Raw genomic sequence first — 144,179 nt, 5'->3', positions numbered from 1 at the left:
CATTTACAGAATATGAAATAAGTAAGTGTGGAATAGTTAAGCAGGTAAAAGATGGAATTGAAAAGAGGAGCTAAAACAAAAACATACCACATCATAGAGTATAAAAAGGAACCAAACCTAGTATCTAAAAAGACAAACATCACAATTTAAAAGGTAAAATATTGGGTGAACAGCAAACTAGGCATAATTGAAGAGGAAATTCATGAATTGGAAGAAGTTCTTAAACTGAAAATGAAGCATAAGCTTTACAGAAAAAAGGAAACTTGTTTTTTAAGAGAGGAAATGAGAGGGGACCTTTAAAATTTTATATAGTCAGGCAGGTTGGCAGATTATATACAGATTATACCTATAATCCTAATACTTGGGAGGCTGGGGCAGCACAAGTTCAAGGATAGCCTCTCTGTGTGTATAATTTTTGACATACTATAAATCTTTTAGAATTGAGGAAAACTTTTCAGATTTAAGAGGCCCAGTGAATCAAGATAGGACAAAGAACAACAAATTCACATTTAGACATTTTGTAATAAAAACAAGCTATACGATCTATCTCAAAAACAAATAGAACACATTGGAAGGAACTCCCCAAAATAATGATCAAATAAATAAATAAATAAATACAGAATCACTATACAGTCCTGGCTGGCCTGTTTCTCATTATATAACTAAGCTGTCCTCCAACTCAGATATTCTCCTGCCTCTGCCTCTGAGTGCTGGGACAGCAATTAGATCAGCAGACTTAACAATGGCAAGAGAACCCAGAGGCAGTCAAATGATACTTGGAAAATGCTAAGAGAAAATAGCTCTAAACTGAGAAACTGTTTCAGAAATGGCAGTGAAGGATGATTTTATGTAAAAACACTATAGTCATTGTGTTCTGTGCATAGAGTATACCAAGCAAAATAGGAATAACTATTCCCCGTAGGTTTCCTTAATGTCTGGTTCAGAGAATTAAAATCTTAGTAATTACCCTGTCTTTTTTAGTAGGTGAAGGGTTACCACTAAGAGTCCTTGTTTTAAAGACTCAATGAAATTTACTAGTACCGCAGAAAATGTGAAAGAGAGAAAACCTTGTTCTTTAGGATCTATGTTTCCTATCACATTTTTTTTCTAGAATATGCTTTTGGGGGACAATGGTACCCCTTTTTAAACATTCGTGCATGAGTATTAGACAATTACATTTTTGTCACACTAAGGAAAAATATGCCTGAGCAATAATGGCAATCAGAAATGACATATTGCCATATCTTGGGTAAACTATTTCAAATTTGTTCTGATAGAATTATAAAGTAGTTATACATAGCATTTCATGGTAAATATGGCAGATGCTTCATTTGAGAGAAATTATTTCAGCATTTTTAAAAACATTTAGCCATTTATCTCATCTTTTTATAGCTGGATAATTCTTTGTAATAGCTGAAACTATGCAGTCCATGCAAAAATTAAAGTAGGCCCTCTCAAATATCTGGCTGGATATCCTTGCTCAAATGTGTGTAAAATGTAAAAAGAATAAAAACTATGTGGCCCCCAGCTCCCATTATTGGAATTCTATTCCTGTCTCAGTAGGACTGGAAAACAAAACAAAACAAAAAAAAAAAAAAAACCAAACAAACAAACCAAAAAAAAAAAAAAAAAAAAAAACCCACAGGGCTGATTTTGTGTCATTTATGTAGAACATCCCTTTCAACTGAAGCTGAAGTGTGATTCGTGGAGATGTTTTGTGACAACAAGGTGCATATACAGTGCCTCTGACATATTAACATTGTCAATAAAGTCTAGGGTTTGCTTTGCAAATGTCCTCATATTGTGTACATGAGACTAGGGAAATTAACAATGAAGAGATTGACAGTAAGAGAAAAAACATGTATAGCTTAGCAATGTTCAGCACATCCAGTGAATGGTCTTTCAAATTCCAGATCCCAGCTTTAGCTACAGCTATCAGTTGGGATCCTCAACTATGACAAAAAAGTACTTCTAATTTAGGCCTTTTGAATTTAAGTTCTATGATATTGTATTGTTCTTGTGTGAAGAGTATTGATACTAGGTAGACAACAAAGGACATGCAATTAAGCCTTCTGAATTTAAGGTCTGTCGTCCTGTATTGTTCTCGTGTGAAGGGCATGGGCACTCAGTTGTCATAGAATGTTATTTTAAGGTGTGAGATTTTATTTATGCTGCATTTAACTCTGTGAAGCTGTGTTACTGTGCCTGATGATCTACTAAAGAGCTGAACGGTCAATAGCAAGGCAGGAGAAAGGATAGGGGGGCTGGCAGGCAGAGAGAATAAATAGAAGGAGAAACAAGGAAAAGGAGGAGCAAGAGAACAAGGACATGAGGACTTCAGGGGCCAGCCACCCACCACCCACGGAGTAAGAAGGAAAGTAAGATATACAGAAGTAAGAAAGATAAAAACCCAGAGGGAAAAGGTAAACAGGTTAGTTGAGATTAAGAAAAGCTGGCTAGAAACAAGCCAAGCTAAGGCCAGGCACTCCTAAGTAGTAAGACTCCATGTGTGATTTATCTGGGAGCTGGGTGGTGGGCCCCTCAAAGAATAAAAAGAGCAAAAACAAACAATACTGAGTAAACAGAATTGAAGATTGTCTTGCTTCCTGAGACAGCCTTCCTCTGAAAAACAGCCTAGTTTCTGGGGAAGCAGAGAGCATCAGCTTAGCACAGGAATGATGCTCTCAGCAGCGGAGGTACTCTGAGCGTGTCAGGAGTCCTTAGGTTTGCATTTTGTCTCTTTCCTCTTAAAATGACAACTTCACCATTTGCTAATTAGCCAGAGTTACAGTGACAGGGTTTGAAAGGGCTCTTGTCAGAGCCTCCTCCCCCGCAGAACAGAGCTGCCTGTGTGAGAAAAGACCTGGACTAGTCAAATTTAGATTGCACCCTCACGAAACATCTTTAAGAATCAATTAAGGTTCTGAAACAAAACAAAAGAGGGCACCTGGCTACCACACAGTCACATGCTCTAGAAATGACAAAGCTTGGTGACAAGAGGAAGAAAACCGAGGTGCTGTCACCCACTCGGAAGCTGGTCTTGCTTCTGCTATGTGGAGTGGGGCCTAGAGGAACTGTGGACAGTTGCAATCTTTTTCAGCATGCCACTGAATGAATGGTTGAATGCAGCCTTTCTCCAGGTCCTCCACCTATTATGTTCATAGCACACTGAAAACCTTATTTTAGGAACCTCTGGAAATTTTTATAAGCCATCACTGTCCTTGAAATCTTGTTTTTTGTTTCTTGAGACAGCGTTTCTCTGTGTAGCCCTAGCTGTCCTGGCACTCACCTTGTAGACCAGGCTGGCCTTGAACTCACAGAGATCAGCCTGCCTCTGCCTCCCAAGTACTCAGATTAAAGGCATGCACCACCTGGTCAAAATATCTTTCTTAAAGCAAACCTTCATTTTTCTCAGTCACTCCTGGTCAACCATCATAGCCCACATGATAATCTTTACACAGTAAAGTGAGACAGAGAAGATGACTTACAAGAGAGACCATGTCCATCTAGCTTCTGCAAAGGCTGGTCTGTTCTCCTCTAGGTTAACTGTGGAATTGAGCAGAGAAAAAAACCTCTATACAATGAGTAATCATAGTCTTGTCCACAGTCTTGAAGGAATGAGACTCTTCACTGGACAGAAATTGGCTGACTTCTCCCAAAAGAAATCTTGAAGAGCTTGACTGAATTTTAGCCAAACATTCTATTTTTTTTTTTTTTTTTTTTTTTTTTTTTTTTTTTTTTGTGGTTGTTCATCAAAAGAGAGTTAGGCCCTTCTAAGAACACTGTGACAAGAAAACCCTATTATTTATGGTTTCTTTGACATGTAACAGAGGTCAATTATTGATGTTTAAAATCATAGGAGGTGAGATTTGAGAGGAATATTTTTCTTATTTTCGTTAGTAGGTCTTTCTAAGGCTTGTATCTTATCAATTAAATCTTATTTGGCACAGTTATCAAACAACTTTTTATTTATTTTGGTTTTTCGAGACAGAATTTCTCTGTGTAGCCGTAGCTGTCCTGGAACTCACTCTGTAAACCAGGCTGGCCTCAGACTCACAGAGATCCCATTTGTCTCTGTCTCCCGAGTGCGAGGATTAAAGGCGTGCACCACCACGTCTTGGTAATGTTCCCCATTCTTAACATGAGAAACATCTTAATATCTCTCCTAAAGGATTTCCCAGGTATCACATCAAGTCTGCTGAGGTCTCAGTTTCTCCACAGTGCCAGAGGCAAAGTAGAGCCCCTCCTGCACTTTCTAAACTTAATCCTGCTCTTTGGAGCTCTGGCAAATGGCAGTTGCCCGCTATAAATGCTTGTGCAGAGAGGCCCGGAGCAACTGCAGCACAGGCAGCTGGTGTAACCTCTCCATCTCTGTAGTTGTGCCTCAAGATGGAGCACCAAAATCCTGTTTTACCTTCAACACAGTGGCTGCGATTTAAACTACTAGCAGTGGCTACTCAGGCCATAGCCTGGGAGGAATTCCCTAGACAATGGTTCTGTTGCTGCCACTAAAGGCAAAGGTAGCTTTAACTAAATCTCTATGGTTATAACAAAAACTGGAGATTTAAAGGTTAAGGTGAAAACTTGCAAGCTCAGAGAGTTAGAGTAGCAACTGGCTAGCTTTCTCTCAGCTGGTGTCCCCTGGAAGCCACCCCCTTCCATATCATCCCAACTAAAAATCCATGCTAAGCTCCTCTTTGCTACTTCCTGTCAATTAGTGGCTAACACCACCTCTCTGAGCACAGGTTAATTTTATTTAATTAATGCAAATGCAACACATCTTTGTATAGTTAAACAAATGAGGTACACCTCTTTGCCTAGTTCAACAAATATTGAGACGGAGAAGTAAATCTCAGTCAAGAGATTGTGTGTGTGTGTGTTTGGGTTCATGTGCATGTATGCATATATGTGTACATGTTCATCTGAAGACCAGAAGGCAACTGTGAGTGCCACTTCATGGGTGCCATCCACCATGTTACTGGAGACAGTCACTTAGGCGCCTGGAACCTGCTGAGTGTACTGATGGGCCTGCAAGCCCCAAGGGTCCTACCCACTACTGGATTATAAGTACATAGCACCATACCTGAACTTAAACAAAAATAAAATGAAACATGAGTTCTGGAGCTTGAACTCAGGTCCTCATGCTTGCAATGCAAAAACTTAACCAACTGAGCTATTGCCCTAGCCCTTAGTGAAGAGGTGTTGTTTGCTGTTTGTCTTTTAAGATTTACCTACTTTAAGGTTTCTTTTAAAAATATTTTACGTGTGTGTGTGTCTGTTTGGCTATGTGCACGTGAGTACAAGAGAAGCCAAAGGAGCCCCTTGGGTCTTCTGGAGCTGGAGTTACAGGTGTTTATGGGTTACCTGATATGGGTGTGGGGAAGCAAACTTGGCTGCTCTGTAAGAGCAGAATATATGATCTTAGTTGTCGAGCCATATGTATAGCCTTCCTTAGCAAAGAATCTTTTTAAATGTTACATAAGGAAAATTCATTTTTCTAAACAGGAAACAGTCTTTAAAAATCATTTGGAAGCTCAAAAGACTCTGGGTAGCCAAAAAAAAAAAAGTTTGAGAAAAATATAACAATGGAGAAGGCATCACTGCACCCGATTTCAAGGTATAGTACAGAGCCATAGTAACATTCTGCTGGCACAAACAGGATGGAGGGCCCAGACATAAAGCCAAACAGCTTTGACTTCCTGAGATTTTTAAAAGATGCCAAAAATATACACTGGAGAAAATGCAGTCCCTTCTGCAAGTGGTGCTGGAAAAACTGGATTATCAATATGTGAAAGATTGATACTAGATCCTTCCCTCTTATCCTGCATAAAAATCAACCCCAGCCAATCAAAGAGCCCAATGTAAATCCAAGCTCTGAAACGGTTACAAGATAAAGTAAGGAAAACACTTCAAAATATAGGCACAGGCAAAGAATTTCTAAACAGAAATCCTGGCTCTCAGGGAACAGTGCAACAGCCAACAAAGGGGATCTCATGCAATTACAAAGCTTCCATACATCAAAAGAAAGAGTTAATAAATGAAGAGACAGCTTGCAGAGGTGGGGGAATCTAGGTTAGCCATATGTGTGACAGAGGATTCTTATCTAAACTATACAAAGAATTCAAAAGCTGAACAAGAAGAAAGCAAACAATCCGATGAGTAAGGGAAACAAAGTGTTTTCAGAATAGCCAATAAACGTGAAAAAAAAAGTTCAACTTCAATAACCATCAGAGAAATACCAACTTAAAACTGGGATGAGATTCACCTCATCTCAGTCAGAATAACAGTATGGTGGTCATTTGGAAAACAATTAACAAATTCTGGTGAGGATGTGAACAAAAGGGAATGCTTGCACATGGATGATAGAATTAAAAATTGGTGTAACCCACTCTAGAAATCAGCATGGAGGTTCCTCAGAAAAATGAAAACCATAGGACCTAGCTGTACCACTCCTAGTCAACAGATGATGTAGAAGCTTCAGATTACTGCACTGAAGCTCTATCCACAATAGATAAATCATGGAACCAGCCTAGGTGTCCAAGAACAGGAATGGATAAAGAAAATGCCATGCACACACATATACATATGCACGCGCGCACACACACACACACACACACACACGGAATCTTTTCAGCCATAGACATACTTACAGAAAAATGTGCAACTGGAGATAATCACACAATGAATTTGTGGAAGACATATATTTTTTCTCATAAGTAGTTACTAGATTTTATACACAAACATAAAATTCTGGGTACATATATAAAACATGAAAGTAGAAGCAAACCTATCTAAAGGAGTGATATTAAGGGACAAGGAGAGTGTGAAGAATATGCCTTAATGTGTGATGTGTAGCTGTATAAGTGTCTTATGAGGGTGTGGGAGATGCTCAGTGTTTATGAGACTTTGCTGTTCTTTCAGAAGGTCTGAGTTTGGTTCCTAGCACCCACTTGGGTGACTCATAGTGGTTGGTAACTCCACCTACAGGGGATCTGACCCTGTCCTTTCTGGCCTCCTGGGCATCTACACACAATGGCTTATACCCACAGAGACACATACACATATGTATAAATAAAATTTTTTAAATAGTTTTTAAAAGGTCCGTGTATAAAATAGTTCTATGTACAATTAATATATGTAATAAAATTTTTAAGTAAAAATAAACAGCTGTGAATCATATAGAAATCTATTTTCAAGGCATGAAATTAATTGTATGCAAGCATGTTGGTGCACACTAAGTACAATCTTTTGGAGAGAGGTTCCTTAGCTGTCATGTGATTCACAAATGAGTTCCTCCGATACCTGTACCCATTCCTCCACCCCACTCCTCATGTGTTATTCATGTAGAGTTTAGAATACCCTGCCGGTCATACAACCCTTTATCTGAACTCTCAATAACCTGCTTGCTATCAGCACACTTTGAGTATTGGGTGTCCTTTTGGGGTTTATTTCTTCTCTTGGGATTATGCATTTGAAGAGTGAGGAGATGCCTCATCTCTTCAACTGACTGCACACAGTAAACTTTCTATGCTAGTTTAATTTTTACAAAGTTTTAAACATCAATTTGTGTATGTATGTATGCATGCATGTATGTGTACATATGTCACAAGACTATTGTGGAGGTCAGAAGACAAAAGAACTCACTATGCCTGTTGAGGCAGGTTCTTTCTCGAATCTGCTGCTGTGCCATGTTCTCCAGGCTAGCTGGCCCACAAGCTTCCTTTTGTCTGTCTCTGTCCCTCATATCCATATATGAGTGCAGGGATTAAAGATGGGCACCATGGCATGTGGATTTTTATGTGGGTTTTGGGTCTCAAACACCGGTCATCACGCTTGCCACTCCACATGCTTTTACCTGCTTAGCCATGTCCCCAGCCCAATTTCATGCTAGCTTAGTTTTTAAAAATCCTATTTCAGGGTCAAGTAGCATTCTGATATATTAATATAATGACCCATGTACTATACTGATCAATATAGCATACCATGAATGTGAGATGCCCCAAATACAGATTGGATCCTCTGCACAGGAAAATTATTTCTCTGCATATTCAATATACTCGCTTTTATAGTACTTGCTCCTGTTCAGTATATGCATGAAAAAGGAAATTGAGATTTTGCCCAAATTTTCCCTAGAACCAGGTTGTTTCTTGGCATGAATAAGTTACTAATTACTTGTTCACCCCAGATAAGGCATCAATGATCAAAGTAATAATCCCACTCAAATCTAACTTGGTAAAACAATGAATTTATCCAGCTAACGTAAAAGGGCACAGGCAGCCTCCAGTGGCCAGCATGGATGACCACTTTCCCATAGATGTATGGCTGGATCCCCATCTTCAGTTAACCTTCCAGTCTCCATATACTAAGCCTCCCAAACACTAGTACCTCGGGAAGAATTACATACAGCTGGGAGATGAACAAGAGGGAGTGGCTGAGATGTTTATTGATTAACTAATGACATTCCCCACCCACTCCTTTCATGAAGGACCATCAACAGGCCAACCTTGCCAAGGGTCCCTTGAGAGCAACCCCAGCTGTTCTGGTAGATGGCAATGTCTATTATGCTCTGAGTACAGGGGTTCACCACAGTGGTAACTTTAACAATAATATTATTATACAATAATAATCTTATAGCTTTTGACAAGCTGCTTACAATACATAACATTATTTGCTTCCTCCTGGGTAGTATAGTATGGATAGGCTGGAAAATACATACCATTGGTTTTGCTGTTAATTGGCTGTGCTCTGTTTTTTGTTCTTCCTGCTCACAGGCTGGCCTAAATTCTCCTCGAAGGGATTTTGCAGGACATAAAATAACAACAATCATAAATAACAAGAATCTGTGTTCCTGTTGATGTTATAAGGATGTTGGTATTTCTATACCAAAACATGTTTTTTAAATCCATCAGAGTGACTTTCATTTTTCCACCAAAGCTGACAACAAAGCAAGGCAACCACTGTTAATGTTCACTGCATAGTTACCATAGGCAGCACTCTGGGTGGGGGCTACTCCCCAAGAGTCTTACGATGGTATAAAAGGGGAAAGAAGAATAGAACAGGGTCAGATGTTGGTGGCACATGCCTTTAATCCCAGCACTCAGGAGGCAGAGACAGGCAGATGTCTGTGAGTTTGAGGCCAGCCTGGTCTACAAAGCAAGTTCCAGGACAGGTTCCAAAGCTACACAGAGATACCCTACCAGTAAAAAAAAAAAAGAAAAAAAAAAAAAAAAAAAAAAAAAAAAGAACAGGAAGTGTTAAGTGGGGTGAGGGATAGAAGCATAGTGAAGAGGATAGAATAGCACTAAGGACTTTTCAAAAGTCAAATGGAAATCTACTACTGGAGAAGCTTCCTGAAACATCCATATGTACACACATAAGAAGAATTTAAATGGAGTGATCTTATAAGAGGGATAATACTCAAATTTGATATTACATGCTAGCAAGTAAAAATCCCTAGTTACTTTTTTTTTTTTTTTTTGAGTTGTTGGCCAATGGAATCCCATAGATCCCCAAACATTACAGGCTTTCACTATTGTTCTTGTTTACTCTCCTGAACTTGATGGTAAGGGCCTATGGCTGAAGACACCACATAAGTCAGAAGACATGGAGAAAGCATGTGGGCACTGATATGGAAGCTTCAGCCCTCCAGGATAACTTTCACAGTGCTGGAAGTTCCTACATAGGAGGAAAAAATCAGTCATCGGTCTCATCTGACTACAAACGCTGTGAGCTCCAATAATGACTGCCCTGGTAAGATATGCTCATGGAAGTGGACTTTAATTCAGTCAGAACTCCATGAGATGGAATCCATACCTGGTGCTGTTTTGGGGGCCAAGAACCTGTGGCTAGCCAAGTTATAGGCCCTAGGATAGAACTGCCCACTATTATTCTACTCAGTGGACATAGTGTTAAAATATTTATTTCCTCATGTCTTATTACTGTACTCAGTCTGATGCATCCCTTGACCCTGCTCAGAAAAGCTTCTATTTGCACTAAATGGCACTCAACATGCAGAGTTTAAGAGACTTTGCAGTGTTGGACCCAAGTGGAACATCCGCATCACACAAAATGGATTGGATGAATATTTTAAAAACCAAGACAGAGTTGGGTGTGTAGGAAGGTATGTGCAGATCTAGGAGGAGTTATGGGAAGGTGAGGGTGAATATGACCAAAATGTACTATAAATTACTCAGAGAATTAATGAGAATTATTTAAAAAAATAACCCTATGATGGGCATACTATAATGTTCTCTGTCATATATGGAGCATAAGACTTAGATATGGTTTAATATTCTACACAATGTCATACACTTAATAATAATGAAACTGGGATTTATGTTCTGGCAGTCTGCATGCAGAGCCAACACTAAATGGCCACTTCCAGCTCTTTCATCAAAAGTTGAAGCATGGCACTAGCAAGGGGCTGTCTTTCTCTAGCCGTGTCAGCATTTTCAACTGGCTAGAAACAGGAGACAAGCAGTTTTATAATTCACTTTCCTTCGTGTGTGTTGTGTGTGTGTGTGTGTGTGTGTGTGTGTGTAAGTGCCTCCCATGGAATGGAACTATGTAGTAGTAGTTGTGAACTCCCAATGTGGGTGGTAGGGACTGAACTTGAGCCTTCCGGAACAGAAGCAATTCTGTTAACCTCTGAGCCTCTCTCAGCCCCATAAAATGTTAATGTTATCATCACCCATCACTTTGGAAGTTGATCTTTGGTGTTTGTATTATTTGTCTTGTATACTGGTTTGAATTAAAAGTAGCATTCGTTTAAAGCACAAGGTAGACAAAGATGTTCAAAAGAACTCAGTTCTGATTTACTCTTAATCAAATGTAAAAATGTCTGTTAAAGAGGGCTCAAAATGCTGTTTCAAAAGACAACAACAAAAAGCCTTGAAATGTATTTTGAATTTGTCTGCATTTATCTTGCCTTCTTGGGTACATCTGGTTCTTCCTTACTCTTGGGTGGGCGCCTGAAAGCTTGCTTTCAAATAACTATGACTTGATTTTGCAAAAAGCATGTGTATACTCTTACACAGCCTCAACCCCATTTAAGTTTGAGAAGTTATTCTTTTCTCATAGTTCTAGGAAAGACTGTGGGGGAGGGGTTACTGAGAATGGTCCTTAGTGGTCCACGGCCATAAACTACAACTGTTGAATCATCTGCTTTCTGCTCAGATATTCCCTTGACTGTGTCAAATCTGAAAGATTTAGACCCCCGAGATTTGAAAAGGAGTTGCACAATGACACTGTCATTATCTGATAGAAGTGTTAAACTGCATTTTATTTAGTATGCAGCCAAGTACTAACCACTTACATGTTTCATAATAACGTTTAAAATGTAACTCATAGTTGGATTTTAGGACAAAGTACATTTTTTCTTTTAATTTTTAAAAATAGTATATGTGTATGATTATGTTGCTTGCATGTTTGTCTCTGTACCATGTAGCTGCCTGGTACCTGTAGAGATCTAAAGAGGCATCAGGTGTCCTGGAACTGGAGTTACAGATAATTCTTATGACCCTCAGGGTGCTGAAAAATCAAACCTGAGTCCTCTAGTTGACTGGCCATTGCTCTTAACTGCTGAGCCATCTCTCTAGACTTATACTTTTTTCTTCAATCTTTAAGATTGGAAAATGCACAAAAAATATAGTATTTGGCTTGACTTAGGCATTAAAATGTATCCATATAGAAAGTGTCCATGACACCAGGCGGTGGCACACACCTTTGATCCCAGCACTCGGGAGGCAGAGGCAGGCAGATCTCTGTGAGTTCGAGGCCAGCCTGGTCTACAGAGCAAGTCCCAGGATAGGCTCCAAAGCTACACAGAGAAGCCCTGTCTCAAAAGGAAAGTAAAAAGTGTCCATGAGCAGTTGTTTTCTCTTAAAAGTAAAAACCTGGCATGGATGTCTAGTTCCTGAAAAGTAGGTTCTACTAATAATTTTCCTAACAAAGTGGCACCAGGGCTCAGAAATTTTAAGGGAGAGAATAGACAGTGTTGTTTTGTATGTCCTCTGAAGACCCCAGCCTAACCCTGAACATAGAGGTGCATTTGCCATGTAATAAATACCCCAGCCTCACATTGCACATGGAGAGGCATTTGCCATGTAATAAGTATGTGAATTGGCAGAGCTATGAGGAATGCTGCAGTTATCTGCTATGGATCTTTCATTACTTGGCAAATTAACATTTTGAAAACATTCAATTTCAAACATCAAAGTCCATGTTTATACAGTCCGTGGATCTCAAGTACATTTGTGTGTTTCTCAGAGTCCTGTGCAGGTTAAGTCGGGCCACTCATGGCATGCCTTCCTCCTGACAAACCAAACAGTTTTGGTAAACTTAATATTCAGATGGGGCAGAACTGTTTCAATGTTTTCTGTTTCCTTGCTCTGTTTTCCACTTCTCTCTGTGAACTTCAGGATTTGGACATCACAAGCACTCTTAGAGAAGGGTGTGCCTCTTAGCTTTACTTCTTCCAGTGGCTTCTGAATTCCTTACTTTTCTTCTGCTGTGAAAAAAATATCTCACAAAAGAACTTCAGGAAGAAAAAAAACAAAGAAGTTCCAGAAGAGTTTGTTTTTGGCTTATGGAGCAGTACATCCCATCAAGACTGCTGGGGCGTGAGGCAGCCTGTCACATTGTATGTGCAGTCAGGAAACAGAGAGTGCTGGATGCTGGTGTCAGTTCGCCTTCTCCTTTTTCTTCAGTCCAGGGTGCCCACCCCCAGCAGATGGTACTCTGCCTTCAGGATGGGTCTTCCTACCTCTGTGAAACCTTTCTGAAATGCTCACTTTCAGAGGTGTGATTCTATGGTGGCTCTAAATCCAGTCAATTTGCTAATGAAGATTAACCATGGAAGGGATTATTAGTAGTAGTTAAAGACAGCTAATGAAGGACACATCCACTCAGCTATTCCATTAAGCAGCTGGAGCTTCATCTCACAGGGAAACTGGGAAGTTCCTAGAAACAGATGACTTGGAAAATCTCAAGAAAGCCTGAAGACATTGTGATGTTTACATATTAACTCCTGAGATCACTCATTAGGTGAAGGCTGTTGGCCAGTTGGAAGCATGGGGCTCTTTTTGTGAGGGTCTGAAGATGGGACAGGATGAGGAGTGGAGGGGAACAATCTCTAGGGCAGTTAGACACTGATCATGGCAACAGCCAGGGCACAGTAAGGCTAGACACTTTCATGTCTGCTATGTCCCCCCAGAATCACGTAGGTCCAATATTACTTAGTGTATTTTAATTTCCTATTGTTGGTATACCTTCTTCTTTATATTAATTTGTATTCTTTATGGAAGCTGACAGTCATCAGGGCCCAAGTACAGCTTCTTCAAATGTCACACAATATTATACATGGACTCAGTATGTTAAGAGCATACATCCTAAGATTTGATGTTTACTATATTTAAAGGCTTCGGTTACTCTATTGTGGTAGAATATTATTTTAAGGTGTGTTACTTTTGTTTATGCTGAATTTGTTTAACTCTGTGAAGCTGTGATTCTTTGCCTGTCTAAAACACCTGATGAGCTAATAAAGAGCTGGATGGGCAGTATCAAAGCAGGAGCAAGGTAGGCGGGGCTGGCAGGCAGAGAGGATAAATAGGAGGTAAGAGAGAAGGAGGAGCAAGAGAACAAAGAGAGAGGACTTCACAGGTTGGCCACCCAGCTACTGCGCAAGCCACTGAGAAAGAAGAAAACAAAGGTATACAGAAATTTTAAAAAAGGTAAAAACTCAGAGGCAAAAGATAGACGGGATAATTTAAGATAAAAGCTGGCTAGAAACAAGCCAAGCTAAGGCTGGGCATTTATAAATAAGAATAAGACTCCGTGTGTGACTTACTTGGGAGCTGGGTGGAGGGTCCTTCAAAGGACCAAAGAGTAAAAAGAAAACAACAAACACATAAAAAAAACCCAAAAGCAACCCCCTCTGCAAAATCTTCAATAGTTTCTTTGCCCTCAACTGTTTGATTGTAAAACATCATGTTTATACTGTAAATCCAAAATGAGTAGAACAGTAGAAACATCCCCTGCTTCCCTACATTTATCTGTTGCTACCACTTTTCATATGTGGCTATACTTATTTTCCTGGCTGCATGTCTAATATTTGTGACCTTGGATGGGGACTTGATCATGTGTGGGGACAATTTTCACAGTCCTGTTTTGAGAAGCTACAGACATAATTCAGGTATCTTTTATTAAAGGTATTTATGTTGTGAGCCACCATGTGGGTGCTGTGAATTGAACTCAGCATCTCTGGAAGAACAGTCAGTGCTCTTGACCTCTGAGCCATCTCTCCAGCCCCTAAAGGCAGAAACTAATACCTACTGTTTTGTAAATGTCCCCTCTCTTTTACATATGTAAACAAGCATGCAACCTGTAAGGATTCAGACATTATGCTGGCCTGCTTCTGTCACCTGGCAGAATGGACTCAGGCAATGCCCTAGTCAGCCCAGGGTTCCATGACTACTAGTCTGCATGCAGGTGCAAAGGACCCCTTTAAAAGAAAGGTCCTGCCCACTTTCCTGTCCTTTTCCTGCTGTTTCCCTCGGGTAGACAGGAAATTTCCTGTCTCCCTCTTCTGTCCCCTCTTGTCTCTGTGTCTTTTCTTTCCTCCCCTCTCCCTCCCTAATACAACTTCTCACTAAGCTCTTACTGCCTGGCATGTTTGTCTCCCTCCCTCCTTCCTCAGTCACCTTCCCCTGCCATGGAATTTGCCAAGGTTCCCCATGTGCCTTATAATACCACCTTTTGTTTTTGCATAAGTTAGACTGCACAATCCCTGCAGTTTTTCCATTTATATTATACAATACCTACAAACAATTGCCTAACATTTTAGACCTCTGTTAACAGACTATTTTACAGTCATACAATATTTATATTATTTATGAGGCAATTAACATGATGTATAAATGGAACTGAAAACAGGACTTTTCATGTTATTATTTTTCCTACTAGATTTTTTTTTATGTTCAGAATTTAACGTATGTTTGAAATCCTCTCATTTTTACTACAATTGTGCATAAACCTCTGACTCTAAAGGCTATGAATCCTTGAGTTCTAAGGTTGTTACTAAAATGTTTTCCCTGAGGGAGATGTAAACAACATTTATCCCTTCTCCAAAGGTCCCTCCAACAGAGACAGGATTCCCCCCAAGTTCACTCTGGGGAACTAGTCAGTTTAATGAGCTTCCTTACAAAGCATCTATGGTGTTAATTTACAGGATGCGGCGCTCCTGGTAATGTGCAATTAGGACAGTTGTATAGGGCTGACTGGGAGGAGCAGCTGGATACTCAGGTGATAGCTCCCTAACCTCCTCCTTCTATGAGGGAAGAGACCCAGCTGTGGTGACCTTTTTGGGAGAAGGTCCAGAGGAGATCCTGGGGATGGTAGCAGTTTGGCTCAGAGCATAGTCATGTACCTCTATTGTTTGCAAGGGACAGTTCAAAAAGAATAGGCGGGCAAGATGGAGTATTTTCCCTGCCGTGTAAAAATCTGTACATTCTCTCTAACCCCTTTAAAGCTGTGCAGCAATCAATATGTGAGGCTCAAGGATAGAATTTCTGCTTCAGGCATGTATCTGCATTCCAGCCAGCAGAAGGGTAGGAAGAAAGAGCATATACCAACCACCTCTCGTGTAAGCATGGCTGACTTACACAACAAACTTTACAGATTAATCATTCTAAGTCTATGGTTTAGTTAGTTGTTTGGCATTAAATACATTGGCCTTGCTGTACAACCATTACCAGAGTCATATCTAGAATTCTTTTTATCTTCCCAAACAGAAACTTCATTAAAGGAGTCTTTCTTCTCTTCAGCTCCTGGCAGCCACTCTACCTTCTGTCATTGTGATCTGACTACTCTAAATCCATGAATGGAGTCCTGCCAACATTAGTCCATGCCTGGCCTAGTTCAGCGAATAGCATAGCATCAGTGTTCAGTTGTTATATAGCATGTGCCAGAATTCCCTTTGCAAGTTCGAATGTTATTCCAATGAATACATAAGTCACATGTATCTTCCATGTATTTGGTGATAGGTAGTCAGGTTGCTTGCTTCTTTGCTTTTTTTTTTTTTTTTTACTCTGAAGAATGCTATGGTGAACTATACAGATGCTCTTTCTTCCCCCAGAAGCTATGCCATTCTGTATTCTCACGTGTAACTCACAAGGACTGTTCTCCACTTCTTACCAATATTTGTTTTCTGGATTGTTTTTGTTTATTTGCTTAAAAAGTAGCATCACGTGGAGTGTAAAGTGGCACCTCGAAGTGGTTTTGTGATTAGTAATATTGATTAGTAATATGAGCACTTTAGCATTTTGTTGGTCATTGGTTTATCTCCCTGGGAAAATATCTGTCTGGTCAATTCATTTGTTCATGTTTTAATTGAATTGTTTGTATGGTGTAGTGTGGATTTTTAACTCCTGTCAGATGCATAATTTGTACTGTCTTCCCATTCATCCCAGGGTGTCTTTAAATTCAATTGATGCACAGATTTTTTTTTTTTTTTTTTTACACAGTTTCTCACTATGATGTTCAGGCTGGCCTTGAACTCCTGCCTTAGCCTCCCAAGTGCTGGGATTATGTCTCCCGTGGTTTTAATTTCTTTCTTTCTTTCCTTTCTTTTTTTTTTTAAATTTAAATTAGAAACAGTCTTATTTTACTAGCTGTTTTTCTTAAGTGTAATTTTGGTATCATATCAAAGCAGTTCTATGCAAATCAAATATAGTTTCTCCTCTTTTCTTAGCATTTGTAGTTTTATCTATTAGGGTCTTTGATCTGCCTTGAATTAACTTTTGAATATAACATAGTAAGGATCCATCATTCTTTTGCTTGTGGATATCGGGTTTTCCTATACTATTTTTTGGAAAAGATTTCAACTGCCTTTTATAGGAAGGGTCCTGTGAACTTCTATACCACACTTCTACTCAGACTCCATGGGCCAGAACTTAGTAACAGGGATACACTTAGTTGCAGAAATGGTGGGTACCAATTGCTTTGACATTTAAAGTCATTTCTTCTGGTTATATAACATAGCACCATGAAATAATATGTGTTCAGATGTCTGCATTAATTTTGAGAGTAGGGCAGTGGAACTTTATGCAAGTAATATATTCTTGAGTAGCTAGGGCGATAGACAATAGAGCTAAATATAAAACAAATAGCAATGGGCACTAGAACAGTTGCTCCGAGCTTGTAGATATGCTGGCAGTATTGACCTTGCTGCTGAGTCATTGGTAGCTTTATTTCCCTATTATCCTACTTGGATATCAGAAGATTTTGTGTTTTTACCTCTGATATATATATATATATATATATATATATATATATATATATATATGTTTGTGGGTATATCCATGTGAGAGCAGATGCAATTGAGTCATTGATAGCTTTATTTCCCCATTATTCTACTTGGATACCAGAGGGTTTTATTTATTCCATTTTTTGTTGTTTCCTTGTTTGTTTGTTTGTTTTTGTTTTTCAAGACAGGGTTTCTCTGTATAAAAGCCCTGGCTGTTTTAGAACTTGATTTCTAGACCAGGCTGGCCTCAAACTCACAGAGATTCTCCTGTCTCTGCCTCCCAAGTTCTGGGATTAAAGGCATGTACCACCACCACCCAGCTAAAGTTTGGGTTTTTTTTTTTTTTTTTTTTCTTCTGTAATTGTAAGTATGTATATGTGAGTGTGTGTGTGTGTATGTGTGTCCATGTGAGGGAAGGTCCCGAAGGAGTTCAGAAGAGGATGTCAGATTCCCAGCGTAGGTCCTCTGGAAGAGCAGTACATTCTCTTAGTTGCTCAGCCCAAACTGCAGCCCCACTAGAGGATTTCAAAAGTTAGAAATGTATCTGCTGCATTCGACAGTGTGAACATCATTTCTAATATTTCACAGTGTGCCCTTTTCTAAAGGAACAATATGGACTGTCGTGGCAAGTGTGAAACGGTGTCTTGTTGCCAGCAGTTTTCTTGTCCCTCCCACCTAGTTCCTGCCACTGCTTCAGCCCCAACAATTACAAAACTGTTGGCCGTTGGTTTAGGCTTTACTGGCTCTGTCTTAATTATTAACCCATTTCTATTAATCTGTGTATTTCCACACAGTCTTATCATACCAGAAAAGGGTTCAGACCTGTTTGTTATTCCTTTGGTGTCTACATGGCGACTGTCTGAAAGGCTCTCCCTGCCTACCTTTCCCAGAATTCTCCTCATCTCCTAGCCCCGCCCGTACTTCCTGTCTGGACAATCAGTGTTTTATTCATCAACCAATAAGAAAAACATGTACAGAAGAACATTCCCCCATCAGTGTCTCACTATGTAGTCCTGATATCCTTTCCTGGAAGTGGCTATGTAGACTAGGCTGAACTTGAACTCACAGAGGCCCCCAGTCTATGCCTCCCCAGTGCTGGAATAGAAGATGTATACCACCATGTTCACCCCCTCTGTTTTTTGATGTGGGAATTTGTCCCCAAATATTTACATGGTAGCATTATTTGGTCTCTTAAATTTGATTTTACATTAAGTGAATGTTAAATTACAAAAGAGTTATCAAAATCACTCTATTCAAATAATGTAAGCAGGGTTTTCATACCATAGGATGCATAGACAGGCATTTCTGTTGAGCAACTCAGGTGACAAAAACATGAAAAATATTTATAGCTTGTCTTCCACCTCTGAAATTGTGTGATTCTTGATAATTATACAATTCTCAAATTATTTTTAGTTAGTTTCTAGAATGAGATTTTTAAGATTTTCTTTTTTAAAAATTATGTTTACTTAAATGTAAGGGTGTGTGTGTCTGCTCATGAAGACATTGCCTGAGGAGGCCATTGGAATCAGATCATATTTATGTATGTGTTTATCTATCTATCCTATCTACCTATCTATGCACTCATGTGCCATATTATAAGGCTCATAGTGTTCCTGTTATGAATGAGTCATAACTTATTGAATAGTCAACTGATGACCATGACATCTAGATTGTTTTCATTTTTGTACTTGACAAAACTGTAATAAAGAATATCTTTGTCTTTATTCTGAGTTTATTGGGAGTCAGTTTTATGTTTCACTGTTAAATATACTTGCCTGAATAGTTTGTCATGGTAAAAGGGACTATGTCCCTAGTTTACTGAGATTGTTTTCTTTTTAACCTGTACATAATGCAGAGTTCTAGCAAGTGCTTTTTGTTTCTGTTGAGTTGATATTACTTCCTGACCTGGTAATATGATAAATCTTATTCATATGTTAATAGCTAATGCTCACTGCTTGCCTGGTTAAGCCTCCTTAGGTAGTTAGTCATCAACAGTAAACCATCCCCCAAGCCAGGTGGTGGTGGGGTATGCCTTTGATCCCAGCACTTAGGAATCAGAAACGGGTGGATTTCAGAGTTTGAGGCCAGCCTGGTCTACAGAGTGAGTTCCAGGACAGACTCTAAAGCTACACAGAGAAACCCTGTCTTGAAAACAAACACACACACAAACAACAAAACAATAAACCATCAAGTTCCATTTGCTCACATTTTATTTAGGATTAGAATTCTATAGTCCTCTGTTGATATTTTTACCTTGACTGGCGACTGTTTCCTGGATATTTAAAGGCTGTGTCATTGCAAATATCAGAGACTTGAAAACAGACACACACCCAGTGGCAGAGGAATCTGGGATGCCTTCCATACAAGCTCCCTTAAGGAGCAACTGTTTAGTGCTTATTAAAAATAGGAAAGATTTCCCACTGCTCTTGTCCTAAGTAACCCTACCTCTTCCCCAGGCCTCCAGCTGGGGAGGCACTAGAAAAGGCCTGGTCAGTGTCAATGCCCTTCCATCCACCCCATGGAGCCTCAATCCTTTCAGGGGAGCTATTTACTCTTTCTTCCCTTAAGTTTGAGTAACCAGGGATAAGCCACCTCAACTTTTTAAAAAAGCAGCAGGAAATAGAGGATTTTAAATTAACACCTGATCTTAGGATATAACTGTCTGAAAAAGGTTTGTCATTCAAGCATGAGGATCTGAGTTTGTAGCCTCCATACTCATGTAAAAAGCTGTATGCTGCACCACGCATCTGTACCCCACCCCCACCCCCCCAGACCTGGGGAGGTAGAAACAGCAAGATTGATAGGAATTGCCGGCCAGCTGGTCTAGCTGCTTACTGAGCTCCAGATTTAATAGAAGATAACTTAAAAAAAAAAAAAAAAAAGGTTGGCAGTGATTAAGGAAGACACCCAACAGCAATAAATGCCTTCCCATGCAGTCTCAAACACATTCATATACACCTGCACATACATACGCAAAAATAAAACATAGCTCATAATATGTGTAACTTCTATGTAGGAAACTTAAGGTGATTCTTACTGGCATTTTCATTTTAAAAATTCAATTCCTGTGAAGTTATGTTCTTTTTGTGAGTTTTAATGTGTAAGAAAATTGTGGGTTTTTTTAGGGTAGGGAGGGGATATAGCTCATCAGTAAGGCTCTTGCCTAATATATGAAAACCCTGGCTTTGGTCTTGACCATCACCTACATCCCTCATCACCCTACGTGCACATACTTGCACATGTTAGTTGTTGTTACACTTTTTGTTAAGAATAACATGTCTCGTTATGCTCAGAACTGGTAGAGTCCAAACAGTTCCTTTGGGAAAAAACTGTTTGCAATTACCTGGAGAGAGTCATCCCATGACTAAGACAGAGGATTTCCTAGAGTATATGTGGTTGGAATAGATTCAATTCCTAGCACTCATTCTCCAGAGCAATACAGGAAAGTGGTATTCTCTGACCCTGGATGTAGTGGTGACACTCTTAATATTGTTCCTGACAAGTAGAGTTCATGGCAAGGATGAAATGAATTCGTATCAAAAATGCTTTGACTTGTTGTCTGGCACATAGTAGACCTCTGATAAATGCTATGATATTATACAGTGTTGTTATTTGGAAAGTGGAAAGCTTTAGGTGTGGTTCCAGTGGCCCTCATTATTCTATGTCCTTTTATTAATCTCCACCAAGTTGTATGTGAGCTGGACAAAATGAGTTGCGTCTGATTATAGAAGATGGCAGTGGTGATGGAATGCCACCATGAAACGATAATTACAGTCAGTGGTGACGCCCATTTTGCTGGATTCTATTTCATTCCTAGCTTCCCCACGTGGCAAACTGCCAAGATAGAGAGGCTGCAGGGCACAGAATTAAGGGTACTTTCTGTCTATAGCCTGTGAGGAATTACATCATATTATCAACCACATGAGGAAGCTTGGAGGTACCAGTCAAACCTTGAGATGCCTACAGCTGTTGGGAACACCTTGAACTGCTGCCTATCAAAGTCTATGGCTCAGAGGACCCAGCCAAGGCATGCTCCCATTCCTGACCATAGATACCGTTGTGTTACGCTGCTGACTCTGGGGACAACTTGTTATGCAACTGGCAGATGATAATAATAAGAAGAAGAAGTTGAGTTGCAGTGTGACATAGAACTAAGGCTCTGAGACTAGGTGGTCTGAGTTTGAATTCATGCCATTTATTAGCAATTTGGCTTCATATAAATTACACGCAGTTGCCTGGTGAAGTACATACCTTTAATCCCAGAACTTTGAGGATAGAAGCAGTCAGATCTCTGAGTTCCAGACTAGCCAGGGCTAGATTGTAAGAGCCTGTGTAAAGGAATTTAAATTACAGACCCTCCTTGATTTATGATGGGCTAAGTCCCAGTCAGTCCACTGCAAGTTAAAAATATATCCTAAGTAAAAAATGCACACAATATACCTAACCCACTCAGCCTAATAGCTGAGCCACAACACACCACACCACAGGGTATCTATTGCTTGCCTTCATTATTTCACAGCTGACCGATACTGCATGGTACTTTCGCGGGGCTTGCTCTCTTACAGCTCTTCTGTGACAAGATCAGCATAGCCTACAATTTGATGCTAAGGCAAACAGAAGCCAGAGCTCCCAAGAAGCTGGGCCTCTAGAGAGGGTCTGAAGAAATAACCCCACCTGGTAAGGCACTCACTCTTGAGTTCAATTAAGACCAAAGAAAAATTTAGGATCAAAGACGTGGTTGTGGGGGACAAAGACAATGTGCCAGAGACTTATAATAACCAAAGTTCAATGGTGGCACACACCTTTGATCCTAGTATGGGAGGCAAAACCAGGCAGATTTCTGAGTTTGAGGCCAGCCTGTTTGTTCAACAGAGCAAGAGCCAGGACAGGCTCCAAAGCTACACAGAGAAACCCTGTATTAAAAAAACCAAAAACAACAAACAAACAAATAATAAAATAACCAAAGTTCATTTTTATATATCAAAGTTCAGAGTTTTTATCAAATGCTTTCATGAACAGTGTTTTACTAGATAGTTACAGAAAGTAAGGCAAGATAGGTTAGTGCATGCTCAGAGGGGTTAATTTACTTCCTTGATGTGAGCCAGTCACTAGGTAGGATGAGATTCTCCATTTTTTCCTGATCCATGTTCTATAGGACATTTGGTCTGTGATAACTGAGGGGTTATGTTTATCTATTTAAGTTACAACTATTTAGGACCTACCATTCCCCAAAAGTAATGTGCCCTGTGTGAGCAGGGCATTGCCCACACCTTGTAAGTGAGTATGGATTTTTGAATTCCAGCTTGCAAGTAGGTTCACTTTATTCTATCCAAGCCTTCTAGAGTTCCTGCTCAGTAGTTTTTGTGGCAATTTCCCAAGTTCTCTGCTTTTATCTTTTGATAAAAATGGAATATGGAAGGTTACATGTACATTCAAAATGTTGATTCCCCATTAAAACCAGCCCTCAATACCCACTAATGACCTTTTGCAATACTTTACAGTATAGCTCTGGAGATGATTGTAGTATGGTGTGATAAGAAAATTGGCCCTGGATTATACCTTCAAAAACACAACAAAACTGTAGCCCTCATAAATACAGTAAAATGAAGGTTTTCATCTAACCCTAAACATCTTTCAAAAGGACATAGAATATATGCCACCTGTTTCTTCCTTTGCCTAGTATGTGTCAGCAAGCTTTATATATTGTACATATGTATTAAATGTTCTTATTAACATATAAATATGCTATATTTATATTGTATATTTTATATATTATACATAAGTGTTTGTAGTGAAAGACCCACGGAGAGCTCAAACCCTCACGCCCCAGCTCAGGAAAGGCGCCCCCCTCCCCAAATCACTCACCAGAAGCGGTCTTGATGCAAAAGCATGAGGTCTTTTATATTCCAGTGCACTGGGGCCCGCAGCCACACTCCACATGGAGTGTGGAGACTGGGAACCGTTGGTACAGGGTTCAGACAGCTTTTATAGGGTTACAACAAAGCCCGCACATTACAAACCAATCATCTCATAGCATCCAGTGTGGACCAATCAATTTGAACTATCCAAGCCCGCGGTTTGCCCAGGAAGTCTGCTTTTGCTAGGGCTCCTGGGTAGTGTGACAAGCCCACACTTAGCCCAGGAAGTCTGCTTTTGCTAGGGCTTCTGGGTAGTGTGTCACGGCTCATTTCCTGTTCTCATTCACTCACAGGTGCTGTCAGTAAACCCACCCTGTGGTAAGCAGTCAAGGATGACCTTTTGCCTACTCACTGCTAGGGGGCAGAGTCTAGGGAAAATTAGGCTAAATTTTTCCATCCTTACAGTAGGACCCAGAGCCTTCCTTCTGAACCACAGTCCAGGAAAGGACATAAACTGCCATGGCCATGGACATTTTCTCTCCTTCGCCACCCAGTGTTTTCTCAGTCGACATCTCTCACTGGGACCCTCACAAATACTATTTTCTGGAATGGGCTCTGGATTCCAGGCCTTTCTGTCACTTGCCTCATCCTCTAGTGTCAGGGCACTATATTATACCCTCTGAGGATCCAGTTTTAAGAAAGGTGACAGAATGCGTTCATCAAACAACTATGTGCTGGTCTCTCTGAGGAGACATCCAGTAAAATAGGAGGATAAAAGTAAATTTACCTAGTGGTGTGGCCATTATTTATTTTTTTTATCCCTATAACCAAACACCTAACAAAATGCACTTGTGGAAAGATGGGTTCAGTTTGTATTTTAATGGCAGGAAAGGCAGGGCCACTGGGGACAGGCCTTTTTTGGGAGTGTGTGGCAGGTCACTTCATGGCAGAGTAGGAAGCTGAGAGCTACTTGAGCCAGAACCCAAGCACCCTTCCCCCACCCTCACCCCCACCCCTCCTCTAAACCCCCAACCCCTATCTCTACCTCATCCCCAATGACTACAGTTTCCACAATTTCCCCAAACATTATTATCAGCTAGGGACCAAGTGTTAAATCACATTTCACATTCAGACTGTAATACTCCTTTCCTAGTCCCCACTGATGCAAGGCCGTTTCATCGTGTAAGAATGGATTCAGTCTACTTTAGAAGCTTCCATAGTTTGGGGTCAATATACCCTGCCTCACTATTGCAGTGGCTTGTGTGTGTGTGCCTTTGTGGCCTAATGTAAAAAGACTTTTCTCTGGGTGCTGATTTCCAGCAGGGAACCCTTGAGGCAGCATTCTGGGTTCGGGTTCTCCTTTTCAAATGAATTTGCACTGCTTCCCAGTGTCAACAACCTGGTTTCTCTTTAGTGATGCAAATCTCTTTAACAATTATGGTCAAAACACCCCAGCCATTTGCAATTTTACCCACATTCATGCTTCTTTCCTTGCCAAACTGCACACCTTCCACTCCTTCCTGTGTTGAGTTTTTAATATACTGCTCATTAAACACAGCGGATAATAACAAAGCCACATCCCGAATGTTATGCTATCTTTAAACTACTCCACTGAACAAATTGGTCTGTTATAATTTGTTCTAACTCAGATAGATGGTCAGGATTTGAGCAGAAAGACTACAGAGTCTTTGCTAGAACACGGCATGAGTGTCTCTGGTCCAGTTCCTGACTACACTGCTTGCTGACCTCTGAAATCTTGTGAGCACCAATTTGATTGTCTGCCTTTCTTTGGGTACCCTTGTCTTCATACTTCTACCAGAATGGCCCATGAAGCTCTCTTTACACTATGCTAGGACTTCTCTAGCCCACAGCCCCACGTGTTTCTAAATTCTCACCACATGTGAGCCACATGGTAGGGTTTATCTCAGCTATAACCCCACTCTTGGGCACAGATTTCCTACATTACTTCCTTTGCTCAGTGCTGTAGCCAGTTTAAGGAGGCCAAGAAGCAGGAATCAAAGTAGGGAAAGATGGTGGTAGGTAGTTCCAGGGAGGCGGAGTTGTACAGCTGGGACATCTTACTGCCTTTTGTGAATACAGCTGGAGCAGGGATCTACTTCTTCCAGATAAAGCTCAGCTCTGAAACAACCATAACCACACCCCCAAGTACCACCAGCTGGGGGCAGGATTCAAATACTGTGGAGATTATTTCTCATTAGTACCACCACAAGTACTGAAGGAAGATTGTTTTATATGTGTGGGTTCATGTGTGTGCGAAGTACATGTGTGTCCAGGCACATGTGTATATGATGATGATGAGGGTACTGAACACTCATGTCTATTTTATATTCCAGCTAGGGATATAAAGTGCGTTATGTGTATAAATTCAGTTGATCTGGAGTAGGGAGAAGTCAGAGAAGGAGCCCTGATTTGTCCTTAACTGTAGCATCAAGTATTGCCAATTCGAAGTACATACATAAAGTGCAAAACAGAAATCTGTTTGACAAGAAGGGGGGAAGTGTCTTGGGACAACCCCACCATAATGGTACCTTGACAATTATTGTGGGAGCCATTTTTCTCGTGCTGGAGATAATATAGGATAAAAGGACAGTAAAGAAAGAATTCAAATTTAAGAAAGTGAAAAGATTTCTTTTGGGGCTAGGCTGCTTAGAGGCAGGAAAAATACTTCTGCACAGCTTCTATTGACCTATCTGAGATTCTCAAGGATCTAAGAACCAAAATAGTTTTTTAAAAGTTCCATCCCTTGTGGCGCATGCCTGTAATCCCAGCACGGGAGGCAGAGGCAGGCAGATTTTTCTGAGTTCAAGGCCAGCCTGGTCTACAGAGTGAGTTCCAGGTCAGCCAGGGCTTTACAGAGAAATCCTATCTCAGAAAAACAAAAGCAAAAGCACTCACTCCATCTCACTTTCCCCATCCCTTCCTAATCAGAGATTACTGATTCATTCTCCAGCCACATTGAGGATAGGAAGACATTCAGTCTTAGGATTCTCCAGCCACACTGAGAAGAAGGAGCAGGATCAGCCCTTTCAGTCTGAAGTAGTGGTGAGACCTAGTAGGCCCTTACTTTGCTTTTATGATCTTCACCTTGATGTTCAAACCCCAATATCAGTCTCTGGGTCTTTTATTTTTTCGTGTTACATTCAAGAAGTGAACTCTTGGCTTATCTACCAGGCCAACTTGGAAGGTGCCACCTCTGTGTTACTTTTCTTGTTCTTGTGACCAAAGCCTGGCAGAAGCAACTTGGCAAGAATGGGTTTAATTGGCTCAGGCGAGGGTACAGCCTATCATAGCAGGGAAGGTATAATGGCTACAACACCAACACAAGACAACTAATCACATTGGTTTTCAACATTCAGGAGAATTTTTTGTTTTTAAATGGGTCATGAAGTTTCTCATGCAATTTCCCTCCAAACTAGCATTATGGTGTTCAGTATTGCTTGCTAAGAAAACTCTGTTGGTATGCATCTTTGAAAGCTCCCAGCACAAGAGACAATGATGATTTGAAGATCTTATTGCCATTACATTAGCAGGGAAATTGCTTCAGCATGACGCTGTCACAATTTTTATTACGAATCTCAGTGAATAGAGACTTTCCTTGTGAGATTATGAGGATAAAGGACAACAGATTGCTCTGAGGCTCTGCAGATATGTTGCTTAATTTACTAAGTATATTTAACTGCAAACATTTCCTTTCTTTCTGGATGTTTTCTTCTTCTTCTTTTTTTTTTTTTTTTTTAGTTGTAGATGCCTCTGAGAATTTATTCAAGTCACACCACTGGCTCTAGAACAAAAAGCATGCCCGATGACATAAGTAGGTGGCTTTTTGGAATGAAAATAAAGAGTTTGACCTTATGTTTCAGTTTATGAATATGCTAATAACGGTTAATTTGCTCTGTTTTATGGGGTTTTGTTCCAGTAGCTCTTTAAGAACTTTGAAATGGTAATTTTCCAGGTGACTTTTTCCTCTCAAAAGGCAGGCCACAGTTCTAATAATATTTGAGTGGTTAAAAAAAAAAAAAATCAACCAAACAACAGTGCAAGCATAGCGCAGGGAGGAGGCAAGGAGAATGTCACTGTACAATTTGTCTTTGTCAACATGGCTTCTAAAAATGATAACCAAAGATATTAAATGGCTATGTTTAATATAGAATGTAGCTCGTTTCCATTATACACATAATTTAAAACATTTGAAAAGAGTATTAGCTGAGAGTTCTTGTAAACAGTGACAGTGACAACTCTGCATACACTTAACTATAATTAAATTATTAAATTTTCTAACTACAGTGTGTAAATTATCAAGTCAGAGGGGGAAAAAAGTCTTCCTTACAAATCATAACGATAGATATTGGAATGAACAGGTAGGTCCCACAGGGTTCCATACTCACTTCTCATCACCCTTCTGTCTGCTCCTGGATGTTAGTCATACCTGCATATCATTAGGACCAGATCTCACTCTGACTCCTGCTGGGAGTTGAAGACTTCTTTTCAATAACTGTATCCTGCTAGGTTAGGGAACCAGGAATGTTGCAGTCCCCAAACATTATCCTCTTTTCCCTTTCAACTTTTTATTAATGGCACGAAATTGTTCCTCTTGCTGCTCAGATGTTGCAGTCCCCAAACATTCTCCTCTTTTTCATTTCAACTTTTTGTTAACGGCACAAAATTGTTCCTCTTGCTGCTCAGATTATAAACCTCCAGATTATCCTGAAATCCCTTCCCTACTACTCTCTGCAGCCCATGAGTAATGGTCTCATTTTACTTATATGCTTAAAAAAACAAAAACAAAAAAAACAAAACAGTCTCTGAATTTATTTCTGCCTCATTTCTTCTGCCACTGCCATCTTTTTTATTTCTCATATGAATTCTAGCTAGTGTCCATGTCTCCTTGCTCTTCCAACCTACTAACAATGTTTCAGTTGCAGTGACCTTCCTGAGATGCAAATCTGATTAGTTGTTCCCATCCTTGTCATCCTTTAAAGGCTCTTGATGCTGTGGCCTTTGCTCTGTAGCACTCTGTTAGCAGCCCTGTTGGATGACTCATAATCTCTCAAATAATCCTCCCTTTATCATTACACACCATCTTCCGGAAAGTCTTCTTTTGTCCTTCATTAAGAAAATTTAGGGGCATACCTTGAAACTTAACTCTGGTACTGCCTGTTTCTGAGGCTTCTTTAACTCAACAAAGAGATAAACATTTTGTCAGTGCATCCATAGTGGAGTAGGCATTTGTAACATACACACATGCACCTCACATTGTTATTTAGTCTGTGTGTTTCCCCTTTTAGAATTGGAGTTCTACAAAGCCAGAACAATTTTCTATTCATTTTTACAGTTTCAGTGCTTAGGAGATAACCAATAAATCTGTATGGGAAGGGAAGCCAGGTTACAGAGATGAATAACATAGATAGCATAGAGCATAGTGTAGTCATATTTCCAGAAACACATTTACACACCTATCCTTTCATCCTCCCATCCATCCATCCATCCATCCATCCATCCAATAAATATTTGTTGAGTCTACTAAGAGACAATCTTGTATCTTCTAATGGTGAGAAAAACCATACAATCTCTGCTCTCCTGACACTTATAACCTACTAAGACAGTGGTTCTCAACTTGTGGGTCACAACCCCTTTCACAAGGGTTGCCCACCACCAGAAAACACAGATATTCTGCATAACAGTAGCAAAATTACAGTTGTAAAGTAGCAATGAAAATAATTTTATGGTTGGGGGGTCACCACAACATGAACTGTACTAAAGGGTGGCAGCATTAGGAAAGTTGAGAACTGCTGGGGTAAGAGAAGTAGATATTATGAAAGGGAGCATATACATTAATCATTTACAAACTATGAGGAGTCTGTGAAGGGAAAGAACCTAATATTACAAGAGAGAATTGTAGTTGGATTTTTGTTTTGGGCCACCAGCTTACAAAAAAATGACCCAGATTTTTATTAATTATGGAATCTTAGCTGGTAGCTTAGGCTTTTATAACTTAAATTAACCCATTTTTATTAATCTACTTGTTGCCATGTGGCTCCTGGCTTGTTACCTCATCTCCTACATATCATGCTTCCTTCTAGTCTTTTCTTGACTCAGCCCTTCTTCCCAGCATTCTCTCTTCCCCGAAAATACCCCTTAGCTCTCAGCCATATAGCTTTTTATTAATCCAATCACAGTGACTTACCTTCACACAGTGTAAAGGAAGATGCTACAACAGAGAATGGTGTAAGAAAAATCTTTAGATTGAGCATTCAGTGGCCACTCCTACAAGGAAACAAGTTACTAGGTAGTGGTACTTACATGTTTGGTGAAAAGACGGAATGAAATAAAGTTGAGAATGGTCCCAGGGAAGTATATTTGTGTCTCCAGTGCCACAGAGATGGCAGAGATTCCCATAGCCGAATCTTCCCAGCTGCTGGAGCTGCCCAAAGTTGGGGATTTGGCTTTTACAGCTTAGGTGTTTGTTTTGTACTCCTAGGGATTGAACCCAAAGCCTTGTGCTTGCTTAGCCCACTACCACTGAGTCAACTGAACACAAGAGGCTCAGAGAGGGTTTTCCAACGAAGACTTTTTCAAACAGACAACTGGATTTCTTGACTTTCTCACTCATTGACTTCCATTCCACTCTTAGCCTTTCTTGTTTTGTGACAGACATGATCTGTCTAGCTCATCACCCTGGCTCTATGGAGTCATTTTGCTAATGTTTTGTTTTCCTTTCTATTTCTCCTTGAATCCCTCCTATCTTTTGTTTTCCTGTTTTCACCTTGCCTCACTTCACCACAAGCCCTCATTTCTGGACTGTATTTAAAAACAAACTAACATGCATCTAAGTGTGTGTGTGTGGCGGGGGGGGGGGGAGGGGGAGGGGAAAGGGTGCAAAGATAAGAGTGTTGGTGCCATTGAAGTCCACAAGATGGCTTTGGATTCCCCGGAACTGGAGTTAAAATCATTTGAGAGCTACTCAGTGTAGGTGCTGGGAACCAAACTCAGGTCCTTTGTAAGAATACTGCATGTTTTTAAGCATTTAGCCATCTCCCCACTCCCTTTTCATTTTCTCTTTTGAGACAGGGTCTTGCTATGTAGCCCTGCTGGCCTCTACCGCCTGAGCTTTGGGATTACAGTATATACCACTACTTGCCTAGTCTTGCCTAGACTGTATTTTAAGTTCTATTTTATGTGTGTGAATTTGTATTATTTCTTTTTGTTATTATTATTATTGTGTATGTGTGTGCGGTTGTATACATACCCCGGAAGGCACAGGAGGCAGATGAGGGGACCACCCATGGGAGTCAGCTCTCTCATTCCACCATTTGAGTTTCAGGGATCAAGTCGTCATGAGCCTTGGCAGCAAGTACCCTTAGCCACAGAGTCACATTGCTAGCTCTCCTTTTTTTTGTTTTTTTACTACTTTAATGCTAACTTTCTAGCTATGGTTCACATTCTATTTTAAAATATCATTTAAACTAATTTTACAAAATTTAACAGGTGGGACTTTAATTGTTTTAGTATAACTGCTAATTTGCTTGCTTAAGATTTAATTTCTGATAGTGTTAAAAAGTTTATAAATAAATATTTGCTCAATCAAATTTGTAAGCTATATATGAAGTCAAAATTAACATATTTTATCATCCTGAGATAATCACTAAGATAATATATTTTAAATATATTACATGTTACTGTGCATATGTTACTATTTGTATTTAATTATAATATTTGGAGGACATTTGGAGCTTTGAATCTTGATTTCTCATTTAAATTTATATCCAGGACATTTCATGACATCATTAGTATTATAGGCTCATAGAAAATGTCTTCATAAAATTCCAATTCATGACCTTCAAGCAAGGAGAGTTAGAAAACACCAAGGTGGTTTGAACACTCTACCCTTCTAGGAAGGTCTTGTTGGGTCCTTCTGGGCTTATCAATCCAGTGGGTTGCATGGTAGCTGCTAGTCTTCGCAGATATCCTGAGACATTCCACTCCTCATCTCTGTCCAGTGTGTCGTCTGAGGGCTATAAAGAGGCTATAAAACTGATTTACATGGAGGCTGTGTAGAACAAGTGGGCTAACATCAGCTCTAGTGTTAACATGGAGTGTGAGTGTACACACTGCTTACTTATAGAGCTTGTGCTCAAGTTCACATTCTAAACACTGGCAAGTAGGTTTTCATTTTTAATGTGTGAAATCACATCCAATTGTCATTTTCATAAAGTTCTGATTCATTACTCTTTGATACAACAAGAATATCTATGTACAAACCACATTCACAGTATAGGACTCATCAGTTTCAGCGTCCAGATAACACCATGACTGGGTCTTTCTGGCCTCACTCCACAACTGACCACCCTTGTTTCAGATTGTCATGTTAAGTGAAAGGTGGGTTAGTTTTCATAAAGCATCCTGGAATCTAGAAGCCCCCTGGAAGTCTTGGGAATATTAAATGATGATAGAGTTGAAATGTCTCAAAAAAAAAAAAAAAAAGGATTAAACTTCCAGACTGCACAGCAACGGTTCTTCAGCACAGTTCTGGCCCTGTTGATCTTATCTAAGTACCTCTAGCCTTTCAAGACAAAGCTTTGAATAATAACAAGGGATTCCCCATCTCACACAAGATGGCTGGCAGATAGATTTCACAGGAAGTATACCTAGTGGAAGTTTCTGGAACGGCAATCTTTCTGTAAGTGAAGGCATGTCTCTTGCTCATGTATGAAGGGGATATTTAGGGTAAAACAGGACCAGGACAAATATAAATATCATCTTTGGTTTCTCTGTTAGTGCCTTACAATTGCTGTAACAAATTGCTGAATATTTGGCTACTTCAAACAACACATTTAATGTACTATAATTCTGGGGACCAGAAGTCTGGAATCAGTTTTATTGAATTAAGTCAAGGGTCAATGGGATTAGTAACCTTAGAAGGCCCTCAAAAGAACCCATTCCATGATTCCTCTAGCTTTTAGGAGTTGCTGACATTCCTGGCTTGTGAAAGCAACACTCTTGTCTCTCAATTGCCACATCACCTTCTATTCTGCTCATCTCATGCCTCCCTCTCATAAGGATTCCTGTGATCTCTCAGGCATGCTTGGATAATCCAGCATAATTTCTCTAGGTCAGTATCCCTAATTTACCACCTATTCAAAATTCCTTTTGCATATGAATTAGCATTCGAAGGTTTTGGGAGATTAGAATATGGACATTTTTTGGGGAGGGAGATCATTATTCGTTTGAGCATATCTTCTGAAATACTACAGTTATTTTTGGGAATCATAGAATTCTTCCTTCTTGAAGTAGTTTCTTATTTGGGGCAGTAAAAATAAAACAAAAAACAAGATATATTATTTTTAATATGAAAATTAGATAGTGTCCAAAAAGTAAGAATTTTCAATTTTCTTGAGAACAGTAAAGAGACACCTTATATTTCAAAATTATAATTGTTCATATAAAGTGACTCCTCTACATAGGCTAAAGCACATAGATTCTAGACATAGCTCATTGTTATTAATTTTGGATCGTATATGTTGGTCTAAGAAATCACATGGGAAGTAGTGTGACTATTTTATAGACTAAACACCTTTATGGTTTCATTGTACTGACTAAATCTGTGGGGCCCAGGGCAACTTGGTACACACCTGCTGCTTGTCTGCACCACTGTCATGCCAAGGCTCAGTGGAGACCAATCAGAAAGTAGGCCTGAAGTTTCCGTTTACCCTGGGACAACACCTGACTCTAGGAGAGACCACAAGCTGGGACCATCCAGGCACCACCCTGGAACCAACCATCTAAAGGTACTTAATGTTCCAAAGGAAATTCCTAACGTTCTAACCATTGTAGATAGGATCACCTGATGTCCCTTAATCTAAGCACATGCCCATTCACTTTCCCCAAGACCAAGGTCAGTCAATCAGGGTGTTGAACATGGAAAATTCCCTCACCCCCAACCTCTACTATGACAAAAACCCTACCCCACCTGGGCTGGGTACTCTCTGCTCTCAACCACTGTGTTGGAAAACAGACAGTCCAGGCTTAAGCTCCAATAAAGGCTCTTTGCTTTTACATATGGGACCCAGTCTTCTTGTTGGTCTTTGGGGGTCTCCGCGATGTGGGCACAACAAATCTGTCCTCAAAGCATCCTTACTTTCACCAGTTTCTGGAATCAAATGTTATGGGAATTTTGGGGCTTCTACAAGCAAAGCAAGTACGCTTAACTTCTGAGCCATCTCTTCAGCCCCTCCTCCTGCTTCCTAATCATGAGATAAACAGTTCATTCTATCACTCATCCACCCTGTGAAGTACTGTTTTGACATATCCCCCAAAAGTATGGGAACAAACAATAATGGGCTGGAATCTCCAAAACTGTGAACTAAAACAGGTCCTCTTTCTTTGTCAGTTGACTATGTCAGGCATTTTGCCAATGGTGATGAAAAGCTGACTCATGGGGGAATACCTGTGAAAGATAAAGGAAAGATGGAGGAATTTGTGAGCAGAGCCTTGACCACCACAAAAGAAAGAGAGAGAGGCAGAAAAGAAGGCCCAGTGCAGTGTGAAGCCATCAGATACTCTTAGCCAGAGTCTCATTACCTGTTGCTATGATAAAAAAAAAAAAAAAAAAACCACCATGAACAAAAGCAACCCAGTGAGGAAAGGGTTTATATTGCCTTACAGCTTAGTGACATGCCTTGGCAGGGCCTTTCTTTTTTTAATCCTTACACACAAGCCCTGAAGCTGGACTGTCTATGTAACTCTGTGTTCGCTTCCACTGTATGAGACAGCTAACAAATCTGTTTCTCAAATTCTCTGTTCTAAATCTCTGAGGAGAGCCCGTCTCTCCCCAAGGCCCTTCTCTAATCCTACTTAGTCATCATATTTCTACTTTAGTGCTTCCTCCTAATAGTACTGTGCATCTCTGTTTACTGCAGTTCACTTATCTGTTTACTCACGGAACCAACTCTAGTTTAAATGTAATACCTACACACGATAAAATGAACAGAACACTAACATCAAGCTCATTCTCCACCTGTACCTCTTTGGCCTTTCCTTTAGCCTTTTCTTTTCTTTTTTGTTTCAAGACAGGGTTTCTCTGTGTAGCTTTGGAGTCTGTTGTAGGACTCACTTTGTAGGCCAGGTTGGCCTGGAACTCATTAGTGTACAGTGACATTGTCCCAGGGACATTTTCTCCTGGGTGTATATACATTCATTTACCCTCACACAGAATCTTTCTCTTTCCTTGGTAGAATCTAACACTTGACAAGTGTATTTTCAGGAGCATTCACTGTGTTCTGGCTATTAATTCTACCACTTAGCCTTTGTGTTGGCTTTTTCCCTTTTAAGTCACATTTCAAGGTCTTTTTCATATCCTCTCATTGATCATTTCTAATAGCAGCCTTTCTTATTCCATTCTTGCATCATTCTCTTAAGTCTCTGAGAGGATACTCTTTTTAATTTATAAACGTTCCCTGGGTTCCCTGCATCATGTCTTTCTTCTTATTTTTCCCAGCTCTAATTGGCTTTATTTATACTAAAACACCCTTACATAAGTTGAGAAAAAGGAAGCAAGAGCCTTTTGATTTGATCAGCTGTCCATTAATAAACTCTTTATTCCTAAATACTGTTCTCTGTTCAAATGATGACTATCAGGCTAAATAGAAGACAGAAGAATATTAACGATGTAAACACCCAATTTTGCTCAATGTTGCCTATCATCACTACTTTCAAAGTCTAAAATCAATCTAAAAATTTGAATTTAGTGTTTCAAGCAGATTTGGGAAACATAATCTGTTTCCAGTTTCTGTTACCAACCTAGGACACCTTTCCACAAAGACAGATGAAAAAGGAAACATTAATAGCTGTTGGACATGCAGTAACTTCACTATGATACATGTCATAAACCATCTGTTAAGGGGCCACAGAGACCAAATAATCCCAGCTTTTATATACAACTAAAAAAAAAAAAAAAAAAAAAAAAAGGTATTTTCATGACAATAATTAAACCTTATATAGAGGGACTGAGGATACTTTTGGCATGATATATGTTATCCAAATCACCCACTAATTGAGATGCTTGTGCAAGTGTATTAGTCATTGTCTTTATTGGGATAGAAATGAGATTTCTCATGTCTTGTATTTTTTTTATTTATTTGTTTGTTTGTTTGTTTTTCAAGACAGGGTTTCTCTGTATTGCTTTGGAGCCTGTCCCAGAACTAGTTCTGTAGACTAGGCTGGCCTCAAACTCACAGAGATCCGCCTGCCTCTGCCTCCCAAGTGCTGGAACTAAAGGCACGTGCCACCAACGCTCGGCTCATATCTTGTATTTTTGATTGTGAGCCTAGCCTTTAACAGTTTTGCGACTTGGAAACATGCCTCTGGACTTAGCTGTTACCCAGCACTCAGGAATAGTGGGTGCTGTCTTCTTTGGTGTATTCATTTTGGCTCTCTGGGTTCTGGATTAATACATTCCTAAATCACTGTGGTGACGAAGACCTAGCTGTAAAAAGACATACTTTTTCAAAAAAAAAAAAAAAAAATTTATTTATTTATTTATTTATTTATTTATTTATTTATTTTTGGAGACAGAGTTTCTCTGTGTAGCCTTGGAACTTGTGCTGGAACTGGTTCTGTAGACCAGGCTGACTTTGAACTCACAGCCTGACTCTGTCTCCTGAGTGCTGGAATTGAAGACATGCACCACTACCGCCCGGCTGACATACTTGCTTTTTAAAAGAGATTATAAAGCACCAAATCAATGGAGAGAACTTAATAATTACAGACTTAGGGGAAGTTCACCAAGAAGTAGAGAGAATGGGTACATTTCCTCTTATTTGTATAGGAATAACCAAGCTGCCTCCCTATCCTGTTTCCCTACCCACCTTCCTCACACTTGCCCGATAAACTATAGACTGTCCATATAAGCCTGAATTTAAGATAACTATTTTTAACATCACAGATGTATAATACCATATATGTGATTAATTAGGTAAACATGGCAAATTTGGATCTAATTTAATTATTGTCTAAATACAGAGACAAAAATCTGTAATAAGGTAATACTCTTAAGTTTATGAAGCTCTATTGGGTCTTACCCCATATCCTTCTAGAGTGTACAGAGATTCAAATGGAATGCACAGAGACTTAGCTTCCTCCCTGGAGCTCACCTGTGAGACCTCTTTATATGTTAACTCCTAAGAGAGAAAGGTCTATATGTATGTCCTGGTGAGATACAACACATTTTACACTTACAATAAATGGTAACAGTAAATAAGCCCCAAAATTTTAGCAGATACAACTTTTAGCAGGGAAGGAGTGGAGATAAAAATCTAATCCCTAACCCTTCCAAAATAGCCATTTAAATAAGTGTAGCACAAATAATAAAAACCCAAAGACAGATAGTAGGGGGATAGTAGAGAAGCAAAGCAGACAAGCCACTGAAGAGTTTGTTACCTCTACCAAGACTAGGGCGACCCTCTTCTCAGGGTGACTACAGACTGAATACAATTCACTCCTGTCTCTACCCACCTATTCCTCTATAGCTTCTACGGCCAACTAGTGTGGCTGCTGGGATTAAAGGTGTGTGCCGCCACTGCCTGGCCTATATGGCTGCCTACTGATCTTCAGGCAAGCTTTATTTGTTATGTTAGATCATAAATAAAATATAACCACAAATAAGAAAAAACCCAAATAATTCCCATACTCATGCTGTACATTACAGGTATTTTAGTGCATCTAGAGTAGGTTACATGAAGATCATTATTTTGGCAGGGTAGAAAAATTAACAAGCTGAGCATAGTTTATGCTTGTTTTTTAAAATTGTTTTATTTTGGAAACTGAAATATAATTACATCTTTCCCCTTCTTTCTTCCAACCCCTCCCATGTATCCCATCCCAACTCTTTCTTGCTCTCCCTCGAAGTCATAGACAGACAGACACACACACACCTAAATATATAAATATAATATGCTCAACCTATATGCTTGTATGCATATGTTTTCAGTAAGTGCTGCTAAGCATTGAGCCAACTTCCCAGCTGTCACGGGTGCCCCCACTCTTGCGTGGCCCACAAAGGCAGTGCGTCTCTTTGACTGCCACAGAACACACTGTTCTCAAACTTACTAATCACAGCCCAAGAAGTGACAAGTAAGTTATATTATAGTGTCCAGGAAGAATCAGAACCAGTAATGCATAAGCTGACACTTCAAGACACATCTTCAGGAGAAGCCATGTACTAAGAAACTCACAGAAAAATAAAAATAAAACCAGAGCAAAGATGTCTGGCCCATTATCAGGTATGCAGGGTCCAGGTCTCATGTAGAGAAACACATATTTTTTAAAAGATAATTTATTGCCTCTACAAGAACATAGTTGCTCTCTAGTGAAAGATTTAAAAAATGAACAAAATGCCTGAGAAAAATATTTGTAAATGATTTTTTTACAAAGCTCCATGAGAACCAAGACCAAGAGGATGGTTGAAGCACCATCTCAACAGATGCGGAAAGGCAGTTAATAAACTTCACCATCCTCCCATGACAACAGCCTGGAATAAACTGGGTATAAAAAGATGGTGCTTTAACTAAATGTTAAGAATGAAAACTAACAACAATGTCATCCTGAAGGAGGACACCTAAAGGCATGTTCTTAACACTGGAAATAGAACTAAACTGTCCACTCTGCTGAGAGCTTTGACTCAATGGACTACTAGAATTTTTAATCAAATTAGACAAAAGGGATGATGTCAAACCATGTCTACTACAATGATAAATTATTTGCTATTAGACAGAAAAACATAGATATTCCACCAAAGGACTCTAAGATCAAATGAATTTAGTGTTGTAGCTGGATAGAAGTCAATGTACACTTATTAGCTTCTCTAAGCAGCAATATGAATTTTCTGAGCCAGAAATCATGAAGTCATGAAGGCAAGCTGGATATGGTGGCACACACTTGTAATCTCAGAGCTCTGGGAGGTCAGGGTTGCTAGGAACACTTACAAGGCTATCTGAAGGAGGAGGAGGAATTGGAGGGAAAAAAAGGGGAAGAAATGAACGAGAAGGGAGGGCAAGAAGGGGAGCAGAATACAAATCATGAAAACAATTGCATACACAGTTCACTCCCTCTCTTGGGGGTGGTGGGGGCAGTGTGTGTGTGTGTGTGAATCAGGAATAAACTTAGCCAGGAAAGTGGAAGACTTCTGCCATGAAAGTACAAAACTTTGATGATAGAAATCGAGCAAGGCATACAAAAATGGAAAGATCACCCATGCTCTTGAATTATTGAAAACAAAACAAAAAACAATAAATCCAAAACAGAGAATTGGTAAGATGCCCATACTGGGGATGGAGAGATGGCTCACTTGTTAAGAACTTGTACTGCTCTTGCAAGGACATGTTGAATCCCATCACCCACATGGTTTCTCATAAGTGCCCATAACTTCAACTCCAGGGGATCCAACTCCTCTGACTTCCACTTGTGTGCTCACACATACATACATGAAGATAATTATTCTAAAAAAACTGATGCCTGTTCTTCCCCAAACAATGACATCAAAAACATTCAACTCCTAACAAAATAACAAATACATTCTTCACCCGAAGGGAAGGTCTAGACAGCCTGAATCTTGGGGAGACGAACAGAGCTAGAAAGGCCATTGGAACTCTCAGCATGACATTCCACAGAGCCATATAGGCAGATACACATACGGTTCCAACAAAGCTCCAAAAACACAACTGAAAAGGACTGAATGTCCTAACAATCTCTTGTTCTATGCAAAAATCAATTCTATGGGGCTGGCAGTGTTGCTCAGTGATGGTAGAGGGCTTGCCTGGCATGCGTTGGATCCCCAGCACTGCAAGAAGAAAAATTAAGTAAACTCAAAGAGCATCAAAGATCTGACATTTGGAAATGACTATAAATAATGTAGGGGAACACTGCAAAACATTGGCACAGGCAATACATTCTCTGGATAGGACTGCAAAAGCATAAACTATATGGGGAAGGTTGACAAATAGTGTGATATCAGCTTTAAAAGATGGTCTATAGGGTGGAGAAAATGCCTGCTGGCTATTCGCTTAACAGATTTACCATTCAGAGCATTCAACAGATAAAAGGTGATTCAATTTAAAAATGGGCTAATGATCTCTGTGGGCACTTCCCAGAGGAATAAAAACCAATAGCCAGCAACTACCTGAAAAATGCTTGTGTCATTCACCATCAGGGAAATCCAAATCAAAGCTACAAGGAGATGATATCTTTTTTTCCTTCTTCCTTTTTCAGGACAGGGTTTCTCTGTGTAGCAGCCCTAACTGCCCTGGAATTAGCTCTGTAGACCAGGCTGTCCTGGAGCTCACAAAGATCCACCTGTCTCTGTCTCCCGAGTGCTGAGATTTTAGAGTGTGCATCATCACTGTTGAGGAGATGCTGTCTTACGGAGGTAGAGAAGCTGTTCTCAGGAAAAACAAAACAAAACAAGAAACCACATATTCAGACTCAGTAAACAGCGTGTTCTGACTCTGCTCAGTGAATGACTGCAGCCAAGCCTGTGGGTGTGCACACACATGAACACACACACACACACACACACACACACTGCATGCACACATGCACACTTCTTGTATAGAGCACTCATTTCCTGTTCCACTCAGAACCTCTACAGACCTTGGGATTTTGAATGTCATGAATATACTGCCTATTCAAAAGATTAAAATTATTTGAATGAATCTTTTTTTAATTAATATAAAATCTCAAGATAACTGAACGAGCACGCATTTTCTGCCTTTTTCACTACCCAATTAAATTCCAGGAGACAGGCAGATCTCTGAGTTCAAGGCCAGGCTGGTCAACAGAGTAAGTTCCAGGACCACCAGAGCTACACAGAGAAACCCTGTCTCAAAACAAAACAAAACAAAACAACAAACAAAACAAAAACAAACAAACAAACAAACAAACAAACAAAACAGCAAAACCTGACTCCATCAAATTGGAAAACACAAAAGAAATGGATGAATTTCTAGATTTAGACAAACCACTAATATTAAATTAAGATATCAACAATCTAAACAGACCTATAACAAATGAGGAGACTGAAAGTAAAAAGAAGTCTTCCAGCTTAAAAAAAATGTTCAGGGCCAGATGGATTCACAGAAGAAGTCTACCAGATAGATATTCAAAGATACCTATAGCCAGTCCTTCCTAACCTATTCCTAACAAAGAAACAAAGCAGTCCCAAACTCCTTCTTTGAAGCCAGTATTACTCTAATAACAAAACCAGGTAAAGACATAATAAAAAAACAATCACAGGCCAATATTTCTAGTGAACACAGATTCAAAGTCCTCAATACTTTACTTAAAAATGGAATACAGGCATATATTTTAAAAATTATACATCATTAAGGTATTTTACTCTAGCCTCTACACGTGCATGCATAGGTGAGTGTATCTACACACACACACACACACACACACACACACACACACACACAATCACCACCAAAGAATGGAGGCATTCAAACAGTTACGGTAGAAGATATGTACACAGCGTTAGATTTGGGGTGCTTATGGCGTGGCTACCCCTATAGTGGGATGGTGGCCCTTACCAATCAATGAGACTTCTTGGACTTTCTTGATTCCTGCTTTGCTACTTCGAAGGCCTCTGGCATTGCCAACATCAGCAATGGTGAGGGTCTAGAAACACTTTCCTCCTACTGGGCAGCAGTAAGAACCATGTCCTCCATGAGGTCAAGTGGGAGCAGAACCACAATGTCCTCTTGTTAGCCTCATAATCAGTCCTGAGAGTAACATCAGGCCAGATGACTGTCAATTGAGGGAGAAGCAACACAGAGGAGAGCATCCACCTCTGCTGCTTCGGTGGCAGCATCCACCCAAGTAGGACCTTGCCAGAGCCAGGGAAAGTTGTACTTACTCCCAACTCCAGGTGGGCATAGCCAGAGGTTGGGCCATAGCTAGAATCATAATTTCTCCAGGCTCACATGGCATTTCCCTGTGAGCAGGGTTTAGCAGGATTCACAGTGTTTTGTCTCTATCCCATCATTAACAGAGCTGTGATCATGGGGTAGCAGGAAGGGATGGTAAGAACTGAGTGATGCCTTCAGGCCTAGTACTTGTAGGAGTCCACCTGCTCTCTGAAGTTCTGATTCTTAGTTAAGCATGGCATTCTCCATTTCTCTCCATGTAACATTTTCCCATCCTGGGTAGGAGAGCCAGTGGGCTAAAGCCAAAGTGGTTCTACTGGGCTAGATTGAGCTTGTGAGGCAACCCCCTCCCCAGGACAACGCAGTGGACTACCTGGGCTCTCAGAGGTGGGAATGTACAGGCTTTGTGACTCACAGAGTCATCTAAAGTCAGTCAGACAATATTCTTTCTCAAGATGGCTTCTGGCTGCAGCACTCCAGGAGGTTGATGGAAGAAGGTGTGTGGTACATTTCCAAGCAGTGCTCCTATGCATATTTCAAGTTACTTATCTATGTAGGCTGGGACCAAAGAAGATCATAAAATTCTCCTGTATCTGGGATTGCAGTGTCCACACTGATAGGATTTGTGTGAACTCTCTTTCATCCCTACCATTGCAAAAGAGGTACTTCCTGACCACTGGCTGGTGAGTTGGAATAGCTCGGGTCATTTCTTTCCCTGTTTGTGATATTTTCACAGGTCTCTAAATCTTGCAAGCTTCCAGTCTCTGCCTTCTGACTTCCAGTGTTCTCCATGTGTCACTCCCCATGCCATGGCATGTGGGTACACACCTGTTACTTTGGTTCTGCCTTAGTGGAGGGGAGGTGAGCACTGGGCAGCTGTTTTCTACCATCCTGGAACAGTGGAGCAAATTTGCCTCTTTTGCTAGTGGCTCTGACTCTTGAACAGTAAAGACTTCCTGGTCAGGAGCCACAAACATGATCGTATGTTTTCTTATGATTCCCATAGTCTGTTACTTTCTACATCATGTCTCTGACCCCACCCCTGCCACCCACTGCATTGAACTTGGCTTTGTGAAAAGCATGAGTTACAATACACACACACACACACACACACACACACGTACTCATTTGTCTTGACAGTATGTGCACTCATTTTTTTTTTAATTTTGACATGTCAATCATTTCCCCTGTTAACATTGTAGGTTTGAGGCAGAAGTGAGTTAACTTGGAATCTAGCAGCAGGGCCAGCCAAGAAAGACAGTCACTAGAGTCTCGGGCAGTGAATGCTTGGAAGCCACCAGAATCGGCACACCTGCTTGGATCTTCTTAGGCTTGGTGGTTGGCTTTAACATGACTTAGTAGCTATAAGCAGTGTGAGCTCCATCCTGGAAGGATGGAAGGTGGCCTGTGCTGTTCCCAAAGATGGAACCTCTTCTGCACTGGGTTGCCTGCTATTTTTTTAAGGTTTTATTTATTCATTATGTATGAGTGCTCTGTCTGCATGTACTTTTTTATTCCAGAATGGGATCCCACTGTAGATGGTTGTGAGCTACCATGCAGTTGCTGGGAATCGAACCCAGGACCTCTGGAAGAGCAGCCAGTTTTCTTAACCTCTGAGCCATCTCTCCAGTCCCCGTCTGCATCACACTTCTAACAGAGACCTGCAGTTCACGTTATTCATTTTCCCCATGTTTTCAAATTCTACCTTTAGCTGGAAACCCTTTGATTAAAGGAAGGAGTAGGCAGGAAGTGCTTTGCTCCTCAGCCTCAGGACAGGTGCTCTGATCTGTTTGTCAGGTGTTTTCTTTGGTTCTGACTTGTTTCTTGGCAAGGTGGACATGATGCGATTGTTTTCACACACACACACACACACCCTGTCAAAGGGTGTCTTGTCTTACTGGACAAATGGACTGTTTGTTTATTCAGCCTTCATTTACTCTACATAGTTTCCAATGGGTTGACTCACTTCTGGGGACCTCAGTGCCACACCTGCAGATATGGTCAAAGAATCTTCCTCACTTGATATTGTTGTGGGTAGAGGCATGGGAGAGAGGGCACTTCCTGGAACCATCTTCTAACCATATATTTTTTTCTATACAGAATATTTTCCCCCATCTTTATTTAGGAAATGGGTCTGTTAGAACTATAAGTACATGGGCTTGATCTGGGACAGTTTATTCTCCCTACAAAACAAAACAAAACAAAACAAAAACTAGCTGTGTGAGTTACTTTTTGTTGCTGTGACAAAATAATGTTCCAAAGCAACATAAGGTCCCAGAATCTATAATCACGAAGAAGGCGGCCAGAGCAGGAAGCTGGCTGATCACATTTTGTCACACAAGAAGCTGAGAGAGTCACTTGGGAATGAGGTGAGGCTATAATCTCTCAAAGTGTTGCCTCAGCGAAGGCCTTCTTGTAGCAAGACCCCACCTACAGGGTTTGTAACTTCCCACACTGCCACCAACTGGGGACCAAACATTCAAATGCCTGAGCCTATGGGGGACATTCCCAATTCAAACCAGTATAGGAACACCATAGATAAGGCTAGCTTTTGTCCTTGCGTTCTCATTAGCATGACACTTTCTTTTTGTCCTGGCTGTCCTGGAACTCACTCTGTAGACCAGGCTGGCCTCAAACTCACAAGGATCTGCCTGCCTTTGCCTCCCAGTGCTGGGATTAAAGGTGTGTGCATGACTCTTTCAAATAGCACAACAAACGATTCTTTCCACAACCTTTCTTCATTTGGCTGAGCCTGTGCCCCGAATTAGCTGAGGTTTTAGGGGCTGGGAGCAGATGATGCACAGGACATCTACATCTGAATTTCTGAAAACTGAAGAACTTCGAACATCCTGTGTGCTTTGAGGAGTGGGTATCATCTGAATTAATCTAGGACTGATGATTAAAAACCATTTAAAATTGCACTTTGGCCTAACAAATGTTATATTTTTCTTCGACTTTGGCAAAAATTTCTCCACAGACCAAAACTGTAGCCACTGATGTAAGGTAACAGGTAAAGGAAACTTAGAAGAAAGCCTTGTATGACTTTATAAAATTTAAACCCATAGCATGATAGTGCATAGAGACAGACACACATTTCTGTGCAGCCTCTTAGGACTATGGAATTTAAACCTGTAACATGATAGTGCTTTAGACATACATACATACATACATACATGTTATTGCTCAAGGTTCACAACTTTTTCCCCTCAGGCAAGATGTAGCTCCATAAAAACCAAAAGGATAGGCTTCATAGAACATCTGCATAGCTGAACATGCATGGGTTCCCTGAGCATGACACATCTGGAGAGGATATGAAAGCTCCAGTGCCTATAACACATCTTATCCTATGCATCTCATTATCTGCTCTTGTAATAGTGTTTATAATAAACCAATAAGCATGAGTACTTCCCTAAGTTCTGAGAGTCTCTTGGACAAGCAAATAGGATCTGCCCAGGGGTCTATGGAAGCCCTGATTTTTAGCAGGTCAAATGACCTATATCTTATGACTAGCATGCAAAGGTGGGTGGAGCAGCCTAGCCACAGTGTGTTAAACCTGCTGTACCTGATATACCATTAAGTAAGCAGTGTCAGAACTGGACTGTGTTGGTGATATCTGGTGGCTGTTGCAAAAAAAAAAAAAAAAAAAAAATTAAGACAGGGTTTCCCTATATAACCCTGGCCATCCTGGAATTTACTCGGTAGATCAGCCCAGCCTCAAACTGCCTCTGCCTCCACGTTCTGGAATTAAAGGTGTGCACCACCTCTACTGACTACCTCCAAATTTTCTTACTTACTTGGTGTGTGAAGAAAAATAAAAGCCCCATATACCAGGTGTCTGATGTTTTCTGTGTTGTGAATGTATTGGAAAAAATAAAATTTGAGGTTGTCTTTCCTTTGTATACCTCAGAAAATCATACTATCAAATTGTAGCTATATGAAAAGAAAGTATTGTAAAGACAAAAGGGACTGAATTCAGTTTAAGTATCCAGTGACTGAAGAATAAGAAGTAGGGACAGTATGGATCTATTAAGTAAAAATAAGCATGGATCTATTAAGTAAAAATAGAGTGCAGAATTTATTCATTCTCAGAGTGTCTTCTGTTCCTAAGTTTACAAGCCATGATTAGTGTCCCTCTCATTTGTAGATACCAAGTTGTAACTCAAGTTTTTGGGGTTCCCCCCCCCAGACCTGGTTTCTCTGGACAGCTTTGGAGCCTGTCCTGACATTCACTCTGTAGATCAGGCTGGCCTTGACCTCACATAAATCCAACTGTTAACATCTATATAGTGTAACGGAAAGCATCTTTGGGCAAATGAGAGCCTCAAAAGAGCCTTCCCTTCCTTTTGAGTTACAGACAAGTGATTCTCAATACAAGTTTGTTTTTGCAGAGCACAGTTGTGCATGCCTGTAATCCTAGCACCTCTGAGTCAGATCTCTGTGAGTTCAAGGCCAACCTAGTGTAGAGAGTGAGTTTTCAGCCTGTCATAGTTACGTACGGATTGAGACTCTGTCTCAAACGTAAAAAGTTTGTTGTTGCTTTGTGATTATTAATTTTTCTTTTCATGCTGAAGATTAGACGGAGGACTGTGCCATACCAACCACATACTTTCCCATGGAGCTACATATACCCTGTGCCTTGGTAAAGGTGTTCATCTTTCACTGTTTGCTTTTACAGAAGTTATATATGTGATTCTGTTAGCTAATGTTACAAGATGGCCTTCCAGTTTTCAGAAATCAAAAACTCTCTTTTTTGCTAAAATTATTGACATACCAATTTCTAGATATTCTTGAGAAAAATAGATTAATTTCTTGTTAAATTCTATGCCTGGGTCTTGAAGACTGAAGCTAAACTTGAAGTGTCTGCTAACTTTAGACTCAGCTATCTCAGTACAGAGTAGAAATGCATTGTTCATCATTATGTAAAAAGAAATATTACGGTTGTTAGGATTATCTGTGACCTTATGCTTATTCTCTGTCTTACTACTTTGAATAAACTATGGTCTAGGATGTAATTAATACTAGGCTAAAAACTTGATGAAGATCCAATTTATTGATGTTTATGTATCCTTGGTCAGTTGATAGGAATTGGCCATGCTCCATTTGAGGCCAGATTCCTGTCTAAGCTCTAAAAAGGCATAAAAATGAATGGCTCACATTTTATAAAAGTCTTCAACTCACTGAGGGCTTCACCTTATTTTCCTAATGTTCATTTTCCTTTTCCTATTTAATTATATTCTGATTATGTTTGAGACTTACCAATACATTTTCAAAAAATTATTTTTAAATATTATAGTAGGCTTTTGTATCTACTGAAATGGCCTAAGAGGGACACATCTTGATGTTACAAGTACCTGTGCCATTTTTTCATAGTTCCATCCTATGAGACATTAGGCACTGTGTTCTGACCAGAATACAGTTTTTTGTTCCTGAATCTTTTAATTTTATTAATGATTTATTTTATTTATTTACTTATTTTACATGCATTGGTGTTTTGTCTGCATGGATGCCTGTGTGAGGGTGTTGGATCCTCTGAAACTGGAATTGTAGACAGTTGTGAGCTGCCATGTGGATGCTGGCAACTGAACCCAGGCCCTCTGGAAGATCAGCAAGTGCTCTTAATCACTGATCCACCTGTCTAATCCATCACCCTGAATCTTACAAAATGCTGTGGTCAGCATTATACATTCATAAGTTGCAAGCTTGAAAATCAACTGTATATAATTTTTGATAAAGCTGATTTTCCCTATAAGAATAATATTATTTTAAGATATATATTGCATATATATGCAATATTATTTTAAGATATGTATATATTGTGCACACATATACATTAAAATTATATATCATAACAAAATAGTAGGAGGAATATACTATACATACACACGTATAAACAAATGACACATTTCCCGAATATGAGTTAAAAAGAAAGCTGATTTTACTTTCAGGATGTTATTCAGTTGAGAATCATCTCAGGAATAGAATTCTCCTTTCACTCAAGTTTCCATTCTTTATTAATTGTCTAGTGACACTTTTTTTTTGCCCAGTTTTAGTACTCATGTAATCATCCTCCCAACATGCATTTTGTTAAAATCCAAATCTTACTCAGAGAATGAGAATGCATAGGGTTTATTTATTTGTTTGATCCACTGACCTATATGTCATTCAGTTATTCTAGATTTAATCAAGGTACAGTCATTTGTGCAGAAGCGTTACAAGCTGTGGTCAAATGTGAAAATAAATAATTCCAATGATGACTGATTGTTTTGTATGGGTATGTTAGTAATGTTAGTGGGAGCAAAGGAACAGAAAAGGAACAGAAAAGGAACAGAAAACACATCCAAAAACTTACCTTGTAGATGTAAAAAGAATAGGTGTGTCTTCAGAGTGGCTGGCTCTGAAGGGCTAAAATCAAGTCTATTCAGAACATCCCCTGAACTCTAGGAAAATCATTTAACCTTTCCATGGAAAGGATGAGCTGATAACTGTTGGGAAATGGATGTATATCAATGGTTCTCACCCTTCCTAATGCTGTGACCCTTTAATACAGTTCCTCGTGTTGTAGGGACCCCCAGCATAAAATTATTTAGTTGCTATTTCATAACTGTAATTTTGCTACTGTTATGAATCATGATGTAAATATCTGATATGCAAGATGTCTGATATGTGACCCCCAAAGTGGTTAAGACCTATAGGTTGAGAACTAATGATGTAGATGGTCAACATGGAAAAGTTTTGATTCAGATTTGACTTGAATTTTAATTATAATAAGAGCTGTAAACAGTCGCATGGCATCATGGTTTGTAGCACTGTTCAAGGGGTAAAGTTGTTGGCATCTCAGGACTGATATAAGGAAGAAGAAACAAGCTTAGAATTATTATCTGATTTATGGTTCAGACTCATTGCCATGTGATGATGAGATGGATCATATAAGGTAAAAGGAAAAGGAAAAATTCAGCATGGGATATAGATGGTGTGTGGAAGCTGATCAGAGGGAATCACACAGGGATATTTTCCAGCAGTTGGATAAATGGATCCAGAGGTGACAAAAGGGGTGTTGGCCAGTAACAGAGACAAGGTGAGGAGTTGGGGATGTAATTAAAAACAAAGCTGAAGGAATAGATTAAGCATGCTTCTGAGAGTGTGTGGAATAGGAAACAAAGAAGTCCCACTTGGTATTTTGTGGGCCATAGTGAATGGATAGGGATGAGATGACGCAATCTTGAGCCTATCTTTTCCTTCTGACCCACATAGCACTATGTTTTGTTTATGTAGAAGAATGTTTTAGCAATTTACATTCCAACCTCAGCTTAACAGAGGTAACCCTGTTGTTTCATTTAAATAAGCATACTACAAGAGCCTTAATTAGAGGCAAACTCTGAACTGTGGGCATGACTCAGAACATCATTAACTCTGACAAACTTCTTCATACATATTTACTTACAGAGTGAAGAGGAAGTATTGCTAGAAGTCCTGGAGCTGTTGACCAAAAAAGACTCATCTGTTGTTCAAATCCATAACTCTAAAGCATGTCCCCAGTGGGGACAATATAGACCCCTTAAAGGCAGATTTTTGTTTTTGAGGAGCAAGAAGACATCAGATACTAATATTGTGGTACCCACAGCTTAGCTCTCCTTGGCAAAGGAATGTTTTCATTTTCTTCACTGGGGAGAATTTAAATTAAAATGTAAAATTATCCTTATAAGTCAATAATGGGAAAAAATTAAACCTGAGGATCATTTTTCTAGATATATTAAAATTACTTTGTAATGGGAGGTTATAAGATAAAACATTGTATATTTCTCATGAGGAATCTGTATTTATGTGCGTGCATGCATGCGTGTGTGCATGAGTGTGTGTGTGTGTGTGTGTGATATAAAAGTAGAAGAGGGCTACTTCGAGGAAGAAGGAGACCAATAAGAAGGAACGGGGTGGGGGTAGCAGCATGCAAATATTGTCAGAGTGCTATTTAGGCACACACATGTATTCAGTTGTCATAATAAAATCCATTATTTTTCATGTAACTAAAAACATGAATAGAAATAATTTACAGGAGAAACTATTTTTTAGCTCTTTTCCTGATGGTGTCTATGCTATTTAATTTTTAACATCTTGGTACAAACTAGAGTCCTCTAGGAAGAGAGACCATAAATTGAGGAATTGCTTCAATGCCAATAGCCTGTGGATATGTCTGTGGGCCTTTTCTTGATTGCTAATTGGAGGATCTAGGCCACTGAGGGTGGTACCATCCCTAAGCAAGTGGACCTGGGCTGTGTTAGAAAGGTTTGGATGTAATTGGCTCCCATAAGCTCATAGGGAGTGGCACTATTAGGAGGTGTGGCTTTGTTGGAGTGAGCATGGCCTTGTTGGAAGAAGTGTGTCACTGTGGGGGCAGGCTTTGCAGTTTCCTATGCTCAGGATACCATATAATGTCTCAGTTGGCTTCCTGTTGCCTGCACAATGTAGGACTCTCAAGTATTCCTCAAGCACCATGTCTGCCTGCATGCATCCAGGCTTCTCACCATGATCATAATGGACTAAACCTCTGTAACTGTAAGTGAGCCACGCCAATTAAATGTTATCTTTGTAAGAGTTGCTGTGGTCTTGGTGTCTTTTCAGAGCAACAGAAACCCAAACTAAGACAGTAGCTATACAAACCACTGTGAGCCAGGTGGTAACAGAATTTCTACATGGTCCTGTTTGAGTTCCTGTCCTCCCAACAGATAGATTTTTACCAGGAAATGTAACAATCTCCCCAGCCTACTTTTGGTCATGGTGACAGAAAATAAACTAGGACAATGTCTGACATGGCTTTTCTGTGTGTTTGAGTTCATGCAACAGAAAGAACAAACCAAAAATCTAGCCTAAATCTAATGTGACAAGATTATACATCTATTTAATGTAAGCTATACAGAAAATGTGGGACTCCAACTACATAATTATTTAGCAAAAGGTTTATTTGGGGCATTGATGACTTTTTTTCTCTACTTAATCCTAAAAAGATTTGATTCTTCTGGGTTTTAACTCACCTATTTAATAACTAAATATAGATAAATTATTTGGTCATTAGCAACTTAAATATACTGGACCTAGTAACTGAATCTTTGATGTGATGGTATGAGAACCAGTCATGGGTTTAAAGATACTGTATGAAAATGGAAGTAGCATCTGTATATCCTTTTTTTTTTTTTTTTTTTTTTTTTTTCTGAGACAAGGTTTCTCTTGCTTTCCTGGAACTCACTCTATAGACCAGGCTGGCCTTGAACTCACAGAAATCCACCTGCCTCTGCCTCTGCCTCCTGAGTACTGGGATTAAAGGGATGTACCACCACCACCTGGCTGCATCTATATTAAGGATCTGGGGAAAGGTAGAGAGCCTACTGTGAGCACAGCCCTAGCAAGATGAGCCACAGGCAGATACCACCATTGGCTGTTATTATGCAGACTGTTACTGCTGCCAGATGTCTCAGGCTAAGTGATAGTATTGCCACCAACACCAGTACTGGCACCTGTGTGTACGCCAGGAAGACACTGTGCCACAATGCCACTCTGATGCCGAGATGAGACTCTGCCTCTTGCTTGGGCACTCCATTTTGTTTCAAAGTGTAGACAGTACTCCCTGCCAGGATCCAGGAAATATTTTTGCCTTGGCTTTCATCATGAAGCATAGGCCTTGCTCCCCGATTACCAGAGATTTTCCCCAAATTGAATGGGGTTTAGATATAGAGAAGCCAAGTATCTGACATAGTATCAGTAGACTTACATTTGACCATGCTTTGCAACTTGCAGTGTCTTAATATATTTAAAAGTCTTGATTCTTAGTATGTTTGTACTAGCTGGTTTTATGTGTCAACTTGACACAAGCTAGAGTCATCAGAGAGGAAGGAGTCTCAGCTCAGGAAATGCCTCCATGAGATCAAGATGTTTTCTCAATCCATTGTGGGTGGTGCCATCCCTAGGGTCCTCGGTTCTATAAGATTCTATAAGAAAGTAGGCTGAGCAATCCAGGGGAAGCAAGCCAGTAAGCAGTATCCATCCATGGCCTCTGAATCGGCTCCTGCCTGCAGCTTCCTGCCCTGACTTCCTTCAGTGATGAATAGCAATGCTAAAGTGTAAGCCAAATAAACCCTCTCCTCCCCAACTTGCCTTTTCATTGCAACAATAGAAACCCTAACTAAGGCAATATTATAGGAAATATTTCCTTCTTTGAGAAAATTAAAACTTACAAAGTTAATTAGCTAATCCCAAATTGGCAAAAGAGGGGGCTAACATCTGTGCGTGCCTGTCATGTGTTGAGCCTAGATGCGTTCACACAGTTTCTTATTTAAATCTCACACTATAATGCTCACTATCACTTCCCACATTAGTCAATAGAGGGATTTATCCAGGTTTTCTGTGGAAAAAATATATTCTCATTTTATATTCCCAGTGAATCTGCCTTCCCCTTTGGCTCCCCTTTCATCATTTTTGTACCAGCTATTGTAGTGTTATGCTTTTATCGCAAAGTTATTTGTTGAATAAATTCCTGTATAAAGCCTTCCCTGAGGCATTGGTCACAGGACAATATTGTGAAAAGTTATTTTCTGACAACTTCGCTCCAGAGCACCAGTCAATGAGAAGTGGAAGGAGTTTTCTTTCTAGGGGGATGCACTTACCTTGGACATATCTCATGTCAGATAACACACACACACACACACACACACACACACACACACACACACACACACACACACACACACACACCCAGAACCCAGAACAGGGCATGGGATGCCCTGGAACTGGAGTTCAGACAGTTGTGAATCACGGGAAGTGGATGCTGGGAACTCTGGTCCTCTGCAAGAGCACCAAGGGCTCTAACTGCTGGGTCATCTCTCTAGCCCCTTATGCAAACATTCTTAAACAGTATCTATTTTACTCCACTTCCTAGTAGTGAAAGACTTAAACTAGCAAAGAAATGAAATGAAGCCCAAATAATTGGAATGTGGGGTGGAATTTGCTAACCACAGGCCCCAAGATAGCAGGATACCAAGAATTCACACTGCCCCTCCTTTCAGTGAGTCAGCAGGTGGTAAATAGGGTCCTTAAGAAACAAAGAGATAGTTGCAACTCTGGTTTGCCCAGACAAGATTAATTAGCACACCCCGAGGCCCTAAGGTCTGTTGACCCTAACAGCCAGACCATCTGCCTCAAAGGGTCACAAACTCAACTGACAGAAGGTCACACCCCCTCCCTAAGCTTGTGGGCTTTGCCTTTAAAAATGCCTGTGCCTGGAGAATGATGCTTCTCTCTAGCCTCCATGCTGAGGGGGCCCATTTGTGCAAACGTTTCCTGTTCATTAAAGCCTCTTGTGTGTTGCATCAACTGGACTGGACATTGAGTTCTTGGGGGTACCAACTGAAACTGGGAGACTCCTCATTCTGAGGGTCTTACAGTAGCACAGATAGATTAACTGGCCTTCAGACCTGTACTCGGGTTGGCTTCCTGAGCATAGAGCTGGGCAGACTTTCAGCCATTGCCATCCTTTCATTACCCCTCCCAGGAGGTCCTGGGCCTCTAGGCAAAAAAACAGCCATATGGAAGCCTAGAGATCCAAGTCCTGAGGAATTGATCTTGGTTTGCTTTTGTTTTTTGTTATTGTTTTTTTGAGACAGGGTATTTCTGTATAGCTTTGGAGTCTCTCTGGCACTTGCTCTGTAGACCAGGCTGGCATTGACCTTGGTTTTAAAATTAAACTTTCAGGTGTAGACCTGAGTCTGTCTAAGCTGCTTGCTCAACACAGCTCCAAAGGAAGAAGCAAGTGCATCTCCGGTTCTTCTTTCATCTGTATCAAGTGTCCTATGTTTAAACAATGTAGACAACTTCTCAACATCTAGTCAGCTTAGAGTCTTACACTTTGCCATAATCTGATAAAGTCATATAGGACAGGAACCAATGGGGGAGAAGATATTTGAGCAGGATTTGAAAATGTCAGACTTCACTTGGGTGTCGTCATGTTCCCCTTTGAGCTGCTCAGCAGGTCTGCTCTGGCAGGAGCTAGATCTTCAGTTGCTATTGGTAGAACGGAAGCCTGAGGTGTGGGATAGAACATGGGATATGGAAAGTATTTGGAGACAGGAGAATCTGCCTTAAAATGATGTCTTTAGGTAAAAATATGTATTTTTATATAAACAGGAAAGTCTCACAAATAATTTTTTCAACTTTCTAAACAACACTATAACTTGGGATTTAGACTTTGCAAATATAGGGCGATATCACACACATTCACACCACAGAAATAAATTTATACATGAATAATATTTTTTTTCACAGAATTACTCTCTCAGCTCTGAAACTTCCTTTTCACAACATCACTAAACATGCAAATGGGAATTGTTTTTGATTAGTATAAGGAAGAGTGCCAGCTTAAAAACCCTATATTTGGATCTTGATTTATATAACTTGAGACTAAAATTTGTTCTCTGAGTTATAGCATGTCACAGATATGGTGTGACTAACTTAGGAAGTACCCTAAAACCAACTCTGTTCAACCATTCTGGAAATATTTTTATAGATCAAATTGATATATTTTACCATCTCTCCATAACATCAAATCTGTGTTCATTATTAGGTGGTTTAGTTGGGAAATGAAGTACTCTACTGGCATGTAAATTCCTAGGAAGATGAGTTTTAATTACAGTAGAACATTAGAATTGTGTTCTTCTAGATACATGGATCAAATCAGATGTCCAGGGGAAAATATAGGAATGTCTATACACATTGTTGAATAAGCCTCTGTGTGTACACAGATATTGTAGCTTCTTTTTGTTTGTTTTATTAAAAAAATAAATCTCAGGAGTCAGTATTAAGGAATAAACCTGGATGATCCATGGAGTGACAGAGAAATGATCACCTCACCCTCTTCTCCACCTTCCCCTTAAAGCTCCCTATCCTTGTGTGTCCCTCTATGTTCCTCTGAGACCGCCAGAAAACTCTATGGTCTACTCCAGCCAGCTGAATGTGGACTCCACCCTCCTAACCCAGGTCCCACTCCATTGGCGTTCTCTGAACAATAACACAAACAAATCTCCCGCAACATACCTGTACTGCCATTGCTCATCAGGTATTAGTCTCGACCCTTTCACAGGGGTCACCTAACACCATCTGCATATCAGGTATTCTCCTAATGATTCGTAACAGCCAAATCATGGTTATGAAGTAGCAATGAAAATAATTTTACAGTTGGGAGTTGCCACAGCCTGAGGAACTGTATTAAAAGGTTGCAGCATTAGGAAGGTTGAGAACTACTGGGTTAGTTACATTAGCCTTCATAAATATAGTTTATTTTGTCCCTAGCACTTGATCGTGAATCTGCAGTTTTTGCAGTGGATGGATGAGTGAGTGGCTTACTTTGTTTTGGATTCACTGATTTTTCTATCTATCTATCTATCTATCTATCAATCATCTATCTATCATCTATCTATCTATCTATATCTATCTATCTATCTATCTATCTATCTATCTATCTATCTATCTATCTGTTTTTGCTTAACACACAAAGAAATGTGTTTCCTGGTATCATTTTCATTTAGGTATTATTGGTTTGCTCTTATTTGCCCCTATCCCTCCATTTCCTATTTCACTCATTCTTATCCCACAAAGTCCCCCATTCTGCCTGGTTTCATGACATGTATATTTCATGTCAGTCTTTAAACCTCTTCCTCCCCTCTCACAGTCCCCTATTTTCATGACACCCTCCTCCTTTGCTTACTTCTACATTCCAAATAGGACAGAAAATATGCACTCCTCGTTCCTGAGCCTGCCTTATTGTGCCTAGCATAATAATCCTAAGTTCCACCCATTTCCCTGGAAATGTCATAACTGTATTTTTATCTATAGTCTAATACAATTCTATCGGGTACATGTACCACATTTCCTTTACCCATCGGTGGATGGCCGTCGAAGCTGCTTCCCTATTGTGTCTTTTGAGAAAACTTCAGCAGTAAGCATGGGTAGACAACTATCTGTGTGGTGGCCCTGTGGGTGGATTATGCCAGGAGAGGTGCAGTTAAGTCAGAGAGTAGCTGTGCTTTTAGTTTTATGTAACTTTCATAAATATTTCCATAATGGCTACACCAGTTTACACTCCCTGGAATTCTTTTAAAAACTTTCTCTGCAATTCAGTAACTCATTTATTAGTCAGATTATTTGATTTTTTTTCTTTGTTTTCAGTTTTTGCAGGTTTTTAAGAAATATATTGTAGATATTAATCCCCTGTCTGCTTCTGCTGTATGGTTGTCAGGGCTTTCCCACACATTCCTTAGGCTGGCTTCTCACTCCGGTGGTTGTTGTCTTTGCTATGCCGATGGTGTTCCTGATATATAATATAATGCGATTTATTGAATTGAATTCTATTATTGGGAAAAAAATTCCAAGATATATATGTATATAGATGTATAATAATAGCATATATGTATCTTAAACTTTAAAAGCACAGTTGAAAAAGAAATGCTTATGACGCCCAAATTCCCAAATATTGTCTATAAATGTTTGTTTTCATTTAAATGGACTTGGTTATTTAAAATAAATAAATAAATAAAAAATGTATTCAAAGGAAAAAAAAAGAAAAAGAAATGCTTAAAATGCTTTAAATATCAGCAGTCCTTATAGGACTTTCAAGTACCTTGGGTGGAGCCAAGGTAAAAACTTTGCTGTGCAAATTTGAACTTCCTAATCAGACATAAACCAATGTCTAGGACACATATTTGTTATATTAGTATAAGATGTAATATTATTGAAAACTATTTTTAAAGCATTTTATATGTCAGCTTCTACTGAACCAAACTGACTGTTCTGCCAGTCTGCATGGTTACACTGACCAATGAGCTTTCATTACTATAAATTTCTTTTCCTTTTATTGAAAATAGATTTTTTCCCCTCACATACTATGTTCTAATTATGGTTTCCCCTCTATTTCTTCCAGCTCCTCCCCACCTCCCATCCCATCCAGATGTACTCTTTTTCTGTTTCTCATTAGAAAACAAATAGGCTTCTAAGGGATAATAATAACATGTAGCAAAAATAAGATAAAACAAAAACTAACACATTAGAGTTGGACAAGACAAACAGAAGGAAAAGAACCCAAGAGACAGCACAAAAATCAGAGACCCACTCATTCTCACACTCAGAAATCTCATAAAAACATTAAGCTGAAGATACACACACACACACACACACACACACACACACACACACACACACACACACACACACACGGCCTGGTGCAGACCTGTGCAGGTCCTGTACATGCCGCCTTAGCCTCTTTGCGTTCATATTAGTTTTGATCATGTGATTTAGAGGACCTTGTTTTCTTGGTGTCCTCCATCCCCTCTGGCTCTTACATTCTTTTTGCCTTCTCTTCTGCAGGGCTCCCTGAGCTCTGAAGGGAGGGATTTGATGAGGGCATCCTATTTAGGGCTAAGTGTTCCAAGATCTCTTTCACTCTCTGCATATTGCCTGGTTGTAGGTGCGCCTGCAGAAGAAAGTTTCTCTGATGATAGCTGAACAAGGCAATGATCTATGAATATAGCAGAATTTCATTAGGGGTCATTTTATTACTAATTTGTTTGTTTGTTTTTAACAATAGCAGTATTTGGTTTTATCCTAGGTCCCTGGGCTATCTAATATTTGGTTCTTAGTCACTCAAGCAGTGTCTATGGGTTTCTTCTTGTGCAATGGAGCTTAAGTCAAATCAGATATTATTTATTCCCACAAGCTCTGTGCCACCATTGGTCTAGCATATCTTGCTGGCAAGACATCTTTATATACCAAAAGGTTTGTGGCTGGCTTGATATTTACATATCTCTTTTGGTAGCATGCAGAGTACCTTCCTATACCAAAGACATTAGTACTTAAGGGTGAGGGCTCTATGTAAGCCCCAGCTGAACTTCTTCAGTGAGTTGTGTAGGCGTTATCTTCAGCAATGGGGCCTGCTGTCACTTGGTGTAGAGAAACCAGTAGACTTGACAGTAGCCTGGATTATTTGGGGGATTCCCAGGGGACCTCTTTAGCCAACAACTCACTTAGATACAACCCAGTCCCAGTACTGGAAAGTTTATTTGGTGACAAGAGATGGCTAGTTTGGACTTGTCTCTCCATTATTTGGCAATTTCATTTCAATTGTCTTTATATATGTATATATTTTAGGAAGCTTACTGTATTAGGTGTTATCAGCTAGGCTCAGACATCACCATGGCCCTGGTGGCAGCACAGGCTACCCAGCTCAGGATAGCCCCCAGCAACATGGCCCTGGGATGCCAACATGGTCTTAGGTGACTGGCCAGACCCCAGGTATTTGCACAGCCCTTGGTGGCTACAGGATCCATGGACATCAACTCAGACCTTAGCTGCTATAGGGCCAGGCAGCAACTCAGCCTGGATGTCACCATGGCACTGGGTGGCGGCGCAGGCCACTCAAATTGGTATAGCCCTAGTGGCGGCACAGTGTTTGTTTTAATATTAATGAAACTTTAGGTGTTTATGGATTTATGTCTAGATCTTCTAAGCCACTTTAACTGTCTACTCCTTGTGGCTGGCGTTGTGTTGGCTACATGCTAGTTCTGTTATTGTGGCTTAACATGTTTTTCACCTATGAAATCCTGAACGCAATGCCAAGAGTAGGTTATTTTCTGGTACCAGGTAAGGAGGTAGTCTCAGATCTTTGGTCCATGCTGACGGCTCCTTCTATGCAGAGACTTTGTGCCTGAGAGGCTGTTGCCATTGCCAGTTAGCTATGCCTTCTCCTGCATGTGCTTCCCTTCTTGGATTCCTTGAACCACTTGGGATCTATAACTCCAGCCACAATATATGTCCTAACAGGACAGCAGGAACTGCATGTCTCAACTCTTCTCCTCCCAGCCCCAGAAAGGGCTTTCTTCCTCTTCTTATGTGGTAGGAAGTCACCTTTAGCCATATCCTGTACTCCCCTGGGGCTTATGCAAAAACCTCTGCTTCAGTCTTCAGAGAGTTAACTGTATGTGGCCCTTAAAATTACAAACTAGGGCTGGGCGGTAGTGTCACATGCCTATAATCCCAGCAGAGGCAGGTGAATCTCTGTGAGTTTGAGGCCAGTCTGGTCTACAGAGCGAGTTCCAGGACAGGGTCCAAAGCTGCACAGAGAAACCCTGTCTCAAAAAGCAAAAAAAAAAAAAAAAAAAAAAATAAAAAAAAATAAAAAATAAAAATAAAAAAAAAATTACAAACTAGGAATGTTTTCATGACCATTTCCTGTTCTAGATTAAATTTTATTTTGAAAATCAATGCTAGAAATGATTTATTTTATACCATTGCTATATAGAATATAGTTCACTTTGAGTTATACTACCCAGCTTGCCCTGGGGGGGGCTTCCTAACAGTACAGAAACATAGGTCCTGTCCTGTATCTGCTGTGTTGGAATTTGAAAAGTAATCATCCTAGATGATTTATACTTTATACCTCTATGTACAGACAGTGATACATTTATAGGAAATTTAAAATGCTTCAAGAAAGTATGTATATATTCAACCCCCAAAGTTGGTATCTTATTTAATGATGAAATTCATTCCTAAAGTCAGACATAAGACAAAGGGTGGCCAGTATCACTAGAACTGTCTAAAACTACTTTAAAAGTGTCAGGGCTGGAGAGATTCTTCCAGAGGACCTGGGTTCAATTCCCAGCACCCACATGGCAGCTGGCAACTGTCCGTAATTCCAGTTCCACAGGATCCAACACCCATGGCAAAACACGAATGCATGTAAAATATGTCATGCAATGTCACTAGAGGAAAGGAGCATTTTTCAGAGAGGAAGAAGGGCTGGGGAGGCCTCTGTGGTAAAGGGCTTGCTGTACCAGTATGAGGACCTAAATTCAGATCCTCTGTACCCACATACAGAGGGATGGTGGTGTGAATCTATACCAAGGGTGTGGGAAGGAAGGAAATGACACCTGCTGACAATCTCCAACCTCTGTACACGAGCACACGTGTGTGCCCATATACATGCCTATACAACACAAAGGAGAGAGCAGTCACCTGTATTTATAGGTCACATTATGGTGTTATGGGGACACCCCAAAGGCTTTCTTCAAAGCCTTTGAAGAAAATTCATAAACATTAAAGTTAATAAAGTAGCAGAGTTTAAAATTAGTTTATTGAGGGGTTGGTAAGATTGTTCAGTAGGTAAAAATACTTGCCACAAAAGCATGATGACCTGAGGTCAATCTCTAGACCCCACAGTGAAAGAACCTGATCTACACATGTGCCCTGCATATGTGTGTGCCTCTCTCTCACACATACACCATGCTACACATGTAATGTTAGAATACTTATAAAATTAGCATATAGACAGCAATCAATTTCATATGTAAAAGAATAAGAAACTACTAGATTTGTTCTTAAATTGACACAATAATACCTAAGCAGAGATACAATAAGAACTGATCAAAATATGGGTACAATGTTCCTCAAATATATAGAATAGTTAGAAGAAGATACAAAGCCATACTGAATTTGAACAAGAAAATTTATTATTATAAAAATATACACATCAGTTTTTCCCTTGAAGTTTAACAAATTGATTAAATACTTAATTTTTTAAAAACTAAATTAAGTATAAATATCATAGAAAACATTCAGAAAGAAAAATAGTGAGCAAGGACTCAGTTTTAGGCCAGATTTTAAAGCATTCTATGAAGTCTCTATAATTAGAAGACAATATACTAGCAGGTATATAAGCTGGCTACCAATGGAACCAAATAGAAAAAACAGAAGTAGCCCTAAGTGCATGGGAGACTTTAGACTTCAGGAAAGGCTGCCTCTGAAATATGGAGAAGTACAGACTTTTCATAAGCAATGCTGAGGCAGTGGGCATCCATCCAGAAAAGACACAAGGAACTCGTCCTATACACTAGTCTGTGAGTCCAGACACTACAGGAGACCATGGTGAGTTCTCCCATAAAAGTCAGTGAAATTTCCCCAGACTTCAGGAAAACTTAATTATTTCAGTTATATTTTAAAAGTTCTGTGTGGAAAGTAAGCCCATAACTAACCCAAAAGCTAAGCAAGACATTAGTCTTGGGAAGTATCTGTGATTCCTCTTATCAACAAAAGATCAATGTCTTAACAGCTAATGAATTTCTATAAATTGAGAAGGCAAATAACACTGGCCTTATAAAACTTAGCAGGAAATCCACACATAGCTCACAAGAAAAGAAATGCAAATGGCCTTTCCAGATGCGATAAGATGTTCCAGTCGGCTCCTCATTAGAGAGAGGAAAATTAAAACTACATTAAAATACCATCTCTGCCCTATCAGACTGGCAAAACTCCAAGGGTTTAACAATGGGATTGGCGAGGTTGGAGAGAAATTGGCAGTCCTGTGTTTTGCTGATGAGAGATAAAAGGCCCAGAGGAGGGTAGGTGCCCATTATCAGCGTCCCACAAGCATTTGTATTTTGACCCATCAATTCCATGTCAAGAAATCTTTCTTATAGAGTCACTGATGGAAAATACGGAATGGCACATAAACAAGACAATTCAATTTGTGTGTGACAGAAAACTAGAAAACAACTCATGCCTGATGCCATGAGCCTGCTTAAAACAAACTCTTACATACCCACACAATGAAGAAAAGGTCAAGAGCAGAAAATGCCTGTAAATCGCCATCCCTTTACCTGAGAACATGGATACACACTTTATTTGTTTACGTTAATTAATTAGTTAATACAACCCATGTGACATCAATTAATGTTAATTAATTAAGCAATAGATGGAGAAAAGCCCAAACTACTAAAAATGGTTATCTGGGGGGTAGAGAGAAGGGCAACAGGGTTGCAGGGATGGGAATGGCGGCCTAGGCTTCTTTAAATGTGTTTTATTGTATAGATGTACTTAGTTGAATTTTTGAAGCATGCAATAAAAGGTTTTGCCCGATATTAAAGTAAAATTAGATAAGTATGAAGAAAAGAACAAGAAGCAAGGAGATCTTTAAGAAATGCAAACAAAAAAGCAAAATTAAAAAAAAATGTGTTTGCAATCTGTGGGTTTGTGTCTTGGTCACACAGAGGGTCTTTACATGTGACTTTAAGGCACATGCAAGTTCAGCCATTCACAGAGCAATATACCCTAAGGACAAGGAGAACCAGAAATCATGTTGCATTTAATAAGCATATTTATATGAGTATTGTTTTGAAGCCATATTAATAAGGAGTATGCAATTACATGTTGTCATTTAGCACCAAGATCTTTCAGGATGAAGTGATACATACATAAAAATTAATGCAGTTAAATTAAAGTTCTGTAGTCTGAAAATATATGAACTCCTATTTCTGTCCCTAGGTAAACAATAGTAAGCACAACAAAACTTACTTCCTAACTCTGGGCACTGAAAAGGGCTAGAAGCTATCTTGTCATAGCAGGCATTAACATCTCCAGTTAGTTCTCAGCCTCTAAATACCATGTCTTAAGACTCCTTGGAGAAATTGTCGATTCCTGCTTTAAAGTCATGAAAGCAGTCAAGCCTGGAACACCTTGTGCTATTGGAGAGCATAGAGGACAGTTGAGATAACCAGTGTTTTTGAAAATGTTTTCCAAGCCAATTTGGGAATCTCATTCACAAATAGACTCACATACATGTCACTCATAGGAGACTTAAAAATATTTACTTATTTTTATTTTGTGTGTATGAGTGTTTCACCTGCATGTATGTGCACTACCTGTGTGTCTGGTGCCTGTGGATGTCAGAAGGGGATGAAGAGCCTCTGGAACTGGAGTTACAGATGGTTATAAACCACCATGTGGTTGCTGGGAATTGAACCCAGGCCCTTGGCAAGAACAGCCAGAGCTCCTAACCACTGAGCCATTGTTCCACATACACAAGATTCTAAAAATATAAAGCATATTAAAATCTCGTTGTCATAGAGGAAACAACAATTAATTGGTAACCCTTGAAAACTGTTAGACATCATTTCAGTATTTTGAAAATTAATGAGGAAAAGAACAAAGCGTTTTCATGAGCAAACTTGAAAGTCACAGTGCTTTTCATGTAAAGGACAATCTGTGTGTAATATTTTTCAGCTGAGAATACTAGAATTGGGGGGAGGGGACCACATTTTGCAGCCCTAATGGAGTTAGTAATAGTCACTGGGTAAAAGATGGATAGAGACCATTCCAGGATAGCTCAGGCATACCAATGTATTCATTGATTTTAACCAGGAGTGGACACCAGATGTTAATGTTTCCTGAAGTGACACTATATCAAGTGCCCAGTGTCACTTCCAAATTTGCTTCAGAAAATAATCCAGATGAAACCAGTCCTTACTGGTCATGGCGATGCAGGTCTTTAATCCTAGTATGGAGAAGGCAGAGGCAGAGATGCTTGAGTTACAGCCAAGCCAGGGCTACTTAGTAATACAAGACAAGATAAAACAAAACCCCAAACACACACACACACATGCACACACGCACACATCCACACACAAACCCACTACAAAAACTTTGTGGCTGCCAGATTACAAAAAATAGAACACATTGAGTGACACTGTAAGAAGACAATCAGGTAACCCAAATGAGGTAAATTTATCTTTAATTTAGATTTTTTTTTAATAATTAAAGGCACAAGAAAAAAATGTGGGTAATGGGAATTATCAATTAGTAGACTTAAGAGACCAATTAGTGAAGCACAATGTGTCTCGTTTGTTTGGATCCCTATTCAAACAAACCAATTATAAAGACATTTATGATGCAAGCAAATTTTCATCATTAACATATAAGGAAGTGTAGCATAGAATGTGCTACTAAAATTACCATTTTAGCCCCTCTTAATTGTATGGTCACTTCAGTGGCATCAAATACATTGTTGTACAACCACCGTGACAACCCAGCTCAGAATGATTCTTTTATCTTCCTAGATTGAAATTCTGTGCCCAGTCCCTGAAAACCACTCTTCTACTTTCCGTATTTCACTTCACTCACCGTTTCTCCTCTCTTATGATTGGCTTGCTTCCCATCGCATAGAGTTTCAGTATCCGTCCACATCATAGCATGTCAGTTTCCTCCATTTTTAAAGGTTGCACAATAGTCCATTGTTTGTATAGATGGCATTTGATTTATTCATCTGTTTCTCTGTGGAAATATAACTGCTTCTACCTCCACTGCTGTGAACACTGATGAGCAGATATCTGTCCAAGCCTCTGCTTTCAATTCATTTGGACATATCCAGGGACTGGGAGGGCTGGGTCATAGAGCAGCTCTGCCAGGGAATGGGAGAGTTGGGTCATAGAGCAGTTCTGTTTTTAACTTTTGAAGGATTTGCCATCCTGTTTTCATATTGTCAGTGTTGATTTCAGTTTTACCAGCCATCTGCAGATATTTCCATTTCTTGATAATCAGTTTATCTTCTGCTTTGATATTGGTCATGTATTGATTTGATTATTAGCTTTTTTGCATATTTTTCTTTAGAAAAATGTCTATTGAAGTCCTTTTTCCATTTAAAAACTAAGTTTATTTCTGTTGTTGAGTTTAGGAGTTCACTATGTAATATGAACATTAATTCCTTATCAAATATATAATTTGCAATTCGGTTGATAATATTCTTTATCCATAAAATTAAAAGTTATTGTTTAGAACATCTAAACTGTCAATGTTAAGTCCCTTGTCATTCTAAGATTTTTATAGTATAGCTATTAAGCTTAATGTTTGACATGTTTTTAATTGTTTTCGGTATTGGTGCTAGATAAGAGTTCAAGTTCAGACTCTGTCTGGGATCCCCAGGGGCCACACCTGACCAAGCCTTAGGGAAATGGGTGGAACTAGAAAAAAATCATCCTGAGTAAAGTAATCCAGACTCAAAAAGATATATATGGTATGTATTCTTTTATATGTGGATGTTAGTTTTTAAGCCTTTGATCGGGATGCTCTTATATGAATAACCACAGAGGTTAGGTTTAGGTATAGGGTTAGGAACTAGAAGGGAAGGAAGGGGAAATAGGGTAAATAGATAGAAACAAGGGGGAGACTAGAATGGGAGAATTAAACACAGAGGGTGATGGAAGAATAAGGAAGGGAACATGGGAGGGACTACTAAAGGCCATTTGAGGGGTCATATGAAACCTACTATGTAGAGACTTCTTTAAATACATATATGGAAGAAATCTAAATGGAGTCACCAAATAACAGGAAAGACAAGCCCCATCTAAAAATTTCTTGCCACCAAGTAAAACCTCCAGTGCCAATGAATGGGTTACACCCAATTGAATTGTTGGCCAAAGGGGCCCCATGGAAACCTCCAAATAATTCAGGCTTATGTCATGGCTATAGATGGCAAAGTGCTATTGCTGAAGTCAACTCTTTCATATCCCATTGATTGTGGAGAAGTGAAGCTGGTGCCTAGCTAGGGGGAGACTGGGATGGGAGGGTTAGACACAGTGTGTGCATGAATGCAAAGCCATCTGCAGGATTGTAGGAGCCTCTCAGAGCCTGCAACATTGAAGAAATCCAACTCCCTCTGCCAGCAGCCATCAGTTGCCACTATCTCCTCAGCTAGTAGTAAGATTTCATGACTGCTTTCCCCCTCCATGCTTGGATTTTTGTCTAGTTTGATCATGTATGTAGGTATTGTGATTACTGTCACAAGCCTTGGGGGAAGGGAGTATACTGTTTTGGGGGGCGTCTATGATACCCCACTGACCAGCAACTCAAGAGGTAGCCCATTCATGGCACTGGGCTTTTTATTTGGTGGGCTGTGTTGTCTCTGTGATAGCCTAGGAGGCACACTGTGTCCTTGTTACAGGCTAACTCCATTTAAACTCATAAAACAAAGCAAGCAAACAAACGAAACAAACAATAAACATCCACAGTATTTCACTCTAGCCATAGTTGGCCTAGACTCACTATGTAGATCACACTGGTCTTGAACTCATGGAGATCAGTCTGCATTTACCTCCCATGTGCTGGGATTAAGGCCACCTCACTTGGCTAAGTTCCTTTTGTATATTGTGTATGTACATATCTTAGGAAGTTTCTACAGTAGTAGGTTTCCATGTGATTTTTTCTAAGGGCTGTAGTGTTGGTTATCCCTCTGTATACTCACTGCTCTACCCTGCCCTCCCATCCCCACCCTACTTTGTGCTTCCTGCTCTACTATTTCTCCATCCCCCCTCATGCCACCTGTGTTCTAGTTCCTCTCCCTTGAAGACTCCAGACCTCAGGACCCCTTACTGCCTTCCTGAATTCTATGGGTATTTCAGTTTAAATATACACATCTAAAGACTCAAAGCTAGCAACCAAATATCAGAGTGAGAGTGTAATATTTGTCTTTCTGCATGTGGGTTACCTGAATCACTCTAGTGGTTTTCAGTCCCATCTATTTACCAGCAAATTTCATTTTTCTTAACAGCTGAATAATATCCCTTGTGTAGATATACCATGTTTTCACTTTTCATTTAATGGCCATGTAGGCTGCTTCCATTCCCTGGCTATTATAAAGAGCAGCAATGAACATGAATGAGCGAGCATCTCTGTAGTAGGGTATAGAATTCTTCACATGTATGTCAAGATGGGTATAGCTGGATCATATGGCAGATCTATTATTTCTAGGTTTTTGAGGAATCTCCACATTGATTTCCATATGGCTGTACCAGTTTGCAGTCCCACCAATGAATAAATATTCCCACCAACATTTATTGACTTACAACACAAAAACAAAAACAAAACTTAGTCATTTTTGACTGGGGTTGAATGAAATCTCAGAGTCGTATTAATTTGCATTTCCCCGATGCTATTAATATTAAACATTTAAAAATATTTCTCAGACATTTGTATTTCTTCTTTTTAAAAAAACTCGCTGTTTACTTCCATGTTCCAGCTATTAATTGCATAGGTGTTTAATTTGTTGTTGTTGTTTGGTTTTAGTTCTTTGTATATTGTGGACACTATCCCTCTGTCAGATGTATAGCTGGTAAAGATTTTTTTCTTTCTTATTCCGTAGTCTGTCTCTTCACTCACATGATAGTGTACTTTGCTATGTGGAAACCTTTTAGTTTCATGGATCCTTTTGCCAGTTAATGCCTGTCTCACCATGGTCCTGTTTGGAAAGTTGTTTCTTGTGCCTATAAGTGGAAGTGTATTCCCTTATAGGGAATTATATGTTTTCATGTAGCAGATCCAGGGTATCTGATCCATGATCTGTTTGGAGTTGAATTTGTGTAGGTGAGCCATAAGGACTCTTCTTCTAAGGGAGCTTCCATTTTGCTGATGAGTCTGTCTTTCCCTTGCTGGGTAGTTTTAGTCCCTTTGCCAGAAATCAGATGGTTGTAAGAATGTGGGCTCCTATTTGCATACTCAATTCTATCCCATTGATAAGCATGTTTGCATTAATGCTAGTACTCTATTGTTTTGATTGCTGTAGCTCTGTAGTATAACTTGAAGTGTGGTATGGAGATATGTCTGGCCATGTTTTTATTGTTCAGGACTGTTTTGCTTATCCTGGGCCTTTTGTGTTCCCATATGAAACTGAAGATTATTTTTCCCATTTCTGTGAGGAATTGCATTGAAAGTTTGATGGGGATTGTGTTGACTATGAAATTGCTTTTGGTAGGGTGGCCATTTTCACAATAGTACTCTTGCCAATGCATAAGTAGTGGAAGGCTTTCCATTTCCATCTTCTGGTATTGTCTTTTGCTTCCTTTTTCAGTGTCTTAAGGTTTTTATTAGATGAGTTTTCCACTTCCGTGGTTTGTGTTTTAGGGTTTTTATTGCTATGATAAAATACCATGACCAAAAGCATATTGGGGAGAAATGTCAGTGCCCATAAAGATGGCTGCACTCCATCTTGGCACAGGGACAGGGAGTTCAAAACTGTCCTCAGCAAGTCATAAGCCCTAAAGATCAAAGGTGTGGCTACAGTAGGATCTTTGGTTGTCTTATTCTAAATAACAGAACTGATCTTAGGCATGGCTACTCCTGATCCTCAAGGCTAGAGAAGGAGAAGTTGAATCTCAGGTGTGGTTACTGAACCCTTAGAATAAGTGAGGAAGAAAAGTCTGTTTGTTCCGTATACATGCTACCATGTTCCCCTTTTTGGTTAAGGTTTATAAGAGTGGTGAAAAATAAACTTGAGCATTTCAGTATTGAATGATTTGCCCTCCTGACTATTATTCTGTGTCTCTGTCTTTTCTTTATTGTCTATAGCTAGCCTTCCCCTCATCCACATACCCCTACTCAGGTATAAACTTGGGGCTTCTCTCTGGTTCCAATTGCAGCCCCACAAAGGCAGCTTCCAACACTTCCAGGTAATAGTCTACACTGATGGAAGTTAAGGTAGGAACTCAAGCAGGGCAGGAACCCTGAGACAAGAACTATAAAGCAAAGTCCATGGAGGAGACTTCTTCATGGGTTGCTCTCCATGGCTTTCTCAGACTATCCAGGACCTGGGGCTCAGGGGTGGCTTGCCTACCAGCCAATCTGGTGGGGGCATTTTCTCAATTGTGTTTCTCTTCTCAAATAACTATAGCCTGTGTTGACATAAAAAAAAAAAAAAAAAACTAGCCAGCACATTATGGGAGTACTAATTTCTTTAAAATATTTTTTTTTAATTGAGAATTCCACACAATGTATTTTGATCATACTCATTCCCCTCCCGCAACTACTCCTACATAGATCCCCATCTCCCTACCCACCCAACTTCATGTTCTTTTTCTACTGCTTTAAGCCCATCAGCTCAGTTTGTATTGGTCAGCTACTACTAGGTGTGGAATCTATTGTGGAGTGTGGTCATGTAATATGGAATTCACACCATGGCTTCTTGGGGACCCAAACTCCAGTACTAGTGTGCAGCAAGCACTTTATCTACTGAGCCATTTCAACAGCCCAACATGAGTTTCTGAGTTGAGGGTCTCTCACTGACCTGGAGCTGACTATTTTGGCTTTATTGGTTGGCCAGCAAGCTTCTGGGATTTGTCTCCCTAATCCCGGGGTTATGGATAAGTGCGGCTATGCCAGGTTTCTATGTAGGTGCTGTGATCTGAACTCTGTCTTTCAAGTTTGCATGGCAATCCCTTTACCCAGTGACCCACTTCCCTAGGCCCCAACTGATTTCTTCTGAAAACTTTTCCATGGGATTTTTCACATTAAGAATGAAATCCACACTCCTTCAAGGCTCTTTCTCAGCTGCCCCTGCCTACACTTCTCCCACTTCCTAACCCTTCTCAAAATTTTCTGCTTACAAGAAGCAAGTCTCAACCTACCATTATTTCTTCAAGGACTCTATTCAAAGTTGAAGGTATCATCCTGTCAATGCAATCACCAAAGGTGATACCTTTCAAGATATGCATTTATGCATATACTTTCTTTTTGAGACAGGGCCTTGCTGTGAAGCCTAGGCTGGTCTTCAGCTTTTGTCATCCTGCCCCAAAGCCACAGTGCTGGAATTACAGCGGGCACTGTGAGTCTGATGTGGTCCCACACTTGCTGTCACTACTCACTGGAGAGTAAGGATGTTGTCTCATTGATTCCTGACTCATTTGTCCAGATTGCTCACTGCCTCGTGTTTGAGCAGGTATTCTGCGACTTTGCACTGAATGAGTGAATTTACTTTCAGGACATTTCTGGCTGTGTAGAATGAGTTCTGGTTTTTCTTGGAAAAGAACTTCTTCAGCACACCTGACAGAAACAACGTGAAGAACGAAGGATTTGTTGTTGCTGTTTGTTTTTCTTCACTGTGTGAGAGAGTATGTGAGCTTCTGGTTAGACATCTCTCAGTAGTTGGGAGGCAGAGAGGAACAATCTGGAACCAGGGCCAGATTGAAGCCCATAACCTCTGCCACTCCAGGGACCAGCTCCCTCCAGTGAGGTTCCAATTCTAAAGGTTCCCCAACCTTCTAAGACAGCCAGCTGGGACCCAGGCATTCAAACACACCAGCCAATGGGGGACACCACACATCAAAACCATCACAGGATACAACTGAAAAAACTGGGGATGGAGAGGTGTGTGTGTGTGTGTGTGTATTGGGGGGGTCAGTGCAGGCCTGTCTCAAGTGAAGAGAAGAAAGACACCTGTAAGGCAAAATCAGGTTTGACTCATTGATAGACTGACACAAAGGATAAGAGGGAGACCCTGATCCAAAATGACACGGCTCGGGAGTGAGTGCTTTCATCATTAATAGGGACAGGAATGGGGGTGGGGAGGGGCTTACAGACTCTGTTTTTGATGTAGTATGGCAGGGCGCTGACGGGGAACTAGATATGAGGAATATGACTGGAGAGAGAGGTCACCGCTGGAGATGCCACTTTGGGAACTGTATGCATGAAAGTGCTAATTAAACCCACGGGGCTGATTGGAACCTGCCAAGCCAAGAAGCCTGAGAGAACACAGTCTGCATGAGATACAAGCAGGTCAGGAGAGGAGGGTGGGTGGAAGGACTGCCCAGCACTGAATGCTGCCCCAGGCTGCTGGGATCAAGTGGATAAAGTCGCAAAAAAGTCTGTCTTCTACTCATGTGATTCTCTGCTTTCCAAATTTAAGTTTCCCTCCAATGTAAAAGTTATTTAGCTTTCAAGTCTATTAACCTAACAAACCAGAATCATTCAATAAAAGCTCTACCTTTCCTGGGCTCCTGTACTATACAACATATTCTGGTTACGGTTCAGATGTGATTAGTCCTCCAAGGGTTCCTGTGCTGGAAGCTTGGTCCCTAATATAGCTGTGTTAGGAGTGCTTGTGCACATTTGCAGTAGTAAGATCACTGGGCAAGCCGGGGCTATACAGAGATCCTGCCTCAAACAAGCAGAGGCTGCAGATGCAGCTCACTGTAAGAAAGGCACTGGCCTAGCTCACAGCCCCTTCCCCCACAAAAACCACAACAAAGTAACAATGACACAAACACATATAAAATCTAGTGGACTGGGTTCTCGTAGTTTGGTCATTGGGAGACTACCCTTGGACAGGAATCATGCTATTCTTACAGGACCCTTTTTTGGTTCACACATGAGTGAGTTAATACTCCAAAGTGGGATGAACCTTCCTCTGGCCTCTGGCTTTCTTCCTGCATGATCTCTCCTACATGCCCTCCTGTCATGATGCAATCTGCAGTGTTGTGACACAACCAGAGGGACTCCCAGTGGAGGCTGAACACGTTTACGACTTACCGATAGTGTCATCTCAGCCTCCAAACACACTAGTTAATAGATACTTGTCTTCGTTCCTTCTCCATTCCAGCTGCTGAGTTTTCAGCATCTCTAGTATGAGGGCAGAGATTGTTGGACTATGTAGATGGTATCATCTTTTCCACTCTGACATATATTGTAGTATATATCCATTCTGTTATTCTAGAGGACCCTGTCTAACAACTCCCAGGAAGTTATCTGTGGTATTTCCTAGTTGAACTATGGCTTTAATTCCCAGTGCTCAGTGTGTGCTTCAAAAGTACTTTCCTATGTGAGTGTGCTTGTCTGCGGGCTCTCACATGAACACCCATGTCCTTTGTTACTAACCCTGCTTCCTGAACAACTCCAACGCCCTTCTTACCAGGTACAGGCAGCAAACCTTTTCCCATTCTGTTAGCTTCTGGGTGTCAGTTTTGCTTTCGCCATGATAGACGCCTTTATGTCTGGTCACGAGATGCTGACTAAAGCCACTGTGTCTCCTTCCTTCCTTTCTCCCTTCCTTCCTTCCTTCCTTCCTTGTTGCTGTGACAACATACCCCAGCAGAAGTAAGATGGGTGTGTGTGTGTGTGTGTGTGTGTGTGTGTGTGTGTGTGTATGTGTGTGTGTGTGTATTACTCAGCATTCTCTAAAGGATCAGACCTGATGGAATGAGTATATATACTAAGAGGGAGAGGGAAATTATTCAACTGGCTTACAGGCTGTGGTCCCAGTAGTCCAATAATAGCTCTCTTGATGGAAGGGCTCATAATCTGGTAGTCATTCAGTCTAGGAGGCTGGATGTCTCTGCAGTCCTAATCTGGTACTGAAGTCCTGGAGGGTCTGGAGAGCTGGAGAGGGTCTTTAGTCTATGTTGAAAACCTAGAGAAGTTAGATTTAATACCAGCAGCAACAGGTTAGATGAGCTTGTCAGGGAGGGGGAGGGCAAGCAGGCCACAGCAAAATTATCTTCTCCGGTGTCCTGTATCTGGGCTGCCATCAGAAATTTGGCCCAGATTTAGGGTGGGCCCTCCTGCTTTAAATACCCCATTAAGAAACTCCCTCACAGGGGTACTCAGTAGCCTGGGCTTTAGCTGAGTTTAGATGCTGTCTTGCTGATAAACAAGATAAGCCATCGCAGGGAGAAAGGGTTTATTTTGGCTTATAGTTCTGAAGTAAATATATCACGGCAGTCAAGAAGCACACACACACACACACACATACACACACACAGAGAGAGAGAGAGAGAGAGAGACAGAGAGACAATAGGAAGTGTAGCTGTGTTATACAACCTTTAAACCTGCCCCCAATAACCTTTCCCCCAGTGAGACCCCCCCCCACACACACTCTTAAGGGTTCTATAACTTTCCCAAATGGGGACCAAGTGTCCAACCATCTAGGCTTACAGAGGAAGTCTCTTGTTCTGATAGCCTCTGAATATACAAAGTATACTTTGTATATTTCCAGGGTTCCCAACATGATTCCTCCATGAACTCACCTTGGGTAGCCTGAGGCCATCACTCAGCTATCACCTCTTCCTCCATCTCAGCTGCCTGTCACAGACACCACCCTTTGGAGGAGAGCCATGTTCTCTGTGTGCCAGCATCCTGCCCAGCTTGTTTCCCCCACAGCTTTTCTTTGAAAAAGGCAATGGGTATTGTGCAAGGAAGGTGGGCTGGGAAACAGTCAGCAAGCTTCTGGCTTTTTCTGAGATGCCCTGTTGCTTTGGAGTGGCTGAACACTCTTGAAGCTCCCAGCCCTTGAGCACCCGTTGGCACTGGAATTTCTTAAATGGTGTCAAAGAGGAGGGGTGGCTGTCCTTGGCAGTACTTCCTTGCCTGAATCACAGTTGTATCCCTGATCTCACAGGTCACTTACTCTCTTTAAAATATGATTTTTAAAAAGAATTTTTGGACTTTTTTCCTTTAAAAAATGTAGGAGAGGCAAACATGGCTTTTAAAAAAAGTATATATCCAGAAGAAAGGACAAATTTATTATAAATTATTATTTCTTTGGGTACGAAGAAATTTCTGGGTCAAAACTAACTCAAAAGAAACTTGTTCCCTAAAGTCATTTCTGTCATTTGTTTTACCACACCCCTGAGTACATTAACCAAAACACACACCGAATTCAGTCGCCATTTCCTGAACTTGCTCATTCTGCTGTCTTCAACAAGGGCAGGCTAACTCTGAAGACTCAACTCCAATGCTATCTTCTCTGTGCTGCCTTCGCATCCCTCCCAGGAAGAGGAAAAGATAAATAAATATTGCCTCAAGTGATGCAAACTGACAAGTGAAAACTTCATTCACTTCTCAACACAGGGATGGACAACGGATAGAAATATGCTGTGAAAGGATCAGGTGGCTTTGAAAGTGCTAGAGAAGGGAGAGCAAACTGCGGACTATTTAAATCTATTTTAAAAACTGCTTGTTGTATGCGATTGTTCCTTGAGTCATGAAGCTGCCATCTTGGAGTTCAGCTGTGCCCTTTGAGCAAGATGATTGTGCCAGGGGGATGACACACTTTATGAAGGGGTGAGGGGTCATGAGACCCTCACCTGAGTATCCAGTGCTCCCTATAACCTGTTGTATACAACTCTGGTTTAATTGCTTGTGGCCTCTGGGAGGGGTTGGTATATATTGGCCAAAGACCTAGGGAAGGGGACTCCAACTGTGAGGCTAAAAGAAAGCCCTATGCCTGCTGGGTAAAGGCTTTTCAGGTGCAGCTTGTTGGGGGCAGCCCCCCTCCAAGTATATAACTCCTTACTTTGTCTTTTTTTGGGGGGGTTGTTTGAGGCAGAGTTTCTCTGTGTAGCCCTGGATGCCCTGGAACTCATTCTGTAGATCAGGCTGGCCTCAAATTCACAGAGACCCACCTGCCTCTGCCTCCTGAGTGCTGGGATTAAAGGCATGTGCTGCCACTACCTGGTCCCTTACCTATTCTTCTAAAGGGAGTTCAATGAATTCATTGGTTCCCCAGACAGAACTTTGTCCTAAGGCCATGAGGACCTCAGGACACTAGGTAGACATTGCTTATGCTCCCGGGACAGAATTTTAGCAACTCTGCTGCAGGGACAGAAGTCTGAGATAATTTGCTTTGCTCATTACCATAAAATTGTATAATAGTCATTTGTTTAACTCATTTGCCTAGGAGGAGTGGCTGGTGCTCTCCCCACAGGAGCACCAGCCACCAATGGTCACTATATCCCTTCAGGGAGGATGGCATCTCCTTTCTGCTCCCTTGAGCTTTTCTCCCTTCTTCCCCCTCTCCTCCCTTCTTTCCCTTTCATGGTTTACTGTAATGACTGCTTAAAGAATATAATATGGCTGAAAGTAAATTCATATTTTGTGATTGTTTTTGTCTTAAATAGTGAACTTACTTCAAACACTGGTTTGTCAATGTTTTGGTAATAATAAAGGTAGTATTTATTGAGCATTATATATTATTCTAAGTGATAGCTGTATATTAAATCATTTTATACTACAGCAATCCCTGTAGGTGTTATTACAATGACTTACAGTTTAGGGGGTCTATGTTGTAGAGAGGTTAACTTACCCAAGACCTCTCAACTCTGAGCCCAAGTGATTGTTTCTAGAATCTTGCTTCTCTTTAAGCAAGCCATTAGGGTGTGATTCAAGTTGGTATTTTATGCGCCAAATACAGAGTGTGTACTATGTAGATACGACTCTGTCATATACATAATATTTTTAAAGTTTTAAGTAAGTAGGGTTTTAGAGGGCAAACAGACGCCAGAAAACACAAATGATACCTTGTATCTGAAAAGCTGTCTACAGCCTTATGGCTGAAGTGGTGAGAGGCTGGGCTGGAACCAACCTTAAAACATTTTTACAAGGCTACAGTATGAAGAAGTAACCACCCAAGGACTCTACGTTAAGATCCATTAAAAAAAAAAAAAAAAGGCGATTATATATGCACTGGGTAGCGGAAGCCCTCATCAGTGTTGACAGTACATTCATTTATCCCATATGATTAGCAGGATTTGTCAGCAATGAATTACAAATTTTCCCTTGTAAAGGCTGTTTCCTCCCTCATTTATATATAGGCCAAAGCTGTATCTAGCATAGAAAACAAAATAAAAATAACGGCATGTATTATAAGCAGCTCTGTTTATAAATTAGTACATTCCCCTTTTGAGGAAACAGTGTATAAATCCAAGTGTGGGTGGTAGTTTGAATATGGAGATCTGTCATGCGCTTTCAGAAGCACTTCAAGAAAAGCGCTGAGCTAATTAAGTCTATTATTTGTCTTCCTCCTTCGAAGGAAAGCACACACATGCTGCTTGTCCCAGGGCCAATCATATCCACAAAGAAAAAGCCCCACACTGTGTGGATCCCGTCAAAACTCTGAGCTCTTTCCCATTGTGAACTGGGGAGAAGATGTACAGGTAAATTTTTCCACAGGAAAAAGAAAAGGAAGTTTTAGCCTTAGAGAAGTTCATTGCTTTCACATGGAATAAAACATTGGCAGCAAAGAGAAGCCCCGGTCTTCATCTCTATAACATCACCCACTAACAAGGAAGCCGCCAGTTATTTCTTTATGTGTTCTCCAGGAGTTAAGCAATCATGCACATCTGGTTTGGAAATTGAGAATTCTCTCTGTTGTAGGTTAAGTGCATGAGTGAAATAAGAAAGGTAAATCAACCATCTGCTAAGGGCTCAACCAGGCAGCGGGGGCAAGCAGCATCGACCTCTCAAGAAATCCTGCTTTCAAAGTTTTGCCAGGCTCTTATTTGTCATCTGGATGCTACCCTGTCCTCAAGGACCTGGCTAATGATCTTCAGAACATATGGCCAGGGTGCTTCCTCCTCTGTTGGCTTTTGATCTCAATGTTGCAGGCAGGTTGGACATCCACATGTTACCTTGTAGCACCTGGAATGGCTATGCTCAGTCTTGGATTGATCTGGAATAGTTTCATGGAACTATGTCAATTGCAACACCAATCCTGACATTTTAAGGAGTCTACTGATAACACAAACACTAGCTTTTAAGGCTTACCACTATAAAACAAACACAAACAAACCTAATGCTTGGTATCTCTTAGAAGGTCTTTAATTTTAGGATAGATAAAGCATTGTGACAAGTGAATCCAAAAGTATTTTTATAATGAAATGTTTGCAACACTGAGTATTCTGAAAGCATATAATCAAAAGCCTGATACCTGGAATACTTTCAGTAATAATCATAAAAGTACAGAGGAAACCCCTATGTGTTGTGGAATATTATTTTAAGATGTGTTATAATTGTTTATGCTGTGGAACACTTGTTTTAATGATGCAAAGATGTGTTGCATTTATTTAACTCTGTGAGGCTGTGATTTTTTTACTTGTCTAAAATACTTGATGGTCTAACAAAGAGCTGAACAGCCAATATCAAGGCAGGAGTAAGGATAGGCAGGGCTGGTAGGTAGAGAGAATAAATAGAAATTCTGAGAGGAGAAGATGGAGGACCTAGAGGCAAGGAGGACATTGACGGCCAATTGTCCAGCTACACAGCCAGTCATAGAGTAAGAGTGCATGTAAGATATACAGAAGTAAGAAAAAGAAAAAGCCCAGAGGCAAAAGGTAGGTGGGATAATTTAAGTTAAGAAAAGCTGGCTAGAATCAAGCCACACTAAAGTTAGCTGGATAGTAGGCTCCTCAAAGAGCAAAGAACAATGACCATAAGAGCTAAGAATAAACAAAACAAAACAAGCAAATAAGAAAACTAACAACAAATATATAATCAATTTAAATAAATGAGAAAAAAAATGAGATTGACAAGGACAGCATACTTGCCTCTGTTTTTAGCCTGTATTTATTCATTACATTTGAGGTTTGAGTCCCTCCATTTCCCCTCTCCTCTCTACCCTCCTCTCCTTCCCCTCCCCTTCTCTTTTCCCTTCCTTCCCTCCCCCCTCCTTCCTTCTTTCCTTCTTTCAGCATGCTGTAAATGCATTTGGGGTTGGGGCATGACACACTTGCAGAGGCTGAAGGAGGACATGTGATGTTTTCCTCCATCTGTCTCTGCCTTGTGCCTTGTGCCTTGTGCCTTGTGCCTGGCTGGATCTCTAACTGAACTGGAAGGTCTTGATCATCAGCTGGACTGACTCGTCAGTGAGCTCCTGAGATCTGCCTGTGTGAGTGACCATTGCCTGTGTCCTGTGTGAGTGACCGTTGCTGGTGTGAACATTTCTGTTTTTTCTTTTAATAATTTGTTTATACCTTATGTGCATTGGTGTGAAGGTGTCAGATCACCTGGAAATGGAGTTACAGGCAGGTGTAAGCTGCCATGTGGGTGCTGGGAATTGAACCTGGGTCCTCTGGGAGAGCAGCCAGTGCTCTTAACCACTGAGCCATCTCTCCAGCACCCATTTCTGGTTTTTATGTGAATGCTTTGAACAAGCACTGTTACCCACTGATCTGTTTCCTTAGTCCTGAGGTTTAAGTTTTAATAAATACATTTCAGAAGTCCCAAGAATGTTATTTCTACCAAGAATTGTAATTTTTGTATCTGCCCTTGAAAGGAAATTATTAGGAGTATATATCCTCAAAAGACAATCTGGCTTGGCATGAACACATTGAGTTATAACACTGTTCACTTTGGATGCCATGCCTTCTACTTTGTGAGCCTGGAAGAGACACTCTACCCTCTGAAGTAGCAGAAGCCTTATCTGGGAAACCCTGTCAACCCTTCCCATTCATGGGGATCAAGCCATAGAAATCTCACTGCAGCAATCAAGATTTATAACACACAGCAGGAAAACCTGAGCTCTACATCAGTGAACAAAACTCCTTATTCTGCCTCAATTGTCCTAAGTACTTTAAAGTAGTTTATACATTGGTTAACTCTCCCCTGTTCCTAAAGCCACAGTGAGAAAGTTCAGTTACCTGCTAGATTCCAGTCACTTGTTTCTTTGTTCTGGCCCATTTCCTAATTGGGCCATTTAGTAATATGATTTAAGCTTATTATTTGTCCTGTGTTATGAGTAGGTTTTTCCCTGCCGGTCTAGCCCCACTGCCATGCCAGCCCCAAATAACACACAGAGATGCTGTATTAGATATAGAGCTGTTGGGCAGTTACTAATTTCTTATTGGTTAGCTCTATCTTAAATATTAACCCATTTCTATTAATCCAGTGGTCTCATCTTACCAGAGAGAGGGGCTGGCGTTCTACTCTCTCCATCCTCCATCTTGACTCTCCTCCCTACTACTTTTTCTCTCCTCCTAGTCTCCTAGTCCCACTTACCTTGCTTTCCTATTGGCCAACAATGCTTTATTCATTAACCAATAAGAGAAACATACTTACAGAATGACATCTCCCATCAGTCCTGGGCACATAAAAATATAAATGCTTTACAAAAGAATAGAAGTGAAAGCCAGGTGCAATCCAGAGGTCATCAAATCTGGGATCAAGTTTCATCACTGGGACATGTCATCTTTGGGGCACATGAGGTAAACACAAACCTATCAATTTCTTCACCTGAAAGTAGAAAACACCTCTTGTCTATCTAAAAGGATCACTATAGTTCTGGATAGGTGGGGAGGTGGGCTGGAATGTGAGGATCGAATGGGGTGAAGAGGGAGGCAAGGGAGGAACAACTAAGACTAGGGGTCATTTGCGGGGGATGAAGTTACATGGGAACCTAAAAGGTAGACATTTCCTGTATTATATACATATGTGAAGGCAGTCTAAATGAAATTGCTTCTCTATATATGCATCTAGGAGTAGGCCTGGTGGATCATATGGAAAGTTTGGGGTTAGCTCTTTTGGTGACTGCTGGTTGTTTTCCAGGGTGTCTGCACTAGTTTCCATCTCATGTAGTAATGTACACAGGATCCAATCTTTGTACATCTTACTGGTGCATATTATTGTTGTCTTTAAATTTTTAGCTTCTTGTCACTGTGACATGATATTTCCTATTATTTTGCCCATGCATATTTTTGAGAAAAGCAATGAACCTGAGGCAAGCACTTCTTTGACATAGCTCAAAAGGTTTGCTCTGCCACTGTCTGCCTACCCTCTGAGGATTCTTGTTTCCCTAAGAACAATTGAAAGATCAAAAATACCCCTGGAGCCAGTCACGGGTGGTTCATGCCTTTAATCCCAGCACATGGGAAGAAGAGGCAGGTGGATCTCTGTGGGATTGAGACCAGCCTGGTCTTCAGAGTGAGTTCCAGGACAGCCAAGGCTGCACAGAGAAACCTTGTCTAGAAAAACCATCCAACCAACCAATCAACCAACCAAACAAATAATATCCCTGGAAACCTTGTAGACCAGCTGGGGTTTGCCTGTCTTATAAGTGTCCATGGTGTCTATCTTTGACACTCTAGTTTGTGAGCACCCTAAAATGGTGAGGCAAGTGGCTACTTTCTCTCTAACACTTATGGGTTTATTTGAGAAGCCTGATGATGCCCCAGTCACGGAGGGTATTATCAGTCACTGTGAGCTGAGCTAACCGAAATAACACCTGATATCATCCTTAGGCTATGCCGAACATTAAGTTCCACTTCCGATGGGGGTGTGGCAGTGTGGATGAGGCTCACTTTGTGCCTGTCAGGGATTCTGGCTGACCATTCAATGCACCATTACTTAGAACATGATGTGATCTACTTAGGAGAAAATATCTTTTGTAAGGTTCATTGGGAATAGGATAAATGATTACACATTTTTTTTTTTTTTAATACCATTTTGCTCATTTACTGTGTGAGGAGGTCAGAAGACCAGGACGATAGTCAGTTCTCACGGCTTAGTGGCAGATGCCTGTACCAGATAAAAAATTCAAAAATAGTTTTCTTTTCCTAACCAAGGTAGTAGCTCACGATATTAAGGCTAACTTCCTACCTGTGTGACATTGGGCATGTCATTTAACCTCTCTGGGACTCCTCTCTGCATAGTTATCTATGAAATAAGGAAGCATGCCCTGTTGTTAGTGTTACAAGGCATCCTCGGGCTGTGAGACAGTAAGTGCCACCTAGAACAGCAGCGGTTCATGGTCATGCTAAATTGCCAGGACAAGATCCCTCACCTAGGAAATGAAGTCACTGAGGGCAGAGGGCCCCTTGGGAAGCTTGATAGAGTTACAACCAGATTCAGATTTTACTGAAGAGCTCCTCCTGCTCGCCCCTCACCTCTGCATTCTCCCCTGCTGCTAAGAGGAAGCTGTTAAATGCCTCACCACTGCCTTCCCTATCTCCAGTCCTGGGTCTGTGCTCAGATTCATGGGAAGAGGAGCGTGGAGGCAAAGAGGGACACAATGCTTTCTAAGCGGTACAATACTGTTCTTTGGACTTGCCTCAGGCATGGTGGCTTGGTCAGAAGGCTCCCACTTCACTGGTTCTGAGGCACAAAGGAAAGGGTTTGAAGAGACAGGAGCTATTTCCAGCTGCAGCCGAGCTTCCCTGCTGTGGCTGTACTGTTCTAATTGAAGTAATAAGGACACCTAATGACCATGATGGATTTTTACTGTGTAGCAAGGCTAAGTCATGTTGCAAAAAGAGTAAATTTGGAGTTAAACCCATCTTCCAGTAATCATGACAAAAAGAGAATGTCACATCACGCTTCACATAATGAGCCAAAAGTGAAGACAAATTTTTAGGAGGAATTTGTTCTTAAAACAGCAAGAAACACATTCTCTCTCTCTCTCTCTCTCTCTCTCTCTCTCTCTCTCTCTTTCATCTCCCCCCACTTATACAGGGTTCTATCTTGTAGAAAACAGACTAGATTAGTTAATTAACTTTTAATTCTGTGTCCATGATCCATGTAACAAGGAGGGAGTGCATTGCACAGCCCTGTGTTCACACACATGCACCCGCACATAGAATTTTTTGAAACAATTTTTTTGGCTTTATTAAAATGGAATTCATTATGACATTTTCTATTTTAATTAAAACAAACCCCACAATCTGCAATTGATTAAATTGATCTTGAAATCATGTTTCACTCATGATCTGCAGTTTTTTTGAATACGCTATAGTTAATGGCTCTTTGAGATCTCATCCTTACTTCTTCAAGTCTTTAATAGACAATAATTTTTAATAATTATGATATCAAGGGTATGAATGTGACATCTCTTCTTTGAACGAACACTAAGTCTTTTATGTGGGTCAGGCTGATGGTGGTCCTTCTGCCTCCATCTTCTGAGGCCTGGGACCATGCCAGGCTGCTTTGTCATTATTTTTAAGAGTATAGAAGTCTCGTGCATTAGGATGGTCCTATAGGAAAAACATTTTTTGACACATTCTTCACCTCTTTCTGGGGTTTGCTGCATTTCTCAAATTGAAAGCCATTCTTGTATCCTAAAGTGAAACTTCCTTGTGTATATTGATTTATAAATAATTCATTGATAATAGCCTTTAGGTGTGTTAGAAGAGAGCTGAATTCTAGTTATCTATATATTAAAGCTTCCACTGCTCACAGATTTGTTGCCTTGAAATATAGCTTTGAAAGTATAAAGGTCAGTTACCTAGCAACCTTCTTGTTGCTAATATTTCAGAAAACTGTGTATACTTCTGTTTACAGAGTGTTTTCATGGAAAGAGGCAGGTGACAGTAGCTGTTTGATGACAGGAAAACTGGGGCACTAACAGTCCTATTTGGGAAGTTTTACTTCTGTAGTATATGTTTTTGTACAATTTGTGGGGAAAATGCCATATTACCTTCGAGGCAGTATTACTGTGACTAGTCAACACTTTTGAGAAATGAATGGATTGAACTAATACAACCTCTGAGATCCCTTTAGTTCTAAAAGGCCAGGAATTTAAACTCTTGTTTTATATGCTCAGATAACCAACCTATAACCAAAGCCAGTTCATCAAAACCACTCTCTTTCACTGAGTAATTTATTTGTCCAAGAGAATGGGCATTGTTTGGCCACGATAGTACACCCCTAGCCAAAATCCTGAGGCAGGAAGGTCGTATGTTCAAAGCTTGCCTGGGCTACAAAGGGAGTTAGTTCAATGCTAGCCTGGGTAACTTAAGGAAATTCTATCTCAGAGAGAGAGACAGAAGACACAGAGATATAGAGAGACACAGAGGCAGAGAGCTATAATCCAGTGCCGTGTTACTTGCCTAGCATGTGCAAGGCCCTGGGCTTCATCCCGGCAGAGAATGGGCATTGGGCATTTCTACCAGAAAGAACATAAGTAGTTGCCATGCACAGATGTTTGTTTAGCTTTTGTAGAACTAGTTATTCTACAAGATAGCCTCTAAGAATTATTTTAGCTATTGTAAGAATACTTTTAGATGGAGACCCATATGAAATCAATTATATACTTCCCCACTTGGTCAGGAAATTGTATGGACACAATGAATCATGATCACGCAGTGATGCTCCAGCATGACAGTGTTATGTTAGAGGAACATTGTAGAATCTTCTGAGTGCGCAGGGCCGTGTGTGAGTTCAATGATGGATGTCATCTCACAGATTCTGGAAGTTTTCTTTTCCTGGACTCCCTGTTGATACCTGTCGGAATGCTGACCTGGAGGAAGAGCCTCTTTTTTCTAACCAGCCAAAAGCAAGTTTGTGAAGCTTGCAAAGCTTTGCCTAGTCAGGGCTCACCTTCCAGCCCCGCATGTGCATTGAAATGGAAATTTTGTAACTATCAGATGGCTCATTTCCCTTAGGTCCTTGCCAGTGTTCCTAACAGGTATGATCGCCCAATATTACTGGATTGGAACATATCCTAGGACTAACTAAAATAATGTGCAAACCTGTCAAGAAGTGAGGGCACATCAGTGGTAGACAGAGAGTGAAAAGCATAGATGTGGGGTGGGGGCGGGGAGGTGAGTGACAGGCAGCTATGGAGATGGCGTAGATGGTGAAAGGCTAGCCTCAGAAGCCTGATGATCCCCAGAACATACATAAAGACTGGGTGTGGGGGCAAGCATTGGTAATGCCTCACAGAAGGGAGCAGAGACTGGAGAACTGTCCTCAATCTCGTGGGGTTCTGACCTGGGGTGTAGAGCACAGAAGCAGAAACAAGTGCTCTTACCTCAGCAAGGGGGAAGGTGAGAACACCGCTGAAAGCTGCTCTCTGTCCTCCACACATGTTGTGTTATGTACCAACATTCACACACACACACACACACACACACACACACACACACACACACACACACATTCCCCCCACAGACACAGATACACACACAAGCACACAAACACACACACACTCCCTCTCACACACCTTACTCTCACACACAACATATTTTAAAAGATAGAATAGATACAGAATACTTATATATTAGGAATTCTGTTATTTTCATTATTCTTGTGTAAGGAAAGATAAAAAGTTTTGTTCGCATAACATACATTTCTATTTAAGTAGAAACAAAAAGAATAACTATGTTTTATTTTTAATACATTAAATTAATGTTTTATATTTGTATCAGTTACACTTCTTGCAAGAAAATGTAAAATTTGAGGAGAAAAGGAACATCAGGAAGCAGAGTGGAGCCAAACCCTCTGTTGAAGGAGATTAAGAGATGGAATAAAGGGAGAGGTGACCTCAGGGCAAGATCCCACCCAGCTACATTTCCAACTTGTGAAAAGGAATTAAAGAAAAACTCAGCGCCCAGTGTGGTGGCACACATCATTTTTAATCCCAGCACTGGGAAGGCAAAGGCTGGTAGATCTCTGAGTTTGAAGCTAGCATGGTCTACAGAACAAGTTCCAGAACAGCCAAGCTTAGGCAGTGAAGGAAACCATTGGAAATAGAAAGCTGATGAAGATGTAACTGAACAAGGGGACCTTGTTCCAGCCCCAGCAAGCAGCAGACCTTGGCAATTTTGGCCATGTGGTTTTGGCTTTAGAGTCAAGGAATGACTAAGGAAAGCTGCTGAGAGCAAGCATGTGTCAGGGGTGTCCCTGAAGGGAGGCTTGGAGAGGTTATTGTGTGAAGCTGTGAAGTTAAAGTTTGGATTGCCTTGGAGACCCCAAGATGTTGGAACTGTGGGGTACCTTCCATGGAGAGCTGCTAACAGGGGGTGGAACCAGCCCTGAAAGGAGCTGGAGATCTGAAGAGCACTTTGACATCAGACATGGAGATGCAGAATTTGGAGTTTGCCCAGCTGAGTTTTGGTCTTGCTTTGGTCCGGTATTTCCTCACTCTGCTCCCTTCCCTACATTTTGAAATGGTAACGTATATCCTATACCATTATATGTTGGAAGTATGTGGTCTGCTTTTTGATTTTGATTGTACAGGGGGTTATAATTAAGAGATTGCATGAGTCTCAGAAGAGACTTTGAACTTTAGACTTTAAGTCTGAGACCGTGACAGACTATGGGAACTTTTGAAATTGGGCTGAATGCATTTTTGCATTATGAGATACCCACAAACCTTTGGGGGCCAGGGAGTGGAATGTGGTGGTCTGAAAGAAAATGGCCCCCAAAGGGAGTGCACTATTAGGGGGTGATGAAACACACATCAAGGGTGAAGTCTTCTGAGGAAAGGATGCTAAACTTTTCACTAATATAAAATACAAAACCTGCCCACAAGCCCCAGTGCCCCATGAAGCAAAGTCACACTCTGCTGAGGCTTATCCATGAAGGAGAGAGGAACCTACAAGAGGAGCATAGTAGGACATTTACATCCCATTCAGACTAGAGTAAAACATTTTGGCATGCCGTGTCATTTTCCTGGATGCATCATTTCCAAGTAGCTCTGGTGATACCACAGGCACACAAGCTGGAGGAAGCTAAACTGTCCGCAAGAAGTAAGGAAGGGACACTTTGTGCCTCTCTGACAGCCTGCCTCCTAGCAGGCTCTGTGGCTCATGCTTTATGCATTTATTAATCATCTGAGGGAAAGAATGAACAAATGCTCATGACAGTTGTGGGGAAGACCGAATCGGGGGATGTTACGAGCTTTGATAAATGGCCAGGATATGAACAGCAGTGCGATTCACAAAGACCAAAAACAAATCAGAAATCTGGATGGGAAAACATGAAACTGCTCTCTGAAAGATACAAACAAATATCATACTGGTAAAAATCATACTTGATGCAATCTCTAGAGAAGAGAGCTGGGGTGCTGGAGACAGTTTTAGATGAATGTGAACTTGAAAAAAGTGATGTTGGCATTGGTCATGGTGGTGCATGAGCATCAGGGGAAGGGGCTGTGGTCTCTCAAATGAATGTGTTTGAAAGCACCCCAGAAAAACTGTATTCCATTTCCAGCACCCAAATAAGCAAGCAATGTTGACAGTCTTGGATGGAATCCAGGGGAAAAATAATGAAAATGATTAATGGAAGGGAGGGATTGATTTATGAAGATTTATGGAATGTATCATCTGGGTTAAGCGATGGCAGAAGACATTATGATACATTCTGGAAATGTTGGCAATACTTATAGCTCAGATTTTAGGGTAGGTTTTTTTTTTTTAAAATAGAATTAAGTAGGGTAGAATTAATTTTCATACAAGGCAGGACTGAATGAACATGTCTTAAGGTCACTAAATACTTCGATGACAGCTACTCAGTTACACATCAACTTTTACGGTAAATCTTGATGTACTGTCAGCTGTGACATACCCACAGACTTCACTGAGAGACTGGTGATGTCCTGGTGTCTGTGTCCTAGAACAAACTAATGTGTTATTTATTACTAATGTTTCTCTGCTTTGACCTGTGAGTGAGCGAACATGCTTTTAACAGATCCTAAAACAGATGCCTCTGGTGGCTTAGTAAGGAGAAATGACAGAGGAAAGAAGTGCCCTTTTATTCCTATTTTAAATAAAACTGTAACGCCGTTTTCTAGACTCACATCTTCCTGAGTGAATTATGTCCAAGTGGGAAGGGGCCAGCGGGAGGATGGAAGGGCCTTACGTTGTTTTAAGAGACACATGCCTACTTACCTTCATTTTAGGGGTCAGAAGAGTTTGAGATTTTTAGAAACACTCATCGGAATGTTCTCTGCCATTGACTGAGTAGATGCAGGGGTGGTTCCATGGACTACATGAGTGGGCATTTGTTTAAGACTGAGTGTGTAAAGTAGCCTAGGTGTGTCTCCACCCTTCCCTTACCACATTAGAAATAAACACATTTTGTTGAAGGGAAGCAAGACCTTCAGTGCAGAATCAAGAGCACAGAAAAGAGCCTTGCTGGGGTTGGGGGGGTGGTGCCTTAGTCTGAAGGGACTCTCTTCGGGAAAGCAAGGTCACTTCAGCATAACCACAAGTAGCACTAACTGTATGACTGGCAAAGTTACACTGGTTAGCTAGGATTTAGGAAAATCTGGTTATGTTAGTAAGTGGAACTTAAAGGAAGTTCTTGAGCCCAAAGGAAAATAAAGCTACATTGTTAATGGTAATACAAATGTAAATGGAAAACTTTACATATCCCAAGGTTTTAGCCTGAGGTTAAATTTACAGCCTAGCTCTAACTCTGTTTTGGTATATGTAATGAAATCATTAGAAATTATAGTGATCTTGGGTTTCCTGCCATCACTATGTGATAACATATTCATAACCTATGGGATAGGTAATGATTACCTACTATTCAATTAACCCTCAACAGATATTTGTTAAATAAGTTATTGAATGAAGTTATGGGAAAGTATTGGTTCTGATGAGAGAAGGAGGTATTTCCATAGTTGATCCTAAAACCCTCCGTGTGTTGAATCTACCTATACCAGTGCTCATTTTCCAGCATCAATCAAATGTGACTGAGTCATCCCTCTCCCTCCCTTACAAGTTATGTGTTATCAATATCCAAGTTTCCATATCCATTTGATTAACCAGGCATTTACAGAGCTGTGACTTAGGGCTAAGGACTAGGCTTTCTTTTGGAAAGCTAGAAGAATGAGACAAGTTGTTTTCTAAAGGAGTTTATAGTCTGGCCAGGAAGACAAGCTAACAAGTTGTATGGTAGACATAACTATATATAAATATATGAAACAAGTAGTCATATTTCATCAAGATGGGTATCACAGGTGACAGTTGTGTCATGAGCCAACAAGGACTAAAAAGAGAGCATCTAAATCCAGGACAGAATCAAAATGGGAACCGAGTGTTGTTGCTTCTTTTCCTCTCTAAAGGTCCCCTGACCTTCATTGTAACGGAGTCATGTGTAGAGGAAAAGACAATGTACCCTGGACTCTGCATTCTATAACACACAAGGGCATCTCTTTTGTTTGGGAAGTTTGGCTCTAATGCTCTTAATTGCCTGTTGGTAATGACAAAAAGGTTTGCTAAGAGTTTGTTGGTGACTTTGCTATGCCATAATAATGCATCTGTGTTCACTGTTTGGATGATGTTCCCAAGAAATCATTTAAAATGAAATCAGTTAGCAGGAATGTGTCAAGTAAAAAGACCCACTAAAAACTATTCATTCTCAGCAGGATTGAAACATGTAAAATTGCTGGTTGGAAGAATTTATTTTAATGTATTGTTTTTATCAGCATATTTTGTTGCAAGCAGTGGAGGCACATGGGGTAACTGCAATACAGGCTAAAGCCTGAAATACCAAAACCCAACCAACCAAACAAAAAACACCCTAAAAACAAAAACTACTTAGCAGCGTATTAGGTATGATTTATTCCGTCCACATAACACTGTTTTTTTTTTTTTATTTAATTTATGTTTCTGTTGACTGAGTGCAAATAAATAAAAAGTAGGAAATTCTTTGCATAGCACTCTCACGGGAAGGCCAAATAGAGACAGCCTGCACTCGGATCATTTTATTTTACAATCAGGATCTGAGGTGGCAGATTTAAGACAGGTCCCATAGATTGCTGTTTGGCTTTGATTACGAAGGCCTGATGTGAACAGGATATACACCACAATATAATATTACTATCCATCTTCTACTTCCACCAGATTTCAGGGCACACTAGTAAATCACTGGCGTTAGATACTAATGCCTGTGTAAATCCCCTTGCCTGGGTTTAAATATAAATGTATAACCTTGTTGAAGTACAGTTTAGATTACCGTCAGCTCCATTATCCACTTCAGATTTCAAAATAAGAATAGCCATAGAGGAAATAAAAGCATGTGTCCTTCTTTTCCTTTTGGAACTTTCTGATCATACCACACTTCAGCAATGGATTTGAAACCACAGCCTGACAAGTGGTCCCCATATGAGAAGACAGTTAACAGAGATGAGGGTAGAATTATAAGGCAGTGACTAACCTCTTTACTATAGAAGTTCAGCAGAGACCATATCATGCTGGGGCTTTTCATTTGGGCTCTGAGAAACATTTTAGCTAAGGCCCTTAAAATAATTTTACCTGTTTATGAACAAGACCTTGTACTTCTCATAGAATTAATGATTTTTTTCAGTTATAATATTTCATTAGATGGGTTAATATATGGAAAGCACATTAAATATCCCTGAAATTCAGTAATGAGTAATTCCTGGCAGTGGTAATGAGGATGAGAAGAAAAATCACATTTTTAGCAGACTGCAAGTTGGCAGAGACAAGTGGTAGGTACTTTGAAGTGCTTGAGAGTGGGGTCTCCTCTATTCACAATCCAAATCTCTCATTTACAATTCCCTAGCCTTGGCCTTGATTTTTAATATTACCAATATTAGCAACACTACACAAAAATCTCATTGCTAGATAATTACAAATCATATAGTCCTATTGTAGGCCCTATTGACAGCCATTAAGGATTCATTATAAATACATACTAGTTACAATCTGTATTTGAAACAGGAACAACAGATACAGTTTTAAAATATACATGTCTTACTTACTTTTCTATTTCTGTGAAGAGACATCATGACCAAGACAACTTAGAAAGCATTTCATTGGGCTTGCTTCCAGTTTCAGAGGGTGAACCTGTGATATCATGGCAGGGGCATGGTGACAGGCAGGAATGATGTTGAGTAGCTGGGAGCTTTCATCTGCTCTACAGGCTGGAGGCGGAGAGGGGTAGGGAGAGACTAGAGAGAAGGGAGAGGGAGAGAAGAGAGAGAGGGAGGGAGACAGAGACAGAGACAGACAGAGAGAGAGAGAGACAGAGAGACTGGGTCTGGCTTGGGCTTTTGAAACCTCACCCACAGTGACACACCTCCTCCAACAATGCCACACGTCCTAATTCTTCCTAAACAGTCCACAAACTGGGACCAAAACATTCAAATATATGAGCCTATGGGGGTCATTGTTGTTCTTTTGTTACAATTCTAGGATAAAGCTGAAGAAAGGGGGGTGTCCCGTGTTGGGGTCCCAAGGTAAGGGACTGAGTGGGAGAGTATAGCGGGTTCCGTAGTAGGAAAGGGTGACCTGAGGGCAGGGTCAGCAGAATGCCAGTTTCCAACAGCCATTCTCATTCAATCTACTACATTACTCACCTGTATATTTGGTGGATGTTTAAAATGTATATTTTGTACAGAACAGTATTTTAAAATTATGCATGTACATAAACAATTTATGTAGATCATGCAGTGCTATGTGGCATAATTTAGTATAAAAGTTATCTCATAATCACATGTTGGACATATATTATGAGTGTAAAACTCACTAGGGTACAAGCTTTGTACTGGTGTAGAAACACCCCTTGCTGTTTAGGACTCAGTTTTGAAAGTTTCCCTTGTAGAGGGAATGGTTATCTGCTTTACCCATGCGTCACAGTTAATCTATTTGCCAGGAACTCAAGGCAGCTTGAGGAAGAGCATCAGTTAGACCTCAGATCTTCAGTAGCCGCCAGCTGGAAGAGGAAACTTTTAAACATGTCATTTCTATTCCTTCCTCTGGTCTGATGTGGTTGTGATTTGAGGGAGGCAAAGGAGGGGAAATGTGTGTTCCAAGGGCAAGTGGAGGACTATACAGGCAGGCTGGCCTGTGTCGGGCTAGGGCAGGGTCTCTGTGTCCACACAGCACTTAGCATGGCCGTTGAGAATTCTCTGTGAGTTCGTGATTATGCAAATAGGTCTCCACCTTCTTTTTCATGACACTAAAGAGGGGAAAAACAAGCTAGTGTCTAGATCGATCTTCTGTGTATGTTTTAGACTCTTTTTTTCTTTTTTAAGTTAATAATCAAGTCCCTCCCTGAAGCAAGAAATGACAGGCAAGGCCCCTATAGTTTATATTTGTAAATATTCATCTATATATTAATTCCTTCACCAGGTAGTAGTAAATACATATTGATTGCATTCCTTTAAATAGCTTCCTACTCTCAAATGCTTGTTTTCTTTCTTTTTTATCCCATAAAAACTCCCTCTACAAAATAATACAACATATATGGATCTAGATGAAGGGTGTTGGGTGTGTTCTGATTTCACAGGAATGGCATAGTCTGGATAAAGAGTTCAGAGACTTTACCTCCCACCAAATTTTCCATGTCTGGTATGTCTTTATATTCCAGTACTCTTTAGCTTTAACGATGTATTCTATACTGCGTTTATACAGATGTTTATTAATTAACTACACCCCCACTCATTATAAATAATGAGACTTAGTATTTCTTCAGTAGGTATCCATTGAATATATGAATAAATAATTTTCCCTAGCTTGCTGGCAGAAGGTGGGGTGGGGGCTCTTTAGGAGTGGTTACCACATGTTATATGCAGTTGAAACTGACTATATGTTCTTTGCTGTAGACAATTTCTTCACGGAATGCTGGTAATAACAAACAATTAGTTGCTTCTTACTGAGTAAAAGATGCTGTGTAAGCACTTCTCATTCATTCCTCATCTATGAGAATATTATCTTCATTTTGCTAATGAGGAAATTAAGGCGTAATGAGCTTCTCTGGTTTGCCTGAGCCCCACTTCTAATAAGGGGTGGAATTTGCTTTAAACATAGAACCAAGGCCCTAGTGGTTCTGTCCTCTGGAAGCACCTGACTCTTACGGTTTAGAGAGGGAGAATTAGAGGAAGGAGACTGTTCCCTCTGCTTCTACTTTTAATGCTTTCTTTGTACATTATTAAAATTATGCCTTGGGAGCAGGGGTTATGGAATGGAGATGGGAAACAATATGGAGGACAAGTTATGAAAGTTAAGTGTAGGCAAGGGCGTTGAATAAAGGTGATGTGTAGAAAAAAAGAAAATGACAGCCGGGTAGTGGTAGTGCATGCCTTTAATCCCAGCACTTGGGAGGCAGAGGCAACTGGATCTTGAGGCCAGCCTGGTCTACAGTAACTTCTAAGCCCATGGGTCTCAATCCTTTGGGGGGGGGATTTGAAAACCTTTTTATAAGAGTAGCCTAGGACCACCTGCATGTCAGACGTTTACATTGGTAACAACAGGAAAATTCTGTAATAGGAGATCACCACAACATGGGGACTTCTTTAAAAGGTCAAAGCATTACATTTTTAAAGCTAAACTTGACAGTGTAAAGACCTAGTTTTATAAAAGCTGCCTAACCTATTGTAAGATGTTAAGAAATACAAGTTACTAGCCATCTTTATAAATGATCGTGTTTGTTAATTATCATGCTAAGTATTAATATGATTAATTACAGGGATAAAGCTTACTTAGCTCCCTGTATATGTTTTCAAAAGTTAAGCTTAAAACAAGTAACTGAAAACAAAGTTGTCTATTCAGATTTACCTAGGCAACACAAGCAAGCTCCAGTTCAGGTTCCTTCCAAAATTACACAGAGAAACCCTGTCTCAAAAAACAAAAAAGGAAATGACAAGTCAGTTCAGTATAAACCATCGCAACTCACAAAATAATTTTTTTAGTAGATATGATACATAATGGTTATATTGGTGTAATTTAAGATGTGTTAGTGGAGGAGTAGTCTGTGTTCTGATGAATGACATGCTGGTTTGAATGAGAAATGTCTGCCAGAGGCTAAGTAAGACATTTGAACACTTGGCTGCCTGTAAAGTAGCCCTATTTGGGGAGGTTTAGGTGGTACAGGCTTGCTGGAGGATGTTTTATCACTGCAACAGAAGTAACTAATACAGAAGTTGGTACCATAGATTGGGCTACTGCTGTGAAGAAACTGGAGGGTGACATTTTAAGGGTTATAGAAAACTCTAGAACTTTGGGCTAAACAACTAGTTTAACAATGTAATTAAAGGTTAGCAAGCCGTTCTGGTGGGAGACTGGAGACTGGAGGCTAGAGCACTGGAGTCATGCTCAGAACAATACAGACTGCGAGGACTCAGCTCAAGAGGTTTCAGAGGAGAACGATAACACCCGGGACAAAGGGCGTTCTTATGATATTTTGGCAAAGAACGTGCTGCCTTTTACCTTACTGAATCTCAGCTTATTCATTTGTAAGCATTAACTAAATTAAAACATGTTTATAGTGCATGAGTCAGTACCTGACATAGTTAATGTTCTATCAGGGTTAGTTGTTTAGGGATTTGCCAAGTCCTCCTCTATAGCCGGACAGGGATATACTGAGTAAGGCTCAAGTTGTCCCAGGCCCTTTCAAGGTTACATAGCTACTTTATATTGCATGTTTTGTATTTGTACTTTTACAATTTTAAAAGAGAATTGCAAAATTGGAGTCTGATCTTGCCTGTAGCCACACAGGAAAGTTGCCAAACACCTTCCAAAACATTTCTGCTGTTCTCTACCTCTCTTGACACCACCTTGGACAGGCAGCTCTTGTCTGAACCATGATATTGAGGGGTCTCATTGCATTGGACCCTTGCCCTGTTTAACCAATCACTTTATTTCATTGTTTAATTAAGATCCATCAATGGAATAATGCATAGAATTTCAGGAAAAGCAAACACACTCAGGATATGAACTTGTAAACTTCCTGTATATATGACACTTAAATAATAAAAGTCTTACCTTATTAAATACTTATATAACTATTAAATGCTTATATAAGTGCTTCAATGACCTCCTGTAGCATGAATAATAAAACCCAGAGACAGATATTGGGATTAAAGCTGAAGATTAGAGAAGCAAAGCAGCCAGCTACTAGAGAGTTCTCATCTCTACCAATGCTCAGACCAAAGGGGTGATCCACTGAACCTCAGATTGCATCTCCAGATTCCACTGAGCTCCTGTCTCCTCCGGTCTTATATTCCTCTCTAGTCCTGGGATTAAAGGCATGGGATCCCAAGTACAGGGATCACCTTTGTGTGAGAGCTCTGTTTCTCTTTTTGTGTAGCTCAGGGTGGTCTTGAACTAGTATGGCTGCTATGGTTAAAGGTGTGTGCCGCCACTGCCTGACATCTATGGCTAACTAGTGTGGCTAGCTTTGCACTCTGATGTTCAGGCAAACTTTATTTGCTATATCATAAACAAAGTATCACCACAACTTCCTATTGTCTTTAATACAAAATCCACATTCTTTAATATGAACAAGTATGGCAAGGCTCTGATTGGAAGACACTATGGGTGGCTGATGACTGTCCTCTGTCCCTGAAACTAGTTCAAGCCTCTGAGCCTGCTGCCAGATCATGGCTTTATTTATCTAGCCCCAAATGGACAAGTGGATGCTTTTAACGGCCTGAAAGTCCTATAGACCCTTTACAGAATAACTTTTATAAACATATGAATTACATAATATTATAAAGGAAAAATTGTATTGAGATATGCTTGTCAAAAACACAGCTATAGAGTAGCAAGCAACTCAAGAGCCCTTTATCAATGCACTAAGTCACCAAGACTCTACACCAAAAGCATGGTTGCTATTTCTAGGTTTAAAGTCTTTAAAAAAGTTTGTTAATGTGAAGGGTGCTGTTGTTTAGTGTGATTAGGAATGTAAAGTTAAAGGGTGACCTTGACATATCTCCTTCTATGCGACTGTGGGGGAGTAATGTAAGTACCACTGTGTAAAGACATGAAAATGTGTGATTTTTATTGGTGCTAAATACCACCTACTGCTGTTCCTTCTAAGGATGCTTTTCACCTCCATCATAGATGGGAGGATGAAATTTAGCTAGACTTCTTAGTAGGAGATTGTAAAGATAGACAGACCCACAGTATGAAAGACGGCAAGCCTGTTGACTCTGGTGGTAATTTTAGGCCTTGGCTGTGTCTGGCTAGGGCAATAAGCCCCAGCTGGCTGTGGGAGAGAAGGGAAAAAATGGTGTATGACCCTTCTGTTAAAAAAAGAACAGCTGTGGCCATTCAGGATCCAGCCAATTGCAGACTCCTAAGAGTGGCAGAGGCAACTGGAAGGAGCACACGTTCTTTAGGCCCTGCGAGAGAGAGCCAAGCCGCAGACCTCTACCTCCTCAGCCGCCTCTCTGAGCCTTACGGTGAGTTTGTAGTGTAAGTTTTAGATGTTCGTGCATCCATGCCCTCACCACCACTTTTTAATGTTAGTTCTTCCAATACATTCTAATGTCGTCTGACATTGTGTTCTACAGTGTAGAAGCAGATTCATTCTTCATATTATTGTTTGTGGTGTGGGATATTTGATCGCAGAGTCACACCCCGTGACTATGTTAATAAAGTTAACCTTGAATCAGGGGGTGGAGCCAGTGACTAGTTGACTGGAATTGGCCATAGAGAGGCCAGGAATATGGATAGAGAAGATGCACAGGAAGGAGTAAGGAGGGACTTAGAGATTTCACAGTCTCTCCAATCTGAGAAGTGTGGAGAGGAGGTCAACAAGTTGCTCCTTCGCCGCCGCTTCTATGATCAGGTTTTCACTCCAATATCTGACTCCCAAGTCTTTATTGATTGATGATAGAACACATCAATCATTTGTTTCATCTCTTCCTCTGTTGCTCAGAAATTCCAGGGTAAAAGCAATGATGGCTTTTGTGAGGATTCTTGTTTTCTCTTCTTTCTTTCTTTCTTTTGTTGTTGTTATTAGAGGTAAGATCTTCCCATGTCAGGGCTTGAAGTACCATCTTCCTGCTTCCCTTAACTTAAGACAGGCATTCCTGGAACCATGTCCCTCCCAGTGCAGCTTGTTTGATGTTAGCTGTATGAAGATTTTTTAAAATCGTATTAAAAAAGTATTTTTCTATTCATGAATGATGCTTAATTTTAGTGCAAATGGGAAATATGTAAAGGCATATTATTGCTAATTCTGTGAGATTGTCTTCACACATACAGTTAGCTATAGAACTGGACATCGCCTTTTATCTGCCTTACCTCTTCTGGATCTGTTTATAAGGCTGATCTTGTTTAATCCTTTTAATATTATATGAGATAGGTGCTATTTTTTCCCCATTAACAGATGGTAAAATTGAGTCTAAAGGGAGTTTATTTGCATCAAATAACACAGTACTGATTTGGGCCTTAGCAGTCAACTTGGTGTCCTGTGTTGTTACTGCCTCTTACATGACCAATAAGCCACATTTAAGTTTAAAATTTACTGGAAACTAATTGCCATGATTGCAAGACTCCACAGGAAGAAGTCAGTAGATTGGAACCAATCTCAAAATGAAATGACAGTAAATGTGCACAACTGTATATAATAAGGTATTGCTGTCTTAAAGCATTTTACAAAGTGGATGACACATTCAAATGAGAGGCTTTCATGATAATTTCTCCTTTATTTTAGCATCTGTAACAGATGCTTGCCCTAAAAATCCCCATGTTGCTAGGAAGCTAATCATTATCAGAACTTTCTTAATAATGAGTTTGTATAATGTTTTAAGTCTGCAGCCACCCTGAGAAGATTATCTAGAATCTCTAACATAATATTGTTTTCCTGAGTGATGGTAATGAGCCCACATTTGTCTGTTATCATTTATAACCACCACTGTACATTATCAAAATGAAGTCAGGGTGTTTGCATTTCCATTAGAAGGCTAAGGTCTTAAGAAATATTTAGAAAATGACTACCTACAAACAAGTGGAAACTGAAAACAACACAGTCATTACCCAGACTTAGATTCCCAAGGGACAAAATGACCTCATAAAGAATGACACTTAAAGCAATGATAAAATTCAAGTCAGCATAGTAAATGATGAAATCTACTGAAATGCAAGAAAGTCACAAAATGAAGCATGCCATCCACTCAAACAACAAGACAAAATCATATTTCAATTAATATCTGGAAATATGCTCTTAAGAAACTGTAAGGCCTTTCACTAGTGCTTACTAAACCTCATGGCTTCAGGGTACTCTTGTGAACATTCCACACCGAACTTGATTTAAGCCAGCTCAGATCAATACTTCGATTGTTACCAGGCTGTTGCTCTCCACAAACTGACAGCAAGGCCATGCTGCTGAAGATAACACCTACACAACTCACTGAAGATGGAGAAGTCAAACGTCTACGTAGAGCCCTTACCCCTACATTCTAGTGTCTTTGGTATAGGAAGGTACCCCATGTGCTACCAAAGGAGAAACAAACACCAACTTGGCCACACCATTGATCTGGGGTAATGATGGCACAAAGCTTGTGAAGTAACAAACTGAAATCTGATTTGAGTCAAAACCCACTACATGAGATGGAACCCATGTCCACACTGCTTGGGTGACCAAGAACCTGAGACTACATAGCTCAGAAGCCTAGGGTAAAACCAAATACTAGTGTTCTAATGAACAAATAGATAAAGTTAGCAATAAAACGACTCCTAATGGCATTTACTATACTCATAGATCAGTTCAGCTCTCGTCAGAGAAGCTTCCTCCTGGAAAAGGAAGAGTGAAATGGTGATTATGGTAACAGGCTGTTACCTAGTGAAAGGAATGTTGGGAGGATAGCGATGGAACATTTCTGGGGGTTCGTTTGGGGTTCTATCTACCACTTCTCTCTACCTCTCGGCTTCCCCAGGTCTTAGAAATTGCCAGTGTTTACAGATTAACTGCAAGTGGGACTGCAACACAGCTTCTTTGATGGGATGGCCTTTTCCATCATGCAGCTGTGGGGTTTTGTTTGTTTGTTTGTTTGTTTTTATGACCCATGAACCTATAAGTAAGACCAACAAAGGCATTGGTTCACCAAATTGGACTTGGGAGAAACTTTTTCTTTGGTGTGTCCTTGGTGCTTTTTCTAGGGAAATAGCTTATTTATGTCTCCCCAAGAAATGTAACATGTTTCTGATGAAGCTGCCTGAATCTAGGTTACCTTTTGAAAGTTCATATTCAAAATTTAAGGGTAAATTCAAAGTATACAGAATCTGTTAGAGAATTCAGTTTAGTTTTAATCATCTCAGTTCCAGAAGCTAGATTAAATAGTCTCCTCCAATCACCAGTGCTTCCAGCTCCCTGATTAATCCTATTAGTTGGGAATGTAATGTCCTTGACACAAAGCAATTCTCTGAGTATTAGTGAGCACAGTGTGTGGCATAAAATAAAAAAAAATTAACCGGTACATAAGATGATAAGACCCATAAATAAAACCCTGTATTAAACATGACAGAATATGACCCATAGGGGGTCCAGAAAGGGGAGTTACCAGGCATAGGCCTTAAACTATGCACACTTAATTTTGTTTAAGGATAACAAAATTTAAGTAGGATATTATGAACTATATGATATGGCGCAATAAAAATAGCAAAAACTAAGTTTTTAATAAATGTATTATGCCATTGGTATAGATAAAGACAGAACTGAAAGATGGGTCAGAAAAGAATGTCTGAAATTGTTTTTGAGAAAACTCAGAGTGGCTAATACATATAATTATACAGTTGGGAAAGCTAATGTATATATACATATATTATATATATAATGCATATATATAAATCATATAAAGTATGTAATTTTATGTTTAGTCCTCTTTATTTAAGGCCAAAATAGATAAAAATTATTATCTGGCATTTCACCTCTGGTCAAATAATATCTATCACTTATATAATTTTTATTACATATTTACTTTTATTTTTAATTTTGTTTACGTATGCATTTATTTATTTTGAAACAGATCTTATTATATAGCCCAGACTGGCCCCAACCTTCCCAGTGCTCTGTTTTATGTATAATATATACACACACACACACACACACACACACACACACACACACGTGTGTATATATATATATATATATATACACACACACACACACACACACATATATATATGTGTATCATGAGACTCTAGAAGGCTAATGAGCAAATAAAGACTGTCTTAGTGAGGGTTTCTACTGCTATGATGAAACACTATGACCAATAAAAGTAACTTAGGGAGGAAAGGGTTTATTTCATCTTACAACTTGTAGTCAGTCCATCAGCTAAGGAAATCAGCAGGAACTCAGGCAGGAATCTGGAGGCAGAAGTTGATGCAGAGGCCATAGGGGAATGCTGCTTACTGTCTTGCTCCTCATGACTTGTTCAGCTTGCTTTCTTAAACCATCCAGGACCACCTACCTACCCAGGGATGGCCCCACCCACACTGGGCTAGGCCCTCCTACATTACTAACTACTTGAGAACATTTCTCAAATGAAGTTCCCTCTTCTCCAATGACATGTGCTAACTTGACAAACAAATTAGCCAGAATAATGGGCCAAAAATAGTATTGGAAGACAAAATGTCTGATGGGTTTACAAAAACTGTTGATAAGTCAAGCAACAGATTCTGAGAGCTGGAGCCCAGGACAGAAGAGACAAACCATGGGAATCAAATATCAGATTTTGTAAAACACTGATTCTCCCCACACATTTGCTGAGGTGGCACCCTTATTCCATGGTCCAGCTGCAGCGGTTACTTAGGAAACCTAACTTCTTTTGTGATTGTGAATTTGGGTTTTGTTATCATTGGGCAGCCTTTGAATTTCATAAGTGAATGTCTTTGCTCTTTTTAAAGGAAAGTAACGTTTAATTTTTCCTAGTAGGAACTGGCAGAGTCAGATTCATGGTTGTTTGAAGGTTGGGGAACAGTTCCAACATTAGAGGAAAATACTGAAAAAGTGAGGTTCCCTGGTGACACAAAGTAATCAAATATATTCGTTAAGATTTTCAAGTGAATGATTTTCAAATAAAAAAGACTAAGCATATGTATAAGCTGAGCACTGGGGAAGTTGGGGCCAGCCTGAGCTACATAATAAGACTTGTCTCAAAATAAACAAATGTACAAGTTAACAAAACTAAAACTAAAAGTAAACACATCCTGGAAAAACAAAATATAAGTAATAGATACTTTTGGCCCAGAGCTGAAACACCAGATAACACATTTTTATTTATTCTGGCCTTAATAAAAAGAGGAATAAATATAAAATGACATACTTTCTATGTCTTATTTTGTATTTTAAAATACATAGCATAAAGATTCCCTTGCAGAAACATTTTTTCCTGGAAGAGAAGAAAGAAGGTACCAAAAGTAGATGAGAAAGCTAAAACAATTGAGTCAGCACTCACTGTTACTCATCAACTGCTCAATTCATGTCTGTCTTGGCTCTTAAGAACATGAGGTCTTATGTGTTCTTTATCTATATGAGAGATGTATTTGCAAAAGGTCCATTGTTTTCTGTTATATGGAAGAAACATTTCATAGGCTATCATAATCAACAAACACAATCAAGCTTGATAAACATTTGTTTAGTGGTTTAGTGAATTAAATAGCGAAGTGGAAGACAATTGTAGCAGTCACCATTCTGTAAGGACTTGAAATTCATTGGAGTTGGTGATCCTTTCCCTCCTGAAAAATGGAAGAATTTCCCTCATTAGAGGCTGTGTGTGTGTGTGTGTGTGTGTGTGTGTGTATGTGTGTGTGTGTGAGAGAGAGGGGGGGCTGGAGGAGGAAAGAGAGAGAGAGAGAGGGAGAGACAGACAGAGAGACAGAGGAAAAGAGAGAGAGATAGGTTAACCGATCTATCATTTTCATGCTCAGGAAATTATTCCTGCTAGGAGATAAGGGAGCACAGGTATTGTTCTGAAACAAGGCATGCCTTGGCACACCATGAACTCATCTGCCTTCACTTATTTCTGCAGAACTGACAATGCTTCAAGTAGTAAGAGTAAAATAGGAATCTCTTTGTTCTCATCATTATGCATTTTGTGGGGCAGTAGGCACTGTATTGATGATTGACAAATTTGAGTGCAAGCATTCCTACCTCAGTACACCTGGCCAGCAGCTTGCCTTTCTCAGGGGACACTCCAACAGTCACCATTAATAATTCAGCTAGTTATCTTTCACCCAAGATACTCCACTGTGATGGAGGGCTGTCTGTAAACTCAACACTATGGCCTGCATGTAAGCAATCACTTTGCTTTCTAGAGACAAGACCAGGTAGGATGTCTAACATTTAAAGTGAGATGTAAGGAAATTCTGATGGGTAGGAAACACATATATGTGCACATATCAACTTTACCTAACCTCATTGATTGTGAGATCACAAATACATCTCTCAATGTGAAAAAACTTTCGTGATGGTGTTGTTTCACATTACTCCATTAAAAGAAAAGCAAGTGGAGGAAATATTTTGATACACAGTTGAAGAGATTTGTCATTGGCCTCAGCTTAGAATTTTTGTTTATTTCTAAAGATTGTATAGGAATTGACACTACTCATTATGATTTACTTTATTTATCAGTTTGCCTTTTATATTAGAATGCAAAGGGAAGGGCTCACTGTGGCATTTCATTTATATGAAATCTCCTCCTCTGACCTGCTCTTCCCCTTTCTGTCCCCTTGTGGGTCCTTTTCCTCGCCCTAAGTAATCCCTCCTCTGATTTCATAGCACATGAATTGTGTTACCTTTTTCCTGCCCTCACCACTTAATAGCTCTTTCTCCTTTCTCATGGTCCCCATCCTAACATTTGTACACACAGGAACTTAAACACAGAGGGATATTAAATGTGAGAGAACACGCTCAGTGCTTGTCTTTCTGACTCTGGCTTATGTCTCTCAACATAACTATTCCCTGATCCATCTATCTTACTGAAAGTGTCGCAATTTCACTTTTCTATACAGCTGGATAAAATTCTATTGTATATATGTACCCCAAAGTTTTTAACCCATTCATATGTTGATGGTTATCATGGATGGTTCCATAGCCTACTTATTGTAAATAGAGCAACAATAAACATGGTTATGCCAATAGCTCTGTGGTAGGTTGTTATAGTCTTCAGGTGTGGCCCAGGAATGGTACATGTGGATCACATGCTGCTCCTTTTTTTTTTATTTTTTTTTTTATTTTTTGAGAAAACTCCATACTGATATTTGTAGTGGCTCTGCCAGTTTTTATTTCTGTCATCAGTGAATGCAGTTTCCCTCTACTCACATTCTCTTGCTTGCCAGTAGCTACTTATCATGATGACAGCCATTCTGACTAGGGTGAGATGGAATCTCAAAACAGTTTTAATTTGCATTTCCCTGATGGCTAAGGATGTTGAGCAGTTTTTCAAATATTCATTGCCTGTCTGTATTTCTTCTTGAGGCCTGTCTATTATATTTATTCAACAACATATTGGGTTTGTTGATGTGGTCCTTAATATTTAACTTCTGGAGTTCTTCATCCTAGAGATTAAATTCTAGATATTTTGCAATTAATATTCTAGCTATCAATCCCTTGTCTGGTATATAGATGGTGAAGTTCCTCTCCCCACTGTCTTAGTCTTTCATTGCTGTGAGAGACACCATGGTCACTGCAACTCTATAAGGAAACATTTCATTGGAGTTGGCTTACAGTTCAGAAGTTTAATTCATTGTCATCATGGCAGGAAGCATGGCAGCACACTGGCAGACATGGTACTGATGAGGTAGCATCAGGATCAGCAGGCAGCGGGAAGAGAGAATGAGACATTGGACCTGGCTTGAGCATCTGAGACCTAGTGGCACACTTCCTCCAACAAGGCCACACTTGGTAATACAACTCCCTGTGAGCCTAGGGCTGCCATTTTCATTTGAATCACCACACCCATTCTGAAGTTTTCTCTTCACTCTAGTGAGTACCCTTTGCTGTGCAGAAGCTTCCTAAACTCATTTACTGTGCTAATCCTTGGATTTATTTCCTGAGATATTGGACCTTTCTCAGAAAACCATTTCATATGCCTGTATCTTGAACTATTTTCTTTTTTCTTTTCCTCTAGAAGCTTCAAAGATTTGGGTCCCTCCCACATTAAGGTCTTTGATATATTTTGAACTGATTTTTGTGCAAGGTGAGAATTATGAATCTATTTTTATTCTGTCACACATGGCAATTCAGTTTACTCAGCACCATTTGTTGAAGATACTGCCTTTTCTTTTTCTTTTTCTTTTTTTTTAATTGTTTATTCTGTATACAGAGTTCTGCCTGCAGGTCAGAAGAGAGCACCAGATCTCATTACAGATGGTTGTGAGCCACCATGTGTTTGCTGGGAATTGAACTCAGGATCTCTGGAAGAGCAGTCAGTGCTCTTAACCTCTGAGCCATCTCTCCAGCCCCTGATGCTGTCTTTTCTTTATTGTCATTTTAACACCTCTGTTGACTTAGGTAGCTTGAGCTGTGTGTTTATTTCTGGGTCTTCTGTCTTCTTGTTCTACACATCTGTTTTTGTGCAAGCACTATACTATTTTTCTTACTGTGATTCTTTAGTATAATCAGAGCACAGGTATGGTTTTGAGGGAATGGTCTACTGTTAATTGGAACTTTTTAATCTTTTGGTTAATTTGAATAGGAACCTCTTCAGTTTGATTTTTTTTTTCAAATAATCAACTCTTTGATTGTATCAATCCTTTAGTTTCTATTTCATTAATAACTGCTCTGGTTATTATATTTTATTTATTTGTTTGTTTTTTACTGTTTTGGGAGTTGGTCTGTTCTTGTTTGTCTGAGATATTGAGATATATCATTAGGTTATTTTGTTTGATATCACTCATTTCCTCCCTCCTTCCCTTTCTCTTCCTTCCTTCTTTCCTTCCTTCCTTTCTTTCTTTCTTTCTTTCTTTCTTTCTTTCTTTCTTTCTTTGTAGTTTTCTTCTCTTACCTATGTTAGAAAGACTCATATGAGAAAGATAGATAAAGCATCAATACCAACACATAAACCACACCTGCAGAGCACAGGGTACCTTGACTGTTCAGTATTGGAAACATGAACACCAGAAACACTTCACATGAGCATACCCCCCATCAGGTCCTGTCACAGTTCATAACCTTACTCACCCACTCCTCTCCTCTCTGCTTAAGTCCAGGGCTGAATAGAACAAAGCCACAATCTTGATTGGCAGTTACTTGCTTGCAGGCCTTGACATTTTTTTCCTCTGTGTCCTGCAATGGGTTGATTTCATATGCTTGTTTGTGACTTCTCAGAGGCCACAGATAATTTTTACTTTGTCTTTTGAAATCTTCCTTTGGCATTTTACCACTCTTGATATCTTTGAGTCAGTGGTTGAGTCATGGTCCCTTGGAGTAGCCACGTTTCCTTGCCTTTCGTGTTTCTTGTGTTTTCTGTATTGTGGCTCGAGTGTCTGTTGCTCTAGATGTCATTTTGTCTTTATTTGGCAATTATCTTATGAGTAATCATTTCTTGAGGGTACAGTTTCCATAATCAGAACAATCTTTCAAGCTATTAAAGACAGAAATACACTTAAATCAGTTAAGACCCACGAACACATAAGCAATCATCATAAAATAGAAAATGGCAAAGACAGTGTTAGGTGTTAGATAAAGTTAAAAGTTATTAGGCTGGAGATAACTACGAAGTCAAAAGTGTGTACTACTTTTGCAGAGGATCTGGGTTCAGTTCCCAGGCCCTACATTGGATGGCTGAAAACTAACTGTAACTCCAGCTTCAAGGGGGATCTGATGTCTCTGACCTCAGTAGGCACCCACATTCATGGATACATATACCACACACATACATAATTAAAAATAAAAGTTTTCAAAAGGTTATTTATGGTAAATGTGGAAGGAAGACATGGATGAGATAAAAGAAATGTGATAAGTATAGGAGAACAAGGTTAAAGAAATGAAAGGAAGAATGGTATAGAAGAATGTGATAGAGTAGGAGTCAACAGAACAAGATAACCAGTTGCAGTGGTGCACACATTCTATCCTAGTGTTCAGGAGGCAGAGGCAGGTGGATCTTTGTGAGATCCAGGCCAGTATAGGCTACAAACCAAGTTCCAGGAAAGTCAAGTCTACATAGTGCCAACAAAAACAAAAACAAAAAACAATATTAAATCTCAAAAAGAAGCTTCAAAACTATCAGATAAATTTAAGAGGGTACAAAATGCAAACATGAGCCTTTTTTAAAAAATAAAATGGTTAATAACTAGAAGCCTCACCTGTACTGACTTGCATTCATGGTGCTAGAATGTACAATGCACACTACCAGAGAAGAAAAGTAATCATCAACTTTAACAGCTACAAACCCTGCAACATACAGCAGTGACTTTCCCGCAAAGTACACTGGCACAATAATGGCAAAAACATTATGGAAGTAACCAACCATTTTCTGATTGGAGATGAAACCCATACTTAACAGTGCTAAAGTAGCCAAAAACCTGAAAGTAGATAGGTATCAGATTTAGGGAAAAACTGAATACCATTATTCTACTAAAGGAACATAGAAATTAAATGACTCCTGATATTATAGTTCTATACTCAATCCTCATTAGAGAATCTCCTTTTTGCCATAGATGGGAATTAACACAGAGACCCTGTGGTGGTTTGCGTGAGAATGGCCTGCATAGGCTCATAGATTAGAATGTGTGGATACCAGGGAGTGGCACTATTTGAAAGGATTAGAAGGCCTTGTTGGAGGAAGTTTGTCACTGGGGGTGGGCTTTGAGGTTTTTCAACATTCTGGTATATATCCAAGATCAGCTAAGACATCCAGCCTTGTGGACGGAACAGCTACTGAATTCTTAGATTTTCTATTGGTAGACAATCGTTGTTGGACTATCTGGAGCACACCCTGTGAACCACTCTAATAAATCTCCTTTTATATATATTCATTCTATCAGTTCTGGTCTTCTAGAGAACCCTGTCTCATACATTTGTTTTCTCCAATAGAGTCTCATTGGGTATTTCAACCACACTCTAGGGCAGACCCCGGGTTCCAGAGTGGTTAACCAACACACAATGAACTCAATGATATTTCTGTGGATTTTTAGAGTGATTTTTGAATTTTCGTGTTGTTGGTTTTGATTTTCATTTTTGTGTTTCTTGGAGTTTTTGAAGGAGAAAAAAAGAACATAAAGTTAGATGGTAAGGCAGCTGGGGAGAGTTTTGGAGGAGTTGGGGAGGAGGGGAAAATGTGATCAAAATATTATGGCTATCTGGGGTCAGCCTACAGGTAGCACAGGGCTCAAAGGGAAATACACAGCTTCAGCTTAAACTATCCTTTTTTTTTTTTTTTTTTTTTTTTTTTTTAATCTGAGGGGGCTAGGAAAAATATCTCTTGATGGCTTCCTCCTTTATTTTCCATTATTATCCTTCAGTATACTTTCTTTTACAGCTTATATACCTCAACAAAATCTTTCAAGCAATATAGAAATTACAATGTGGTTACATTCTATTTTTCAAGTGAATGATTATAATGAATACAGGTAAAAACATGTTTTTCATCTCCCTTATATGATTGAAAACAAAGTCACCCTAATAACCCACATACATTTACATCTAAGTAAGTTTTTAACAGATTAACGGAACATGAGCAAGCAGAAGTATATTTTTTTTTTTCAGCCAACTCTTTCGTTGGCAGACTGCATATTTCGGTTACAAAGAATCAACCACTTAATTATCTATCTTGAAAGGTAATCTTATAATGAATTTTAAAAGAATCACAAACCCAAACTTTTATACATAAAAATAAGTCAGTCAGCTAAACTTTGAATCTTTAGGGTGTACACCCATTCATCAATAGTTTCTTGTATCAGAAAGTTGAGGTCAGGAATGGGTACAAGGAATTAATCATCACCTTTGATTATGAATCAGACCTAACAAGGAAAGATCATCAGCTAGCAATAATCAGGCTGTTTGTATTTTCAAACCTAGCCTAATGAATCAGACAACTCAACAATGTGACATTGTGAACTTTAGATTGTTTTCTGGGGTTATTTGTCTTAAGACTATTAGTAAAGCATCAGGTCTAACCTGAAGTTATTTTGAAGCTTTGTTTCAGCTAATGATGTACACCGAAACCTGTGACTGCATCTTTCAGCATTAAGAGAATTAAAGCAAGCCTGCCACCTGGGTACTCAATTGTTTTCCTCAGTCAACTTGAGCTATGGTCTATGTATCTCCTTAGGTGAAACTCATAGGCCCTGGCCCTGGCTGTGCAACATTTCCTTGATTTCATCAACATTCTGCAGAAGCTAACATTATTATTATCAATTAGACAGTACGGCTTATAGAGGAATCATCCTTATGAAAATCCACAGATAAAAATGCCCCGCAGAGTGGACGTTGAGTTCTTAGCTGTCACTGCAAACAGCATGTATTCTGTATTGTGGATGGCAGGTAGTTTGCTAATGAGGTTGTTCAATTCACTGACCGAACTCCAGGATTATTCTCAACTGACAAGATACTGTAGCCCACTAAACACAGGAATCTCTTTCCCTGTTTATTTTGTGCCTGAGCTGAGTCTCCAGCTGCCTTCACTCTTTGAATGGTCAGCCTGTATCCCCCTTCCCCCTGCCTGTCCCACACCACGCACATGTACACACGTACACGTGCACGCACACACACATTTCCTACTGGGATACCTTTCACCCTTGTTAAATTCTGGCTTGTCAGCTTTTGGTCATTCCCTGCTGCCTTCTGAATCCTCTTGAATCTCTGGATTGATCTCCTCTCCATTACTGACCTTGTCCTATGAAAGAAAAATCAGCCTTGCCAAAACCTGCAACTGGCTTGGCTCTGGGCTTGTCCTATGAGTAGGATTGTTAGTTTGTCTTTTTGTGTCCCCTTTATGGATTTCTGAAGAGCCTTTTTCCTTCTGTCTTTGCAGTAGCTTCTATATTTCCTTTGTTCCGAGTCACATGGAGAGGAAGCATCAAGTCTGCCATCTAATGTGGAAATCCGTTTATTTTCTTTAAAACCTTTTATCAGTCTTAGAAGAAATGGACCTTAGAAGAAACATTACTTGTTTTTAAATGTAAATCCTATTCTAAAAGAGGTTTGGAGACTCACCAGCAAGGTTTATGGGGAAAAATGTGTTTTTCCCACTTGTAAGCAGGATTGTGAAAGGTATCTAAAAATATGGTCACACACCTTACAAGTAAGCAAGTTACAAATAGCATTAACATGCGGACTTAAAAGTTTAGAGGCTGGAGAGGTGGTTCAGTGTTTATGAGTACTTGTTGCTCTTTCAGAGGACACAGGTTCAATTCCTAGCACCTGCCTGGTAGCTCACAACCTGTAGCTCCAGTTCCATAGGATCTGATGCCTTCTCCTGGCTACTGTGGACACTGCACACATGCGTTGCACAAACATACATGCAGGTGAAGCACCCATACATATAAAAGAAAAATAAATAAACCTATAAGGAAACGTTTGATTTAAAATTTATAACAGTAATCTAAAGTTGCTCATATTGTCCAGGAATAGTAATAGCACTGTTTCCTTTCCTCCTCAAACTGTCTTCCAAGTTCAGAAAGTTTGCCAAATAGGAAAGAATTAAATAGGTTGAGAAAACATCAAGTTAAATAAAACAGGATCTAATTTATAGTTTGTTTTTGGGACTAACACCAGAAGCAATAACACGCTCTATTATTACCTCTAATGTGATTCTGTAATACACACAGATGGTGTTTTAGAATTTCCTTCCTGTTTGTAGACCTCTGTCTCCCACAGTGACATACATCTTGGGTTTTTGTTCACTTTTCTTTTGCAGTTATTTGCTCTTTTCTAAGACTAAAGAGTGTTGGTTATTTGAAAGCTGATCCATATGCCTTAACTCTAGGTTTTTGTTATTCTTTAAAGTGAATGTACAGAAGATGTGTTTGGGTGTGTTCTTAGATACACTCAGTGTCTCACAAAGCAGCTGTGTTTAGAATGAGAACTCTGTTGGTGTATGACATCTCAACGGTCAGATGGTTCAGTGGTCATTCTCTCTCAGCAGGCAAAGATCATGCTGCCTAGACTGATGACCTGAATTCTACTTCTGGAACCCACATGGTAAAAGGAGAACATTGACACCCATACATTTTCCTCTGACTTCCAAGTACATGCTACGGCACTTGCTAATCCCCCCTATGCACAGAATAGATAGATAGATAAAGTAAAAAGCCAATTACATCTGATTTCTCTGATGACTTTGAAGTTGATAAACAAATGGAAATTTTTGAAATCTTCAAAAATATTCATTCCTATTTTAAAATTTATTTAAAAATTATTTAAAAATATCAATAAGGTATTTTTTAAAAATGTCTACAACCTAAGCATACACAAGTACTGTTACATATTGATACATTACCTTCAAACTTTCATTTTGCATTATTCCACATAATTGATACAATTATGTTCATATTCTCTCTTTTTCCTTTTTCTCTTCCCTCCCTCCACTCTTCCTCTGAGCATTCCATAGTATTCATGTTCCATATGATAAATGTAATCAATGTTTGCGTAAGATTACTACCAGGCAATATGGATTATAGTATATATAAAACAAATAAATTTTGAGTGTGCATTTGGGTCTTATCCCCAAGATATATCATTAGACATTAACCCCAAATCTAAATAAGAATTGAAATCCAAAACACTTCTGTCCCAAGCATTTTATATGAAGAGATTTTTAGATTATGTAATCTGCCTGTATGTTTTAATACCAACTTATAATTATTCCTCTTTCCCTATTTTCTTTATCCCAACTTTCACTGAGCAGCCTGGCCCCTTGCATTTTCCTAGCAGGGATGTTGCCAGGCCAGTCAGTGTAGGAGGGGAGAGGATGATAGGATGGGAACTGCTGGAAATTAGGCTGCTTCCCATCTTGGTAGCTCATTTTAGAAATGATACTGCTTATTTTAGATACTGATAAGAGGGAAAGAATGCTTTTGAGGATAAGGAATAAAACAAAAAAAAAAAAAGAAAAGAAAAGAAAGAAAGAAAGAAAGTTACGAGTGAAGACAGGAAAGAGTGTGTGTCTCCACAGTGAAGAATAAACACCATGATTTGAATGTGTCACCCCCCCCCACACACACTACATCAATGTATTCAAGGAGAAAACAAGCTGATGACAGATGCCAATAAAATGTCACAGGATGAAAAGAAAGTAGAAAATTGCAACAATGTTACCATAAAAGGGACAGCTGAAGACCACTTTCCTTTTCCAGAGGAAGTCATTATAAGAAATGGCCAGTTTACATCACAGAGCAAGGGTAAGCCAGGGGCACCATGGACCATGACAGGAGGTGATGCACCAGCCTGAACTAGGAGGATGGGTGGAATGTTCACCTCAGAAATAACAACCTGACCTGGTGTAGCTGGCTGGCCCACTCTTCTCTCTCAAGAAACTGAAGTACTCAGATTAGCAGGGAATCACCAGAAGAAAAGCAGGAGTGATGTTATGGGAAGGGCTGGAGATATCTGGTCCTAGGAAGGGTGTCCTGCCCTGATAATTGAGCTGGCCCAAAGAAACAGTTTGAAACCCACAGAGCAGGTAGCGACAGGTAAAGAAAGCCTGTTCTGAGGAGAACTGGGCAAGAGTATCCCTGAGAGGAATCTGACCAAGAAACTTCAGGCTGGATAAGCAGAGAAAGAATTTCCAAGGACCTGTTGAAATCTATGATTTCTTGTATTGAGCTGTCCACTCATAAACAGGTTTGAGAAAGATGAATGACCTTCACGTGAGGGCAGTACACACATGGGGACAGACAGCTGCCAGGCAAACACATGAACGGAACGTTCAGACGCACACATGCTCCAGAAGAAATGCTCGTGTGGACGATGAGACGCTTGTTTCAAGCACAATTAGCTGGGAGAAGAGTGGGGATGCTCAGTGCCGGCTCAGAGGTGCTGAAAGAAGCCCCGGTGTCTGCTGCAAGGCATGCACACAGCCTGCTACTGTGAGGACGCCATTAGACAGTGTGCGTCAACAACTTTGGATTCATTTGTTCCGTTTGTCCCAAAAGTCCCAAGTACCTCACCTAAGGAAGTAGCTAGAGATATAAACAGCTGTGAATGACAAAAGACATTTATGATCCAGTGTCCTTCATAATGTTTAATAAATTGAATTTCTGACAGTAAGTGGCCAAATGAATTATTACCTTGAAGCCATTTAGTAGTACACCGCCATTACAGCTTACATTTACAGAGGTTATAACTTTGAAATGCTGATATAATTACATTTAACACAGCCAGGCCTTGTGACACACGTCTTTAAGCCCCACACTTGGGAGGCAGAGACAGGCAGGTCTCTGTGAGTTCAAGGCCAGCCTAGTCTACAGAGTGAGTTGCAGGACAGCCAGGGCTACACAGAGAAACCCTGCCTTGAAAAACGAAAGAACAAAACAAAACAAATCATGCTTAGGAGCATTAATGCTTGTATCAAATTATGTGGAAAATGCAAAATAAAAGTTTGAAGGTAATATATCAATATGTAACAGTGATTGTGAAGGCTTAGATCATAGACTTTTTTAAAAATCTTTTTTCTATTGATGTTTTTAATTTTTCCAAATAAATTTTAAAAATGGGAATGAATGCTTTGAAGATTTCAAAAATTGCTATTTCTTTGTTCATCAGAGAAATCAGTTATAACTTTTTACTTTATTCTATCTATCTACCTACCTACCTATCCATCCATCATCTATCTATCTATGGTTTATTTACTTTGTGCATGGAAGAGGTGTAAGTGCCACAGCACGTACCTGGAAGTCAGAGGAAAACTTAAAGTTGTCGATGCTTTCCTTCTGCCACATGGGTCCCAGGAATAGAATTCAGGTCACCAGTCTAGGTGGCATGTTCTTTACCTGCTGAGCCATCTCACCAGGGCCTTGATATAATGAGTTTTGTAGGTGCAATATTTTAAAATCTGAATTTATGTAAAAAATGAGTAAACAAAATGTGCTAAGAAGAATTATGCCCCTGTCTGATCAGCTTGTGTCTGAGTCCCCAGAGTCTGGGACTATACTAAGACTCATCACAAAGGGGAGATGTTTTGCAGGGAATTGATTTCCCTAATCTGTTGAGTGTGAGATGGGGAAACTAGCCCAGCTTTTTATACTGGTCCTGGTACAATCACAAGGGGCCTGTTATATTTAAATGTGATATATCCCTCTTTTGAACAATTAGTTGTGGCTAACACAGCTCCCAGCTGGTCACACTGTTTTGGAAGGTGTGCATCTACTGAGGCCTAGGGACTAGCTGGCCTTCATATGTCACCAAAAGTCAGTCTGGAAGGATACCTAGTTCCAGTCAGGCTCTCTGCTTGATTGTTGGTGCCTTGTGAGAAGTCACTGATGAAGATCATACCCTCACAGACTGGCCTACTCTGGCTGCTAGCCCTTCCTCACTGTAAAGAACTGTACTCTAGACTGTGCACCTGCTCCCGTAAGACAATAAACACAGGTCCTTATAAGAGGAAAATGGAAACTGAAGCAAAAACTAGAGAAATACATGGTGGGGTGAAAAGGATATGATCCATACCTCATTTCTCTTGTTTTCACCACTACACTACTTTTAAAAAATATTTACTTTATTTATGCTTTTGAGTATTTTGTCTACATGTATGTACATGTGCCATGTGTGTGACTGGTACCCACAGAGGTCAGAAGAGGGCACCAGATCCTCCAGAACTGGAGTTAGGAACTGTTGTGAACCACCATGTGGGTGCTGGGAAATGAACCTGGGTCCTCTGCAAAAGCAGCCAAGTATTCTTAACCACTGAGCCATCTCTCTAGTCCCTTAAATCACTAAGTTTATAGTAATTCATTACAGCAGCAAAAGTAAATTCATTACAGCAGCAAGCCATGGTACCATTTTTGACAGCATTCAGTGTCTTTTCTGTAGTGAGAAGATGCAGGCCAAAATTAACACAATGATTCAGAGTGTGGGAAAGCTTTCCAATACTCATTAGCTCATTCCATCCTCCCACAAATATTGCGAATGAGAAAATGTGTGCTCCTCCTGATGTTACAAATGAGGAAACCGAGGAATGTTGGTATAGTGGCAAGATTGGTAGATTCAGAGTTAGGACCCTGGCACCCAGCCCTATGCCATGGTCTGCCGTCACCATGTACCCCAATGATGTTAAACAAAAAGGAGACCTTGAGTTAAGAGCAGTGAAGAATACTGCAAATGACTTGTTTTTATACAAGCTTTGAACAGTAAGAACACCATTAATGCAGCAAATAAAACTCAATTATACTTACACATGTGCCAATGGGAAACATCTCTGTTTCTTGGGAAGGATAAGCTAGCCTATGGTTTGGTGTGTTTTAACCTTTTCATCAGCATCACTTTGTCCTGCTACGTCCTCGGTCCTTACATCAGATGATAGCAGAAGAAATAGAAGTTGAAATTTAAGACCTTGTATGATGACCATGTTTATGTGTCCATGTGACTAGGTCATGAGTTTCTTCGACGTTTGGTCATGTACTGTTCTGGGCAAACCTGTAAGGAGGTTTCTGGATGACAGTTTTATTTGACTCTTCAGACTTCATAGAACAAATCAGCCCTGACCGATTGGCCAGAGTGCATCACTTGAAGGCTTCAGTAGAACAAGACAGCAGACTGACCTGGAACATGGATGACAAGCTGACCTAGGGTGCCAGTCTTTTCTGCCTGTGCCCTGGTACTAAATGACTGGCTCTCCAGTTTGCTGACTTAAGTTTGGAACTTCTCAGCTTGGCTTCTTGCATGGGCTTCTTCCTCATAACAAATTTCTTTTTTACTCCATCCTGATCTCTAATATATACCCTACTGGTTCTATAAATGTTAGGTGAAAGGCTTAAAGCTGACCTAAGCTAATTGATCTTCTGGTTTCTTCTTGATTATCCCAGGGATGGCTGCTTTCCCAGCATTCAATTTAGGCATGTGTGCCTGGGAGAGAATAACTGAAGAGATTTTGGAAAAGCAGAATTGGTTACTTGTCATTTTAAATACATAGATGAGAAATGTTCAACCCTGATCTTCTCATTCCTATTTCTACCACTTTTACCAGCTTGAAAAGCAAAGTGAAAAAGTGTAGTTAATAGTAGGTTGAATTAGGATGGTGGACATTTTCTTTTTACAAAATTCTAGAAAAAATTTACACCTGATTGTTAGAAAAATAAAGTCTAGAAGTTTATATCAGGCACATCATAAGAAAGATTGTGCCTCACAAGAACACAATTACTATCTGAATTTTTGGAACAGAAGCCAAATATTCTACGTGTTCCTGACTTTGTGTCTTCTATTTGGCAACAAAGGGTAGAAGTCAAACTACCAAATGAAAATGAAAATGGTATCTGATATGCCAGATTCAGGCTCTCACTATGAGAAAACTTTCTGCAAAGATGAATGGAGGATGCTACTGAGATGCTGAGCTCCTCATGGCTCCAAGTGTCTAAGCATAGGATAGCTGGCCACTCAGCCAGGTTCCCACAGAAAAGTAAATGCCCTTTAAACTATTTTTGTCCTGAAGACTTTTGATTCTGTTAAATCAATGCTACATCTCAACTAGGGTAGCATTGTTTCCAATGAGATGAAAATTGGCTATGAGGTATGTGTAAAAAACAAAACAAACAAAAAAACAGAACAACAACTGTCAATATAATGATCTGTGGAACTCCAAAGGGCCAGAGCTCATAAGCAAATATGTAGTGTATCCATATTATTAAATGTTCATGGCAGATAGATAGGAATAGGGATAGTTGTCTGATTAGTCCAGGGAAAGAAAGTACTAGAATCCTAGTTATAGAATGCTTTGCTAGATCTACATTAAGACATGAGGCCCTCATGTTCTCAAGACCCCTCCTTTGTGAAGTCTTCTGTAGCTCTTCTAGTCCGGTGACCTGCTCTGCAATTATGTGGAGAGGGTGGTGAGCTAAACCTGGCATGTGGAGAGGGTGGTGCTAAGTTTGGATTTGTAGTCATTTCTAGCATTTGTAACATGGTAGGACTAGTAAGTCAGGGATATCCAGAGACAAAGAACCTGTGAGATTTATGGGAATTGGCTCATATGACTGTAGAGGCTGAGAACTTGCAGAATATGCTGTTTGCAAAGTGCAAAGCTGGGAATAAAATTGATTCTGAGGCCGAAGGTCTCAGAACTGGCACAAGAATCTGGAGTTCTGGTGCATTAGGCAGAAAAGACAGATGTTCAGCTCTGGAAGATGGAATGAAGAAACCCTTCCTCTGTCTTTTGAATTTACCCATGTCTTTGGTATACAGGGTGATGACCATTTATATTGATGGAGGTGATCTTTACTGAAAACATTGGCCTCTTCTAGAAACAACCACATTGACACCATTCATATTTTACCAGCTACTGGGACATCCCTGAGCCCTGTCAAGTTGAAATATAGCCTTAGGTCCACCTCTGTTGACCTGTCATATATAAGCATATTAAACAATTGTACTTACTCTTCAAATAAGGCATCAGGTCATAACTTGACCTGAAATGATAAAGTTGACCTGTGTATATTCAATAACACATTTCTTTCCTTAGAAGATGAAATAAATCTTTGGCAAAATGGCTTTTTCTCCTTAATATCCCATAATTTAATACTACAATATAAAATTAATAATACTTTAATACCATATACATTTATCTATGTTGCGTGATAAAGGAATAAATGAAGAAAACAAAAGCATTTGCTTTAATATAGTGTGTATGTGTATATACATATATATCTACACACACACACCCAACTTGTTTATGACAAAATAGGGAGGGAGAAAATAGTCGTAATAATTATAGTCCTGAGTTATATAACTGATCATATGGTATAGCTGAATTTTGTAGCTATCATCTTCAACTACCCATTCCATTTTTACCCTTTGGCTTCTGCAAACATCTTAATTATTCATGACTTTTCCTGGTAGTGACCCAGACCTTCATGACCAAAGGGTTTGAGTTATTCATAGTTCTTCCTAGGTTGGGTTATCATTTTTCATTGATTTGAGTCACAGAGTATGACAACACTGAGAGATGCCCTAAGGAACCTTCTGGCACATACTTTTTATTATATACACTGTAGAGTAGTAGTCTAGTTATTCCTAGTAGACTGCATCAACCACCACCTCCAGCACCTTATTTCTCTTATTAGCCAGTTGACTTTGAAGTATGAGGAGATCCAGTGGCTGGGCAATGGGTAACAACTTTGACCTCTAGCTGAATGGACTCATTATTGCATCTCTTGGTGGATCTCTCTCTCTCTTTCTCTCTCTCTCTCTCTCTCTCTCTCTCTCTCTCTCTCTCTCATACACACACACACACACTGGAGCTAAGGCTACTTAGTCACTAAAGCATAAAGTATTGGGAACAGGAAACAAAAAATATTGTGAGTAGTTTACCCAGGATAATGGTGAATGATGTCACTTCTTTACCTATCTCCTGAGTTTTTAGACTGATAAATCCTGGGTATGAAAGAAAGAACTCCATGTATTGGATACTGATGGCCATAGACTGGCCTCTAGGGAACCGTACTCCACCCTTGAAAGGTGTTGCCACCTTGCTGATACTGTGACAGAGTGATAGATCTCTATGGACCAGATGCTTGAGGATAGTGTGGAACACAAGACTAGTGAATTTCATGATCATGGACATATTGCTGTTCTTTCTGTGTGACATGAGTTCCTGGGTCAGAAGTGATACTGTGTGGAATAGATTGGCAATCAATAGTAAAGTTTCTCTAAGTCCATAGATGTTACATTTGTCAGAAACATTGCACTCAGAGAAGGCAAATCCACATCCATAGTAAACATCAATTCTTGCAGTGATATAATGCTGTCTTTCCTATGATGGACCTGGAAATGATGAGATAGAATCAGCTGGTTGCTAAGAGCTGGTGGATTACTCCAGAGAACGGCTCAGATGCTGGCTAACTGGGACCTGAGCAATGCTCACAGTATGATTGATCTTGTACGTTCAAGTCCAAGTTGCTGAATCCACCCCCACTGCTGTAGCTGCTTAGTTCCTGAGCTCACTGGGTGATGATGGGATGGCTTGGGAAAGGGTCTTGAGAACAGAGAGCTCTTCCTGTCCTCTTAGCTATTAAAGTTGCTGCTGACGTCACATTTTGGTGTATGCATGAGACAGCTATCTTTATATTTTTCCCATTCAGAGGGGTCAGTTCACCTATCTTTCCTCCAAGTTTCCTGCCAGTCACTTTTCCTGTGTTCCTTTAGGACCATTAACCGAGCTGAACCATTGGGCACTGGTCATGAATCAATACAGAACTGTACATTTGGCCAGTTTTCTGTATATCTAACAGAGCCATCTCTAAAGCCAGCCTGGGCCCTTTCCCTATCAACTGAGGGCAGCAACATCCCCAGGAGGGCACAGGTGCAGGTTGTAACAGGAGTGGAGACTAGGGACAGTTGGGTCACACCATAAATCCTCCTGTGCCTCAGGACCTGTGCAGGTCTTGTCATGTGCATGCCATTTCTGTTTGAGGGCAGAAGTGTTGTATACAAACTCAGCTTTATGGAGCTGGTGGGTCAGCTATCACCTCACTCTTAATGTAAGAGTTGAATTATGTAATTGCACTTAACACTGTTTCCCCCCCCCCCTTGGTGGAGACGCTAGCTCCTTCTTTTACCTTATTATCTGGGGATGAGGGGGGTCTTGGTTGGATTCATTTTTCTCTGCAGTTAAAAAAATTTAAAGGCAGGGAAAACATCTTAAGCACAACAGGTGGCAGTTGGGGAATTCTCAAACACAGCAAACAGTATCTTCTGGCAAATGAACACTTTTGTTAGAGCTGAAGAAATATATACACATAGCAAGGCACAGGCAGAGAATGACCTCCTATAGAGAGGGAAATAGGGTTTCTCCTTAAGGGATGAGAGTTGTAAGGGTCTTTGAGGGGAATCTTCCTCCCCCAACTTAGGGTTGCACAGTTTGGACAAAACCAGGAAGGCGACAGGTCCACACATTTGGAGTGCACACATGCTGGTCTGGCATCCAACTTGTCAGACTGGCCCTCAGACAGGGGGACCCTACTGATGGGAGAGAAAGCCTACCAGGTCTTTGTTTTCTAAGTAGGTAGGCTTTTACCTCAGGTCAGGAGGCTGAGGAAGAAGCTGGCCACCTTAGACTTTCTATTATCTAGGCATGCCTGTTGGGGAATCTGCCTAACTCCTAGGCCCTTACTTCCACACAGGATTGCTGGAATTGTCAGTCCTCAGTAGAGTGAAGTTCTAGAGCCCCTCATATGGGCATCACTTGGGACCTTCTCAGAATGGCAGAATCCCTCACTCTATCCCATCACTAAACATTATCTATGTTTTAAAATGTCTCAGATGAGCTGAGTGTGGTAGCTCACGCCTTCAGTCCCAGTGCTTAGGAGGCAGAGGCAGGCAGATCTCTGAGTGTTTAGGACCAGTTTGGTCTATGTAGTAAGATTTAGGCCAGCCAGGACCAAAACCCAGAGTTTTTAAAAAATCCCTGATGACTCATGTGTTTAAAACATAGAAAGAATAAGACTAAATGAAGTAATGTAGGTAACGGAGCTATGTGCTGTTGAAAGTTAGTACTATGAATACCTTTCTCTCAGATGCTACTCACTAGCCATTTCCAGGTCAGAACCTTGACTTGTGCATTGAAAGACTCCAGAATCCAAAGTGAATCTGGGAGATGGCAGCCACTCAGATTTATGTGGTAACTAAAAGTCTGTTAGATGAATAAATGAATGAGAAAGAAACAGACAGACAGATGGATAGCATTAGTTCTCAACCTTGTGGGTCCAGACCCTGTAGTGAGATACTCACTTTGTCCATGCCTGTGGCACTGACCACGCCCATTGGGGGTGTGGACAGGGGTGGACAAGACCTGGGGGAACTAGGTCTGGGGAAGCCCCCGCCCCCACCACTCTTTTGCTTGCACATGGGACAGAGGAGCATCCGGAGGCATCCTTGGGGCCAGACACATGCTGGTGTTCATCTGTCTCTGTTGTAAGTTATTTCTCCCTGAATAAACATCTATTCAGTCTATCTGTTTTCCCTAATTCTTATTAAACCACGATAAGACCACTTTGGCAACCTTCTACCTCCAACAACTATTTACATTATGATTCATAACAGTAGTAAGATTACAGTTATGAAGTTGCCACGAAAACAATTTTATGGTTGGGGTGTGGGGGGGGGGCGGTCACCGTAACACAAGGAACTAATTTAAAGGGTTGCAGCATCAGGAAGGCTGAGAACCACTGTTGTACAGCAACAGCCTTGAAGCCAAAAAAGCTGCCACCTCAGGGAGTTCAGCGGTACCTTCTGGGATCACAGCTGGGTTTGATGACTGTAAACTTAGAAGGATGGGGGTGGGAGCATCATGGGATCCTCACCTGATTATCCAGGCACGCCTGCCAACCAGCTGTATGCAATTCTGCCCTAATTGCTCGGGGTTCTGGGGTCTTGGGGAGGGGTTAGTGTGTGTATAGGCTAGGGAAGATGAAGGTAACAGGGCCTCATTTGTGTGGCAATGGGGAGTCATAATCCATTTGGGGCGAAACTTTTCAGTGCAGCTGCGTTGGAGGGCTTCACACTCCTGCCTGTAACCACTCACCCATGATCTGTAAGTAATCCTGCAAACTCCAGTTCCTCAGGAAGAATGCTAGTGGAATACAACTTTGCTTTGTCATTAGAACCTTAGAAGAAATGGGTAAACAGTGCCCATGCCCTGTGCCCAAGGGAGAAAGTTCTTGTAACACAAGGCTATGAACATTCAATTGAGAAACGTTTTTGAGTTCTCCTCCCTTTCTCAGTGTGTAGATTTGTGTCATATGTGGCCAAGAACACAAATCCAAGCAAGGGCCGGTTCCCACCCTCTGCCAGTGTGTGCCTGTGTGTATTTTATAATGAATCTCTTGAAGTACTCATTTCAACCTTATCTTGGCTTAAAAGATAAGGAAAGAACCAAAACATATGGGGTTTGTTGGCACACGGGGGCTGAGTTATGAATACTGTCACAGACACAGGAACTCAAAGGTTCAGACAAGGAAAACAAGCATAAAAAAAAAAAAAAAAAAAAAAAAAAAAGGCTCCAGAATGTAGGCACCTTCTCCTCCCTCCTCCTTCCTCCCATCTCCCTCTGCAGTTTTCCTGCAGAAAAGAGCCTCTGAGGTCTAGAAGGCACCCTCTTCCTTCTTCAGGGCTGAGGATCCAATGTGTCAGCTCACCACATTTGTGTTTGCTTGGTGCAGGCCATTTTCTCTTTGAATATGTAACCTATTTGACAAACCCTCGGAGGTCCCCAGGGCAAGCTGCTTACCCCCTTCTCCACAACACACCCTAGGATGGGGGAAAACAAGCTGTACATCACTCTGAAGTCTGGAATTACTGGAACCAGATCTTCCCTCCTTCCCTCCCTCCCTCCTTCCATCCCTCCCTTCTTTCTTTCACTCTTTTTTTGAACAAAGAACTTTCTTTTGTTGACTAAGTTATTTTAACTGATCCTTACCCCCATACTATTTATATCAAATTCTTTTCAATTAAGCAGGCTTAATTTTCTTTCTGAAGATATTTTGGATTTCATTTGGTGTACAGGGAGGGACCAGGTCAGCTCTCAGAGTGGATCATGGAGATACTTGCCTAGATACTCCTAGTAGAGCACTGGCACTCTGGGGTACTAACCTCCTGCTGAGTCAGTACCATTAATTAGCCTGCCCTCTATCCCCAAGATCCAAGGAGGGAACCCAAGCACTCTACTACTGAGCTAAATCTGTACCATTAGTTTCTAATTTATGGAGTCTTAGAGGAGATTGTAGTAATATGATACCCTGTTTAGGGCTAAGACCTTAACCATCACTTACTCTCAACACAGTGAACCACCATGAATCTCTGCATTTTGCTACTGCTGTAAAGAGAGGCTTCCTGGATTAAAATAAAATTTGTGTGTATAACATAAATATATATACTATAGCCTTGTACCATGAGAATTTAGCTTAAAAAAAAAAAAGCAAAGCATAAAAACAGTATTAAGTTCACTCCTAGTTTCTAAGACCTCTCAGCTATGAATGCTGGGCCATGTTTATAAGAGGATGAATTCTCTCTTGCACAATGGGCCTCAAATCCAATCAATCCAATCAGAGAGAAGTTTGTTACTCCCACGACAATTGTGTCACTGTTGCATCAGTAGGTGCATCTTGCCTGACGAGTTGGAACTGTAGGTTTAGCTAAGACTGTCAAAGAGGTTTCTTCCCTAGCATCCTGTGTGGGACATTCCCAAACTGTGAAGCCTGATGGCAAGGAGGAAGCATTCAAGTCAGTTTTGGCTTCATTTTTATACATTTTGCAATCAAGGTATGTTGCATCTTTAGCAACATAGTCTCATCAACTAGTTCTGGAGAGCAAACAAGAAGAATGACAACAACTTGTTGTTTTGGCAGGGCCTCTGGGACCTCCCTGACAGACTCATAAGGAAGTATGTCACATCTGGCACTGGGGTTTGGTAAACTTTGGCTTCCCAGAGCAGCATTATTCAGACATGCGAACTATCCCAGTGCCCCTCCCCACTACTTATATATTTAATTGCCTTACAAACTGGTAAGTTTCCATATGGCTTTTCATACACCCTCAGTTTTGCTTATCTTCCCTCCTTCCTCTGTTGCCCCACCCACCCTCCAACATCCACCCATGCTTAAACTTTCCATCCCCTGATTCCACATTTACGTTTCATGTTTCCCTAAGAGAGAACATGTGGTATTTATCTTTTTGAGCCTGGGTTACTTCTCTCAGTATATCTTTTTCTAATTTCATCCATTTATCTGTTAATTTCATAATTTTTTCTTTATAGTCAAATATAATCCCACTGTGTATATGAATCACATTTTCATTATCCATTCAAATGTTGATAGAGGTCTAGCTATTGTGATAGGGCATCCATGAACATGGATGAGAAAATATCTCTGAAGTAGGATACAGAGTTCTCTGGATATAGTCCCAGAAGTGCTGTAGTTGAGTAAAATGGCAGTTTTATTTCTAGCCTTTTGAGGAACCATCACACTGATTTCCATAGTGACTGAACCAGTTTACATTCCTACCAACAGTGAATTAAGGTTCCCCTCTCCACAGCCTTGCTAGCATTTATTGCATTTGGTTTCTTGATGCTTGGCTTGCTGTTTTGATAATAATAATAATAATAATAATAATAATAATAGGGTAGGTTGGGGAGGCAATATGAGAATTAAAATAGAAGCATGGAGACCATGTGGGAAAGAAATGGTTGTTGTACAGCCAGGTTGGTCACAAGTGATATGGGGGAAGGTGGGCACATTCTGGGTGTAGTTTGGAGATAAAGTCCACAGAATATGTTGTCATGTTGGACATGAAAGCTTGCAAAAAAAGGACATGAATCAAAGATGATGCCACGGTTTCTGGTCTGAGCAGCTGGAAAGACAGGACTGCATTAACTCAAGTAAAAAAGGCCATGGAAGGGGGTGATTATGATGGAAGGTTACCAATTCTACGTTGCTTTTAACTAAGTTTCTATCATTCTATTTTATCAATAAAGACGCAGGAGCCAGATGCTGGGGTGAAAACCTGTTAGCTAAGAGAGTCAGAGAAAGCACCCAACTGCTTCCTCTTCCACTGACATCCCAGAAAGAGCAGGACTCCTATGTTGTCTCAAACAAAAAACTCTTTCAACCATATGCCCCTCCCTTCTACTTCCCATGCCCCCCCCCCCCCCCCCCGCCTCCAGTCCTCCTGACCTCCTCTTACAGTCTATGGTTTTTCCCTGCCAACTGGTTGCTTACTCTATCTCTCAGCCTATGGTTAATTTTATTTAATCCTGTTTACAATATTCAAGCATAAATCTCTTGGATTGAAGGTATATGCTAAGGCTGACCCACAATGCAGTTAGAAACAGTTAGAAATGCAGTCTCGGAGTTCGCAGTGTGATCAAATATCCTACAGTGATTCTATCTTGAAAACACTGTGTCTTTGTAGCCACTCACTACCATTGACTCTTACACTCTCTTTGTCACCTCTTCCACAATGATCCTTGATCCTTTGGAGGAGGGAATATGATATAGAAGCTACACTTAGGGACAAGTTCTCCATAGTCACAAATTCTCTGCACCTCGACTAGTTGTGAGGTTTCTGTATCAATCACAATCTACTGAAAAATGAGGCATCTCTGATGAGGGTTGAGAGAGGCACTAATCTGTGGCTATAGTGAGGAGTCATTAGGAATCAATTTAATTCTGTGTCCCACTAGTAGAGTAATAGTAGTAAGTTTTTCCCTGGGGCTTGTAATCTGTCTACCCACAAGTTCTTGGCCATGATAACTGTGTCAGGTATGGATTCTATTTTGTGGAATAGGCCTTAAATCCAATCAGAAAGTCATTGGTTATTCCCATAACATTTATGTCATTGTTGCATCAATAGGGGTATCTTGGTGGGAAGGTTATTTCTATAGTTTGCATTGTTCACAGCTAGATAAGGTTGGTGATTACTTTTTTCCTTCAGTAGCATGCATAGCAATTTCTAGAATCATAGAGATGAAACTTCCAGATCAATGCCAGTTTGTTATCTCCATGTTCTGCCACTAAAGTAAGCGATGTCTTCAACAACAGGTTTCAGCATCAAGTTCTAACCAAGAGGACACTGCTCATTAGATATCCAATAAAGGTGATAGGTGGGTTGTTGGTAGAAAAATGTATAGTTCAGGCTGAGAGTTGGACTTCAGAATTAAACGTGATCAATATATAGCATGTATACAAAGTCATGAAACAAAGCTCCCATAGCAGGAAAGTCCAAAGGTCAAAAGGACCGAGACCTAGGACCCTGACTTCCCAGTGTTTGGGATATAGGGAAAAATAAGCAAAGGCCACTGAGAAGTATCTCTGGTGAAACAGAAGAAAGAAACCTCATGGAAGCCATGTAGAGAAGGTATGTTAAGGAGGAGTGGTCAACTATACCAGATTATGTTATTAGGTGAGGATAGACAAGACTGCCATTGCTTACAGAGCATGGTGTCATGTGGTTTTTCCTAGGGGTTATGAACATCTTTGCTCAAGTTATGCATCTATGATAGGTCAAAGAAAATATTCTACTAAAGTCAAATTGTATGAATCAAGGAGTTTCCTGGGTCTACTTATAGAAGCATGGATGAATCAGAGGCACCTGCATCACTGAAAAGCCCATTCCAATTTGGGTGATAACTCACAAAATTTGCAACTCTGGAGCTCTCTGCACAACTTGCAGGCAGCTGGACAGGTTGGAGTATTTTTCTCTTCATTATCCTTTACTTCTTATAAAACGTTGGGGGATGTGGTGGTTTAAATAAAAACAGCCCCCATAGGCTCATATATTTTAATGTTTAGCTCCTAGTTGGTAGAACTGTTTAGGAAGAATTAGGTGTGGTCTTGTTGGAGGGAGTATGTCACTAGAAATAGGCTTTGAGGTTCCAACAGTCCATACCCCTCACCCCACCCACCATCTTCTACCTGTGGATTGGGATGTAAGCTCTTATCTGCTGCTCTTGTGCCATGCCTGCCTATATGATGTCATACTTCCTTCCATGATGATCATGGACTAACTCTCTAAAATTGTAAGCAAACCCCAAATTTTCTTTTATAAGTTGCCTTGATGATGGTGTGTCTTCACAGTAATAGAATAGTAACTAAGATAAGGAGAAACGAGCTTTGTAAATCTTCTAAGTTTCAGGGACATCCTGAGACTTGTGAGTTGTTTACTCCTTGAATCTGGTGAACCCCCTTCCTCCCTCAAGAAAGGAATGCTTCCATTTGGAGGAAATCACTGCACAACACTTAGGAACATGGAAGCTTCTAGTGTTCTTGATAAGAGCAGCTTTTATGTTGTACATTCATGAATGAGTGGGGGGAGGGAGCTAGAAAGATGGCTGAGCAGCTAAAGTCACTTGCTCCCAAGGCTGATGACTTAGGTTTGATTTCTGGGATCCACATCATGAAAAATGAGAACTGATGTTCATATGTTGTCCTCTAGCCTTCCATGTGTGAGCCATGGCATGTTCTCCACACGTCAAAAACTAAATCAATGTAATTATAAATTTAAAGGAATGAATGGGAGAAAACAAATCATAAAGAGGGGTATAAATTACTCTTCCCCCCTTCTTAAGGGTCTTGTTTATATTTTACCCAGACTATTGGAGTAGGTTCCTTGCCTCCAGTCTTTATTTTGAGTTTTTAATTATCTTGTGTGTTTGTTTTTTGTGTGGGTATGAAAGGATGCATATGTGTCATAGCATAAGTGTTATGGTCAGAAGACACTTTGTGGGAATGGAGTCTCTAATTCCCCTTGGGGCTCAGGGATCAAACTCAGGTTATCAGGCTTGGCAGTTAGCACCTTTAACCATGGAGCAATTTCTCTGGTCCAGCCTCAAGTCTTGATGAAATCTTTAGCAAAGCACTCAGGATCCTCACAGTTTGGCTTTGACAACTGCACAGCCTTAGAGCCTAAAAACACCCCACTCACAAATGATTGTACCAAGATTTCTCATAAGCATCTGTAGCATCATATATCTTTCATATGTTTCTTTGGAAAAAAAATCCCAATCTGAGCCTTTTCAGTTCTGGTCATTGTTAAGTTGTAGTTCAAGGTCATTTCTGGTGGTAAATCCTTCTTTCTCTTTCTTCCTTGGACACATGATTTTGTTACTTTAGCATTTATCATCCCTTCATGCTGTAATTTGAACACAGCATAACTACAGTCTAAGAGTTCCAAGGTCTAAGAAGCAGAACATCAAGCAGCTGTTTGTTGAACAATTACTGTTGCACTATGGATAACCTTTTGCTTCTTTTGAAATAGCACTATGAGGTACTTACTATAATTATCCTTCATCTTACAGGAGAATAAATGTGTCTTAGTAAGGCACGAAACCTGACAATAGATCCACTAACAAGTAATTTGCATTCAAGACTCAATCCTAGTTCTGCCTAAATTCAAAGCCCATGTTTAATTTAAGAACCCCACACAGCTGCCTCTGGGATAGGTGCTAGTATGTATATGCCTTTGCTCTACTGTTGCTCACATGTGAAGAATTTATGAGTTGAAATCAGCATTGCACTCTGTTGCTCCAGAGAATTTTCTGTAACAAAGATACCCACATTATTCAGTCTGGTAACCAATAGGCACACAGGGTCACTGGGTGTTTGAAATTTGGTTGGTGCCACCAAAGATCCAATATTTCACTTAATTTTAACTAGTTTACATGTAAATGGTTATGTGGGCCTAGTGACTAGTTCCATAATGGGCACTGTAGGTCTAGAAATGAATTGTTTCTCCATTACTAGGAGAAATCATATGACAAGATCTCTCCCCCCCCTCTGTCTTTTACATCCCATGTCTTTACGTTAAGAATAACTATGAGGAGCTAGAGAGATGGCTCAATGATTTAGATGAGTGGATATTCTGAAGAGGACCTGGGTTCCTTTCTCAGCACCCACATGGTCTCTCACAACTATCTATAACTCTAGGTCCAGGAGACCTGGCATTGTTTTCTGGACTCTTTGGGTATTAGACACACATAAGGTGAACATTCATACACATAAATAAAATAATTTAAAAATAAAAATGAAAAAGTAACCATGAGCTGAAGCACATGCAAAACCATGGCATACAAAACAATGGAGTGCAAAACAATGATATGCAAAGCCCACACCCTGGGAAGTTCCAGGACCCCAAACTACCATATTTTACAGAATATAAAGAAAAGCATATTCAAGCTTCAGATATATTATTATTTTACATACTGCTAAGAAAAGATACCATCAGTTATAATTATAAGGTACCCTTGATCAGACACATCTCAATTCCAGATATTTTTAAATGATGAGTAAAATTAATCTTGGTACAGTGAAAATGAAACCTTAGTTACTTTTACAATTTCCAGAATGATCTTTAAATATCCATTTTTTTCATATTAGTAACTAGTGTGATTTAGGTCACTGTTAGAGAATTAACACTGGACACTATCCTTTCCAGTTTAGTTTAATTTTTGAGGTCAAAATATCTGCAGCAGGAATTGGAATAACCCACATATTTAATAAGCTGTCTTTAGGATAATCAAGATTTGACACATTATAATAATATTACAAGTGGAGTATCTATTTTTAATTTATTTTTCTGTAACTTTTTTTCCTTGTGTACATCACAAGATGTAAATGCTAAGGTGTGTAGTGAGACTCAGGCAGGATTACCTGACCTCAGAACTAACTGATTATGCATCATTTTTCATTTGTAGAACTAGGTATTGCACTCAGGGCTTTATACAGGCTAGCAATCTTTATCACTGAGCTAAATACACACATACACACACACATGCACACACACAGACACATACACATACATGCTCATGCACACACACATGCACACACACACACACACACACACACACACACACACACACACACACACACACACTTTTTCTTTTTGGTGACATGGTGTTGCTAAATTGCCCAGGCCCAGGCTGGCCTTGAACTTGTGATTTTTCTTCCTCAGCCCCTCAGATGCTGATTTTTATAAGTTTGTACCACCATCTCCAACTGGATTACATATTTTTTGTGGGACAGGAGTGGGGAAGTGGAGACTGAGAGATACTTGGCCACTTGGCAGCATCAACCTTCATCTTTTTTTTTTTTTTTTTTTTTTTTTTTCGAGACAGGGTTTTTCTGTAGCTTTGGAGCCTGTCCTGGAACTTACTCTGTAGACCAGGCTGGCCTCCAACTCACAGAGATCAGCCTGCCTCTGCCTCTGCTGGGTTTAAAGGCGTGGGCCACCAACTGCTCTAGGCCATTTTCATGGAATCTTACATGCCCTGTCCTTGCTCCAGCCTGTACCTAGATTGTCCTTGAAAAACCAAGGTGCAAATCTGCCTTTTACTGGTAGAACATGTCCAGTTTGGAGCAATGTCTTTTAATATTTAGGGTATGAAGTCCTGATCTACCTGTGTGCTGCCTCCTCTGGGTCACTTTAGATGCTAATAGCCCATCCTTTACACAGCTGCAACAAATTAATAAGTAATTCCAATCAATAAAATCCTTTTAATCCTGAATATTCCACATGCTCCAATGTCTTGAACTTTAATAGAATTGTTAAAATGTATATAAGACTTTTAAAAAATTGCGCTTTTGAATTCAGATGGCCCATGTCATTCATATTCTGATGACATTTTAAAACTTCTGGTTAACAAAAAACTTTCATCTAATAGATGGTTTTATATTTCAAAACAGCAAAGGATTGGAATTTATTACTTAAGTCCAAGATCAGAGCACACATGATAGAGACATGCTACCAGGTAACAGAATCATTGAATATGAGTCACAGGCATTGAAAACAATATTGGCCATACCATTCAGTGGAGAGAGCTCAGAATCCTCACCTACAAAGGTGAGTAACTCCTTTCCTTGCTGAGGACTGAGTAACTTGGAAACAGCCCAGGCACCCAGGGATCTGCAAACCACCCAGACACCCATGGTGACTGCTTCTTTTAAAAAGAAGTTCGGTGCTGTTAATAGTATCTGATGCCATCATCACCCCACCCTTGCCTAGCAGCCTTGAAAGTCTCAGTGGTGCTGTCCCTACTAGCACGCTTAGATAGCCCTCTCTCTCTGTGAGGAAACAGGCCAACTAGACTAAGTGGTCCCTATTATCCCACAGTGAACAGACCTCAGATCTGCAGTCAACATCACTCTTGAGAACATCACCGTTTGAGCCTGTCTCTTTCAGCATCTTTCTGTTTTCTTTTGTAAAGCAGTATGACTCTATCTTGCCTCGCCTCTCATCCTATTGCTAATTGCACCCCTTGGGTACACCTTGGCTGCTGTGTTAAACACACTCAGAGTTGTTTTCTTATTATCATGAAAACTATTTGACACAAAAGACTACCTGTGGAGGCACTAAGGGACACTGCAACAAACTTCCATCATTTAAAGAGCTAAGCAAGTTAAGAATGTTGGAGAAGGAGCCCCTACCTCGAAAGAGATGCCTTAAAGTCTCCATTGGGTGGGTTTGTTAAGTGAGGGGATGAAATGAATATGATGTGAAGAAACACCCTTGCCAGTGTGTACGTGGTGGTGGCAGAGGCTGTGTGTGTAAGGGTGAAGGTGACTGTGTCTTTTGATCAGAATTTCTCTAGGATTGATGTGTGGTTCTCACTTGATGTGTATTACACTGCTGAAGTAAGATATTCAAGGGAGTTTGGGGAGTATGGAAAAACACTGTTCACCAGTTACCTTGGGCTGAACTAAAGATTAATCTCAGACAACTCGGTGCTTTCCCCTAGGGGCCCTCTCGTGTGTGGCCCCTGAGGGTTACTCCTCTTGGTGCTGTCAGATGTCCAGGCAGGCTTCTAGGCAGATATCCTCCTACTGAGCCTCACATTGGGTCCCTCTGTACTGTTTAGGATGTTCTTGGGTATTTAGAAATGCCCCCAGACTGCCCCTGCTTAGGCATCTTAAGTGCATGTTTCTCCTGTGTTGTGACCTGCCCGGCTTGGTTCCTGGAACCCTGGCTAGAGGTGGCAAGGGATTGAAGAAAGGACAGACACAGAGTCACATGTACAGTGAACAGTAAAACTGGGATCAGGTGTTCTGCTATTGCTCCCCACAGCCCAGAATCTCAGCACGTTTATTAGGTACAGCACAGGGGAAGAGTTAATTAGTCTCAGCAGGAGGTCTCTGTAGGCCAGCAGTCTCAGGCTGTAAACATCCAGGAGTGGAAAGATGCAGTTGCAAGTCTCAGCTCACAGTGATCAGCAGTCATAAACACTCCTACTGGTCTTAAGGGGAGTTTGCCACCCCTCTTCAGCCTGGGACATATGAGTAACAAATGGCTTTTGTCAATTTCCCATAGGTCAGAGACTTTGGAGTCCTCCATTGCACATTCACTCAGCCCTTCCTCCACTCTGTAGACAGGAAAGTTCCTGGGAAAAGGTGCACAGGACTTAGCTCACAGACTCTCACAACCTTTTGGGCTCACAACCCAGTCTTGTGTGTCAGTTTCTTCCCTGTGTACCTGGGCTCCAACAAGTGAAGGATGAGAAAACATCCTCAGATATGGGGCTGCACTACTTCCTAAAGCTATCTTAAATTCCCTGTCCCCGCCTACAGTGCCCCCTCCAAGTCCCCTTCCAGCCTGCCTGTCAATCATTATGCCTTTTTTTCTGAATCATTTCTCTTTTGCCTTGGCTCCACTCGGTACTTAAGTTTATACCACTTAAAACACAAAGCATTAAAAGTCCAAAAGCCTTGGCTTTTGACTGAATCTTTCTATCTCAAGGGGATGCATGCTGCTCACCAAATGTGAAAGAAATAGCCAGAAGGGCTTTCTAGAAAATGACATGGATCTGAAATTGGGGAACTCACAGTAAAAACCCAAGAATATTACTCTATCACGGTTTTCTTCTACAAAGAAAGTATCCCCCTTTTCCTTATACAGAGGTGAATTTATTGAAGCAAAAATCAACATCCTGCAGCCGTAGTGCATCCTACAAGCAAGAGGAAGTACTTTCTCTGCCTCAGTAAGTACATTTTTTGCCTTTTACTCCATTTATGACAGCTTCCTTTCTCTCCAGGCATACTCATCAACTCTTCTTGGTTCAAATTTCTGCCTGAGTCATAGTCTCAGGAGTGTAAAGAATTTCCTGAGGTAGGATCGCATTTTTTCCGTGTCTCTGATTTCCACCAGACAGTAATCCACGAAAGCAACTCCCTAGTCTACTGAGTCTGATAGCTTTTCAAGAACTTAGGATGCAGCTCCGTGCCTTAACACCTCTCCATACCAGCGCTCTGGCAGATGCAAACCATGCCTCTAAGCCACTGTCTCAGAAATGCCAATGTTTTGAGGTCCCCATCATCTTTCTGTCTAGTTTCCTCCCATCATCCTCCTGTCCAGTGCTCCCCCATCATCCTCCTGTCCAGTGCTCCCCTCTCCCATCATCCTCTTGTCCAGGGCTCCCTCTCCCATCATCTTCCTGTCCAGTGATCTCCTTCTCCCTGCAGCCCAACTATAGGTGATTATTTCTTCTTGTGCAGGACAAATGTTACCTGATATTAGATAACACGTGGAGTTCAGAATAAGCATTATTCACACCTGGCTAAAACCACAGGTGCCCTTGACTTAAGAAAGTATAACTTCATAATTTTTCAACTTTGATATGGTGCAAAAGCCATGTGCATTCAGTTAAAACTGCACTTCCTTCTTTGAAGTTTGATCTTTCGTGTAGTCAGTGGCATGCTGTACTTGCCTTCTCTCTCTCTCTCTCTCTCTCTCTCTCTCTCTCTCTCTCTCTCTCTCTCTCTCTCTCTCCCCCTCTCTCTCTCAAGATACAAGGCTATAGTAGCTCACCACAGCTCCCAAGTCAGATTCCTGATCATGAGACTCCATGATATATTGTGTTGCCAGTTATTTTTGGCTACAAGTACTCAGTAATGGCATGAAATATTAATCACTATGGTAAAATTGGCCTGGTATTAGAAGGCTTTGCCAAACTGTAGATGGCTGCAAATACTCTGGGTTTGTTTAACCTAGGTGAAGCTAAGCTGTAATGTTAGCTCAGATGGTTTTTGCTTCTTCCAGGTAGATTGTCTGGTGTCAGTCTTCCCCGCAGTTTGGCTTTACTGGGAAGGATTCTCAGATTTTATTTTTACTCTGGGAGGGAGGTACCTAGTGACTATAGTGAGTTTCAGGGACTTCCTGAAGCTACTTTGAGTTGTTTTCCTTCCTGTTTAAGGATCTCTCCCTGGAGTGTTTCAGTCTTGGAGGAAACTGTTAGATTGGACCACAGCAAAGTAGTTCTCGCCACTCACACTTCCCCCAAGGCAAGAGATCAAGCTTGGGCTCTCTTGGCCTTCAGGGGGAGTGTTCCCGCTTATCTCGGAAAATTTAGATTGTGACAATAATAAAAATGAAGAAGTGGCTTTATCAGATATAATTATACCCCTGAAATTTATGTGTAATATAATATCATATTTATTCCTGGCAATGAGTATCTAAAACTTATAATATTAAGTATTCCTATTCCACAAGTCAGATAACTAAATTTCAAAGAAATGAAACAATTTGTCAAAAACCAAAGGGAAAAAAAAAAAACCAAAAAAACCACAAGTAGGGCATGTCAAACCCCATACTCTCATACTCTGCTCCATAACTCATAAGCCCTAGTTACTTATACTGTTATTGATCTAAAGGTCTGGTATTTTATAGACAGACATAACTTAGTTTCTAGCAACAGCTGCAATGGCCAAGGACCTCAGCAAGGCCCAGGCCTCTTTCTACATTCTCACTGGCGTTAGAGTCCTGGAGAAATCCCACAAAAGACCACCATTTGAGTTTGCAGTCAACAAGAATATCTTTATTCCAGCATGCTGGGGCCTGCCATCCCACACAAAGGCAAAATGGCAATGACCCAAGAGGAACTTGCAGGCTCCTTTTAAGCACAGCCAAGGGGGGAGGTCCTAAAGCAGTTAGGTCATTTTGCACTGATTGTGGGGGCTGGCTCAGAGGCCCAGGCTTGGTGAGTCCTATCCCCCTTGGCCCTGTTGTTAGGGCACCAGTGATTCAATGTCCTTTGCTTGTGGCTCTTTCAGAAACTGCTTGCTCAGTCTCAGGAAACTGAAACTGAGGCCTGATTTCTGACAGAAGACTGAACAGCCTGTTATGGCACGTGCTTCATCCTGTCAACCAGAATGTGGGGTTCACAGGGCCACTTCCCTTCCTTGGTAAGCAGCACCATGACTTTAGACAATATAAGGAATAGAATGTCCCATTCCTGCTCAAATTTGAAATCATTTTAGAAGATAGACATAATAATCCATTAAGATCGAAATGTTGGCTTCTACTGCCAACAGAATTGTATTAGTGGCATGGCTGTAGTGTGTGGTCAGATAAGCTGGTCTACATGCTCTACCCCACCTCCTGTGTTCCACCTTGGCACCAGCTGATGATGCTCCAGCCTGGGAGAACTTTGGGATCATAGACTACATATTGAAATTTTAATAAATGTTCTTGCTTATTGTATATGTGGCTGGTGGTCTTCTGTGGGGCTTCTCATGGATTTTAACATACCTATGCCAAAGAAGCTCAGAGCACTTGGTAGAGGGACACAGAAAGATGGGCTCAGTTGGTCTGAGCTCTTGCTAGAAAAACTGCAGCAGCACAGAAGCTCAGTTTGTTTATTATATAGAATTGAACAGGGAGGTGGGGTTATTGCATAATGATAAACAAGGAGGTGGGGGTTTATAGTATACACTTGGAAGAAAGAGACAGTTTTAGCTACTTTTGGGAGGGGCCATCCCTGCAGGGGAGAGTCTTTAGGCTATAAATACCTAGAGGCAGAAAGCTATCATGGACATTTTCTGCACATGCTGTCAATACTCAAACTTGATTTCCCCGAGGAAGGCTATCTAGCTCTCGGAGCCTGAGGCAATGGAATCCTTGGTATAGCCATGCCTATATTAATAACCCACATTAATTCAGGATCCCACACACTCAAGACTTCCTCTGCTCCCTACATATGACCATATCAATTCAAAATGCCATTAGTGCAACTTCAGAATTCCTTTACAGTCTCGACACTGTTTAAAAGTCCAGAATTTAAGGTCTTTCCTGAGACTCAAGGCAAGTAACTCCCTATAAAATAAAAGATATTATACACACACACACACACACACACACACACACACACACACACATTTATTTCTGAGACAGGATTTCTCTGGGTTGTTTCTGCTGTCCTGGAACTCACTCTGTAGACCAGGATGACCTTGAACTCATGGAGATTTGCCTGCCTCTGCCTCCTGAGTGTTAGGATTAAAGGTGTGAGCCACTACCACCTGGCTGGCAAATCATATACTTTTAATATACAATGGCACAGAGTATTCATTACCACCCCCAAAAGGGGGAATCGGAGCAGAATGAAGAAACAATGGGTCAGAGCAAGACCAAAATCTAGCAGGGCAAACTCTAATTCCTGTAGCTCCATATCTAGGGTGAAAAAACTTAGAGGGCTCTACCTTTCCATGTTTTCTGCCTACAATACGCATTTATCTCTTGGGCTGAGTCTACTCCCTGTGTGGAGCTCTCCTTGGCTGACATTTCTTGGCTCTGGCATCTCCAGTATCTTGGGGTCTCCACTGAAACACACTGAAACACAAGCTTCATTTTCATACCTTCACACAATAGCCCCTCAAGGACATCTACCCTTTCAGGGTGTTTATGTCAGGACTCACTTGCTGCCTGGCCTCAGTGACACTCTGAAACCATGGAGGAGGAATCCTTGCTTGTTTCACCATTGTGTCCTCTTGCCGTTAAAGCCTGGATTGTATGGCTGATATTGCTGAGGTTGACTGCCAGCTATGGATGGGCTCTTGCCCCCTTGAACCACATTTGCAGAAGTCTTTGAATTGTTTTATGTTCTTTTTCACAGGTTAGAAGGGGTCTTACATTAGAGGCACTCTTCCCTTTATTCCTGTACCAAGCAAGAAACCTCTCCTTAAAGATACCAATCTCTTTATCTCTCAGCTCTAGCCTTTGCTGTAACATTAAATTTCTGGTCTCTTTTTCTCTCCAAAGTGTACACATTATATTGCTTTTTGCCCCATGTGTTCTTTTCCATTATAAACCTGCCTGAGTCATTAATAATAACCATGCCACATATTCAATATTATGCTACCTTAAAAGTGCCTCAACCAAAGAAATTAGTCCACTGCCTTTTACATTAGCCTCTGGCAAGTTCTCAGGGCAAAGGCAGCAAGCAGCCAGATCCTTTGCCAAAGTATCAGAGGAATGGTGTCTAGCCCAGTTGATAATACTGTTCCCCTGTGAAACCCCTTGAGTTGGGAACCCACAGTCTTCATTGCTCTCAGCACTGCTGTCTTTCAAGCTCCTAATAGAGACAGCCCTTTAAGCTCTACTCCAAAGAAGTCTTCCACATTCCTCCTTAAAAAAACAGAGTCAGGTTCTTCAAAGCAAAAACCCACCCTCTGGTACAAATGTCTATAGTAGTTACTTTCCTGTTTGCTATGATAAAACACCATAACCAAGACCACTTAAAGAAGAGGAAGTTTATTTTGGATTGTGATACCAGAGGTATATGTGTCCATAATGATGACTTGGAGGTGTGGAAAATAATAGCCATGTCGATTAGGAGCTCACATTTTGAACTGAAAGCAAGAAGTAGAAGAAATGAAATGGAAGTGCATGGAGTCTTTAAACTCCAACAGGAATGTGCCTCATAAACTGGGAGGGGAGCAGTCCCGTTCAAGCCACCACAACTCACAAGCTCCCTCCCCAGTTCTGGACATTGTTGATGGAAGCATTAAAAAAAGTTGTAACAGTCAGCATCTGTATTCCTGCCTGGAATTCTTACCTGTGCATATCTATCTCAACTGGAATTTTCTTGCCTAATTTAACTTGTCTAATTTAGCTTCTTTCTCAGATATGTGGGTGTAATGGGTCTTTCTTTGGACTGGCAGCTCCCAAATAATGACATGGAGACTTTACTAATTATGAAAGCTTGGCTTTATCTTAGGCTTGTTCCCAACTACCACTTATAACTTAAAGTAACGCATTTATATTAATCTATGTTCTGCCACGTAGTGTAGCTCTTTACTTCTCTTCCTTTCTGTATGTTCAATTTCCTCTGTGTCTGGCTGGAGAGTCTCCCATGCCTGATTCTTTCCCAGAGTTCCTCTCTCTCCTGGTAAGTCCTACCTATACTCTTCTGTCTAGCTATGGGCTGTTCAGTTCTTTATTAAACCAGCCAGAATGTGCCTTAGTTGAGGTTAGACAGAGACACGTCTTCACCGTGTACAAAATGAATATCCCAAAGTGTGGGAATACACTTGTATCTTTAGAAATCTAATTTTTTTGTGACTTTTTACTTTTACAAACGTTACCTCTACTAACTTGTAGTGCAAATTCATGAATCTCTTTGTGAAGTGACTAGAACCTTGCAACCAGAAGAAACAGAGTAAAAGTGAGAGCAAAGTAATTTTTGGTTATCTTATAACAAGTCAGATTTTCTCTGATTCTTTAGACAATTTATATCAGTATATGATCTACATTTGATGAAGTTAAGGCTAATGAAAATATTAGTGAAAAGAAAATCAGGGAAATAACAATAATGGGTAAATGAAAACTGTCCCTACTTCCTGTGTTATACGTGACTCCTCTAACTTCAAAACCAGAGGATGGTTAGAACAAATCACAAAACATAGTTATGCCATATGAAGAGCATTTGCTATTTGGTTAAAATCCAAGTAGGTTTTCTTTTTCCTAATTGCTGTTGTTGTTATTATTTTACTATTATTGTTATTATTATTATGCTGGAGAGATGGCTCAATTGTTAATGTTAATGGCTTAAATGTTAATGTTAATGTTGCAGAGGGTCTGGCTTCAGTTCCCAGCACTCATAAGGTGGCTCACAAATGCTTGCAACTCCAGTTCTGGAGGCAGACATACTTACCTGGCTTATATATACATGCATGGTACATACTCAGGCACACATGCATACACATAAGATAACTGATTAAATCTAAAACATTTCATTTTCATTACATTTTTTTGCATGTGTGAGTGTGTGTGTCTGTATGTGAATAGTAGTAGTAGTAGGAGTAGGCACATACACATGTGTAGAGAGCAGAGGACAACTTGTGGGAGATGGTTTTCTCCTATTGAATTGAACTCAGATTGTCAGGCTTGGTGGCAAGAACCTACTCACTAAACCTTGCCAGGCTGGGTTTTGTTCAGGACACACTATGTAGAAGTGTAAATGAATGTGTATCTCACACATGTAGGAGCTTAGCTATCCTTTTGCTGGTCTATAACAAACAGACAAAAGGCTGTGGCTCTGCTATACTGTTTGGAATGAGTTGTCATCCTACCCAAGCTCTGTGATCTTCACCTTGGCATTGCAATGACTGCTCCTCCTTAGCTTTGTGCCTGACTTCCAGTCAGGAACCACATAGGCCCTCACAAGTGCTCTGCAAGGATTAGTCAAATGAGTGAATATATAGCCTCCAACTCAGTTCTTTCCAAATAATCTGGCTGTGTGCAACTGAGAAGCAATTTACTAGCATGAATGGATGTGCCCGAGTTCGGCTTGAAAACCACATATGTGTGACTTTTCTGGTTCTGCAGGCTCAGGTATTAATAAAGATTTCCTTAAGCTGTGGGTGGACCTGAACTACCAGTAAGGAAAGCTTAGTAAACTTCTCTCTCCCTCTGGAATAGGTGTTTGAATTCAGGCAGTGTGAAATCAGAGCCATGCTATGTGTGTACCTCTCAGCCCTGAGCTTGGGTTCATGGATGTTAAGTTCAGCCATTTGTTTTGGATGGAATAAGATGGAATTAGAGAATGCATGTGCTCACTGCTATCTTCATGCATCTTTTTCAAAGTTAGTCATTTGCTTCTGTGTCTGTAGCCAGATAGGTACAATGCTTGAGGGGTAGGTCTCTGTCTTGCTTAATTTTGTCTGGATTGGTACTTGGTGTATTATGATTAATACTATTTTGTTGTTGTTATTTGCACATGGAGTGTTATTTTGATTTGTTCAAGATAAGGCATCCCTATGTACATCAGGATAGCCTTGAACTCGGAGATCTGCCTGCCTCTGCTCACTGCCCCCTCATGTAGTTTTCCACCACATGCAGCACAATTAATGGTTTTTGATGGAATTAATAAAGGCAAATAGATGAACTCCTTTCCTCTGTCTGTGAATGTAATTGGTGTTGTAGTACTCCTCTTTGAAGTTGTAGGTCTAAGTCTCTCATTCAAAGTCAAGCTTTTATGGACAAGCATTGAAAATCACAAAAAAAACACTGTCTTGAAAATTTTATTTTGTATGTTTAGAATATGCCAGATGGGCTTTGCATGCAATTCGAATGAGACAGAGCTCTGATGTCAATGATGTCATCATATTATTAAACAGCTTAACAGCAGCCAGTGATCATCATAAGCAAGTGGTTTTACTTAGAAATCAGCTATCTCTAAGATCTTGGATGCTCCGAGTAATTACTGGGATGGGTTATATATTTGTGTTAATCTCAACATAAGGAGAATAAAGTACTGTTCTAATAACTTTTTTTTTTCAGAACAAGAACAGATTTTCAGAAATAAGAATTGTTGAAACTTTTACCAGTGTGTACATTTAGGTAACCAAGGGAAACTGGAGATGTAACATCATGCTTCCAAGGCTGAAAATTTTCTTTTTAAGGGACAAATGCTGGGTTGGTAGGCCAGTGGCCACACATGAGGACATTTAAGTCTTCTTTCAAATGTACTGGTAGAAGTTTGTATTTGAGAAAACTTTCTCAGACACCAGGCGAGTGCTGATCAGCTTGTACTGTAGAAAGAGTATTCTCAGCAGGGAGACCTAATTGCTTTGATGATGGAAGAGAGGAGAATATAGCAGCCAGAAGGCTTGGAAGAAAGCAGCATTTTTTCACCGATAAGGGTAGATCACACCAACCCAGAGCAGAGCAGAGTGACATATTGCACAAGGGTTGAGTCTAAGACAGTAAATCTTGGGAAGTCTCCTAGGGAGATGTCTCTGCTGGATGCTGCAGAGGATGTACAATGTGTCAGCTTAGTTGTTGGAACTTCTTTTCCTAGAATTCCATTCCATGTATGGTTCTAGGTTAGAGTTGGCCACATCAAAAGTTGCTTGCAATTTGGAAGGCAGCAGGGAGGTGTCTGGCATCACTTTTGGGCCCTGTGCCCTTGTGTGCATTGTCTCCTGCCTATTGCTTCCTTTGTTGGCTGTGGGCTGCAGCTGGACTGTGGCTACATTGGTCCCAACCAGCTTTCTAGCTGAAAGTCACCTGCTATTTCTGTAGGCTACCTGTCTTACAGAGGCTGGCATAGTGAGAGGCAGCCATGGAAACCCTTTGGTTCTTTGAGTTATATCTCCCCCATATGGGTTCTGGTTTCTTTGTCCTCTGCTTTACATGCGGAGTTTCTTTTCATACTAGTCTTTCAGAGCTATATCAACTTCAGGCCCACTGCAGATGCCAGGGCAATGTTCTTTGTACCAACTTCCATAATGAAATCTACCTTAATCTCCATAGTCCAGAGTCATTCAGAGTGGTCGTGCCCTGTAGGAGTCCATAAGTCCTAAGTGATACACACTAAAGCATGAATCTATTGGTACATCCACTGACTTGATTTCCCTTTTGCCTGTTGTGAGTGACTGCCCTGAGTCAAGCCACTGCCATCTTGGAACATTCATCAGTACCCATTTGCAAAAGATCATCCCAGCTGTGCTTGTTAAATGTTTATACAACAATCCCCCCCACACACACACATTCACACATGGGGATATACACTCAGATACATACACATGGAGACACACACATGCAGATATGACACAAAAATAGGCTCACACACAGGCAATACACAGGCAAACATCCACACAGAAACACACAGACATGCTCACACACAGACATATATAGAAACACATACAGAAACCCATACATAGACACACACATAGACAGACACACAGACAGACACATGCACACAAACATACACACAAAGACACATACGCGGACACACAGAGACATACATCAGAGATATACACCACATGCAGACATGCTCACACATAGACATATACACAGAGACTTAAACACACAAATAAACAGTCACACACAGAGACACATATACGGACACACAGACATGCTCACACACAAACACACATACACACAGACATGTGCACATATCACACACACACACACACACACACACTCAGGAATAGGCATGAGATTCTTGCCTATTCTGGCAGCTCCATTCCGCCTGACATCTCTGTTTATGGCCTGGGAGAAGGGCTAGAGTCAGAAATGAGAGCCCATCTATGTAGCTAAAAGGAAATTCTCATCTGTGCTGAGTGAGGCTTTCCAGGAGGGGCAGGCTGGGGATAAGTGCCCATATTGCTGAAAGAAACCCCTCACTGATGCTTTGTAAGGAAGCTACTAAATTCAGTAGTTCCCCAGAGTGGGGAACTTTGTCTCTCTGTTTGTGTTTGGGATCTTAGAAGAGGTAGTCATTGCTTGTGTCTCATCTGTCTTGGCCCCACTTTTTGGTCATTTGATGAAGTAGGTGGCTTGAGTTGAGTTTTGAACCCCATGTTGTTGGGGTGACTGTTCAGGTGGCTTGCTGTTTCTGTCCTTGCTGCACCTTTTAGAAGTTGTCCATCCTCATTTCCTGTCTACTCTAGTATTGTTAATTTCCTTCTCATGAAACTATCACAACTATTATTCTCTCTTCCTAGTTAGATATATTAGGTACTAGACTTACGTTTTCCAACTTAGGACAACTCTATTGTAAACTCCATTATGCCCTCACCCTAGGACTAGATATGTAGGTCATTTTGTTCTCGATTTTCCTTTTCTTAGAGCACACTTGTTATTCACTGTTTTGTATATAGTTTTGTATTAAGCCTAAATCTTTTCTTTAGACTAAAAGGGGAATTGTAGTGAGGTAGTCCTTCTGTAGCACTGACCACGCCCATTGGGGGGTGGAACGATGGGCGGAGAGGACCGGAGGAGGGAGGTCGGAGGGGGCCAGGAAGGCGCGCTCTCTTTCTGGCGTGACTCGGACAGGAGAGGATCGGGTTGAATTTCCTGGTGTTCATCTGTCTAGGCTGTAAGTTATTTCTCCCTGATTAAACATCTATTCGGCCTATTTGTTTATCCTGATCCTTATTTACCGCAATACTTTTTTTTTTTCTTTTTAAGGCAGAGTTAAACTTTAGTCCAGTCTGATGTGGAACTAACTCACTCTGTGGTTCAGGCTAGTCTCAATCTCCCAGTGATCCTCTTACCTCTGCCTTCCTGGGATTAAAGGTCATTTATTTCCTGGGTGCCCTTGCACAATGGGGAGCTGCATTCACTCGTCCCTTCCTTTCTCCCAGTCTCCTCAGCCCCCTTTGGCTTAAATAGTCACTCCCAAATGGGCACACTTTAAGATTTGCTTGGTTGCTGCTTCAAAGCTGTAACTTGAGAAGATTGAGGCTTTGGACCTTGTCAGTGAAATGAAATGAGCAAGCCCAGACTCCCAAAGGATGGGGAATGGTGTGGAGAGGACTGGGGGAGGACCCGTCCAGCCTGCTGTCCTGGAACAAGAGCAGGGTATTCTGGGTTATACATGCTTGATAACAGATCAGATCTATCACCCTAGAGTTGCACTTGGCGATGAGTTTTAATTAATGAACTGCCTACCTTGAGGCTGGGTTTCTTGATTTATAGAGATTCTGTTTCACTCACATTCTACTTAACCAAGTCTACAGACCTGGGGCTTCACTGTTTCAACCAAAACCATACTCCCTTGATAATATTTAAACTTTCTCAATGGGGGAGTTATTGGAAAACTAACCTTTGATCTCTTTGATCTCCATTGAACTGTAAAAGTCCTCCGACTCCCTTTGTCTGGAAGAGGTTTTGCCCTTGCCCGCTTGACACATGGTCTAAGGAATTCTACTTGACTGTAACAGAGTCTTTCTCTGTCTCATCAGCCAGCTCCCAAATAATAACCCAGAAACTTCCTATTTAATTATGAAAGCTTGGCCTTAGCTTCGGCTTGTTTCTAACTAGCTCTTATAGCTTAAATTAACTCATTTCCATTAATCATGTATCACCCATCTTTCTTCCTCTGTATGTCCTCCAATTTCAATTTCTCTTCCTCTTCCTTTCTCTCCCTGGAAATCCCAACTATGCCTCCTACCTAGCTATTGGCCATTCAGTTTTTTTTTTTTTTTTTATTACACCAATCACAGCAAACACATCTTCACACAGTGTCCAAATATCCCACAACACTTGGCCAACCACTGTCCCCGAGTTTCACTGATGTTTTAGGATGGCACTGAACCCACATCTTGGTGGCCACACTTTAACCTGGGTCCTCTTGATTGATGGGCCTCACATGCATGGGGAGTTTCACACAAGCTCACATCCTACATACTGTGCCCAGGCTGATTCTAGTTCTAGCCTGTTGATTCCTGCCCTGGCCAGAGACTGCAGCTTGCCCTACCTACCATGGTGGGTGACTTCAAGGGGATGCTTCTAATTATCAGCTAACAACAGACCCAGGCTTCTTTAATATCTTTCCAGCCTTACTGAGAGCAAGGTCATATAGCAACCAGAACTTTACTGGAGTTCAGGGAAACACAGGGAATTAAAGGAACTCTTGGCTGGTTGGCAAATATGGGGACTCTTTTAAGTACTCATTGTGGATCACCATTCTGGCCTGTCATAATTTCTTTAAAATTTAGTTTATGTGTATGGTGCTTTGCTGGCTTACATTTTAATGTATCATATGTGTTTCTGGTGCCATGAGAGTGCGTCAGATCCCTTGGAATGGAAGCTATGGATAGTTTTGAGCTACCATGTGGATGCTGGAAACACAACCCTGGTCCCCAGTAAGAGCAGCCAATATCCTTAACCACTGAGCAATCCTTCACTCCCCAACTTAGTTCTCCTCAATTTAGCTGCCACCTGCTGCCCTGCTGAGGACACCATCCTCTCATACTAGTAATCCAGCAGCCTGGATGTGTTGAGCTCTCAGCTGGAAAAGTTCAGTCATTAGAGGACTTCTCTCTTCGGCTCCTGGCTGAGGCCTCACTCCCAGTTCTGAACCTGCCCTCTCCCAGTGTGACTTGGACTGAAAGCAGCCTCTTTCATGAAAAGATAGCTCATGCATCAGCCATGGGACTTCTTGGTTAAAGTGAGCCAGGAGGAACACAGCATCCCTGCTCTGTGCTGTGTCTAAACAGACTTAAGACAGCCACTTCCGCTTATTTTTCTCCTCCAAATCACAGAGAGGAGCCCTTTCTTGTTGTAGAATATTCCTTTATACCCTGTGAAAATATGCTGTGGAATAATCCCTTCATGCACTGTGAAGATTTGTCACTGTGATTGGTTTAATAAGCAAGCTGACTGGCCAATAGCTGATCAGAGTAAGTTTACAAGGGAGAGCCAAACTGATAATGCTGGGAAGAAGAAAGCGACATCTAGAGTCACCAGCCAGATGCAGAGGGAGCAGGAGATGAATATGCTGTGTGAATAAAGGTACTGCCATGTGGCAAAGCATAATTAGAAATACGGGTTAATTTAAGTGTAAGAGTTAGCTGCTAACAAGTTTGGGCTATTGGCCAAGCATTTATAATTCGTATTTGGCCACTGAGTCAGTTATTTGAGATTGGACATTCAGGACAGGAGATGTCCAATTACAAAGGTACATCACTGTGAGTGGTTTAATAAAAAGCTAAGCAGACAATAGCAATAGGCAGGAATTTTGGGACAGACAGAACACTGGGAAGAAGAAGGTGATGTAATGAGGAGAAACCAGGGACCCCAGGCAAGCAGCATGGGCATTACAAAGTAAAGGTAACCTAGCTACATAAAAGAATGTGAATTAAAAGAAATGGGTTATAAGAGCTAATTAGAAACAAGCTTAAGCTATCAAGTGGACTTTCATAATTAATAATATGTCTCCATGTAGTTATTTGGGAGCTGGCTGGCAGGACAAAGACACACTACACTTTCTTCCTTTCCTATTCTCAAGATCTGGGTTGGGTAGTTTCAAATAATATCAGACAAGTTGAACACCATGCAATCATTCCTCCTGTGGTTTAGGTACTGACTTCTCAGCAGCAATGACTTGACTCACGTATCTTAAGACACACAGTCTCTTTAGGTTGCAGGCATGTTAGATCCACACTTAGGATGAAAACCATTCCCATGACAAGTCAATTATTTGAAAGCTATAGATTGGCTTTAAACATTCCAAATCGTGGGCCTTGGGAGGAAGCTGAATGACAAGGCACTCCCCAAGGATTTCTGAGGCCTTGGGTTCAATCAAAAAAAAAAAAAAAAAAAAAAAAGGAAATATAATCATTAACCTTAGACCCACAGCTTTACATTGGTTCATGTTATTTGCATATTAAATGGTTCATTAATGTGTCTGTCAGCATAGTTCAGGTTGAGCCATAACAACACTCTTCCAATTTAACATAGATTAAAACGTTGAAGATTTCTCTTTTTTTGGTTATATTCTAACTAAGGCTGGCATGGAAGCTATGCTAACAGTGACTATACAGGGACCTGGGGTAGTAAAGGCTCAAACATTGCCAGCTTTGGTACAACAGGGACAGGATACACAGAAGACCCTTACTCTGGGCATTCATTGCTTCTGATTCAAAGACCCACCCCTCATTCTGCCCTACGGAAGCCAGGATGTTCCTTCCCACAGTAGCTGTACCATGACCTCTTTTCTGAGATTTGAAAGTTGCTGTATATACAGTGACCATTGGATAGATCTTGGTGCTTACTTACCAAGATAAGTAATAATCTTCATCATCTCCCAAAGTCCACACCATCATGAAGATTTTACAAATATAAAAGTTGAGGGAAAGAGGGCATGGCCTCTGGGTGCAGAACTGTCAAATAGTAGAGCCAGGGTTTAAAGTGTGTAGTCCAGTTCCATGAGCTGTGCTCTTAAATGATCCTACACAACATGGATCCTGTTTGGTCTGGCATCATTGAGCTTGCCACCTGTGTATCACCTCGACTGATGCTTCACCTGCTGTCCCAATGATGCCCCTGCGTCTGGTAAAGGCTACAGAACCCTGGGAATTGTTTTGGATTTCTCTTCCCTGAACTTACTCCTTCAATACAGGCTAGTTCCCAAGGCTGACTGCCACACCCTCTCCTCCCACTTGGTGCCACAGGCCCCTCACAGTAGTCCCAGATCACAACCCTCTGCAAACTGCTTTCCACCATGCAGATGGAATGGGCTTCTGGGCTTCTGTGCTGAACTCTCTGATTGGGTTACTCCCTTGTTAAAACACTGCATACACTTCCTGTTTCCTATGAAAGAAGGCCTGAACATTTATTAGTGTTCTGTCTACTGGAACAGTCACACCCCTGTGCACCCCCAGCTTATCTACAACTGTCAGTGTAAGTGTCACTTTTGTGCACACACTTCCAGATTGGCTTAGGCTCCTTCTTTGAATGTTTCCTCAAGGCAATCTATGTTTTTAAGCACCCGTCAATCATACATACTGATTAGTACAGTGTTTTTTTATTATTTATTTATTTATTTATTTATTTATTTATTTATTTGCATCATGAGAAAATGGACTTCATGAGGGAAGGAACAAGGCTGCTTCATTCTTTATCCAACTCCCTGTGGCCCCATACCCCAGTACACACTACAGATCAGCATTCCGTGTGTACATGAATGAGCACATGTGACTGGAGACAATTCTTATCAATTTGCATCACAGCAGATTACAACTCCTAGGCTGGTGAAGAGTGGTGATGGGCCAGGAGATGCCTCAGCTCTAATATCCTACCCAAGTTTAGATGACAGATTGTCATTGGTACAGGGTGCTGTGGGTGAGTTAGCTAAATGTTCAGTGGTTGATCTCCCTAGCAAGTGGGGAGAGTTACTAAGGAATTGCCAGGGAATTAAGCCATGCAGTGTTGTGTTCCTTCCTTAGGCTGTGTGTGTGTGTAATATATAAAAACGCATTCTGTTTTGTTGTTACCGGCTTTGATAACTGCTTTGTAAACAATCATGTCATCTGAAGTTGTAGGTAGGGTACTTCATTCATTTTAAAACACGTGCCTTTTGTTTGTTTTCCTTGCTTTCCTAGACCACACTAGAAGCTGTGGTCTAGAACTGAAAGGATGTTGTGATAATAGAAATATTTGCTTGATCTTGATCAAGGGAAGATAACAAGTCACAGTTTTTTGCTTTGTTTTAAATACTCTTGGTAGATGCACACTACTGGGTTGAGGGCATTCTCTTCCAATTTGCTATGGTTTGGATTTTCATTCCTGAATGGGTCTCTTATGTCTCCCGTGAGCCAGCTACATGGCTTTTCTATTTTACACTGTTGATATACTATATTGCAGCTGAACTTGCCTTGTAGTCCAAGGATAATCCTTACTTGATCATACCTTTGTAGCTATCATTGATTCAGTTCACTAATATCTTGTGAGGATTTTTGTGTGTATTTTTATGAGGAATATTGTATAACTCCCAAGACGCTGCTGTTCTCACAGGTGAGTTGACAACTACTCCCTCCATACTCACTACAGTTTTTAAAAAGTTTCTTGCATAAAGTTATGAGGTTTTGTTGTTTTGTTTTTTGCTGTTTAGTAGAAACCACTAATGAAGTCATCTAGGCC

This window comes from Phodopus roborovskii, unplaced genomic scaffold, assembly GCF_943737965.1.
Source record: "Phodopus roborovskii unplaced genomic scaffold, PHOROB, whole genome shotgun sequence".
NCBI classification, from domain to species: domain Eukaryota; kingdom Metazoa; phylum Chordata; class Mammalia; order Rodentia; family Cricetidae; genus Phodopus; species Phodopus roborovskii.
The sequence above is the reverse complement of the archived record's forward strand: the minus strand, read 5'-3'. Positions refer to the sequence as shown.